We start from the raw sequence: 144,179 nt of genomic DNA on the forward strand, positions 1-144,179 counted from the left end.
TTGCTATTGTACTCTTCTATGTGCCAAGGTTGCTCGTCTATTGTACAAGCTTCTCATTGTATTTGAGTGGATGAAAGAGTGCCAACATGTTTATGATACGTTAAAGCAAGCTCTGGCACTCGAATTTGCAAGTGCCAAACTGGGATATTATATTCCATGTACATATAGATGCTTATAACTTTGCTATTGGATGCATCCTAGCTTAGTTGAGTGAATACAAACTAGACTACCCTATAAGTTTTGTAGGATTCCCTTGTGCCATAGAAAGAATGTAGGGAACAATCCAATTCTATGGGGCTTTGCCCAAGCACAAATAGCTCAACTAAGAAACCAAAACACCATGGCCTAGCACACAAATACACATTCGGGGTGTTTCACTCACCTCGTGAAAGCTTGTTGCTTAGGATTCTTGTAGGAGACAATGTTGCCATGTAGCCACACCTGAAATCTCCCCACCGTTGTTGCACTCCACAGGAAGCTCAAACCTCCTCACAACTTAATCTCTCACATGAAAGCAAGCAAGCACATGTAAGAGCTCAAACAAACACGCAAGTAAGCAATAGCATAAGATAGTAGATAGAAAAGAAGAGCACTCTATTAAATTAGCATAAAAGAACAAGTTGTGAAGTTACATTTTGCCTCTTATGTGTGGCTGCTAGGATTTACACTCTTGGGTGGCCAAAGTAAAAAAGGACGCATTCGGCCACTATAGCTTGTGTAACACCTAATCCAAAAATAGTACTATCTACCTAAAATCTCGTCGTGTGCCTTTAATAGACAAGCAACGAGTACACACGTAAAATATAGTACTCTCTACCTAAAATCTCATCGTGTGCCTTTAATAGACAAGCAAGGAGTATACACGTAAAATATACAATACATGTTTTTCAAGTAAATCCCATCCATTTTGGCGCCTATTCTCCAAAGGTGGTAAAAATGATACATTGGCTGGCATTGATGCCATAGAGGTCTCTGACAAGGGTTAACATACCCCCCTTCCTGATGCAGATTTCATCCTCAGAATATGTTGATGAGGATGCGTTGAGGGTGTATGTTGGATGCATGTTAGCATTGGTGGATGTGTTGAGGGTGTATGTTGGATGCGTTGAGTGTGCATGTTGGATGCATGATGTTGGCATTGGGGAAATGTTAGAGGTCTTGTAAGGTCTGCAAGGTAACATGGTATAACTAGTAAGGTGTTCTTGTGGAAAATAATTGAAATTGAATCCCAAGGCAAACACCTAATCAAGAAATGAGGAAATAATGTTTTGATTGGGCAATTTTTTCTAGTTAAGACAAGGGTAGTATTAAGGTTGGTCCAAATTCGATCTAAAATAAGATGGAGCAAAGAGCATGCCTTGGGTTATGACCCTAGTCTCTACACACTCTCACTTTAGTGAAACCTTCTTTTAGATATTATCTAGCCTCATAAATGAAAGTGCTAAGTGATTACAAGCTCTCACCTTTGATTTTTTAAATTAATAAGAAGATATAAATGTAAAAATAGGACACTACCCTACAGAAACCCAAGAAATGGCCCAGAGACCTCATAAAAGAGTATCTAAGAACCGCTAAGTACCTTCACAATAATGGCTTTTTTAAAGCCCTTTATTGGTAGGTTTTTAGCCACAAGGTCCCACCCCATGGAGATCAAGGCTACAGTCCCAAGGCTTCATCACTAAGACCCAAAAGTCCTACCTAGATTGTACATGGCGATGGTTATCCTCTTGGGCCTTTCTTTTTCTTTTTGGTTTGTTTTTTGTTTAAACTACTTTCACTTTCACAATTCACCTGGTTGGCTCTATTCTAACTAAAGAGGGCACACTAAGGAAGGTTGAGTACTTGGCATACTTTAAAGTCAATCTCATTAAGGATTGAAATAGGACCAAATCCTAAATGGTTATCCAAGTAATAGACCAGTCATAGAACGATGCAAGAAAGCACTCAAACAAACATTTAATGGAGAATTATAAAAAAGATTAAAATTGAAAACAATAGCATTAGTTGAGAATGGGTTTAGAATACACTTGGTTGTATGGTTGGGAAGTAGATCTTGTCAAATTGTACTTGTAATGTTGAGAACTTCACTTGTGCTTCTTGTGAATCTTTAAAAATCATCAAAAATCAGCGCAACAGGTCATCATCAAATAGCCATAACTCATACACTGGGTCAGACTCAGTGTCACTACTAAGCACATCATCCGCATGGTTTGATTCTAATATATATGCCTCCTGTGGTGTATGAGGCGATGAGCTGAGTGCATCTTCATTAAGATATGGCATGGGTACTACAAGCAAGCGAACTAAGTAGCTATCGCTAACTAAGCTGTCTAGAAAATGACCCACCATGCTCTAGAAGGAACAAGGACTCAGTAAGATGATTTATTCCTATGTATTCATCACTTGATAGGGCTCTCCCATGGGATAAAGTACACTCGCGTCATCATGTCATTATGGAATCGCTCCTACCATAGACTCCAAGAGTCCTGGGTACTAGGGTGTATTGTATCTAGGACTCTTACTTGCTTGGACTTTGGTTTAAGATCCTCTTGTGTTTTTGTAACTAAATCACTAAATTCTTGGACTTGCTCAATCTCCTTTTCTAAGGGTCAAGATAAGAGCCAAGTTTTGTTATGTGTGATCTAATTTCAAGAATTATAGATTCTCGTGGGGTCTCTTTCCCTGTGCTCTTGGTTTTGGGGGATATCTCCCTACCAAGTTCAAAATCGGCCCTTGTGTCCAAGGAGTTCGAGTCCTCATCTAGGTCCCTAATTAAGACTGGCTCCTGAGGCATTCCAAAATTTATCTTTATGGCCCTTCTTCTTCTTAGACTATGCTATCAAGGCCACAGATCGTTGTTCGAGAACATGTTGGTTCTGAGCTTATAGCCTGGTAATAGCATTTAAAGATGTGCGATCTAGATTTTTCAAGATCTGCCTTTGAGTTTGATTACTTACCCCAATCATGTTTAGGGGCATGATGATGGGTCTCGTCTGTGGACTTGTCACCATAATATTGTTGGGGCAGCCCTTAATCCTGATTACAAGTAGCCGATGGCATGTTGGAGGGCATAGATGAGGAAACTTTAGAGGGCATTCCGAAACTCAATGGAACCTTGACAGTGGTAACATTGAATAGGCATTCTCTTTCTCATTGCATTAATGTCCCATCCCCTTCCCATCGCAGCAAGTTGGTAATAATAATCAGGATGAAGCTCTATAGGGTCCTCAACGAGGTGTGGGGTGGGTTTGACATCCACCCTTACTCTCATGCATGTCTAGGAGACCTTTTACTTTTTGCATTTTGCAAACACGGTTTTTAAAATAACACCACACTTGGCATACATGTCCATGTGCTGGCTGAGAAAAAAATGAACTGTTATATGATGCAATATGATGCATAGTCTGGCTTATATGACATCATTTGCTAGGTATTATGCTATGGCCTTAGATGGGGCAAGGCTGTGAGGTTTCAGCCTTTTATTTGCTGATTTCCATCCTAATTATCAGCCATGGATTGCTAATGGATAGCTTTTGCCAACATACAGGGTTGTAGTTTATTCAACTCCATGGTAGTTTCCTAGTGCCCCTTGCACATAGGTTTAAACATGGTGTTATTCTTATCCCTTAGGCACTTACAAAGAGGGTTTGATATCTTGTTGATCTCCACATTTTCTCCTTAGTGTCAGGATGATATAAGAGATACACTAGCCTTAATGAATGATTTCAAAAGGATTTTTTATATTTTCACCTACCAAGGTTCCATTGTGTGAAGTGAAATGTACAGGGGCTCGGCCTAATGAAGGGGAGTATAGTCTAGAGGAGGTAAGAGCTAAAACTTAGTGAGGAGAGGGTAGAATGAAGGGATGTGTTGGTAGGGTGAAATGAATTTAATAAGGAAAGAAGGGGTTACACAAGTCAGAGTGAGTTCTATAAGGGACTTGTGCGTGATTTGGCGGTTGCCCTTTATGCAACCTACTTTGAAGCACATTTCTCCTTTTACAAATGAACTTCTTTCCACATCTCTTCAACCATTATGAGAGCCTCTAACCTCATAATACTTGAAAAAACCAGGTTAATGTGAATCTCTACACCTCTTCTAATATTCCACTCAAGAATGGAGTTTCAAGCACGAGAAAAGATTTACTACATAAGGGAACACAAAATGCTTCTATCTGATACAGACAGATGCAAAACTCTCACAAAATGCTTCTATCTGATACAGACAGATGCAAAACTCTCACAAAACCCATGAATAGAGATCTTATGAACTCATAAAATTCATGGAACCTACATAAGTATACGACAATAGAAGTAGCAAGAATCGACAAGAGGGGAATAAGGTGATTATATCTCAGGGCAAGCTTAAGTAAAAAAAAGTGAGAAGTTAAGAAAATTCCATGTAAGTCCTTAGTCCATAACTCACTTATGTTTCAGGATTTTTACTATATTCTCTTATCTCTATCAACCATAAGCATTCACTTACGCACATTTATGGGAATTATCCTTATGCCATTATGGGCTCTAAGCTATGCCAACTTGGTCAACAATGTGTCTCATGTCCTTTAATTTTACTTATGTAACGATATAGGATTAAGCACTTGAAGTATTATATAACCATATACTTATTATGTAACGATATAGGATTAAGCACTTGAAGTATTATATAACCATATACAATCTCATGTCCTTAAGCACTTGAAGTAATTTTACTTATTATGTAACGATATAGGATTAAGCACTTGAAGTATTATATAACCATATACAATCTCATGTCCTTTCATCTGACTTATTTACTCAACCACCATGAAATGAAAAACCCAAAAATTATTTATGTATTTGTCCTATATTATGGTTAACAATGTGTCTCATGTCCTTTAATCTTACTTATTATGTAACCATATATTATTAAAGCACTTAAAGTATTATGTAACCATATGAAATCTCATGTCCTTTCATCTAACTTATTTACTTGACGATGAAATGCAAATCCCAAAAATAATTTGCGTGTTTATGCTTTATTTTATGAAGCTTGCTTTGCTAGCTTGGTGGACTCGTCTAACTGTAAGTTGTACACTAATTGTAGAGTAAATGAATCTTGCTTTGCTAGTTTAGTGAACACATCTAATTATAACTCTCGAGGGAGACGTACATTATTTGCACGAGCAAATGAAGTGAACCACTAATTTAATTTTAAGATTAAAAATATTTTCAAAAAGAGAAAGGGAATGCTTTATCACTTGTACTTGCCTCTAATAAATAAATTTCATGTATTCAAAGCATCTTTACTTCAAAATGTAAATGCTTGTACAAATTTTAATAATGAATCAATGTTACTTTCCACTAAAAGATTGCGCTTTGACACTTGTAATTTTTACTATGATCAATACATGATGATATGCACTTGCTTGAAAATGACTAGGGCACTAGCAAACAATGACTAGGCACTACTCCATTGAGGCATCAATAAATAGAAATATGTGAGCTTAATAGTTATCACAATGTTCAAATTGATTTATCTTCATTAAATTTATAAGGATATGTATCAAAAGTATTGTTTTGATGAAAACACTTCCACTTTTCTATCACAAGCAACATTCATGATGACAATAAGGACAAACTTTGCAATGGAAGGCACTTAATCCATTTGGCGATTTTCAACCTATGATGTAAGGAAGTTATCATCCATATGCCCATATGCATGCATGCTTTCATATCACCACTAACAAAGAAGTAATTATTTTATAAACATATGAAAAAAACAATGTATGTGAAAATTAATACTAGTGTTTCATCATTATTTGCTCATTTGAAGATGATGATATACAAATTTTATGATATATTATAGTTTAAATAATTATTTTTTGGCATATCACGCATTTGTTTTACTATTTATTGCATATTCATTGGTGGATGTAAACACAATTGTGCAAGCTATGAACATCCCTTTGACATGCGTATAACTTTAGACACAAGGAAAAATTTTAATGTCTTTGTTGTGTATAAAGGATTCCATGTTTGAATGGACATTAACAAAAATTTAATGTCTTTGTTGTGTAAAGGCTTCCGTGCTTGAACGGATATCAACAGAAATTCTTATAAAGTTGTCTTTGGTTAGATTTTGTCATTTTTTTAACAAACACGAACACGAGGTATAAGATGACTTTTTGTTTGTACATGCTCAAAAGAAGGAGACCACATTTGTCTTCAGCTTACTTGAATTCTTCTTATTTGGATGTAGACGCTCAATTCATGTGCTTTTACTTGAATTAAGATTGTCTGTAGATGGTTTGCGATGAGAATGAGACTAAAATATATAATATTATATTCCGTAATCACATTAACACATTTTAAAAAGCAATTTGCTAAGAATGTCAACTATGGTCCTTGTTTACCTAAGTTATCAATACACAATATTGACCTATCTAAAAACTCATTCAAACTCAATTTAATAATATTTAATTTGATAATCATCCATGGAATACAAATTATGTGCATAAATGCTTTATTTTATTTTTAGAAAAAACTAGACTCCATGAATATTTTTTAAAATAGAAAAAACTAGAGTGATCATGATTTCTAATACATATACCAATGTCATTTTCTTTTTTGAGATTACATAATAAGGAGATCTAGCATGAGGATGGCATCTTATGTAAAAAAACAAACAAACAAAATGCATGTGCGAGTACTCATCCAAACATATTTTTCTCCATGAATTCTTAATTGATAACTTCCTAAACTTTTATAGTAAAAGCTATAAGTAGTAACAAATATTCATCATGAAAATAGTGGAATTTTCACAATGAGCATGTAAATTAAATGTGTTGGGTCACATGACTACTTTGTTAACCATGTCCTTACTCATAGGGTGGTCATAGGCTGAAGTTAAAGTATGATGCATGTGGGGACTTTTGCTGCTTCGGGAGCCCTAACCCCCTCGACTAGGTGGTGGGCTGAGGCGATGTAGAGAAGAGGGGAGTGAAACCCTAAATGTGACAGTTGATTGGTTGGTTGGTTGGTTGAGAGAGAGAGAGAGAGAGAGAGAGAGAGAGAGAGAGAGAGAGAGAGAGAGAGAGAGAGAGAGAGAGAGAGAGAGAGAGAGCTCACACCCAAACAGGGGTCTCTTGGGGTAGTTGCCTTAAGGAAGTGAAAATAAGCAGATATTTATTTGTCAAAACTAGTGACAAAAGCGTTTGGCCTTTCAAGCTTAATAGGGCACATCTGTGCCTAGTTGACCCTCGAAAAACAAAAGAGCTCGGACTTTTACTATGTAAATCCAAACATAGTGTGCCATGGTTTTGGAGAGAAGTGAGCACATACTATGCATAATCACAATTCACCCTCAAGGCAAAAATGAGGTCTTTTAAGTTTCTATACGTTTCCATTGAAAGATTAATTATACGTCTAGGTTTTCATTGGTAACTTTGAGGTATAGCTGCTTTAAGTACCAATTCCTGTGGGTTGTTTGAATAACTCTCTAAGATGTGCTACATGTTGACTATTATTTAGGTCTCCTCGTGCTATGAATTGAATGCTTTTTGACAATGATGATGTTCTATGAATAGGTTGAAACTTATTTTGAAGGAGCTTTGTTGTGCACTTTGCTACTTTGCTTTCTCAAAGCAAGTGCCACTTATAGGTGGCACATTCTAAGACTTGTGCTTGGAGCTTGTGTACATATATATATGAAATAGGGAGACCTTCTTACTTTTTCAAGAAAAATGTAAGCTGTAAATTGCCCTTTTTAGAGGGCAATGAACATGTATGACACAAGCAAGGCGGTTGCAGACTCAGTAAGAAACTTATGAGAGAGAATTATTGAGTAAACAAACTGAGAGAGAATTATTGAGTAAACAAACTAGCCTGAAAAACATCATTGGGTTACGTCCTGTCGACACGGCGATGTGTATGTGGTGGTGTTAGAGTTAAGGTAGAAAGTGGTGGAGTTGTGGTGGGAGCATGGGTGAATGGGAGGGTGAAGAAAGAGGGTCCTAGTCAAAGGTTGGGTTTAGACTTGAGTATTTGATAATCATGAATCATGATGATGATATGTTTTTTAGTCCATCGTTTAAAGGGAATAGGCTTGGTTAAGATAAACAAAAAGTAGTGGTTGGGGAGGAAGGGGGGGGGGCTTAGTCCATGGTTTAGTTTTCTAATGATCATGTGAGGGTAGTAATGCAGGTGAATAATGATAGAAGGCAGGCTGTGTGTTGGATTTTGGGAGCTTCACACGCCCCCCTGATAACCAGCAGCTCCCAGTAAACAAAGCGAAGCCAAAGATCATGTATTATTTTCAAAAAGCAAGGGGAAATGGGAGGGTGGGTGTGTTGATTGCGGCACCTGTCTGCTACCTCACTCCCCTCATTTTCCTAAAGGCATGGTGGGCTGTGAGTGGAAAAGGGGACAGTGAGGGTTTTAAAAACACAGGGTCATAGACTCTCTCTCTCTCTCTCTCTCTCCACACACACACACACACTCTCTCCTCCCCACCTATTTCCCCCCCCCCCCTCTCTCTCTCTCTCTCCCTGCCCTTGCCTTCCCCTGCTGCTTTTGCAACGGCTTGGTGGGTTTTGCTTCATAATGAGTAGCTGGACTTCGCTTGTGTAATAGAGACTTGCCTCAACTGCGCAGTGTCCTCTGTGTGTGTTTCTGGGTGGCTGGGGGGTGTAGCACTCAAGTCACAAGTGACCCATTGTCTTGTCTGTGTGTGTGTGGGCAATGGCTGCAGATGTACAATGTGTGTGGGTCTACGTGTCCGTAACTATGTGTGTGTGTGTGTTGGGGGGAAGTAAGGGACTGTCCTGTGTGTGTTGGTTGGTCTCCCTGTTGATTCTCCTGCTGCTGAAGAATACCTTTCCTCTTACTGCTACAGCAGCGGGAGGTGAAAAGATGGGTTTGTGAGAGAAAGGGGTGCTCTTACACGAGGCTTTTTTCTCATTGTTTTTGCTTTGTGAATGAATAGTGTGGCGGTTTGGCATCTTCCCAGCCTCCAATTTTTCAATTACAACCAATTGGCAGAGTGAGGGGGCTTCAAAGTTCACGTCTATCTATCTATCTATTCTCCTTGTCTGCCTGTCTGACTGCATGCTTTCTATGCTTGCTTTACTTTGTTTGACAAGGTCTGCATCATCACCCTCTCTCTCTCCCCTTACTTGTGCTTTACATCAAACCCCCACCCCGGCTCCCCTCTCTCTCTCTCTCTCTCACACACATGCTACGGCCCTCCCTACCCCCTTCTTGTCCGCTTCGCATTTCTTCAACCCTGACTTTTTTGGCAGTTTTTCCCACCCCTTCAGTCGCCCATTTGCGTGGTAACCTTCAACCCTAACCTTTTAGCAGTTTTCTTCACTCTCTCAGTCGCCCATACCTATTTTTAGCAGTTTCTCCGTTCGCCCATTTGCGTGGTTTTTGAGTGGTTTTGATCTTTCCCCAGGACCGAGGATCGCCCACTCGAACCATTCTGTTTTGATGCAAAATTGGCGCCCATTGAGCTGGCTTCCCCTCAAAATCTTTGCTCTCTAGAAAATCGGGCTTTTGCATAGCGTTGTTTCAGGCCGTGGTGCATTCCCACGCTGCAAAACTAGCGTTCGCACGCATAGGATCGATTTACCTCAGTCTGACCCTTCAATTTTCTCCAGTTTTGCGGTTAGGGTAGGCCGACCATATTCTACCAACCCCAGACCTCCTCAAAACTCCGTCGTGTGAATGCCGATTTGCAGCTCCATTCTTGCGTTTTTGCTGTGATTGCCTAGATCAATGGACGGGGAGGTCTCCACAGGTGCAAGAAGGGGTCCTGTAGTAGGGCGTCTGTTCAACAATAATAAGAGAGGAAGGCTCCACGACATGGTTGAACAACCCATCTCTGTAAACTCCAGTTTTGCCCCAGTTTTCCAGCTAGGGTTTCCTAATTTGCTACTGCCGCAGGAGGAGGGGGAGGAGGAGGAGGTCTTTTCATGGCAGGGCGGGCCTGAAGGTCAAGTCTTATACTGCTCGTCTCAATCATATGTGCGATTTGCCCCAATGGAACCTGGAGTGGAACTCGAACACAGTATCTTGGACACAGAGCAGGGCCCTGACCTTCAACCGTGCCTCCATGCTCTAGCAGGGTACAATGCCACTACTCATAAGAGGCAGAGATTATGGAGCTTGCTTAAGTAAGTTATCCTTGATTTCTCACTTGTGTTTTTCTTCAGATCCTTCTTGCTCATTCATGAATCCTGCCTGGAAATTATTCTGCTGTTCTTAGCAGGGGAAGTAGGAATGATTGCCCCGGGAGATGGAAAAAATTCTGGAGGTGCTAGGTAATGCAAGAAGAACGATTGAGATGGGAAAAGGGAAAAACCACAGGGGCTGTAAGGCTTAGGAGGCCCAATAAGTAGCATAGGTCAGGTGACCATTCCACAAAGCAAGGCAGCTGTGCTTAGAACAAAAGGCAAATGGGGAGGGTTGATATGCATGAAGCTGAGACTGGATGCGGTACGTGGTTGCAAGAGAATTTGTGGTTGCAAGATAATCTATGCTTGAGGAAGGCCTACGTGGGAGGAGATAGGTGGCGGAGTGGTGGCGGAGTGCGCAGTAACAAGCAAACATGGCTGGATCGTTATCTTATAGCTTTTACAGGACTATGATGATTTTGAGATATCATATATAAAATGCTTTGACTGAAGCGAAAATGTTGATTTTACGTGCTCATAGATGCCTAGATGTGAAGGTCTTATTATACGTTTTATTTCCAGGTACAGCCATACATCATGTACAGGGGTTCCGGAGGGCGACTCTACATTGACTTCTGGGCAGTCGGTTTCATCTCACGGACAAGGTGAGCAAGGAGAGGAATCTTCATCCTCTCAGTTGCAAAATAAGGGTAATGATCCTATGGATATGGACAATGGCTATGAGGAGAGTAGTGGTGATCGCGATGGTAACGGAGATGACAATGGTTCAGGAGAGGCGATGGAACATGATATGTCCACAATGGATCTGACTGATGATCTTCTCCACTTGGTAAGTATGTATGTCTTGTGGTCTTGCATGGCCTTGTTTCGGGCCTATTTTATTTGACTGGTTTTGTGGGGGGTTGTAGGTTTTTTCCTTCCTGGATCAGAAAAGCTTATGCTTTTCAGCCATGGTCTGTCGCCAGTGGCGTACTGCTAGTGCACATGAAGATTTTTGGAAGTCATTGAGCTTTGAAGGGGAAAAAATCACCGAAGAGAAAGGCATGCATGCTTATCTCCATATTTTGTAGTGGGTGCATCAAAATCGTGAATGTTTCTTCTGTATTTAAACTTGTCGACTCTAGTACCATACTTTATGTGGCTTGATTGTTTACTACATGTGCAGTTGGATGGTTATGCTGCAAGTATCCAAAAGCTGTGGAACTAAGCTTGAAAGAGGTGCCTTGTGTTGATGAAGTGGCAAGAGAAGCTATGTACTCTCTTCGGTAAGTGCCCAGCAGCCATCCTATGTGAAAGCCTTTTTCTTTCCATGTTGTGTCCACATGTAGCTGACCCTCTCTCTACTACATTGGTATATGCACAGGGGTCTGGAGAGATTGAATCTGCATAAAGGAAATCTGACAGATTCCTTCTTTAATGCGCTAGAAAACGGCTGTCTTGCGCTACAGCAGCTGAGTATTACTGATGCAGTATTGGGCAGTGGAGGGTCTCAGGAAGTTTTAGTATGTCATGAAAACTTGCGCCAGTTGCAGGTCACAAAATGCCGAGTGATGCGAATTGCTATCAGGTTGGGTTGTTGACACATGATGTTTTTCCAATGTTGTTTCTGGAGCGCATATATATACGCATTTATGTGCTCAAGGGTCCTTATACAGGGATCCCCTGCCCACCATCAGTGGATAGGTGGCGTTTGGAAGGGGGAGATCCCTCCAGTCATGAGGGACAGGTGCATGAGATCATCCCTCTCAAGCGAAGGTGGTTATGCTTGTAAAGACCCTAAACATGTCATGTGTGCAAATAGAAATGCAGGTTATATATGTCTCATTATTTTGAGGTTTTGTAAAGGAGCAATAGTTTCTATGGCAACTGGTCCTATTTTTAGACTTATAGCATGCTCATTAGCATGGCCCAGGTCAGGCCAAATGCCTCCACACTTTTCAGAAGCTCCTACAACCTAGCCCAAGCTTGTTTCCAGCCTGCCAAGTAGAGAAGTTAAGGGAATATACATGAAGTTATGCGAAGAGTCATGAATACTGATGGGGATTCCTTGTTCTGCTTTATACTGATGGGGATTCCTTGTTCTGCTTTATACTGATGGGGATTCCTTGTTTCTGCTTTATACTTGGTGCCATCAGTGGAGGCCATATTACCAATGTGCCAGACAATAATGCACATGAAGCAGCAACATGCTTTGCAAATGCGTTGATGCAGAGGGGCTGGGAAGAAAACTGAAAGTTTCAGGCGAATGCTGGCAGCAATTGAAAAGCAAGCTTGAGCTTGTCGACTTGAAACACAAGAGACAGATACAACCTGGGAAGAAAGCGACACAAAGGAGAAGAAGAGCTTGATGCTTCCTTGCATGCAACAAGACCAGAGCCCAGTAGTAGGTCAAACTCAGATTCTAACCCTATTTTCAGATTTAGGTCAATTTGAAGGGAGCACCAAGGTTTGTTTTGAATCTTTCCTTTCCCTGAGTCTCAACTCATATTCTCTCCTAATTTCTTACATTGAGTTCATGAATGATAACACAGCACACACATCCCCCTGCTTCGAAAACAAGATCTCGGGTGCCTGGGGTTCACCACCGGACTGCACCTGACCAATCCAAGTACATGCAATGAATTTAATCAGACAAGGTATCGTCTCTGGATTCTTGTGCCCTACGTAATCTTTCCCGACTCTTCTGCCTTCCGTAAGAGTCTAAGAAGCAAGCTGTTCCCTGAATCCCTCTGCCCTACGTAAGGATCCGAAGGTGCTGTACCTGAACTCTACCATCCTGTGTAAAAGTTCCAAAAGTCGAGCAATCCACACCATACGTGGAAGTCTTCACAAGAGCATTTCTCACACGTGTTTGGGCAATCCGGGAAGAGCAGAGTCCTATCCGTGCCAATATGGTGTCCACAAGGACTGTGCACGGTAGTTATGTCATCAAACAGTCCGTACAGCAATAATGATGCCAGCACACAGCATCTGTTCAGTGATGACATCAGCAGCACATGTACACACAGCAGTGATGACATCAGTAGCAGCAATTCGGTACAGGTGATGACATCAGCACACAGCAACAACAGTCCATACAGATTGCGATGATGTCAGCAACATCAGCACACAGCAACAACAGTCCATACAGATTGCGATGATGTCAGCAGCAGTGGGTGCGTACAAATGACGACATCAGCTGGCTGCTGTCCGGACATATGATGATGGTGATGGGGCTGGTCGCCATATGTGTGAAAGACTCCCAAGCATGTCTTTACATATACGAGCTGCCCTGCTTTTTCATGCTTTTGCAGAAAAGCCTCATAAGTTTTTTAATGAGTGCTTTTACCATGCTTTATTGAGGCCCCATGGTTATAAGTGAGTGCCCCACTGGCCGGGAGAATCATCAATTTTTCACAAGACGAGCTCACCTCTCTTCAGCACGACATTGACCTTGAGGTCCAGACTACCCTTGTTGCGAGAGTTTATGGTTCCCACCCTTCTCGTTCACAGGCCCGTGAATGGCTTCTAGTAGCTCTCCCTTCGGAGCTGATTGTGCACTTTCAGGATACTCGTTTACTTGGTCGAGGCTTCTTCCAGGTGGACTTTCATTCTTCAGAAGCTACTTCTCAGGCTTTGGCTAGCAGCCCCTTTCCTCTTGGTCCTAGAAGGATTTTCTTCTTTCAGTACCAGGTGGGCTTTGATCCAGTGGTGGAGGATCAGCGCCTTACCCCGGTCTCACTACGGTTCCCTGCTCTTCCTCGGTCCTATTGGAAGCTTTTAGCGTCCATAGGGGCATCCTTTGGCCAGGTTCTAGAGGTACCAATCCTCCCGAGCTCTCCCGCCTCAGCTTCCGCGGCCGTTACCGCCACTCTTGATGGTGTACCCCGGGTCCTTGTGCTTGTTCCTGATCCATTAATTACTGATGATCATGTTATGCTTCAGAGACCTGACGGATCTCATTTCCGCCAAAGGATGGAGATTGCAGGCAGACCTGACCAGTGTCGGATTTGTCGTCGACAGGGTCACATTGCTAGAGATTGTCCTAGATCGAGGGGCCATGCTAGGAGGCGGCGTGGTCCTGCCCATCAGAGGCCTTCTGCAGATGCCGAGACTCCAGCTGCTTCTTTGCCACAACAGACCACACATCGTTGGGTTGTGGTTAGGGATGGCAGGTACCCTCGGACCCCCGTTACCTGTCCCTTCACCCACACTCCCTGTGGAGCACCCTAATCCCTATGCAGCTCTTGCCTCACAGGATGTTGATTCTTTTTTGGAGGATGAGGCCTTGCAGGCACATGATCTGGATCCCTCACAGGAGGATGCTGCATTACAGTTACAGGATGATTGCACCCTTGAGGATGATGTTGCACATTTGCATTGTCATGGTACCTCTCCAGTTCTGAGGACTAGCCCTGGCTTTTCCCCGGAGTGGGAGAGGGAGGTAAGGTTTACGGTGATTGGGTGCTTGACAGAGGTGGACATACTTTGATTGCGACAGGCACCTCCAAATCGGATCATTGCCCAGTGGTTTTATGTATTAGAGATCCGAATTGCCATGGATCAGCACCCCATGTATGCATCCCTGATCATTTGTTTTCAGATGCAGAACTATTGCGTCGTATGCTTGATATTTGGAGATCTCATGACTTCTTACAAGCCTCTCAAAGCCTGGCCTCTGCTTTCTGTGATATTAGTGACTTTTATCACACATGTGCCCTGTCTAAGAGACAAGATGCCTTGGACTTAGAAAGGGCTATTAGACGTAGATTGGCTGCCTCGTAGAAAGAGCACGAGAAACATCCTCATGCTCAATGGGTTCCAGATTCTTTATGTACTATCAGAGCAGAACTTCATCACTCTCTCGAGCAGCGCGTGGAGTATCGTTTCCATGCCCAGGAATCCTTTTGGACACAGATGGGTGGCAGATGTAACAAACATTTCTTTGCTTCTCACACGGCCCATCTTATGCCAGAGATAGTGTCAGGCATGTTGGATATGATAATTCAACTATGAACATTGATCAAAACATACTCAAGGTGGATCAAAGCTTGTACAAAACATCATGAACATGAGGGACAAAAACTAGTATATGCAGAAAATTGTATTGAGATTAACACAAAAAAAACTCTAATTATGATTAGGCATGAACTAAACTTACATAATCACTTGATCACGACTTGTATCTTATTTAGAGACTTCTCTACCCTATTTTTAGTTGCATGAGTTGCATGAACCATATGCACCAACCATTTGTAGGCTTTACACCAACCACTGACCACTAGCCTAACCACCACATATTAAATTGGACTAAGGAGTTGGGATTACATTTATCCAACAAGGCAGTTGCAGGATTCACATGGCACTCTTCACTCAGATCCTCTCATGGTTAGACAGATTGCCACCGATTTCTATTGCCAGCTTCTTAGTGCTGAGCTGCATTCTGATCTGAGACACAAGGCATAGAGGAAGGTTTGGAATGCATTGCCACGTTTGATCACCGAGGAGATGTGTGCCGCTCTGGATGCCCCTTTTTTCTATGCAGGAGTTTAGTCATGCTCTTCATGCCTTACCTCATGGTAAGTGTCCAGGGGAGGATGGTCTCTCCCTTGTTTTTTTCACTACTTTTTGGGATGAGATTGGGGCTGAGATAACATCGGCTTTGCAGGAGATGTGGAACACAGGTTCTATGCCTTCTTCTCTCACTGAGGGGCTTATTTATCTTATTCCTAAGAGCGGGGATAAGACATTGATTGGCCAGTGGAGACCTATCACCTTACTTGGGACTGCCTATAAGATTCTTGCTAAGGCAGTGAGCATCAGATTATTGCAGCCAATTTTGCAGGATGTTATTCATGATACCTAGAATGGATTCTTACATGGCAGGAGCATCTTTGATAACATTTTCTCGTTTTGGGAGGCCGTCGAATGGGCCAAAGCGAGTAATCAGCCCTTAGCCATTCTGCTCTTGGATTTTGAGAAGGCCTATGATAGAGTGGATTGGGACTTTCTTGAGGGTACTCTTAGTCATATCGGCTTCTCTCAGAGATGGATCAAGGGAGTTTCATGCATGTATCGTGATGCCCACAATAGAGTTCTTGCTTGCGGTGATAAGAGGAGAGCGGTTTCAGATTTCTCGCTCAGTACGATAGGGCTGCCCATTAGCCCCTTTATTATATATCATAGTTACAGAGGCCATGAGCATCGTTCTCCGCTCCACTGCTGGTATTTCAGGATTGAGGTTGCCTCTTCGTAGTCATGAGGAGTTGGTTGACTCTGAGTTATCTGATGACACTGCCCTGTTTTTGGAGGCTTCACATATATGCTTATGTTCCTTCCGGGTAGCACTAGAGGAGTTCTGTATGGGAGCAGGGGCACTCATTAATTGGCACAAATCTGTTGGTTTTTGGGGTAGTGATTCATCGAGAGTTGATTGGGGTGCAGCATTGAAGTTTTCGAGCAGGAGGACTTCCCTGAGATGTGAGAACTCCATAATATCCCCATATAATGGTAAGTAGAGTGACTGACTGCCAGATATTTGGGATGCCAAGTTGGGATTGATATTTCTCCTGCAGAGCAGTTTGCTCCGGTACTTATGAGTATCCGGAAGAAGCTCCTCCATTGGAGATCCAGGAGATTAGATTTAGCCTCCAGAGCTTTGGTGGCTAATCAGGTTTTGCTTGCCTCAGCTTGGTTTATTGCCTCTTGTTGGTGCTTCTCTCGTGCGTGCATTGGCTAATTGCGGCCGCAATTTTCTCTGGTCGGGCTTGGATGGCACCTCAGACACTCGTGCCAGGGGGTAGCTTGGCTCACGGTTATTCAGCCCAAAAGAGAGGGGAGCTTGAATATTATTGATCCGGATGTTCAATGTAGGGCGTTGCTTTGCAAACTTGTGGTCAGAGGTTTCCTACCAGGCACTGAGCCTTGGAAGGAATTTTTCTTGTCTCAGATTTCCAGATGTACACCGAGGGTCGGGAGAGACTGGATGCCCAAGACACGTTTTTTGTTCACAGAGGCTGATATTAGGGCACCATCTTCCCCTCTTATTGTAGCCATTGTCAGAGCATGGAGAAGCATGAGATATTTTTTGCACAAAGGCTTCCTAGGTCTTTGGACGAGGCTGACCGACAACCTATTATGTGGAACGAGTTCATTAGGGATGAGGTTGGTTGGCCACTTGGTGCATCTCGTTATATGCAATGGTCAGGATGGGAGAGATGCGCATACACAGTTCTTGCTTGGAAGACCTTTAAGAGTCTTCCGGAGGATCGGAGAGTTGCATCCACTCAGCATCTTAGGGGCTCTCGCATTCGTATTGATAAGATTGATGCAGCTATTCCTCATGAGTGGCTTTCTGGGACCTTTCACGGAGACTATCATCCGAGTTGGCTGGGAGTTTTTTCAAGGATATGCATACCTCTGCAGGTCATTGCTCTGCTAGGCCTGGAGGATATAGATTTCCTCATGTATTCTATCATGCCTGGTGGGAGATTGAGGAGATGTAGTATGGAGGAGATCATACCAAACACTAGGCTTAGTCCAGTGAGGATTGTTGGTCGCTCGGGGAAGCACTAGTTCATTGACCCTTCTTCTCAGATAGTGACTCATGGCTCTTGGTGTTTGTGGCTATATGGTGGCAGTCCTATCAAATATCTTCAGTGGGATCCAGGAGAGTGGGAGTGGATTGATGCCTTCGATCCTTTGAAAAGCCTTCCTTTTTTCAGTTTCACTGTTCTTAATGCCAGGCTTCTCCTCACTCGATAGATGCATAGGATCTCTACTCTCAGGCCTCATTGGGAGAGCTATGATATTTCTCCAGTGATATGGCGCAGATATTCGCATAGACTTTGGCACTCACACAGAAGGAGCCAGGTCTCTCATTTCTTTTGGTTATTCTTACATGGTGGTCTCCCTACTAATCAGTGGAGATCAGTTTTCGGTGTAGCACCTTCCTGTCCTAGATGTGCGGCAGATTCTGAGTCCGTACAACATTGTCTATGGGGGTGCAGCATTGCACAGCAAATTTGGGGTCCTGTAGCCCAACTTATGGGCAAATTGAGTGGCTGAGCCATGCATGTGACTTTGGGGGGGGGGCAGTTGCTTGGCTCTCCCAGTTCGGTCCGCAACTTTTTTATGAGGGCAGTGGTACAGATTCTGTTTTTTTCATTCGTAGAGGTATTGCCCAACATGGTCTATTGCAAGATGTTCCTCACTCTGATTATACGCCTCCTAAACAGAGGATTGACACCAGTTGGGAGATTATTGCGAGTATTACAGCATGGCAGATCTGGAGAGCTAGATGCACGGAGGCTATTGAGGGTGTCGAGATTTTTGGGTCTCAGTGCATTAGTACTATATGGGGTGATATCATCCACACTCTTATGGCTACTGGGCTCGCATTCTCAGGGGCCCTCTCGTTCTGCGCGCAGGCGAAGCGTGTGATATTTATGCGGGAATGGGACCATGGCATCTTCTTTTCCTCTAGTACCACAGGTCTTACATGGCATCATGATGCTCCTCAGTGGTTGAAATCACCTTACATATTGAGGTGATTCTATTCTCTTCCGGCTTATAGCTGTGATTGTTGTATGTTTTTCTCATACTTAATAGAAGTCTCTTTGTGAAAAAAAAAAAAAAAGTGAGTGCCCCAACACATTCATGGTGTTGGCCTTTGGCTTGTCCTAGGTGCCCACAAAGCCTCTACTCACTAGCCCATTTATTGGTTGTCCGGCCTTCATTTTAATTTAATGTGAACTTGCACATATGAATGTTAAGTGTATATAAACAACATTGCTGCGTACTTACCACCTACAAAACCCATAAGATCAACTCTTTAGGCCCAAACAAGTGTGCACACACGTCACAGGGATACCCAAGCGTCCTTGGTTATTGGATATCACAGGAGATCACACATATGCAGCTATGGAGGGTGAAATGCCATCATCATGGTGAGTATGTGGAGAGGGATGAAGCTCGAAAGAGAGAGGAGTTGGAGCTTCAACCCATGGCAATGGTTGTACAAGGATGAGAGAGAGAGAAAGAAAGAAAGAAAGAAAGATTTTATTAACGTCTTCCAAAAGACCGAACTCGGCCTATGAGACAAATCGGAGTACCTGTATGGGATATCCTCTGTCATCCCAACAAAATGAAAAAGAACTGAACAAAAAAGCTAAATCTGGGTGTGCAGGGGATGGAGCTCTACTACTAGGAGAATGCAAAGCTATATGCATGGAGTATACAATCATGATATGCAACCTAGCTAGCTCCATCCTGTACCATACTGGGGTATAAAATGGTATACATCAGTGAAGGGGGTGTCCACAGCTCCCTGAAGAACATGCCTGGGTGTGCTCTGAAGCGAGCCAGTCGCTCCGCACCCTCTCTGTGAAACTGAGCTCTGATCTCTGTCATCTCTCTCTGGTATAGGCGTGGTGTCCGAAAACCAAGTGTCCTCTGTCTCCTGCGGGCTCTAAGTGTGTCTGCTCTCTGGAGAGTAATTCCCTGCCGTGTAGGGGCTGGGAGGGGGATGGATCTCTGAAAAAATGTAGTAATCTGTGTTTGTCGCCTCCCCTCTAGAGCCGTCTGAGCCTGTAATAATGTCTCTCTGTGGCGCTGTATGTCTAGAATGAATCTCCCCAGTATGCGCTGGTCTGCTGCCTCAAAGATCTGGCGTAGGGAATGTGGCTCTTTGAATAAAATGGGATATCTCTCTCTGATGGCTGTATATGCTTTGCATCTGCATACATAATGCTCCTCACTCTCCACCTCCTCTCTGCACAATCTGCATACCCTCTCCTCTCGGGGGATCCGTGCTGCTCTGCCAGTCTCAATCTCCAATCGGTGTGATGAAACTCTAAGCTGACCAATAGCCACTCAGGAGCCGTGTGGTAAAAAGCCCTCCATGTATCTAGGCCTCTCTATAAATCCATCATCAGTGATACTCATGAAGTGATCTCTGTAGTATAGCATCTTTGGTGGAAGAGGCTGTGTAGGCGATATCCATGTTTCTCGTGTATAGAGCTGCCATAGATCCTGTCTCAATACTCTGTTCCGCTCACTATGAGAGAGACGGATATGTGGTGCATCCCTGTCATACTGGAATGGTGGTAGATGATCCATCTCTAGGCCATGCTGTGAGAACCAATGTGTGACCTGTGCATACCATGATCCTCGGTCTCCTGCCTCAGCCAGCTGTCTAGATGCCTCCAAGAGCCTATAAAAGGGTGGCCAAGGTCAGTCAGTTAGTCATAGACTTTCATGAGTCTTTGCGAGAGCTCTACGGTCAAGAGCATAGTTGCATTCCATACGCGTAGTCATCTGATATGTGATATGTATCTTCAATACTTTCCGTACCACTCCATACGTATCGTACCTTGTACGGATAAGGTCTTCGTACCAAATAAGAGGTTCAATGTACAACACTTATCTGGCCTGTTTTTAAATTATTTTAGTTAGCAGTCATTGCTCAATAGTTAATAGATTAGTTTTCATTTTAGTATTACCATTGTCTTTCATGTTATTTTTGTATGGATGCTAGATATACCTTATTTTATATATACATACATACATATATATATATATAATAGAAAACGTGAACGTACAAAGTACTTATCTTGATGCGTACTCTATGTACTCGTACCGTACACATACCATACCGCACCGTACCTGAAGGACTCAACCACTATGGTCAAGAGCCTGGATCTAGTGCAGACGTGCACCTGCTTCATGTAGCCAAGGCCAGTAGCAGTCTCGAGGCCCGCAAGGGTAGCTCTGTGGTGGTATGGGACGTCATGGAGGAGAGATTGGTTGGTGCGTCTTGCTAGTTAGCTTAGCTCGTGGCTCGGTGGGGACAACCAAGACTTGTGGGCTTTGCCCCCACGACTGTCAGGTTGGGTGGTGAGTCAGGCCTGCACCCCCTTCACATTGTCTGGCTTTGTTTTGCAAGTTTCAAGTCGTGTTTTAGGATTGCTCTACGAGGAGATCCGTGGGGATTTGACAATCCTCTCCTCCCTGGGTCTCCGTATGAGCTTCCCAGCTCTGAAGACACGCTCAACTCTACTTGTCTCCACTTTGAGGTAGTGGGATGAAACCCGTATTTGGCCTATCACAATCCGCATGGAATGGGACTTGTGAACACTTAGGTATCCCGACTAGTAGATGAATCCATCCTCAGTGAGCGCGAGGAGGTGATCTTTGTAGAAGTGTATCTTCGCTAGGGGCTCCGAAGCTCCTTGGATCTCCGTATGAGCTTCCCGGCTCTGAAGACACACTCAGCTCTACTGTCTCCACTCTGAGGTAGTGGGATGAAACCTGTATTTGGCCTATCGCAATCTGCATGGCATGGGACATGCAAACACTTAGGTAGCCCGACTGCTAGATGAATCCATCCTCAATGAGTGCGATGAAGTGATCTATGTAGAAGTGTATCTTTGCTAGGAGCTCTGAATGTGTGATCCATGTGCAATGGGTGTAGAGGTTGAGAAGATCTAATCGGATAACCCCGTTGGTGTTCTTATGAGAGCCGAAGGAAAGGGGAGTCCAAATTGTACATTGAAGGGGTGGGGAGGCGGTCCGAACCTCTGTCCCTTTGCTGTGCCATAAGCACGGATGAGAGCTTTTGTCTTCCCTTTAGTCTCGCCCTCTTGCTTATCATCAAATACCATTGGAGGAACTAGATTCAAAGAGGCTAATAGTTGTATGGCATTTGTGTTTGAAGGTGGAGGGGTGGATGTAGCTACAGTTGTAGACACTATAAAGGATGATGGTTTGGCGGTTTTCTCAGCATGCCACTTAGTGCAATCCTTTTTACCACGGCCTACTTGATGACAGAAAAAACAATGGTTCTCTATTTGTTACTGTCAAAAATCTCCTCATAGCTTCTGTTTTCTACTGTTTATGTGTGGCATATGGAGCCTGACATGACATCCATGTATGGCTTGTGGAGCCTGACATGGTGTGTTTGAATGGCATATGGAGCCTGACATGACAATACATGTATGGCTCATGGAGCTTGACATGATAGTGCATGTGTGGCTTGTGGGGTGTGACATGCACCCTTGCAGTCTATTCAGTATCATACTTGGAAAGTTGGTTGAGAGTGATTCCAGGGCACGGAAATTCTATTCTTTCTGAAAGTTTGGTAAATAAATCATGGCCAGCCAGTTAGATCATTCTATGGAGGACTCTTATCACCCGTATTCGCTGCATGTAGGAAGAGGATAGAGACAGGGACCATGTTGGGGCCTTGGCAGATAACGACTCATCGTTGTCTGCTAGGGCTGAGGATCAGCAAGATCTTGATGCTTTGATGAATGAGCTTGAAGAGCTCCGTGCTTTGCAAAGAGACCTGGATGTTCAGAGGGTTATTGAATTAAAGTATCAGGTTAAGGTTGATGTGGTCACTTTTGATGCAATTTTCCAACAGATGGGAATTGACAAACCTCGAGAGTTGGCTGTTGCTTATTTGAAAAGTCGTGGCGATGTTTCCGATGATGAGGGCAAGTGGGTCCTCACACGGCAACCTTGCAAGCTATCCCGTGAAGGGAATTCTGATGATGTTGTGAGAGGGCATGCAGCCTGTACCAGTGATGTGAGAGGGCATGCAGCCTGTACCAGTGATGTGAGAGGGCATGCAGCCCGAACAAGTGATGTAAGTGGGCATGCAGCCTGAATAGATGTTATGAGGGGGCATGGAGACTTGGAGTCCATGCAACTGATATGAGAGGGCATGCGGCCCGAACAAGTGATGTAAGTGGGCATGCAGCCTGAATAGATGTTATGAGGGGGCATGGAGACTTGGAGTCCATGCAATTGATATGAGAGGGCATGCAGCCCGAGGAGATGATGTACATCGACATGCAGCTCGAGCGGATGATGATGAGGGGTTTTTAGCCCATATGAGAGATGCTGAAGATCTTCATGCATTGTCGGTGATATCTTCACCTTCTTGGTATGTTCCTGCTTCTAGAGTTCCATCCAGAGTGGAGGTGTTGTACAGGAAATCAGCCCTAGACCTAGGCACCATCACCATCGTAGACATGACGAAGAGGATGATGTTCTAGAGCGTCGGGATGCTCGTCACAGCAACAAGAAGGCCAAAGAGTTCAAGTCAGGGGACAAGGACATCAAATTCGAGAGCTATAATGGAAAGCTGGATACCACCAAGGTACTTGCCTTCATAAGGCAATTCGAATTAGCCTTTTGCACTGAGGACTTCACAAAGAAATCTATGCTCAGGCATGTGGGTATGCATCGTAAAGAGACTGCAAGTGATTGGTGGATGGCAAAGCTCTTGGATAGGACAATTGCCCCGTACATGGAGTGCTTTCAAAGAGAAATTCTATGATCAGTTCCTTCCTCCTCACTTCGAAAAGGATGTGATGTGCTCCGCCGTGTGGTCCCCCTGTATGTAAACTCCCACTGATAGCCCTCTACTTTGGGTAGCCCCCTCTCTGGGCTCTGGTGCGTCTCTGTAAGTGGTATGATGTCCCGTCCCTCCATGTCCTCCTCCGTCCTCCCAGGATGTGTCCAAAGTGCTCCATTGCAGCTCCAAACTGCTATGTGTATCTGTGAATCTGGATCCTCCATAGCCGATGTCCCATAGGCCGCCTGGCGCTAATCAGTGGCCTTGCCATCGATGATGACACGGCCATCGCGATAGAATGCTCTCTTGCCCTCTTTCCGGGCCTGTAGGACTCTCGGCATGCATGTTTTCCTGTGTTCTATCTGCATCCTTGTAAGGTCGTCATCCAAATAGATGGGATCTCCCAGTAATCCTCGTAGAATCACCCTCTTCCTCATGAAGGTGACCCTCTCTGTCTCTCCTACCAACTGTAGGACGAGGGCTCACTTGCGTGTTGAGTCTTTCCCGGCTCTCCATGCTTTGGTGAAGGGGAGAGGGTCCTCTTCCCTGTAGCCGAGTTTCATGCATAGAAGCTGTCCATCTTTCTCGGGAGTGGAGTCGGGTGTCTCGGCTATACTTGTGACTCGAATGTTGAGGCGGCGGGTATGCCTCATCTTCTCCTCCTCAATGGTGGTGCAAATGATTTGGTGTTCTTCCCTTTGAGTCTCCTCCCTCACTTCTTTACGGATGTTCTTCTTCACCACTTCAACCCATCTTGACTGCTTGGCTTCGAGTTTTCCCTCCATGTCCTTTGTGATCTCCTTGGAGATCTCTTCTTTGATGGCCGTGAGAGTGTTGTCATTAATCTCCCCTTCTTCCTTCTCGGTGTTCTTGACGGCTACCAGTTCCACTTTCAATGCACTCACCTCCTCGAGTGCCGTGTTCTATTGTTCAAGGTCCGTGACCCGTGCTTCGAGGGCCATGATGTGCCGGTGTAGTTTATTCTCCACCTCATTGAGGTTGGAATTGGATGTCTTCTTGTTCTCCTTGATTAGTGCCTTCATTGCCGTCTTGAGGGCCTTGAGCTTCTCTTGGAGACTCGTAGCCATTCCTCGAGATTACTTTGCACGCTCCACAAGCAGGGAGGAGAGAGAGAGAGAGAGAGAGAGAGAGAGAGAGAGAGAGAGAGAAGAGAAGAAAGAAAGTTATATTAACGTCTACGAAAGACCCCAAAGGCCTATGAGACCGAAAGTAATACAATAGTACCATGGATATACTGAGCCATGGGAAACATAAAGAAAAAGTAAAATGAAAACATCTAACAGAACATGTGATCAACAGATGATCTTATGTAGATTGAGATATGATGTGATCAGCTAATGACGATACACGCCTCGGCCAAAACCGATCTGATGGTGGAGTGAATGGCAGGCCTCTATGATGGGAGTGTGTCATGTCAGCGGAGAACCTCACGAATATGTCTCTGTGTGGTGGAGGGACCTGATGCTCTGGGTTGGGGACATCTGGCTCGCAAAATGGATTGAGCTCTCTTGCTAAGAACTCCTTTGGGGCTTGGAGCTGGAGCATGGGTACGAGTGGTGGGCTCTGCTGTCATAGTAGAACTGTTATGGGCAGTGGATTCCGATGTGGATGTGTGTACCACAAAGAAATCTGCGATGGCTCTCTGAGAGGTGTCTTGTAGGAGCTGGAGCTGTCTCTTAGCATGCTGCCTCAACACTACATCCCTGTGTCGTTTGAACTCCATCAAGTACATGCCCAAGCACCTCTGATCCTCAAACTGTATCACCCGTGTGAGTGGTCCGAATCCCTCTCGGAAGAGGCATTGGAATCTCCCCCATATCTCGTAGTAGGCCGGGCAACTGAACATATAATGGGCCTCATCCTCTACTGCTCCTGTGGTGCATAATGTGCATGTCCTCTCCTCATGTGGGATATCCTCAGCTCTGCTAGTCTCTACACTGAGGCAGTTGGAGGATACCCTGAGTTGGCCGATCGTGATACACATAGCATGTGACATGTGTATCTGAATGTATCCCGGGATCTCAAAGAATCCATCCTCGGAGAGTCTCAACTTTCAAGAAGTGATCTTTGTAGAACTCAGACTTCTTACCAATATCTGACGGAGACACCCATGTCTGGTGTATGTGTAGCCCGAGTAGATCTAACCAGATGATCCGGTTGATCTCGTGTCGTGTGAGAGATCAAGGTAGGGGGAATCCAAGCTATACTGAAACAGGAGGGAGACAGTCCATCTCTATGCCATGTGCACGAAACCACTCGACTACCTCAGAGTACCATGCACGTGTCAGGCTGAGGAGGGCAGTCCAGCTCGTCTCAATCGCTCCCTCTCCCTCTCGCAGTATAAGTGCATAGAGGACTCTAGTGCTAGTCGTGGGAGGTGATCTCTGTCAAGCTTGTATACATGTTGAATATAAGTGGCAGCCTGAAAAAGGGCATTTGTAACCAGTGGGGCCTCCCCAAACTTTGCATATAGAATGTCATGTGGTACAGATGGCTTACTCCTGATCATGCGTGACAACATCATCACCCGTAGCCTCTTTATGCTCCTCTAGTGATCCTTCCCTAGGCCTGGCCCCCAAAAGGCTACACCATACATTGCTGCTGGTTGTACTAGAGTATCAAAGAGCCAGCACTTAGTGCGAGGTTCTAGGAAATGTGCATGGAAACACTGTCCTAGATACACATACTTCTGCACAATCTCCACAGGGGCATCTTTGTATATGAAAGAAAATCGTGAGGCGACTGCATAAGATGTGTTGAAGACCATAATCTTGGTTTTGCCCAAATTGACCATAAGGTCTCTCTCTCTCTCTCTCTCTCTCTCCAAAATCTGTCCAATGCACTTAAGTGTTTTTGTAAACTCTCAGCTGAATCTAAGATCAAGACAATATCGTCAGTAAATAGCAATATGGGCACTACTGTCTGAGCCAATGGTGAATCTCTACCTCCGAAACTATCCACAAATACTGCGATCTCATCAATGTTTAGGCCAAAGAGTCAACAGATTGCATACAGGGAGGGCACATGATCATGAGGGCATTGTAGCCGAGCATTTCATACATGCTAGAGATATGATTGCAGACTTGCTAGCTCTCATGTTTAATAGAGCCATGTGTGAGGGGTTTCCTGGGACTTGGAGTACTTCCACGATTGTGCCGGTACTCAAGTCTGGAGATCCGAGCCTGCCGACTAACTACCGCACCATTATGATTGGTCACTTGCTGGCCAAGCTATATGCCTCTACTCTTGAGCATGAGTTGAGCAGATGGTCCGAGCTCAGGGACAGGCCGGATTCAGGAGGAGATTCTCTACTTTGGATCATATCTTTACCCTCAGGGCTATCATTGAGGAGGGCAGAGCACATGGGAGGAGGATCTACTGTGGCTTTGTGGATTTCCGCAAGGCCTTTGACGAGCAGGTTTACGCTCATCAGGGCAAGCAGGCTTCAGGAGAGCTTTCTCTACCACTGACCATGTATTCACTTTGAGATGTATGATTGATCAGGCCAGAGTGAGGAAGAGAAAACTCTATTGCTGCTTTGTGGATTTCCGCAAGGCATTTGACACAGTACCGCGAGAGAGGCTCTTTCAACGCCTGCAGTCTCTTGGCATACCAGCAGATATGACATGGGGCATCTATGCATTATATGAGCAGGTTTTTGGGCGAGTCAGATGTCCAGGAGGTATGTCCGAGACTATTGCTAGCACCATTGGTGTGAAGCAAGGATGCCCACTTTCCCCCACGCTATTTGGGTTATACATTGATGAGGTGGCTGACTTCATTACACGGGGAGGCGGAGATAGAGTTGATTTAGCAGGTACCTCAGTACATATTATACTTTATGATGATGATATTGTATTAGTGTTTGAGTCTCCTGGTGGTCTACAATAGCATCTACATGCACTTGATGATTTTTGCACATAGAGGGGTCTTACTGTGAACCTTGGGAAAACCAAGGTTATGGTCTTTCATACATCGAGACAGGGCAGGAGTCAGCTGACATTCACTCTCGCAGGATGCCAGGTGGAGGTGGTGACATCATACGTGTACCTAGGGGTTACCTTCTCTGCAGCAGCCACACGCTTCACCATGGGTTCAGCAGCCAGAGCTAGATTGACACGGGGATATGCAGCATTGGCTATGCTAGAGAGACAGTGCCACCAGGCGCATTTTCAGGAGCCCTGGACGAAGGGGTGGCTATTTGACACATTAGTCACACCGGCATTGATGTATGGAGCAGCGGTTTGGGCGCCTGGCCTTGCTACCCATTGGTGGACACAGATAGAGAGACCACAGGCCCTCATGATGGCTCGCATGATACGCAGCAAACCATCAGTACATCATGACATTATCCGAGCAGAGTTTGCTGCGCCTCCTATGATGGTAGAGGCCATATTTTAGACTATATGCCTGCTAGATAGATTGAGAGAGATGCCACAGGACAGATTGTCATACAGAGCAAGCTTTTGAGGCATGTAGACAGCTGGCAGAGGCAGGAGACAGAGGATCATGGTATGCACAGGTCACACATTGGTTCTCACAGCATGGCCTAGACATGGATCATCTACCACCATTCCAGTATGACAGGGATGTACCACATATCCGTCTCTCTCATAGTGAGAGGAACATAGTATTGAGATAGGATCTATGGCAGCTCTATACACGAGAGACATGGATATCGCCTACACAGCCTCTTCCACCGAAGATGCTATACTACAGAGATCACTTCATGAGTATCACTGATGATGGATTTATAGAGAGGCCTAGATACATGGAGGGCTCTTTACCCCACAGCTCCCGAGTGGCTATTGGTCAGCTTAGAGTTTCATCACACCAATTGGAGATTGAGACTGGCAGAGCAGCACGGATCCCTCGAGAGGAGAGGGTATGCAGATTGTGCAGAGAGGAGGTGGAGAGTGAGGAGCATTATGTATGCAGATGCAAAGCATATACAGCCATCAGAGAGAGATATCCCATTTTATTCAGAGAGCCACCTCTCTCTCTCTCTCTCTCTCTCTCCCGCCTGCTGCCTATCTTTATCTCTCTTCGCAACAGCCCCCTCTGGCCTCTCTCTGTGGGAAGCGCTGCAAACATGCCCGGAGCTCCTCCTATGGCCAAGGGTTAATTAATTTTTAACCCAAAACCAGCCTTTTTTAGCCCAAGACAAGATGGAGAGGATCGACATTGAAGACCTGATCAAGGCAGCCATCCAACAACACAACAAAGAGACGGACAATGCAATTAATATGGTCAACCGGAGCCTTCTTGACAAAGTCAAGAAGCTTGAAGCGCGGATAGCAGCCCAAGATGCAGAGATCACAAATCTCAAGAAGGAGATAGAAGAAGCACGTGCTCAACATAAGCTCGAGGAAGGTGAAATTCAGCCCGCCATGATGGAGGAGCTGAACACCATCAAGGCCCAAGTGAGAACACTTCAAGAGGGAGAAGAAAAGAAGGGCCGGGAGACCTCGTGGGTGGAGGTGCTCACGAAGACGCAAAAGCAAGTAGATGAAACGGAGAAATGGATAGAAGTGGTCAAGAAAGGTAAGAACAAGGAGGCCGAAAGCACATCTACCTCGAAGATTATCAACCTAACCATTGAGGGGGAACAAAGAAGAAAGACAAGGGAACTTCATGTGTGGATCACGGGTCTTAAGGACGGTGACAGTGTAGAGGAGGAAGCCAAAGATTTATACACACGCATGGGCATTTCGAGGCCTACACACATGGGGGCTTGGAGAGTGGGCAAGAAAGACTAGAATGGAGGAGAGAGCTCTCATTTTACGCTTTCCCACCTTGGAGGCCAAGAAGGGTTTCTTGGCCAAGCGCTCGGCCCTTAAGAAAACGGGCATCTTTTTAGGAGATGACCTCACCTTGGCACAGCTAGCACATATGAGGGAGTGCATGCCGGAGATTAGGGTTGCCAGAGAAAAAGGGAAGCTAGCATTTTACAGAGGAGGCAGAGTGGTGATACTAGAGAGACGCACCACCTGACGGTGCGAGACCTATGGGACCAGTCTGAGACTTGCAGTATGGAAGTGCAATGCTCGGAGACACATCAGGCCCGAGGCAGCACATTACCGAGAGTGGCGGGATACAGATGGGAGACGACTTGTAGACAGGAGGCCCGTTCGAAGCATGGTGGTCGCGGATCTGGAGGAGTTGCAGTTCTTTTTAGAGAGGAGCTTCAGCCACTCATCCATGTTATGTGCCGTGATGAGAGCGCAAGGTACATGTGGGTTAGAGTGAGGGCAGATGAGGGTAGACCCCTATACATTGCTATATGTTACTTTCCACCCAGCACATCTCATTATGCAGCGCCCAAGGGGCAATCTCCATATATGATTCTAGATGAGGACATATGGGAGTTCTCCAGGGAGGGAGATGTTATCATACTTGGGGACTTTAATGCTCGAACGGCTCAGTACTAGACCTCCTTCTTTGACACTTCGGAGGAGATGTTGAGAGAGATAGATGTGGAGGAGATGTGTTTGACTTGGAGATCATAGGATGAGGTGGAGTGTACTGAGTATGGGAGATACCTCTTGGAGATGGGGACTGCACATGGGTTGGCCATTTTAAATGGCCTAGAGAGGTATCCACTTGCCAGTGGCTTTACTTGCTTTCCACATAGACATGGGGCCAGCACAGTGGATTATGTTTTAGCCTCGCCAACCTTCATCCCGAGTATACAAGATTTTGCGATTGGCCCCAGGCCCATCGGAGTTACGGTGGATCATGCACTTCTCTCCTTTACGGTGGATTTCGACTACAGTACCCGCCAGGTTGGGCAGTCCTATCACCCGAGATATACCTTCTGTAGAGACACTGATGGAGTATACACCGCGGAGATCTACAGCTTGTTGAGTGCAGAGGATCCACAGAGGCCATTAGCAGAGCTCACACAGATCCTGATAGAGGCTTTACATACAGCTGCAGCGACGACCTTCCCACACAAGTAGCCCACAGTACGACCACGTCCTGGGAGCATGCCCCAGAATAGTTGGTATGATGATGACTGTAGGGAGCTTAGAGCCCGGCTACAGAGAGAGGTGGCGACAGGTGCTACTACATATAGACAGTCACGCATCATCTTCCGATGCCTCATTCGGCGGAAGAAGAGAGCAGTCTTAGCTCGGCTGGAGAGAGACATGTATCAGCTGTTTTTCAGTCAGGATTCTGGGGAGGCCTGGAGATTGCTTAGAGAGCACCCCCCACCACTGGCCATTACCTCTCCGGATACATGGGGCAAGTATGCAGCCTCCCTGTACACAGTACCAAAGCAGCCACCACTACTGAACCCTCCAAAGCCTTGTCCACCCACTTCTACCTTCTTCACAGCAGAGATGGTGAGGAGGGCCATCAACAGATTGCATACAGGGAGGGCACAGGATCATGAGGGCATTGTAGCCGAGCATTTCATACATGCTAGAGATATGATTGCAGACTTGCTAGCTCTCATGTTTAATAGAGCCATGTGTGAGGGGTTTCCTGGGACTTGGAGTACTTCCACGATTGTGCCGGTACTCCAGTCTTGAGATCCGAGCCTGCCGACTAACTACCGCACCATTATGATTGGTCACTCGTTGGCCAAGCTATATGCCTCTATTCTTGAGTAGGAGTTGAGCAGATGGGCAGAGAGACGAGGGGTCCGAGCTCAGGGGAGACAGGCCGGATTCAGGAGGAGATTCTCTACTTTGGATCATATCTTTACCCTCAGGGCTATCATTGAGGAGGGCAGAGCACATGGGAGGAGGATCTATTGTGGCTTTGTGGATTTCCGCAAGGCCTTTGACACAATGCCCAGAGCTAGACTGATGCGCAGGCTGCAAGACTTGGGGGTTCCATGTGAGCTCATTTGGGGTATTATGGTAGTTTATGAGACAGTAGTTGTGTCAAATCTCCACGGATCCCCTCGTGATCGATCTTGGTTCGAAACTCGAATCCTGCAAACAAACGAACAACAAACAAGCAAGGGGGTGCAGGCCTGACTCACCTCCCAACCATGACAGCCGTGGGCAAGCTCACAGTCTTGGCTGTCCCCACCGAGCCACGAGCTGAGCTAACTAGGTTGACCTACCGACCAATCTCCTCCTCGTGACGTCCCATACCGCCACGAAGCTGTCCTCGCGGGCCTCAAGATTGCTGCCGGCCTCGGCTGCGTAAAGCAGGTGCACGTCTGCACTAGATCCAGGCTCCAAGACCATAGAGCTCTCATAAACTCGCGAGACTCTCTATATTACAATAACTAACCTTGGCCACCCTTTTATAGGCTCTTGGCCGGTCATCCGGCGTCCACACTTGGCCGCCCGCCCGTCCATACTTGGGTGCCCGCCCGTTAGTATTTCCCTAACTCAGCTCGTCAATCAGCCTGCCTAGTTGCAAGCTTCCCCAAGCCTCGAAACTAGTCTAGCATGCGTATAGCACACGGTAGATACCCACTGTGCACATGACATACTCCCCTTCCTCTAAGAGCTCACTCCTGAGCTCACTAAAAAGCCAGGGTAATCTCTCTGAAGAGAAGTCAATGTCTCCCATGTAGCGTCCTCCTCAACACGATCCTTCCACTTGATCTTGTATTCCGTGATAAGCGTATGATGCAATCTTCGTTCACGAAATCCAAGAATCTTTTCAGGTTCGTGTGGAACAAATGTCATGTCCTGGACATCTATAATTTCTTGAGGAGTAACTAACTGATCTGCTCCACCCAGTACTTCCTTAAGTCTACTGACATGAGATACAGGATGAACTTTCACATGAGAAGGCAAATCCAATTCATATGCAACTGAACCAATCCGTCGTGTAACACGAAATGGTCCACAGTATCTAGGGGATAATTTCGGAGATCTACCTGTCCGTAAAGTCTCGGAATCTTTCGGAACTCGCAAATACACCATCGTTCCTTCAGAGAACTCTCTGGGTGAACGATGTCTATTAGAATAAAACCTGTCTCGGTCTTGAGCACTTCTAATAGATTCCTTCGCAACTTGTAACATTTCTTGCATATCTTGCAAAAAATTACGTGCTGCATCATGCTGAAGTCCTGAGAATCCTACTGTAACAGGTGATCTTGGTTGAAAACCGTACATAAGCATGAAAGGACTAAACCCTGTACTCGTATGCTTAGTACTATTATATGCAAATTCTAACATAGGAAGATAATCCTCCCATGAACTTTGTCTTTTGGATACATATGCTCGAAGCATATCCTCCAAAATCAGATTCACTCTTTCAGTCTGGCCATCAGATTGAGGATGATCAGAGGAACTCAAATTCAAAGTTGTTTCCAACTTCTCGAAAACAAGTTTCCAAAAGTCACTCGTAAACTCCCTGTCACTGACTATGTCCTGCGGTAACCCGTACAGTCTAAACAATTGCTCGATAAACTGCCGAGCTAATTGCGTAGCTGTAATAGTCTTCCGGGTCGGTAAAAATCTAGCCATCTTTGTCAAGCGATCTACCACAACCCAAATAGAATCGTGGCCTTGATGTGTTCTTGGCAATCCGGTAATAAAATCCATGGAAATACTTTCCCATTTATTACGTGGGATTTGCAAAGGATGCAACAACCCAGCCTGTCTAAAGCGTTCAGCTTTATTTGCCTGACAAATCTGACACTTGAGAACATAATCTTCTACATACCCTTTCATCTTCGGCCAATAAAAAGTGTGTTTCACTAAAGATAGTGTCCTGTGTACCCCAGGGTGTCCAGCAAAAGGTGCGTCGTGACACTCCTTCAGAATCTTGGACCTAATGTCCGGGATCTGTGGTACACAAATTTTGTCATTACGGAATAGCAAACCATTCCGAATCATCCACTGACCTCCTGCAGCCTGAATGGTAGACTGCGCAGTCACCGAGTCTTGGTCAATCAACGAGCTCCCGTCCTGGATCTTCTGCCAAAATGGACCAAAATAACTATCAGTCCTGCAAAGCCCTCTCAATGACTGAAATAAGTCAGTAGAAATCTCGGTGAACGACAAAGTATTCACCTCTCTAATCCGACTAAGCGCATCTGCAATATTATTCATGGACCCTTTCCGATAACGGATCTCAAAATCAAAATCTTGCATTAACTCCGCCCAATGAGCTTTCCTGCCTCTCAAATCATCCGCATCACACACATACTTGATTGACTGATGATCAGTCAATACCACAAACTTGGAGCCATATAAATAATGTCTCTAAACCTTGAGAGCATGAATCACAGCATAAAGCTCCTTCTCAAGGGTTGGCCAACGAGATTGAGTGTCGTCTAGCTTTTTACTTTCAAAAGCAACTGGTCTACCATCTTGAAATAAAGCAGCCCCGATAGCATAGTCACTGGCATCAATTTCAAGAACATAAGACCGACTAGGATTAGACAATGCTAAGATAGGTGCTTCCTTGACTTTATCTTTCAAAAGTCTGAAGGCCATATCCAAATCGTTATTCCAAGTGATAGGCTGATTGGACTTACGTCCACGACCTTTCAATAAGTCGGTCATCGGTAGTGTGAGCTGAGAGTACTCCCGTACAGATTTCCTAAGAAAAACTACAAAACCGAGAAAAGAACGAAGTTGTTTCACTGTTCGCGGTATAGGCTAGTCCAAAACCTTCTGAACTCGGTCATAGTCAATGCTCAATCCATCTCTAGTGATCTTGTGTCCCAAGTAAATGATGTCGGTCATAAAGAACTCACATTTACTCAATTTAGCATATAGTCGATTCTGTCTTAAAATAGATAAGACAATCGTGAGGTGTCTAACATGATTCTCAAGAGTACGGCTATATATCAAAATATCGTCCAGGAATACCACCACAAATTTCCCTAAATGTTCACGAAAAAGATCGTTCATCATTTGTTGGAAAGTGGCTGGAGCATTGGTTAACCCAAAAGGTAATACGAGAAACTCGTAATGGCCATACCTAGTCCGAAAGGCGGTTCTTTCGACATGCCTTTCATGAATACGTATCTGGTGATAGCCAGTACGCAAATCTATCTTCGTGAAATATTTCGCTCCTGCTAACCGGTCAATTAGGTCATCTGATCTAGGGAGAGGATAACGGTTCTTAATTGTCAGCTTGTTCAATCTCTTGTAATCTATACACATTCTCCAAGTATTGTCCTTCTTTCTCCTAAGCAACACAGGTGCACCCCAAGGTGATTTACTAGGACGGATCTGGCCCATCCTCAAATAATCTGCGAGTTGTTTAGCCAACTCATCTTCCTTAGCTTGGCTCATCCTATAAGGTGGAATACTCACAGGATGAGCACCAGGGATCAAGTCAATACGATGATCTACTGCCCGTTCAGGTGGTAAACCCGATGGCAGTTCCTTAGGAAATACATCTTGAAACGAATCAAGTATCTTCTGTAATTCTTTGCTTTCAAACACACTTAATTCATTCACATCCATGGAAGGGATGAGAAAAGAAGAAAGTGGAATCAATACACAATGGAAAGCGGTGTACAAAGAAGAATCCATTATATTTCCAAAATCAATAGTATTTACAAGAGGTCCCTGAGAGGGATGAATACAATCACCTAAAATACTATACTTGGTGTCCCTATGCTGAAAAGAAAAAATATGACTAGACCAATCTATCTGGACGTCAAGAGTCTTAAACCACTCAATCCCTAATAACAAGTCTACATTTTCCAGATGCATAACATAGCATTCTAGAGTATCTTTGTAGTCTTGAATCTGGATTGGAAGCATCTCCACCTTGCGATCCCAAACTTGTCTGCTCGCAGGTAGACGTACCTCATAGGTATGGTCGCTGAGTGTCGTGTCAAGACTCAATTTCTGCACAAGTTTGTAGTTAACAAAGTTATGCGAACTGCCAGGGTCTAAAAGAATGTGAATTTTATGGCCATTCACTTCTCCATAAACTCGGAGAAGATCATGCATGCCAAATACTTTAGAATTGAACAGACAATCAGAACAAGTACTAGGGCGAGAAAGTACAGTAATTGACGTACCTGTCAAAGACAATTGGTTAGCTGCCTTTGGCTTGGCTCCTGCGTTTGACTTGGTACCCTTTTGCTTCGGGCACTCATTACGCATGTGTCCTTTTTCTTCGCAGATAAAACAACGTCCTTCCTTCTTGAGCTTTAAAGCCCTAAGGAGTTGTTTCTTCTTCGCTGGTGTCGAACTTGTATTCTTCGAAGGTTGGTCCGAAGACTTGGCGTCATTCGTGTTAGCCATAGGTGCGGAGAACTTTCTTTTATGCTTGTTCCCCTGCTCGGTAACGGGTTTCGATTTGGAAGAGACCATCGTATCATCATAGATACGAGTTGAATGAATGGCCTCGTCCAAAGTTTTACATTTGTTATTTTTAACTTGTAATCGGTACGAGTCGGGTAAACTAGCTACGAAAAACCCCAAAAGAGTAGTGGGATCCATCTTTGTAGCTTTCATCTGCAAGTCACGTAACTTCTGGAGTAGACCTCATAAGTGAGGTGGTGCGAGGTCATGGTCAAAGCTGAAAACCGGGCAACAACATCGTAGTCATCCTCTTTCTTGAGGAATTCCTTCTTGAAAATATCTTCAAACTGTGCCCAAGTCGTTGGCTTAGGGTTCAGTTCCTTCCACCAAAGCAAAGCTTTGCTGGACAGGAAACCTGCTGCTAACTGTATCTTCTTTCCATCATCATATGGATGAAACTGAAAGTGAACTTGCCACTCATGTAGCCAAGTGTCCACGATCTCCTTGGTTCGCTGCTTTTGCTCGCCCCCGAACGGTTCTGGAGTAATATTGGGGCCTAAAGCAGAAGCCAAGGTAGCCATTCCCGAGAAAGTAGAGAGGGTAGTGGTCAAGAGAGTGATGGAGTTCTGCAAAGCCTGCATCTGGGCTGCGATTTGTGCCTGATGTTCCGTCGAAGAAGCTTCGAGAGCTACTTTGAACTCTTGGAAATCTGATTTTGACACAAACTCGTCAAAAAGATCGGCATCAGTGCCTTCCGTAGCCGGCAAGCCTTCGCGTTCCACGAGGGGCTCCAACTCTGATTCTTGGGTCGACATCGTGAAGAGGGCACGCGGAGAGAAAATTCGATCCTTGCACAATGAAAGTGCGAACGAACTCGAGAGCTTGAGAGCTTGAAAACTTGAGAACTTGAGAACTCGAGAACTTGAGAACTCGAGAGATATGTGGCAAGAAGCCCACGTGAGGGGGTTTATAAAGGTTTCCCAAAAGCCAAAAAATCTCAAAAAGCTATGCTTAGCTTTTACTTTAGCTTTTGTGTTTTTTTTCTTTTTTTTTCTTGAATAAATATATATATATATATATATTTTAATATATATATATATATGGATATATATATTCTCTTGTCTAAAAAAAATAAAACCTTGGAAACCTTTGAACCTTGGAGGAGAGATGACTTTTAAATTTTTATAAAAAATTTAAACTTTAAAAAAAAAAACGAAAGCTTGTAAAAAAAAACGTAAGCTTTACTTCTGTTTTTTTTTTTCTCTCCTGGATTAACCGGTCGGCTGTTTGCAGGTGACTAAAGCTGCCGGCACATGCTTTCTTCCCGGCGGATGCTGACGTAACCTGAAGTAGCCGCCATCGCTAGCACCTTCGCCAGACTGCGCACCAGCTTGTGCCTGCCTTGCGTCAACTCGCACGTGGTCTGTGGCAGAGTAGCCTACCGTGCGTGGACTGGGTGGGCGCTCGCTTGGCCTAGGCGCCGCCTGGGCTGGCTGCGCAGGCCTGGCCACACAACCACGTGGTCTGGGCGCCGGCAGTACTGGGCCTGGGCTGGCTACGCAAGCCTGGCCTGGCCTGGCGCTGCCTGGCCCGCCTGGCTACGCAACCGCCCGCCTGCAAGGTACCTGCCCGCCTGCCACGTCAACACAACTCGGCCAGCAACCCACTCGCCAGCACTCTTTCGCTCTCTCTCTCATGCGTTCAACGAAAGCAACGAAAGCAATAAACGTGCTTTTTTTCTCTTTTTTTTTTTTCTCTCCGTGCAAGTTATGCGACTGCACACAAGGCCTCTTCTTTGCAAAAGCAATCAACCCTATTCAACCTACCATCTCCCATCAACATGGGGTTCTTTGATGAAGGAAAAACACATACAAAACTGAAAACTGCAGTATGCACAGAAAAAAACAGCAAGTTTTTAACACATACCGCACTTCGACCTCTTCTTCTCTACCTACCGACTCGCTCGTTCACGAGGTATGCTCTGATACCACTGTCAAATCCCCACGGATCCCCTCGTGATCGATCTTGGTTCGAAACTCGAATCCTGCAAACAAACGAACAACAAACAAGCAAGGGGGTGCAGGCCTGACTCACCTCCCAACCATGACAGCCGTGGGCAAGCCCACAGTCTTGGCTGTCCCCACCGAGCCACGAGCTGAGCTAACTAGGTTGACGTACCGACCAATCTCCTCCTCGTGATGTCCCATACCGCCACGAAGCTGCCCTCGCGGGCCTCGAGATTGTTGCCGGCCTCGGCTGCGTAAAGCAGGTGCACGTCTGCACTAGATCCAGGCTCCAAGACCATAGAGCTCTCACAAACTCGCGAGACTCTCTATATTACAATAACTAACCTTGGTCACCCTTTTATAGGCTCTTGGCCGGTCATCGGGCGTCCACACTTGGCCGCCCGCCCGTCCATACTTGGGTGCCTGCCCGTTAGTATTTCCCTAACTCAGCTTGTCAATCAGCCTGCCTAGTTCCAAGCTTCCCCAAGCCTCGAAACTAGTCTAGCATGCGTATAGCACACGGTAGATACCCACTGTGCACATGACAAGTTGGGCAGGTGTGGACTTCAGAGGGTCTCTCCCAGCCAGTACACTCCACTATAGGGGTGAAACAGGGCTGCCCGCTCTCTCCGACTCTATTTGGACTATACATTGATGAGATCTCTGATTATATTGGGACACGAGGGGACAGAGGAGCCCAGTTGGCTGGCACTTGGATACCTCTGCTCTTATATGCTGATGATATTGTGCTTATAGCAGACTCACCAGAGGGTATGCAGAGGCACTTGGATACTTTACATGCTTATGCACAGGATAGTGGGCTCTCAGTTAACCTTGGTAAGGCCAAGGTTACGGTGTTTAACACTACAGCTCAGTGGGTCTGGAGATCAGCGCCGATTTTTACTTATGGGCAGGAGACAGTGGAGTATGTTGACTCATACACATATCTTGGAGTGGTGTTCATTGGGCCCACATTTTCCATGAGGGGGGCAGCAGAGGCCAGATTGACTAGAGGATATGCAGCACTAGGAGGTCTAGAGAGGATGTGCTCACAGGTACAGTTTCAGGAGCCACGCACTAAGCTGTGGCTTTTTGACACGCTGGTCACATCTATGGTGTACAGATCTGGACGCCTAGATCGTCACAATCGATCAGGACGCACATACGATGGATGGAGATCGATGGAGAGACCACCAGAGAGAGAGAGAGAGAGAGAGAGAGAGAGAGAGAGAGAGAATTCACTGATATAATTTACAGGTGTCCTTTGCTGGATACGTTGTCATTGAAGCGGACAAGCATGGCCTCGGCAATCCTACAGTGCCCCATGCTGCTCAACCTGGATGTGTCATTATGCCACAAGCTTTCAGATGCTGGCATTCGTGCAGCTGCCACTGCTTGTCCTGCACTTTTAGCTTTGGATATCTCACAGTGTTCCTATGTCAGCGATGAAACATTGCGAGAAATATCGGTTTCTTGTTTGAATCTCCACACTTTGGATGCATCTCATTGCCCGAACATCTCATTGGAGGTGAATACATGGCTCGGAATTATGCCGTTGATGAATATAAACCACAAGAAGTATGAACAATGATATAATTATTAATATCTGACCTTGTTGTCAATGTGAACATGTGGCCTCATGTAGGGTGTTTGCTTGCCAATGCTAAAAGAGCTGAGGTTACACAACTGTGAAGGCATCAATTCTACATCAATGGCAGCACTTTCACAATGCTTGATGCTTGAGGTTGGTTAGTCTTGTATTTTTGGCGAGCCAGCCCAGTCTATGATGTGGCCGATTAGGGAGGAGAAATGCCTAGGGAAACACACAATTAAATGCCTAAGACTTCTCCCTAGGACATTGTCCTGCAATTGGCCACTAGCCTAGCCCTCTAGACTCTCTACTATGTATCTCTTTAGAGGATCCTGTAAACACAAGTGATGTAACACCATGTAAGGTGAATCAGTAAATCACAGGCTTCTATCTGTATGTTCTTTATGCAGACTATAAGGCTGGATCTCTGTGCATTGTTGACCTCTGTTGTCCTGGACTTGCAACGGTTGCAAAATATAACTTTGGCCAATTGCCGCAAGTGAGGAAACTGGCTTGTAGAGAACTCTTTTTTTTTTTGGAACAAGAATCAAAGATGTATTGGTGCTGTTATGATTGAATTGTAATTTGCTGTGACAGGTTTATTGATCTGACCCTACGTTGTCCTGCGTTGGTGAACATTAACATATCTACCTGCCCTGTTTTGAAGCGCATTGATATCTCATCTCTTGCACTTAAGGTGTGCCCTTTCCTTTTTTTCTCTGTTTGCTGATGTTATTCTTGTGATGAATCACATAAAGATCTCGTGTTGATAGTTACGTGTGCCACTTCTTTCCTAGTTCTTTGTCTGTCCGGCATAAGTATGACTAGGTTTTACCTTACTATTTGTGGTTGGTTGTAACGGTTTTGGGGTGGGTTCTATTATTTCATGGTTCATACAAACACTGATTTTGACGAGTGCTTTGCAGAGACTTGTCCTTCAGAAGCAAGTGTCTCTCACCACGATGTCACTGCAATGCCCTGGTCTCTGTACGGTTGACCTTTCAGAGTGCGACTCATTGTCAAATTCCATATGCAAAGTTTTCAGTGAGGGAGGCGGTTGCCCGAGGCTGACCTCGTTGACTCTAGATAGTTGTGAGGTAAGACTTCTGAATTTTCATTGAGCTTCAGCGGGTTGTATTCAAAAGACTGGGTGTTGCCCACCAAACCAAGTGTCCACCTTCCATCAGGAAGCAGAGATAACAAGTAACTGCTGTGATACAGAGTAGACATAGGTGCAAAGATGATGCATATTGATGGCCTAACTTTGTCTCACAGACCTCTATGGCCTTCTCCAAGATGTCAATAAATTTCTCTTTCACATCGCCTTCGGATAGAAAGAAAGAAAGAGCAGGATATCCTGGGAGGACAGGATCTACAATTGTGCTATCGAGAGGTTGATTCAAAGGAGCACTACACTTGCCATTTCCCAGTATACTACAAGATCCGGGGGAGATTTCATTGCCTTTTCAGATAGGGCTTTGGGCATTTGGACAGGATCATAGACTATCCAGATCAGCGCTCGCCGCTGCCACGGACTCTTCCTCCTTGAGCTCCGTCAACATAATGTCACTCCTCAAGAGTGTCCCGACCCCGATCCTGACACCGCCTGCACCCCCTCCAGCCGATCATCACCCGTTTCTTCCGACCACAGGAGGAAAGTCTGTGGAGTCCAGAGCCTTGGCTGCACCATCCTCAACCAGACAACACCCTGGAGGCATCTTGGATTGAGCCACTACACTCCAGCCAGCCTGGGTCCCCCAACCTCCAATACCCTGACCTCGCCCCACCCACTAGCTCCAGAGTCAGGAGACTTTTGAGTGACATAGGGTCACTTTCCTACACCCAGTGGATCTAGCAAGCCTGTTGACTCTACTTATCTCTCCCATGCTGGATATCCTGGATGAGCCGCTCCCAGTACCATAGGAGTGACTTATTCAGCTGATGTTGAGACAGACTCATGGATATTGATAGATTGATGCTTTAGATCAGGATTGGATATACATCACTCTGTCTCCACATCATTGTATACATTTTTTTGTTGTGCTTTTTCTTTTCCCAGCATGATGAGAGTCCATGGACAATATTGTTATATCCCATGTTGTGTGGACATAATGAGGCTAGTGTTAGAGGAGGACCATACAGTTCTTATGGCAGTGTGAACCGGTCATTGAGGCTAAAAAGTTGGTATTATAGCTCATTTGTAGTCAGTTCGACTGTGGGAGCTCTACCTTGGGATTGGGGCATCCCAAGGGTCCTAGCTAGTGGTTAGCCCACTGGTTAGCCATGCCAGTGACAACGGCAAGGGCTAGGGGTGTGTGGTATGGGATGTGCATGCCTTGTGGGTGTGGGCTTACTAGGGTTGTGCTGGTGTCTAGCTTGGTGGGGGAACAAGGGAATGCGGGTTTTCAAGAAGGCAAGGTTTCAGGCCAAGGAGGGGACAAGAAGAATAGGTGCACGTTTCTCTACGCAAAACAGAGCATTAGAGATTGGAGTAATCCAAGGTTGCAGCATAAGGTTTTCAAGATAGATTCAAGTGGTCAAGAGTGCCTCGAGTTTTGGAGGACTCCAAGGATGGTGCAGTAAAGGGATGATGTTTGTCATCCAAGATCAGTTGGATTCGTGTCGTCAAGCTTAGCAGGAGGGGATGTCACATGCACAACATGTGGACATCCTTAATCATGCCTAATCTCCCAATTTTGGCTATGATTAGGAACCTTTTCCGGCATTGTCTAGCCATGATTTATGCTAGGGATCTTACCCAAGGAGTAGGAGGGCATTTATTGGCTTTTTAGCATTTTAATATGTACTCTTGCTTGTCCTCTGCTGGTCGACAGCTGGGCGATTGCAGGTAGGGGTATTCGGGAGCCTATAAATAGGCAAGTTCATTTCCTTTTGTAACCATCTGATCCTTGATAGGTGGGACAGGTCATAGGCTTAGGTTTTTCCTTTTGGAGGCCATGTTGGCTAGGACCTATGTACATATTGATACACATATATAGAAAACATTGTTACAGCAACATCTCTCCCTCCCTCTCTCCTCTCTGTTCATTGTTGCGTTTTGCATAGTTCTTAATACAGGAAGTTCTTCCGCATGTGACAACTATCATATGAAAAGCATGTATTAAAAAGATTTCCTTTGTATCTTACAGCAAGAAAACAGTTGGTAAAATTATCCTTCTCTTTTTTCCACTCCACTCTCATCTTTTGTAAAAATATCAACCATATAACTCTTATTTGCACACAAAGGTTTATTCAAGTATAAACCTTATGCACCATACAATCCATGCTTGGTGTTTAATACCCATTTTAAGCCCTTTTTTTTCAACTAGCGTTAGGCTCCTCCGGTAGTTACTGTTTTTCACCCCCCGTATGCGCGCGGCACGTGGGCGGTTTTTCATCCGCCTATATAGGTGATGTTGTCAAGGAAGCACCTTGTTGGGGTTTGAACCTAGGACCTCTTGCCACTTGGTCCTAGCCAAACACCTTCACCACTTGGGCTATCACCTCATTGGCACTTTGAACCTTTTTTACAATGGTTTTTAACTCTTTCAAACCTAGATCAAAACCCAAACTCAAACTTTTCAATATTTTGGAAGACTCTGCACAGGAGTGTGTGCATACGTCTCTACAGCTTTGCATCTCCATCTATCACCATCTCTGTGTACTGTGTACTGGCTTGCTTCTGTGTAACCCTATCTTGGGCCAACGTCCCGTGCATGTCTTCCTATCGTACCCACTCTCTGTCCTAGCACACGGTGTCTCTCGGTCATCTTGCATCTCAAGACCCCACGGTCACGTATTCTCCAGTCCATCGGCATTAGCATTGGCGTCAAACGGCCCGGTTCTAACCGTGAGCCGTCCATCGTGCAATAGAGGGCTTCCCTTCGAGTGAATGGGTTGTCCATCGTGCTACGTGACGCCCTGTCCAGGTCGCCTTGCCTCGCTTGAGTTTCCCTCGATCATACGCTGCCCGAAGCCCGTCTCGTGGGGCTGAGCCACCATGGTCACTGGCGGAGGGGGAAACATCTGCACTAGTGCTGCCTCGATATGCTAATCGCCACTCTGCCCCACCCATAGGGGGACGGGAGGGGGAAGGGGGGCAAAAGTTTGGGTGGCGTCGCTCATTTTCTTGGCCAGGCAGTCTGCCGGCCTCCTGTTTACCTGGTGTCCAGATCTTGGCCAGCTTCGCACCTGCCCTGCCTTGCCCTTGCATCTCGGCGTGGCCCTGTGCTTGGAGACTTGGGCTTCTCGCTTGCACTTGATGGCATCTCATGTTCACAGTACCAACGTGTTGCTATCTTGAAGTCTGAGTCACGAGCCTTTGCTATGGTGGTGTGTAGTTGATCAAAGCCACCTCTACACTGAAGTTCATCCATCTATGAGGTGACCTACAGGGATTTTGGCTTTCCATTACAGGAGTTTTGCAAAACAGTGGTCTACAAAGAGTTTCTCACAACACTCAGTCACCAATCTCCAGCCTTACATAGGTATTTTTTGGATTTCTGTTTTTGGGGCCTTCATGAATTACATGCTTTGGTGCAAAATTCAGGTACAGGACTCGATGAAAATTTGGGACTTTTTTGAAATTTGTGCTTAATTGCACTACTAGAGCTACAAGGTACACAGAATTTTGGGGCTTTTGTGATTTATGTGCAATTGGCACAAAATTGAGCCCATTGATGCATAAACATTTGGGGATTTTTGCGTTTATGTCCAATTGGCACATCGTACAACCCATTGGTGCATAGAAATTTGGGGCTTTTCATACTAGAGGCCTTGTTTGGATATATGTGCAATGATTGTGCAAGATTTGCTTGCAAGTGTCATTAGGACACTCCAAACACTTATTGTAGCCTTGTATTTGGGGAAAATAGTTTGCTCTGGAACTTGTGATTGCCTGTCGTAGCACTCCGATGCGTTGGGATTTTGCCTAGAGGTGTTTTTAGAGCACACTGGTTGCAAGTGTTTGCATATCTCTTAGCAAAGAGATTTCAACATTATGACTGGTAATGCAGCTGATGTATTCGGGGTTTTGTCCCAAGAGGACAAATTGGATGGCAGTAATTACTCCCTTTGGAGTTTCATGGTCCAAAACCTTGTTGTAGCAAAAGGTTTATGGGGTTATGTATCATATGATTGACGTACGCCCTGTAGACATAGCACCTAATACACCTGGCCATTGTGTTGAGCAAGCTACAGCACCTGCTTCTCCCACACAGGAGCAGAAGAGATAGGATACTAGTGATGCCCAAGAGATGGCTTTGATTGTTTTGTCAGTAAAGCGATTAATTATACCGCATATCAGGTCTTGCATGAAGGAGCTATGGAAGCTCAGCTGTCTGTTAGGGTTTCATGTGGGAGACACATACACAGAGAAGAAGGGAGAGAGAGAGAAAGAAAGAAAGAAAGAAAGATTTTATTAACGTCTTCCAAAAGACCGAACTCGGCCTATGAGACAAATCGGAGTACCTGTATGGGGTATCCTCTGTCATCCCAACAAAATGAAAAAGTACTGAATGAGAAGAAGGGAGAGAGACATGTGGGGATAAGTCAACTCAAGAGTATGAGTGTGTGACTCCCCTATCACACATGTATATTTGCTCTAGTACACATAGTGCACTTAGTACATTAAAAGTACTAAGTGTACTATGTACTATAAAACTTATGGGCTAGTACACACTATAAGGATGGGCATTATGCCTTTACCCCAACAACTCCCACTTAAAGGCAAAGTGCCCTTAAATGAAGGAAAAGAAAAATCAGCATGTACATGATAATATACAAGGCCATATCAAGGCTGAAACTGGCCTCATCCAATGCCCATCAAGTGTCTGCAATGAGCAAACCGCTCTGGAGGCAAACTCTTTGTCAACAGATCAGCCGGGTTGTCATCCGTATGAATCTTGACAAGCTGAATCAGCTTGTTCTCTATTACCTCTCTGATGAAGTGTTACTTCACATCCACATGCTTCGTCTTTGCATGAAAGACAGGGTTCTTTGCCAACTGGATGGCACTCGGACTCTCACAATGCAACAATGGAATATCCCCTGTATAACCCAAATCAACCACTAACCGAGATAGCCATAATGCCTTCTTGCAAGCCTCTGTGGCTGCAATATACTCGGCCTCTGTAGTAGATAAGGCAGTGCACTTCTGCATCCTGGATATCCATGACATAGCACCTCCTGTGAATGTAAACACATAACCGGTAGTAGACTTCCGGTTATCTGGATGACCGGCATAATCCGAATCCGTGTAACCATGCACTAATGCATCCTGTTTGCCAAAGCAAATGCACATATCTTGTGTGCCCTTCAGGTATCTCATGACACCTTTCACTGCTTCCCAATGCTTCTTGCCAGGGTTGGCCATGTATCTAGAAACTACTCCCACTGCAAATGCAATGTCTGGCCTGGTAGCAACCATGGCATACATGAGAGTGCTACAAGCTGAAGCATATGGAATCTTGGCCATATCAGCCCTGTTTCACTGTCCGACTGTGGGCTGTCCTTAGCACTGAGTTTCACATATGGAGGCAAAGGAGTACTAGTCTTCTTTCCCCTTTCCATATTGTACCTCTGCAAAACTTTGCCAATGTATTCCTTCTGAGACAAATACAACACATGCTGATTTCTGTCCCGAAGTATCCGCATACCCAAAATGTGATTTGCATCACCCAAATCCTTCATATCAAAGGTCTGATGCAGCCTCTTCTTCAAGGCATCCATCTCTTTACGAGATTTCCCGGCAATCAACATATCATCAACATACAAGATGAGTATCAATAGACTCCATCCAAAGCTTTCTTGGTGTATAAGCAGTGATCTATGTCACTTCTCCTGAAATCCTGGGATTTCATGAATGTATCAAATTTATGATACCATTCCCTTGGTGCCTGTTTGAGCCCATAAAGACTCTTTTTCAGCTTGCATACAAGCTTCTCCTTTCCATTCACTGCATAACCCTCTGGCTGTTGCATATATATCTCCTCATGGAGATCACCGTGAAGAAAAGCAGTCTTCACATCCATCTGAATCAAATCCAGATCATCATGAGCAACCAAAGCTAATACAGCTCTAAGTGTGGTCATTTTGACCACTGGAGAGAAGATCTCATCAAAGTCCACACCATATTCCTGCTTGAAGCCCTTAGCCACTAACCTGGCTTTGTACCTTGGCTTTGCATCAGGTGCAACTTTGAGCCTGTAAACCCACTTGCATGGCAAAACCTTCTTGCCTGTAGGCAAATGCGCCAACTTCCATGTTCCATTTTTGTGCAGAGAATCCATCTCTGACTTCATAGCACGCTCCCAAAGAGCCTTGTTTGCCCTCTGTAAAGCCTCCTTATAACAAGAGGGCTCCCCACAGTCAGTGAGCATCAAGTAGTCAACCCCTGGAACAAACCTGTCAGGGGGTCTGGAGGGTCTTGTGGACCTTCGACCCAATGACCATCATTTGCAGGTTGCTGTCCAGCCTGCATATCACCTATTGGTGGCTCCTGTTCCATGCCATAAGGTTGAAAGATCATGCCCGGTATCTCCTCTAACTGTGGGATATCCATAGGGATATCTTCTGCCATCTCTGGCTGTCCATTTGGACCATTTTCAGCACCATTTAAGGGCTGGTTTTGTTGCTGTAATGGCTGATTTACAGCCCTTGGTTGTTGTCCATGATGTCCATCATCATCAAAGATGACTCTGCCAGGCTCCTGTTGCCTTGCAAGCTCCTTATACATGCATGTTTCATCAAAAAATGACATCATTGCTGCGTATAATCTTTCTATTCACGGGATCCCAAAGTCTATACCCCATTTCACCTCTGTCACCATATCCTAAGAATATGCATTTGTGAGACTTAGGATCAAGTTTGGTGCGCATTTCCCTGCGTATGTGCACGTACGCAACGCAACCAAACACTCTCAAGTGCTTGTAGGACGGAGGCTTCCCTGTCCATACTTCCTCTGGCACTTTTCCATCAAGCCTCGTGTTAGGTGACCTGTTTACAAGGTGAACGGTTGTCATAACAGCTTCAGCCCAAAAACCATGAGGTAACGCAGCATGTGACAACATAGAACGGACCTTCTCCTGAATGGTCCTGTTCATCCTCTCTGCTGTCCCGTTTTGTGGAGGATCATAAGGAGTACAGAGCTCCCTCTTGATGCCTTTAGCATCACAAAAGTCCTGAAACTGTTTGGACATATACTCTCCACCATTGTCGGAACGCAAAGCCTTCAGTGTTTTGCCAGTTTGATTCTCAACATGAGCAACAAACTTCTCAAACACTGAGAATGTATCACTCTTCAAACGAAGAGGATAAACCCACACCTTGCATGTGGCATCATCAATAAAAGACAAAATATTTGTAGGCATATGCTCACTTATGGTAGTGCTATGTGTGAACAGGGCTTAACCAAGGGCACTTTTTCCCATGTGGTTTTTCCCCTTGGACATCAAGTGTGAAAGGACACTCTAACATATAATATTTTGTACTTCTATATTATATGGATGTGGCACACATGCAAGGGTTGACTTGCATTTTGTGGATACCACACTTTTGGCTCACTCTCTCTCTCTCTCATTTCTGTGTGTGAGCTTCTCTACCCTGCACCTAACCCTAATGTGCAGGTTTGTGTGTGTGAGTGTGTGAGTCCAACACCCAACATTTGGTATCAGAGCTGGGAGCTGGGAGCTGGCCTTGGAAAACTGCTGCTGGAAAAATTTCTGTGAAATTCCGTCCACAGGCTGCCAAATTCCGTCGCTTGCGTTTTTCCGTCCGTCGGATTCCGTTGCCGCTGTGTTTCCGTCCGTCAGAGCTCAGCCGTCCAGCCGCCAGAGACGGGCGGCACTAGTGGGGAGCCCACCACCTCCGCCCAGCCTCCCAGGCGGCGCTTCCTCTGCAGCCGGCGCCGACCAGCTCCGTCAGCGCTATAGCCGCCCCGTTCCGGCCGGTGCTACTCCAACGGACACAACGTCGTCCCGTTCCGTCGACGCCCCTGCAGACTAGCCGTTCCGTCACAGCCACCAGACATCTCGTCCCGTTCGGCCTCCGTTGCCGTCGCCTCGCCCAGCGCTCCAAGCCCGCCGTCGCTGTTCCGTTCCCGTCTGCTCCGACCTCCGAGTGTGCTACCCCACGACCGCCTCTGCTCGCGCCCCACGCTAACTCTGTTTGTGGCCTTCGTTCGCTGCCAGCGACCTCGACACCTGCCGTTGACGGCTCCCGCTCCGGCTCCACTGCTCGCCCGCCCTTGGTCGCCCGTTTCAGGCCATTCGCGCTAGCCCACTACACCGACGACTCCAGTTACGTCTGGTCGCCTGCCCGCCACCAGCTCGACTATCCACGGCTGCCGCTTCCGCCTGCTCGTCTGCCCGCCACCACCTCGACTACCCAACATTGCTTGACTCAACATTCCGCCTGCTCGCCACCTGCAACGACTTCCTCCATCGCCAAGTTTTTTTTTCAAGTTGTCTGCTCCAAGCCTGCTGCCCTTGCCTGGAGGTATTTTTCTATACAAATTTCTAGGTCAAATACAAAATCTGCAGCCATTGCAGGGCAGGTCATATGCCGATTTTGCAGACAATAAATACTGTGCAATCAGATTGAAAAGAAAATTGCAGATGAAATTTGGGGGTTTTTGAAATTGAGGTCAAAATCAGCAAATGGAGCTCTTACATTTGCAGAAATTTGGGGCTTTTGTGAAAATTGGCCAATTAGATGCACATTGAAGCGATTGGAGTGCATAAAAATTGGGGATTTTTTGATTGGAGCATGTAATTGGGCATTACAGCTGCGATTTGTCGCGTATGTATACACATTGAGTGTAATTGGACAATTTGGTGCAGGTTTACACTTGCTTTGGTTTGAGGCATACATTTGCACAGGACATTTGGTTGCCTGGCAGTGCACATTGGTGCTTGGTTTGCTTGCAGTTATACTTTGTTGACATGGCACAGAATGCTACAGATGTATTTGGTGTGCTCACCTAGGAGGACAAGCTGGATGGATCTAACTACTCCCTCTGGAGTTTTATGATCCGTAATTTGCTGGTAGCCAAAGGGCTTTGGGGCATCGTGTGTGGTGATGACACACGCCCACATACCATTCAGCCAGCCACGCTTCAAAGGGGAGGTGCTCAAAGAGCTCCTGATGTAGATCCTGCTCCCACACAAGAGCAGAAGAGATGGGACTCGAGAGATGCACAGGCCATGTCATTGATAGCCCTTTCAGTGAAAAGGACTATTATTCCGCACATTCGTTCATGCAAGACATCGAAGCTTGCATGGGACACGTTGGAAGCAATGTATCAGGTACGCAACGAGGCAAGAGTTGCCTACTTGAAGAGGCAATTGGATCTTCTTTCTATGGGTGAGGGTGACTCCATGGCAGATCATCTCACCAAAGTGAAAGATTTGCAGGAACAATTGCTCAACATTGATGAGGTTATCCCAGACAGACAGATGGTCACCAATACTCTTCATTCTTTACCGCCTTCCTACTTGGGCTTTCACACCTCTCTCAACCTCTCGATGAGAGGAGGTGGTGATCCCGTCACTTTTGAAGAGCTCGTGGGTTTACTCTTGCAGGAAGAGCAAACAAGAGCAAACATATCGAGCAACCGTGGTGGAGAAAAGGCATTTACAGCCAAGGACAAGGGTAAAGCAAAGAGCTTTAAGCATGGGGGACAACAGTCTAGCAAGGCTGGTCATGGACAGCCCTCTTCTAGTGGTGAAAAGTCTGACAAAGGGGATGCAAACAAGCCCAAAAAGAAGGGCAAATGTCACTACTGCCATAAGCCTGGACACTACATCAGTGAATGTAGGAAAAGGATTGCAAAAGAGAAAAAGAAAGAAGCAGGCAATGCAGTAGCAGACTCTTCGGATGACAAAGCAAAGCAATCAGCTAATGTAATCCAGGAAGAGTACACTTTTTTGGTCACATGCGCTAGTGACACACCAAGTGCTTCGAACACTGATATGTCTTGCATTGCATCTGACAGACAGAATGCATCATGGTATTTTGATAGTGGTGCTTCGAGCCACATCACTTCATGCAAAGATGTATTTCAGCACTTGGTTTATGCTTCAAATGGCCGCACTGTATCATGTGCAGATCATACCACATATCTAGTAAAGGGAATTGATAATGTCATACTTATTGCAGCCAATGGTGCCAATATATGTATGAAAAATGTATTGTATGTTCTAGGGATAAAGAAAAATCTGCTCTCCGTCTCAGCCATAAACGACCAAGGTTTAAAGGTTGAATTTGAAGATGGGAAGTGTTTGGTAAAAGACCCATCAAAGGGTTATGAAATAGTCACTTCTGGAACACGATACAAAGGCTTGTATAAGCTGGACAGCTATGACAAGCGCACTTCTGATGTAAATACAGTGGCTGCCCACACTCCTGCTATGCATGATGCAGAGCTATGGCATGCTCGTTTTGGGCATGTAAATTTTCAGAGTTTGATGCTTTTGCAGAAGCATCATATGGTTGATAATATGCCGCCTCTTGAGTCTCCGCCAAGACATGTATGTGAGGGGTGTATTTTGGGAAAGATGCATCGGAAACCATTCCCCAAAGATGGAGCTGTTAGAGCTGAAAATAAATTACAGCTCATACATAGTGATGTATGTGGTCCAATGCGGACACCATCCATAGGGGGGCATCTTTACTTTGTCACATTCATTGATGACTACTCCAGGTTTGCTTGGGCTTACCCTTTGAAAGCGAAAGAAGATGTGTTTACATGCTTTCGACACTTTGTAGCAATGGCTGAAAATATGTGTGCATGTAAAGTCCAAACACTTCGCTCAGATAGAGGTGGAGAATACATGTCAAATGCATTCAAGGATTATATGCTTCAAAAGGGCATCAAACACCAATGTACTGTGCCTTATACACCGCAGCAGAATGGTGTAGCTGAAAGGAAAAATAGATCTCTCATGGAGATGGCAAGATGCATGGTGAAAGCACAAAAGTTGCCTCACAAATTTTGGATGGAAGCTATAATGTGTGCAACTCATGTGTTGAACAGGTGTCCAACAAAAGCTTTGAAAACCATAACACCATTTGAGGCTTGGTATAGCCGAAAGCCAACAGTGGATTATATGCGTACATTTGGGTGTTTGGCATATGCACATGTGCCAGAACAACTCCGAACAAAGCTTGATGACAAAGCAATTAAATGCATTTTTGTGGGCTACAGCAATGAAAGCAAAGGATACCGTCTTTATAATCCAACTACACGAAGGATTTTTGTGAGTAGAGATGTGATATTTGCTGAAAATTCAGAACAGCCCATGGTCAGCTTGTATAAAAGCAATGATACAGGCATACAGGACATGTTTGATGGACTTTTACCCATTGCAATTAGGGGGGATTCAGATCAGCCAGCCCCTACACAAGAAAATCCACATGTAGAATATGTGGACCAACCAGCCATTCAGCCCCCTTCTGTGGAAGAAGTGGAAGATCTTGTCAGGGAAGAGCAAACAGCCATAGACACAGCCAAGTCAGTGCCAAGATGGTTGCTGAAAACTTTGCAAGAAAGCAAACTTGCAGCTCCACTCACAGGTAGAACAAGGGCTAGTTCCAGCCATGCCTTGAATGTACATCGTGGGGAGTCTGCATTCGCAATGGGTGGTCTCTTTGATTCAGAAGAGCCTTCTTCTTATGAAGAAGCACATGAGAATGAGCATTGGTTGCAAGCTATGCAAGCTGAAATTTCTTCTATCATGAAGAATAATACATGGGATCTTGTGGAATTGCCTAAAGGCAAGCATGTAATTGGCACAAAGTGGGTGTACAAAGTCAAAAGAAAGTCTGATGGTACTATGACAGGTACAAAGCAAGACTTGTGGCTAAAGGCTACTCCCAGAAAAAGGGAATAGATTATGAAGAGACTTTTGCTCCTACTTCGAGAATGACCACAATAAGATCAGTGATTGCATTGGCTGCCCATAAAGGTGGAAAGTGCATCAGTTGGATATCAAAACTGCATTCTTGAATGGGGATTTAGAGGAGGAAGTATATGTAAATCAGCCCATTGGTTTCGTAGTTCCTGGTGAGGAACATAAAGTATGCAGGTTGCACAAAGCATTGTATGGGTTAAAGCAAGCTCCAAGAGCTTGGTATGATAAGATACATGCTCATCTAACCAGCCAAGGTTATGAGAATAGTCCAGCTGAAAGCACATTATATGTGAAGAAAACCAATGCCGATATTCTCATAGTCATCTTATATGTAGATGACATGCTCATTACAGGTACAAGCAAAGCACAAATTTCAGATTTCAAAGCTGATTTGAAAGCTGAATTTGATATGTCAGATTTGGGGCCTTTACACTACTATCTCGGCATACAGTTTATGCATACAGATGATGGCATTGTTATGCAGCAAACTAAGTACATAAAAAGTTTGCTAAAAAGGTTTCACATGGATGAATGTAAGCCCATTTCTACTCCAGTAGAATCAGGTGTACGGCTTACTATGCATGATATTGGAGAGCCTTTTGAGGCCGGCCTTTATAGCCAGGCAGTGGGATGCCTCATTTACTTGTGTAACACGAGGCCAGACATATCTTTTGGGGTGTCTTTGTTGAGCAAATTCATGCACAGCCCAGGCACAAAGCATTGGCAAGCAGTCAAACGCATTTTTCGATATCTTAAGGGTACCCTGGATCTTGGTTTGTTCTATCCCAGGGGGGGCAGCTTGCAGCTTTATGCATACAGTGATTCAGATTGGGCTGGTGATTATGATACCAGGCAATCCACCAGTGGGAATTGTTTTTTTCTTGGCAGCTCATGCATATCTTGGTTGAGTAAAAAGCAACCCACTGTTGCTACATCTACTTGTGAGGCTGAGTACAGGGCAGTCTTTACAGCTACAGTAGATTGTGTATGGTTGAGGAGACTATTGGCTGATCTTCGTGAGTGTCAGCAGACACCCACCACCATTCTCACTGATAGCCAGAGTGCTATGGCCGTGGCACGAAATCCACGTACCAAGCACATAGAGATTCATTATCACTATGTCAGAGAGAGGCTACATGCAGGGGAGATCAGTTTATCTTATTGCCCTACACAGGATAATGTTGCAGATCTATTCACAAAGGCTTTACCTCGAGAAAAGTTTGAAGCTTTCCGCAAAGCTTTGGGCTTACTCTCATACAGAGAGTGATCTGCTTCCTTGTACAGGTTCACACTTCCACTACAGGGGGGATTTGTAGGCATATGCTCACTTATGGTAGTGCTATGTGTGAACAGGGCTTAACCAAGGGCACTTTTTCCCATGTGGTTTTTCCCCTTGGACATCAAGTGTGAGAGGACACTCTAACATATAATATTTTGTACTTCTATATTATATGGATGTGGCACACATGCAAGGGTTGACTTGCATTTTGTGGATACCACACTTTTGGCTCACTCTCTCTCTCTCAGGCATATGCTCACTTATGGTAGTGCTATGTGTGAACAGGGCTTAACCAAGGGCACTTTTTCCCATGTGGTTTTTCCCCTTGGACATCAAGTGTGAAAGGACACTCTAACATATAATATTTTGTACTTCTATATTATATGGATGTGGCACATATGCAAGGGTTGACTTGCATTTTGTGGATACCACACTTTTGGCTCTCTCTCTCTCTCTCTCATTTCTGTGTGTGAGCTTCTCTACCCTGCACCTAACCCTAATGTGCAGGTTTGTGTGTGTGAGTGTGTGAGTCCAACACCCAACAATATTTTGCCCCTCCCAAAGAAAGCTGAGGCATCTCACATACATCTGTATGCACAAGCTCTAACTGAGCATCTTTCTGTCCAAGAGCTTTCTTGTGGGGGCACTGGAGTTGCCTGCCATATATACAATGCTCACAAAACTGAAAACTTGAAAACTTTAGAGAAGGCAAGTAACCAAAACGAGACAATTGCTCCATTCCTTTGACACTCATGTGTCCCAACCGGCTATGCCACATAGAGATTTCCGGCAGCTCGGTTGCATTTACATTAGCATGGTGACAAACACTTGCATGCATGAAGTAAAGAGTGTCCACCTTAGAGCCTCTAGCAACAACTAGTGAGCCCTTACTAATCTTCCACTTTCCACGACCAAATGTGGTAACATAATCAGCATCATCAAGCTGTCCAGTAGAAAGCAGGTTCTTCTTGATCTCAGGCACATGCCTGACATCATGGAGCATAAGCTGTGAGCCATCTGAAAACACAAGCCTCACATCACCTCTGCCAAGAATCTTGCATGCATGGTTGTCACCCAAATAAACTACTCCTTCATTGCCAGCAGTATACCTGACAAACAAGTCTCTGCAACATGTGACATGAAAGGAGGCACTTGAATCAATGATCCACGAGTGCATACCATGACCATCTCCTGCAAGGAGTGAATGGGCATCAAGTGAAGACGTGAATAGGACCTCATCCTCACTGTCACCTGCATGTGACATTGATTTCTTCAATCTTGACTCCACTTTTGCCCTTTGGCTTTGCATCTTTGGCTTCATCTTTGTCTTTGTCTTTTCCTTTGTCCTTTTCCTTTTGATCATTCTTCCATTTGTAGCATTGCTTTTTAATATGCTCCTTCTTGCTACAATAATGGCATTCCAAGCCCTTTTTGGAGCGGGACTGGCTCCTTCCCCATTCTTGGCTTTTACCCCTTTGCTGGGATCTCCCACGTGCATTCATTGCATTGGACTTTCCAACAGAGTTGTTCTTCCTGTTCATCTCCTCTTGAAGGAGAGCACCCTCCACATCTGCATATGACAGCATAGCATTTGAATTGCTAGTGGCTGTCCTAAATGTGTCCCAACTCTCTGGCAAAGTGCATAAGAGAAAGGTGGCTTTGAACTCATCGTCCATTGCCAACTTTTGATTGATGACCTGACTGACAACACCATTAAACTCATTTAGATGGGCTGTCATAGACGCCCCTTCCTTCATTTGAAGACCTATGAGTTTCTACAACCAATACACTTTGCTTGAGGCACTTTGCTGGGCATATAAGTCCTGCAATCTTTGCCACATTCCCCAAGCTGTCTTCTCTTCACGTATGCTGAAAAGTAAAGTGTCTGACACAGACAACATGATGGTGGATCTTGCCAACTCATCCATATCTTCCCATTCTTCAGCAGTAAGAGAAGCGGGCATTACACCCCTTTTTTGATGGGCTTGTGCTGCTTCTTCTGAAGCAACACATTATAGCACTGGGTTTGCCAAATGTCATAATTATGTGAGCCTTCAAGCTTCTTGATGTGAAGCAATGAAGAGCTCTCACCTGTGGTTGCCATAGCAATATGCAACCTTTGACACAGTCAGTGCCTGACTCCCTGCAAGATGTGCAAACACTGCACCAAAAGCACACAAAGTGCTCACAGTTGTTCTCCCAAAGTTTATCTCCCACTGCGTACATCCAATACATAAAAGCCTCTTGATTTACTAGCACATTGAGTGCTTGACAGGCATCAACACATTGCCCAAAGCATCAAATGCCAGTGCCTGCATGCAAAACAACCCAATTGGCACAAAAGCCCTTTGATTTGCACTCCAATTTCCTGCAATTTAGCCCCGAATGTGAAATTGCTCACATCATACAGCATGTATGAATGCCCAATGGCACAATTACATCAAAAGCCCCAAATTTTGACACCCAATTTCCTGCAAATTGACCCAGAATGTGACCAATGTCACCCAATTTTGCCAATTTTGCTCAAAATCTGAGCCATTTGGACCTGTACTTGCTCAATTTCTGTCCCGAAGTATCTGTTGAAGGGAGAGAATTAGGGTTTCATGTGGGAGACACACACAGAGGAGGAGAGGGAAGAACGCTGCGGCCCTGCCCGTGGCTCTTCAATGCTGCGTGCTGCCCTGCACTGGAGGGTATGGTGTGTGAAGCGAAAGCTACTACCTCCACAGTCAGCTACAGAGGTGAAACCGGTGGCCTTTGCAGTTGGCGTCAAAAATGCCTGTGGACACGCACCCCTGCTTCTTCAAGCAAATGCTGCAGTTGCAATCGCCATGGCTCTGATACCAGTTGAAGGAGCTATGGAAGCTCAGCTGTCTGTTAGGGTTTCATGTGGGAGACACATACACAGAGAAGAAGGGAGAGAGAGAGAGACATGTGGGGATAAGTCAACTCAAGAGTATGAGTGTGTGACTCCCCTATCACACATGTATATTTGCTCTAGTACACATAGTGCACTTAGTACATTAAAAGTACTAAGTGTACTATGCACTATAAAACTTATGGGCTAGTACACACTATAAGGGTGGGCATTATGCCTGTACCCCAACATTGCAGGGCCTCATGGTGAGCTTGGGATATATTGGAGACCATGTACCAGGGATATTTTGGAGACCATGTACCAGGCTAAGAATGAGGCTAGAGTCGCCTTTCTTAAACGGGAGTCGAAAAATGTGTCCATGGAAGATGGGGACAGCATGGCCGATCATCTTACGAAGGTCCAAGATCTTCAGGAGCAGTCGCTTAACATTGATGAGGTCATTCCTAAAAAGGAGTTGGTCTCTAGAACACTATCATCACTGTTGGAAATTATTTCATCCCCAGATGGACTTTCCCATGCATATTCATGCTTGTATCTGGCTCTATATGAAGCCTTGCATTGGCATATCTTAGCAGAGATTTTTTCTACCATTTTTTTGGGTATTTTTAAGGCATTTTATAGCATTTTTTGCTACAGCCTTGCTGGCGGCCTGCTACAGCTGGCCGACCAGCATACTGAGGTACTATAAAAGGGCTGGCTCCCTTTTCCCTCAGATCATCTCATTTTTCAGCTTCTGCAGTGATAGGCAGCATCTACGGGACCTCCCTCATGTTGCTCCACATGATGTACTACCTTTTTTGGTGATATTCAGTCGTGATCTTCTTTTCTCCTTTATGCTTGCTGTCCATATACAGTGTTGTATAGTTCTTGCAGCATTTCTGAGTGGGTATCTCAGCATAGTACCCATTCTTTCATGGTATCAGAGCGGGAAACATCTACAAGGACCTGCGTTTCTTTTCCCATGCTGCTGTTGACTGCTTACAGCATTAGGAGCTGTTTCTTGCTGCGTTTCTTCATCAGTAACCTGTGTTTTACAGTGGAGCTGCGGGATTGCCTCAAGTGATGCAATTTCTTGCTACTGTAGGCTGCGTTTTCCGCATTTCTACTGTTATTAGCTGAAACCCTCTTCATAGGTGCTGAGGATAGGAACTCTGAGATAGTTTGCTTCTTCTATTTTCAGATTCCCACCCTCCCTTCCCTTTCTTTGTTCTTTCTCTTGTTGCTGTGCACATCTTGAGAGGAGGTACTTTGTTTTTTTCAGCAGACATGGCTTCAGGAGACCCCTTCTCTACAGCCATTCCTTCTCCTATCTCTTCTCCCGCGCCATCACAACCTGGATCCCCTGATCCTGCCGCTCCACAGGTGGTTGCTATTCCCAATCTTTCCTCTCTGAGTTTCTCTCATCCAAGTCTTGCTCCCACCCCTGCCAACATACCATCCTACAATCCTCCCCAAGTCAGTGACTCCATGAAGCTTACAGCAACCAACTATCATACTTGGTCTTTCTACACTCAGTTTGCTGCTGGAAAGAGCCGGTGTGTGGATGGCTATCTCCACACCTCACTTGGTGGATCTTGCTTTGCAAAGCATATTGGATGCTCGGGCTCGTTTTATCATCATCCATTGCATGACTCCATCCATACAAGTACAATGTCTCCTCTCGGAGTGATGCTCATCAGATGTGGACAGAGATCCAGAAGAGGTATGGGAGAGTTTCGGTAGTGAAGATTACCAAATTGGAGTCAGATCTGGAGAAGCTTACCATCACTGAGTCAGAAAACTTGATTGAGAAGATTGGAGAGTTCTCCCGTATCAAGCTGCAACTTGAGGAGTATGGGAGCACCATCAGCAATCTCATCCATAAAATTCTTGGTAAGTTGCTTGCTTCCTTTGATTCTTCAGGGATAATATTTATTATCGTGATCCTCTCCTCCCTTTTGAGGAAGTCGTGAGTTATCTCCACGACAAGTGCATGCCTTGCGGAAAAGGCAATCGGAGTCTGCTTTTGTTGCCTCTAACAAGGGCAAGGGCAAAGGCAAAGGCGGAAAAGGGAACTCCAACAACAAGAAGCAGAAAGTCACCACAAAGTCATCTTCTGCCGATGACGATTTCGACAATTTTAACACCATCAAGGGGTCCAGGATGAAGGAATCTTGTGAGTTTTGTGGCCGACTTGGTCATTTAGAGGCCAAATGTTTTACCTGACAGCTGCTTCCCGCAAAGCTAAAGCCAAAGCTAAAGCAAAGCAGGAGTCCTCCTCCGATGGCTCAGACACTTCACCCACGACAGATGGCTCAGATACTTCACCAACGACAGAGGAGAGTATGAAGTCTCATGCTAAGATGGCTTTTCTTGCTGTCTATGATCCCCCGGTTCTTTCATCTTCACAGGAGCATGATGAGTCCATCCTGGTGGTCACACAGGAGACTTCTGATTCAGAAGTCAGTGCCCTAGAGGATTATTTACAGGAGTTTCCAACAGAGACCTTATCAGTTCCTCTAATCCCTTTGGATGAGTATCTTCCTTCCCTTGTGTTGTTTCATGCTGATGCTATTATTGCAAATTTTCTCTCCTCACTTTCAGATGAGGATAATGGTTCTTCTACAGAGCAGGTGGATGATTTTGTTGAGATATCCTCGCATATTCTGGAGCTTTCTACTTTGGCGGCTTCTCTCCTGGCAGTTGCTTCTCCTTCTTATGTTTCAGAGGAGGCATCTTCCACTATCTTGGAGCTTGTTCCTACTTCAAGACTTCTCTCTCCAGATTGATCCTGGTGTTTCGTCTTCAATATCTTCTCGATCTTCTTGTGGCTTCTTCCGGAGACCTTCTCGGTATTCACATGTACCATATCTTTGCGAGCTTTGTGCCTTTTATGCGGAGGTTGTTCCTTCAGACTCTTTGGAGGATTTTTTGCAGCGCACCGGACATGGTCCACCCATCTGGTGCTGAAGAGGAGGTGTTGGAAATTATTTCATCCCCAGATGGACTTTCCCATGCATATTCATGCTTGTAGCTGGCTCCATATGAAGCCCTGCATTGGCATATCTTAGCAGAGATTTTTTCAACATTTTATCTACCATTTTTTGGGTATTTTTAAGGCATTTTATAGCATTTTTTGCTACAGCCTTGTTGTCGGCTTGCTACAGCTGGCCGACCAGCATACAGAGGTACTATAAAAGGGCTGGCTCCCTTTTCCCTTAGATCATCTCATTTTTCAGCTTCTGCAGTGATAGGCAGCATCTATGGGACCTCCCTCATGCTGCTCCACATGATGTACTACCTTTTCTGGTGATATTCAGCAGTGATCTTCTTTTCTCCTTTATGCTTGCTGTCCATATACAGTGTTGTACAGTTCTTGCAGCATTTCTGAGTGGGTATCTCAGCATAGTACCCATTCTTTCAATCACTACCAGAGACTTACCTGAATTTGCACACATTGGTCACTTGTCTATGCGGGGAAACCCGGAAGCAGTCTTGTTTGAAGAGCTGGTTGGTTTGTTGCTAGAGGAGGAGCAGAATTGGAAGAACAAATCTTCCGTCATGCATGGCGGTGATGGGGCTATTGTTGCCCAAGGCAAGGGCAAAAGAAAAGCCAAAAGAAATTTTCAGCTAAGGGCTGATGTGGGACAGCCTTCACAAAAGGCTAAGAATGATGTAGGCAAGCCCAAGAAAAAGTGCAAGTGTCAGTACTGCAAAAAGCCGGGTTACTATGTAAATGATTGCAAAAAGCGGCTTGCAAAGGAAAAGAAGAAGGAAAGCGGCATGTGTGTAGATTCTTCTTCGTCACCTGCAATGAAAGATGATGCGTCAGTAAATCTTGTGTAGGATGAGTGGACTTCTCTTGTTTGCAGTTATGATACATCATTAGAGCATATGTCTCTTAGTGTCAATGAAAGACTTGACACATGGTACTTTAACAGCGGTGCTTCTAAACACATAATCTCACAAAGTAATTTGTTTAAGAAGCTTATGGCATCCCCTGAGGGCAAACGGGTAACATGTGCAAACAATTCTTCTTATCTAGTCAAGGGAGTTGGTGAGGTGATCTTCACAACAGTAGATGGCAGAGACTTATGTTTTTAAGATGTATTGTATGTGCCTGGGATTAAGATGTATGTTTTTAAAATGTATTGTATGTGCCTGGGATTAAGAAGAATTTAATGTCCGTCTTTTGCTAAAAGAGGATATGCAATGAACTTTGAGGATGATAGGTGCACAGTCAGAGACCGTGAGAGTGGCTATGCATTAGTCACATCCGGCACATTGTACCATGGGTTATACCATCTTGATAGGTTTGACAAGAGAGAGTGGCTATGCATTAGTCACATCCTGCACATTTTACCATGGGTTATACCATCTTGATAGGCTTGACAAGAGAGAGCATGATGCTCATGTGGTTTCCACTCTAACACTTGCCATGCAAGAGGCAAATTTGTTGTATGCCATGTTTGGGCATGTGAATTATGGCAGTTTGATGCTATTGCAAAAGCATCAAATGGTGCATGACATGCCTCATGTTGAGCTGCCACCAAAACATGTATGTGAAAGGTGCATATTGGGTAAGATGCACAGAAATGTATTTGCAAAAGATAGATCAACAAGGGTTGTCTGGAAATTACAGCTTATGCATAGCAATATTGCAGATTTGTTCACAAAGGTGTTGCCTCGAGAGAAGCTTGAAGCTTTCCACAAAACTTTGGGCTTACTTTGCTAGAGAGAGTGATGTGCTACCGACCTTGTACAGGTTTACATTGCCAGTACAGGGGGATTTATTGGTATATTACTTGGTTGTAGTGCCACATGTGAACATGGCCATAACTAGGGGCATTTTTTCCCTTCGGGTTTTTGTCCCTAGCACACTTGGTATGAAAGGGCGCCCACCTATTTTATGTTTATTTGTATTTTGTGTTGACTTCCAAGCTCCATACACTCCAATGCAATCTATAGCTCTGCATCTCCATCTATCACCATCTCTGTGTTCTGTGTACTGACTTGTTTCTGTGTGTAACCCTAGCTCCCTTGGGCCAACAGGAAAGCATGTAAACACATTTGTTTTTGCTTTCAAAGGATATCGCCAAGCAAACCTTGAGTAGTCATCAATGATTGTGACAAAGTAAAGATGCCCCCACATGGATGGTGTCCGCATTGGACCACATACATCACTACGTATGAGCTGTAATTTATTTTCAACACTAACAGCTCTTGGGAAATGGTTTGCGGTGCATCTTTCCCAAAATACACCCCACAAACATGTCTTTTGGAGACTCAAGAGCCGCATATTGTCAACCATATGATGCTTTTGCATGATGCTTTTGCAAAAGTATCAAACTCCCAAAGTTTACATGTGCAAAACGAGCATGCTATAGTTCTGCATCATTCATAGCAGGAATGTGGGCAGCCACTGTATGTGCATTATAGGGACACTTGTTATAGTTGTCCAGCTTATACAAGCCATTGCATCGTGTTCCAGAAGTGATCATAGCATAATCCCTTGAAGGGTCCTTGACTAAACACCTCTTATCTGCAACTTCAACCACCAAACCTTGATGGGTTATGGCTTAGACATAGAGCAGATTTTTCTTTATCCCTGGAACATACAATACATTTGTCATGCATACATTTGCACCATTGGGTGAAACAAGCATGACTTTGCCTATCCCTTTCACTGGCTAAGTAGAATGATTGCACATGATACAGTCCGGCCATCAGAAGCATAAACCAAGTCAAGGTTGATGTGTACGTACTGTACGTTGTGTATATGTACGTACTGTACGGTGTTCCGTACAGTAAAATTTTTTATGTACGTAGAAATACGTACCATTGGCAAACAATAGGACATTCAACACCTTTCTACATTTAAGGTACATAAAAGTTTAAAACATTCAAGAATCAAAATAAACCAATTTGCATGTAGTATGTACTAATTTCAAAACACACATCATATACTTGACACAATGGCTGTCAAGACAAAATAGACGTAGAAAGGCTCATACTAGAGCATACAAATAACAAATGTCTGATGTCAACCTAAAAGGCTCATACTAGAGCATACAAATAACAAATCATAAATGTCTGATGTCAAGAGTCAAGACTCAAAAGTAAAAAACACTAAGCAATAACAAAGAGTCTCGACTCGACTCTCGAGACTCTACTCTCTGAATCTCAAAACTCCTCATCGGATGAGGATGATGACACTCCTGAAGAGAGCAAGTCCCCATCTGTGAGGACGTTGCCCTCTTCATCATACTCTGGCTCTGCCATCATACTCTACTGTCCTGGATCATCATCCTCCGTAGGCTGAATGAGAGGAACAGCCTCATTTGCCCGTCTCCGAGGAGTACGGACAGGAAGCTTTCCTCGCCGAATGGTCTCTCGTCGTGAAACTTCTGGACCTGCATCGCGCCCGACTAACGGGAGACTGAGAACTCGCGCACGTGACCTCGTCACACGTCGATCCACACTCTCCAGCTCTCTGTGCAGCATGCGAATAATCTCCTCCTGATCGTTTCTCACAAGCTGCTGCTGCTGCTACTCAGTCTCCTCTGCACTCCCCTCCGAGACCAACTTCAATTTTGATGGATCTGTGTGTTAAAAAACAAAATGCAATTCAGTGTTCACATTATCAACAGCGTAGAAAGTAGTAATTAGTAATTACAAATATTCGCTTGTAATATGTATAAACGCTAGCCCAAAGTTTCAACTTTCTAACCTGCTACGAGCTCTGCATCAATGTCCAACTGCTCATCCTCCTCGCAAATCAAGCCAATGTACGCATCCTTGCCGTGTAGTAGACTCCTGTCATTAAAAAGAGTTGGCTTCTTGTAGAAAGGATGAAGCAATGCAGCCATCGCATGAATGGGCCGACTCATAAATGTCCATCTCTTGTCTACAATAGCCAAGATCTCTTCCCGACTGTAAAAGCATTGACGCAACATTAGTTAACAGGCTGAATTTTGATTATAGTATTTACTATTATACATTATAGTATTATACTAAATATTTAATAGAGTAATCATTACAGAAGCAAGTACATACCGATCAAGCGCCAGTGATCTGCAGCCTCTGATGTGTGTCTTCATCTCTGAGAAGAGATGATAGACTAGGCCCATGGTGGAGCCCTCCATGTCTGTGACACGCAGCAACACATAAATTGGCTGCAATGCTACTATCATAGCCTGCACCTCCGACCAAAAGGACTCATCAAGCACCCGCCGCTGTATGTATCTAGTGGACTCCTCCTGTGCGTGATGCATCTCTCTCCACTTCGGGTCCACTACTGTCTGTAGAAGTGGATCCCTCACTGCATAGAGTCGCTGCAACACAAGATACATATATGCAAATCTGGTCTTCAAGGGCCGCACCATGTCAAGTGTACTGTGACTCCTAAAGATAGCCAATGCCTTGTGCTTTTTGCGGAAAAAAGTAGTCATTTTTGTGGCATCGGAAACAATAGGCAACACCCATGTTAACTTCCCAATGTCCTCCATCAACAAGTTAAGACAGTGAGCTGCACATGGAGTCCAAACAATGTTCTTAAACTCTGCCTCAATCATCTCACCCATAGCCTTGCAATTGGAGGCGTTGTCAGTAATAACCTGCACCACATTCTCTGGGCCAACCTCAAGTATAGCCTGCCGGATGTGCTCATAGATAAACTCACCTGTAATCCGCTCTCCAGCCTTTCCTGCATCAACAGCACGCAAGAAGTACGTGCCAAGGCAAGACGACACAAGAATATTAATGATGTGTCGCCTACGAATGTCACTCCAGCCATTTGAAATGATGGTGCACCCAAACTGCCCCCAACCTGCCTTCACTGGTACCAATGCCTTATCTATCAATGCTTTCTGCTCCTCAAGCGTAGTGGTCCGCATCTTATTGTATTCCAACCCCGACCAATCCTCTGTGTGTCCAACCTGGGCTATGGCTCTGACCATCCTCTGCCATTGCTCAGTCCTCAAGACATGAAAGGAGATGTTGCACTCAATGAGAGTGCGAGCAATCTCCATCTTAGCCACTTTCTGGCGCTCCTTCACCCAAGAAAGAGAGGCCACTCGAGAAGGCAAGGTAGTCTGCCTTGGTGCATGCATCTCTCCATCATCCTCCACATAGTCCTGCTGCTCATGCATGGTATGAGCCCTCTTCCTACTGCCAGTGGGCTGCTCCTCCTGAACCTGTGAAGAACCACCCAAGTCTCCCAAGAGTGCATCATGGAGAGCATCCTGTGTCTGTTGACTACCTTTCACCTTTTTCCCTGCACCCATTGCTGGAAAATTCTCAGCAATCAACTTATCCCTAATGTCCTTTGGTACTGCCTTGCACCCTGCACAGTTATTGGTTGTGCCAATGCCTGTCAAGTGCATAACGACGCGAGAAATGGTACAGGTGAGCTGAAAGTTGCAATACTTGCATTGCCATCGTCGCGTGCCAGATCCAGCTTGCCCTGGCGTGTTGACAATGCGGATCACATTGGTGTGCTCTTGCCAATACGGGTTAGTTGGCTTAGGCATGATGGCTCTTGAGACTTTTGTCTGCACCTGCCAAGTGCACAGCACATATGCAAGAGAAAGAGATAAGACTCAAGACTCAAGAGGGAGAGAAAGAGAGAGAGAGGAAGATGCTCAGTTTACCTACACGCACGCCTGGCGCCAAAGTTCCAACGCTGTGGTCGCCTGGTCTTTTTCAAAAACTTTCTGCTCTCGCCTCTCTGTAACGCACACTCTCTGGAGTCCAATAATCAAAGTTGAAAGGCCTAGTATGTACCCAAAGGCCAGCCGCCAGGCAGGCGCCCATTCAGACACGCACGTCGATTTTCAGCCAAAAAAAACCTCACGTACGGATCGATCCGTACACGTACGGATCCGTACAGTACGGATCAGATCCGTACGTACGTATATATCAACCATGAACCAAGTGTTGAAATACATCTTTACAAGATGATATGGCTCGAGGCACCACTATCAAAATACCAAATTACATCCTTACTGAGGGATGCAATTAAATAGATATCCTATTTTGTAGCACTTCGTGTGTCACTACTGCATGTGACCAAAAATGTCCACTCCTCATGGACTAAATTAGCAGACTACTCTGTGTTGTCATTTGAGGTGTCAGCTATTGCATTACCTGCATCTTTCTTCTTCTCTTTTTCCATCCACTTTCTACATTCATTTATGTAGTGGCCATGCTTGTTGCATATGCGGAAGCCTTACTGTACTGATCCACAACCCTAAGCATGATTAAGAACATTGATGCTAATCAACATGAGATAAGACATAGGAGAGAGAAGAAGAGAGAGGTTAGGTGTCACGTTTTCTTGTATTACTATGGTACAAAAAGGTGACTTGTTGCTTGTACATGATGTAGGGCTATGGTCAGCTCCATAGGGGTGACCTAGGCCCTTTCTACATGATGCTTACTGATTCTAGATGATTTAATGCTCAACTAATGACTTGCTGAATTCTGATTTACGAATTATGCTTATATATGTGGGTTAGGCTCCAGTCGGCCTGTTCGTCTTGGACAAATAATCAAGATTTCTTTGCTTTAATGCTGCACTTGGCTCCACATGCTGCCCAACACCTGCTGCCCCCTCTGTAGAAACCTCACCCGACTGCTGTATGGGCCCTCCTGCCAGCCGACAGGCCCCATACCTTACCTAATAGTGCTGCTGTTGATGTAGATGCTGTAGACCATGCTGGTGGTGCTGCTGAAGATGATGACGCTGATGATAAAGTTCATGGTCCTGATGCTTAGCTACTAATGATGTTAATGTCGATGTGAGGCTATTGATGAGACTACTGATGCTTCTGATACTGACTTAAATGCTGACTAATCAGGGATTAAGATTGTTCCTGCATAGGGTTAGCCATGGCACGGGCGTGCACGTGACAAGGCTTATGACAGTAGTGACATTTGCCGGCTTCTTGGCATCCCCTTTTTCAGACGTGTCATGTCCATGACCAGCCTTATTGGACTAGTGTCCTCTATGCCTAAAGCTCGCTGTTTCCCCCTTGTCCTTGGCTGAAAATGCCCTGTCACCACCACGATTGCTTGATAGATTTGCTCTTGTTTGTTCTTCCTGCAAGAGCAAACCCACAAGTGACGGGTTCAGCACCATTTCATAGAGAGAAGCCCAAATACAAGGGAGGCACATAATGCAAAGTAATGGTATCCAGCTATTTGTCTGGGATAACCTCATCAATGTTCAGCAATTGTTCTTGCAAATCTTTCATTGTAGTGAGGTAGAGTGACTTTCATCCATAGAAAGAGTATCCAATTGCCTCTTCAAGTAGGCAACCTTTGCCTTGTTGCGCACCTGATACATTGCTTCCAAAGTGCCCCATGCAAGCTTTGTTGTCTTGCAGGACCAAATGCGTGGAATGACAGATCTCTTGATAGAAAGGGCTATATCAAAGACATGGCTTGTGCATCCTTGGAATCTCACGGGGGAGTTGCTCAAAGAGCTCCAAGAGCTGAGGTAGAACATCCTACTCCTACACAAGAGCAGCAAGATAGGTGGACGTGTGTCATCACCACACACAATACCCCAAAGCCCTTTGGCTACTAGCAGATTCCGAATCATGAAACTCCATTGGGAGTAGTTTGTTCCATCTAGCTTATCCTCCTTGGATAGCACACCAAATACATCTGTAGCATTTTGAGCCATTCCATGCATGTACAAAGCACATAGAAATACATTATCACTATGTCAGGGACAGTCTTCATGCAAGGGAGATCACTTTAATCTATTGCTTTACACATGATAACATTGTAGATTTGTTTACCAAGGTATTGGCTCGAGAGAAGTTTGAAGCTTTCCGCAAAGCTTTAGGCTTACTCTCCTACAGGGAGTGATCTACATCCTTGTACAAATTCACATTACCTCTACAAGGGGGCTTTGAGGGCATATGCTTATATGTAGTGCTGCATGTGCACAGGTACTAACTCTAGGAGAACTTTTGTTCTATGGGTTTTCCCCCTTGGGGATTTGGTGTGAAAGGACATCTAGACTAGGTTTAATATTATCACTTGTACTTGTCACTTATTATATTATTGTGTGAATATACGGTGCAAGTACTTCTCCCTCTCTCTCTTCCTCTCTCAATCGATTTGCTTCTTGTGTGTGTGTGTGTGAGCTTCCATTGCCCCACAAACCCTAACACTAAGTTCCTGTGAGCCAACAATCTACACTTGATGTTGTCTGGCATAATCCATCCCTGACAAGGGGCTTCCCAGCCTGTGGTTCTTCTGACCTATAGGTGCGTCACAAGCTACATAAAGAACACAAAACGAGTAAAATGGATGCCATGGAACCGCCTAACCTTGCATATGTAGACTAATTCTTTCTATCTGCTATTTCCCTTAGTGCTAGGCTTCATTATGGTTGAGTCTGCCCTGCATCTCCGGAAGTTTGACAGAAACTTACTACGAAGGGATTTGTGTGAATATATGCTCTTGTGTGTGTGTGTGTGTGTGTGTGTGGAGTGCGTGTGTGAGAGCATATCTTGATACAGAGTTCTACACCCACTATTGGGCAATGATGACGTTAGTGGGGATGTCGTAGTATCTAGTCGATACTATGCATAATGGAGTTTATAGTTATACAGTCTTGTGGGTTGACTACCATGAGTATATAACATGCACCTTCCTAAAAGGCGAATTTGGGCATGTTCCTCGATTCATCTAGGTATATAATTCACATAGTTGCATTCCGTACCCATACTCATCCGATGAGTACCTTCAGTACTTTCGGTACCACTCCATATGTACCGTACCTCGTATGGATAAGGTCTTCGTACCAAATATGAGGTTCAATATACAACACTTATTTGGTCCGTTTTTTAACTATTTTAGTCAATGGTCATTGCTTAGTAGTTAATAGATTAGTTTTCATTTCAGTATCACCATTGTCTTTCATGTTATTTTTGTATGGATGCTAGATATTTCTTATTTTACATACATACATACTAAAAAACATGAGCGTACTTGAAGTACTTATCTTGATGCGTACTTTACGTACTCGTACAGTACACGTATCATACTGCACCGTACCTAAAGTACTCAACCACTATGATAATTCAGCCGTTTTAGTGGACATGCAGACATAGTTGTCACAGTACGAAAACACGATACCGTACGGGAATTTTCGGTACGATATGAAAATTTGGGATACCGTACGATAAAATACGGTTTTTTTAATTAAAGAACACCTACAAACATAGACTTTTTCAATTTGGAAGGGTAGAGTCTAGAGAAGTTGTTTCAAACCAAAATTTCATTAAAAACAAGTTTGAAGTGATTACCAAAAGTACATAAAGCATAGAGGTGCGATGTGATCATGCACGCTAGGCGCGAGTACAAAAAAGTGAGTACAAAAAGAGGGCCAAGGCCCAAGGAGAGACTAGACAAAGGCATCACTATCAGAGCTCTCGCTGAAATTATCCTCATGAGAAGAGGACACATCAGTGGCCTTGCTGAAGTCGCCATCGCTAAGAAGGTTGCCCTCATTATCGAACTCAGCTCATGTGAGAAGCCAAAGGGAGCATCCTCATCTGCAAGAGCTGTTGGGTTTTATGCTGTGTATGCACCCAGAGGAGTGCTAGTGATCATCAGTAGATTACTGGGGCACTTTTTACTTCAGTTAGTGGAGGTTTTTTCCCCCAGTTTAGTTCAGTTTCACTTATATGCAGTTTATAAGTGTTTTGGTCCACCCGGCACATTTATGGCCGGACATGTGAACACTTATCTTTTAGGGTCACTATCATGTGGCTATTGTACTTCATCTTTTTGATCATTGAAGTATACTGAAGTCGTGTTCACCCCTCTCTTGGTTTCCACGCCTGATTGTCTTCTGTAAACCCTAACCCTAACACCCAATCCCTTCAATTGGTATCAGAGCATTGAAGCTCTGCCTTGCACTGCCCGTACATTGCCATTGTTGTGCGCCGTACTGAGGTCTCAGAATCTGCTGCCCGTACACACAGCTTGCGCCACCTTCAGCTACACGTGTGCGTTAGCTGTCCGTACATTCAGTCTGCGCTGCCTGCATCGCCTTCAGTTACTATACCTGCCCGTACAGTCAAGCGCAGCCACCATCACCTGTGCGCCGTCAGGTAACCTCTGCGCCTGCTGCCCGTACCTGGTCGCCTTCAGTCGGGTACTGCAAGTCGTCGCCTACAACTACTGTACTGCGCCGCCTTCAGCCCGTACACTTGTGCGCCACCTGCAAGACGCCGCCTGCAGCCTGTCGTACCTGTTCGCTGCTGTCAGCATCAGAACCAGCTCTTGTCAACGCTGGTCGCCTTGAGTACTTAGTCGACTTGCTTCCGTACAGTCAGCGCGCCTGTACCTGATACGCACATCTGAACCTGCAGCTGACGTGTAACTGGTCGCCCTGCTCCGTACAGTGCACAGTACAGCACACAACTGCAATAGTACAGTCAAGGTACCTGCACAGTACAGCCGACCAGATTCTGCTACGTCAACATTCGACTGCAGTTTAGCCTACTGCTCAGCACAGAAGTGGTAAGCATTACACATTTTGAATATTGGGCAATTTTATTTTCTCTGTGAAAATATACACGCACAACAGGCAGATTTTCTAGCAAGGGAATATACAGGTTTTTTGCACAGTTTGGGTTCAGCAAATTTGGGCATTTTTGGGGCATTTTGGCATTGTGTACGCCATTTGCTGCTCTACTCAGTCATTGGTGCATTGAGCTGCACATTCAGAGGATTGAGAGTGCAGGCATATTTGGGTGAACTGTATTCTGTGGAGTACAGTTGTTATCAGGGTTTCTGCTATTGGGTTTTTTGGTAAACAGGTACAACATTGTGTGTAAAGCATAATGGCAAATCAACAACAAAGTGATGTATTCACATATTTGTCTAAGGAAGACAAATTGGATGGCACGAACTACTTGTGGAGTTTTATGCTGAAAAATGTGCTTGTGGCAAAAGGTCTTTGGGATTTTGTTAGTGGTGATGAACCACGTCCAGGTCCATTGGCTCCAGAGACTCCTCCCCAAGGGGGTGCTCGTGGACGAGGACAACAGGTACAGGCTCCAGGACAGCCATTGCCTGTTCAGAGAACAAATGCTCAAAAGACATGGGATGCCAGGGATGCACAAGCTTTGTCACTCATTGCATTGTCAGTACAGAGGTCCATTATACCTCATATTCGTTCAGCTGGCTCTTCACAGAATGCATGGGTGACTTTGGAGCAGATGTATGCTGCTCGTAATGAGGCTAGGATCTCATTTTTGAAAAGAGAGCTGGAAAATCAGAAAATGAATGAAGGAGATGATATGTCTAGCCACTTAAACAAGCTGCAGGATTTGAGAGAGCAACTCATCAATGTGGATGAGATTATTCCTGAGACACAGCTTGTGTCCACCATCTTGCACTCTTTGCCAAGATCTTACTTGGCTTTTCATACCTCTTTGAACCTCAGCATGAGGAATGCTGTTGAACCCCTCATGTATCAGGAACTTGTTGCTCTCTTACTACAAGAGGAGCAAATGAGGAAGAATATGAATATGAACACAAATGCTGAACAAGCATTTACTACAGGTCAAAAGGGGAAAGGAAAATCTCAGCCAAAGAGTGCAAATCAAAATTCAGGTGATGGTGGTTCTTCACAGGATACCAAGAAAAGTGATGGACAGCCCAAGAAGAAGGGCAAATGTCATTACTGTAAGAAGCCAGGTCACTACATCACGGAATGTAGGAAGAGGATTGCCAAAGAGAAGGCAAAGGAAGCTGGGATGTCTGTTAATGATGCTTCTAAAGCTCCTCCACAAACTGCTTCTTTTGTTGAGGACAGGGATTACTGTTTTTATACATGCAGCTATGATGCCTCTTGGTCTTCACAGGCACTCAGTTTGACAGAGCATGCATGTACTTGGTATTTTGATAGTGGTGCCTCAAAGCATATCACATCTCGCAGGGATTTGTTTAGTCATGTTGGCCCTGCCCCTGTTGGCAAAACTGTTCAGCGTGCCAACAATGCTTCATATCCAGTTCGTGGCATTGGGGAGATTCAGCTCACAGCCATTGATGGCTCCATTCTCCGCCTTACAGATGCCTTATATGTACCAGGGATAAAGAAGAATTTGTTGTCCATCTCTTCTTTAGCACATTGTGGAATGCAAGTTCACTTTGATGATGATAAATGCATGGTCAGAGACAAAGCTAATGCCTTGACCTTGATGCTTACTGGTACACTATGTCATGGACTTTATCAGTTGGATGCATTTCAGCCAGTGGATCAGTCTGCTTATCATGCATTCACTCTTACTCCAGCTATGGTTGATGCGGAGTTATGGCATGCTGGCATGGGGCATGTAAATTTTGGTAGTCTTATGCTTATGCAGCGACATAATATGTTTACAGATCTACCTCTCATGGAGAAGCCTCCAGATCACATTTGTGAAGGATGTATTTTGGGAAAAATGCACAGGTTTTCCTTCCCACGTGATCAGGCTCTAAGAGCAACTGCAAAGTTGCAACTTATACACAGTGATCTTTGTGGTCCCATGCAGACGAAGTCATTAGGTGGTTACTTCTATTTTGCAACATTTATTGATGACTTCTCTCGTATATGCTGGGTCTATCCTTTGACACAGAAATCACAGGTATATGATGCATTTTTGGCCTTTGTAGCACTTGCTGAGACAGAGTCAGGATGCAAGGTGAAGACTCTCCGTTCTGACCGAGGGGGGGAATATATGTCACATATGCTGAATTCCTTTCTTGGGAGTAGAGGTATAAAACATCAGTATACTACTCCTTACACTCCACAACAGAATGGGGTTGCAGAAAGGAAAAATCGGTCACTCATGGAGATGGCCAGATGTATGCTAAAGGCAAAAAGACTACCACATATCTTTTGGGTGGAAGCAGTAATGTGTGCTTGTCATATTTTGAATCGATGTCCCACAAAGGCATTGGTTTCTATTACTCCTTTTGAGGCTTGGCATGGCCGCAAGCCTTCTGTATCGCATTTTCGTATCTTTGGGTGTCTTGCATATGCACACATACCCAAAGAGTTGAGGAGGAAGCTGGATGATAAAGCCACAAAATGCATTTTTGTTGGGTATAGCCATGAGAGCAAGGGCTACAGGTTTTATGACCCACTATCCAGGAAGATATTCATCAGTCGGGATGTGATTTTTGATGAAAAATCAGAAATATCCATGGCTGGTTATGAGGCAAATCAGGCTGAAAATGATGTGTTTGAAGGTCTACTACCCATGGAGTTTCATTCCACAGTTGGTGATCCAACTCATGAGGGTACAGGACAGCCAGCAAATGATGTAGGTGGTGCAGAAATTCAGCAGCCAAATGAGCCAGAAGCTGAACCAAATATGGGCCAGCAGGCACCACAGGTCAGACATATACCTAGATGGTATTTGAGGACATTACAGGACAGCCATTTAGAGGGTCCTCTTGCTGGTCGTACTCGTAGGGAAACAAGGACCAATGAGCATGCACACATCATGGATTTGAATCTGGTTATGGCAGCCAGTTTACAGGATGATGATGAGCCTGATTCATTTGTGGATGCACGAGATAATGTGCATTGGAACAAAGCCATGCAGGATGAGCTTGATTCTATTAAAAAGAATCAAACATGGGATTTGGTTGATCTGCCCAAAGGCAAGAAAGCAATTGGTACTAAATGGGTCTATAAGTTGAAAAGACATGCAGATGGATCCATTGAGAGGTACAAAGCCCGTCTAGTTGCAAAGGGCTATGCACAGAAGAAGGGCATTGATTATGAGGAGACATTTGCTCCTACATCCCGTATGTCGACACTTAGGTGTGTCATTGCATTGGCTGCACATCGTGGTTGGGTTGTTCACCAGTTGGACATAAAGACTGCATTCCTACATGGGGACCTCGAGGAGGAAGTTTATGTATTTCAGCCCATGGGATTTGCAGAACATGGTCATGAGGGGAAAGTTTGCAGGCTGAAAAAGGCCTTGTATGGTTTGAAACAAGCTCCACGAGCTTGGTATGCAAAAATAGATGCTTTTCTACTCACTTAGGGATTTGTGAACAGTCCATCAGAGGCCACTCTGTATGTAAAGAAAGAAGAGACAGATCTGCTGGTCATCAGTCTTTATGTGGATGATCTCTTGCTCATGGGATCAAATGATGACAAAATTGCAGCTTTTAAGGAGATACTGCAACAGACATTTGACATGTCTGACTTGGGCCTTGTACATTACTATTTGGGCATACAGTTTGTGCAGGATAACAGAGGCATTGGGTTGTTGCAATCACGTTATGTTGCTAAACTTCTGGAGAAGTTTAAATTTCAGGATTGCAAGCCTATTAGTACTCCTATGGAGCCTGGGATGAAACTGTCACTACAAGATGACAGTGTTTCCTTTGATGCCACTACATATGCTCAGGCTGTTGGGTGCCTCATTTACTTGTGTAATACAAGGCCAGATATTCAGTATGCAGTCTCTCAGTTGAGCAGATTCATGCACAGCCCACGGTTGTCACATTGGCAAGCTGTGAAGCGTGTATTCCGTTATTTGCAGGGTACCTTGTCTCTTGGATTGCTTTATCCTGAGGGGGGTGACATGCAGTTACACGCTTACAGTGATTCAGATTGGGCTGGTGATTTTGATACCAGACATTCCACTAGTGGAAATTGTTTCTTTCTTGGCTCTTCATGCATTTCTTGGCTAAGCAAGAAACTGACCACAGTGGCCACTTCGTCTTGTGAGGCAGAGTACAGAGCAGCCTACACTACTACTGTTGAGTGTGTTTGGCTGCGTCGTCTTATGACTGATATGGACATTTCAGTGGAGGAGCCTACACCTATCTATACTGATAGTCAGAGTGCCATTTAGGAATCCTGTGTTTCATGCTCGCACGAAACACATTGAGATTCACTATCATTTTGTTCCGGAGAGACTCCAGGCAGGAGATATCAGTCTGATCTACTGTCCTATAGATCAGAATGTGGCAGACATCTTCACCAAGGCATTACCACGTCCGAAATTTGAAGCATTCCGCAATGCTTTGAATTTGTTTCCTTTGGGTGGATGATGTACAGTGATCACATATCACTCCAGGGGGGTTTGTTGGGTTTTATGCTGTGTATGCACCCAGAGGAGTGCTAGTGATCATCAGTAGATTACTGGGGCACTTTTTACTTCAGTTAGTGGAGGTTTTTTCCCCCAGTTTAGTTCAGTTTCACTTATATGCAGTTTATAAGTGTTTTGGTCCACCCGGCACATTTATGGCCGGACATGTGAACACTTATCTTTTAGGGTCACTATCATGTGGCTATTGTACTTCATCTTTTTGATCATTGAAGTATACTGAAGTCGTGTTCACCCCTTTCTTGGTTTCCACGCCTGATTGTCTTCTGTAAACCCTAACCCTAACACCCAATCCCTTCAAGAGCGAGTGTAGAGCTACCCGAACCACACCGCACATAGGCATGCAGTATGTCCCTGGAAGCACCACAAATTGTGCATCCACGGCTTCCTACTTGCACTCCTCTTTGCCACTACGTCCACGCCCACGACGAGTGCGAGTAGGTCGTCGATCAAATGACTCGAGCTTTCAATAGATCTCTGCATAGATCCTCTCCTTCTCCTCATCCTGCACTTTCTTAACACTCTCAAGAGTGCCCCCTGTGAGCTTGAATGCATCCACATTCATGTACATTGTACAATGATCAAGTGACAAGCAATGTATTAGAATTTAGTTTCAATAAACATTGAAGTTGTAAATTTGAATGCTTATAACTTATACTCGTTTCACCGATCCCATCTTTTGCATTACGCGACCATGCGCAAGTTAGCGTGGCAATACACTAGCCGCTCTGACTGTTGCGTGCTCAAGCGATTGTGTAAATTCGTGTGTACAAGTGGGTAGGAACTCCAGTTCCTCTCACATGCACCCGAAGAGCAATCTTGAGCTAGGATTCTCAAAGCCACCTTTTGGAGGCTTGAGAGTGCATACCCAAATGTCTCCTACCAAAAGAGGGGCTTCACAAGGGATTCCCTCTTCCAACAGGTAGTAGATGCAAACGTGGCTCCTCCCCTTTGGTCATTGTAGCTTATGAGCTCCTTAAGGAACTTCCCATGGTGATCCTCGAGCAATGCTTTGGGTAAGAAAGCATCTCGGGCTTTAAGTAGCTCCACGTTGGTGAAGAGGGCGAGTGATTTGTAAGCCGGATGCAATAATGCGGCAAGACCATGGATAGATCTTCGCATCCACTTCCATCTCTTCTCTACACTTCTCCTTGTCGATGGAAGGAGAAGTGTGCAACTCCGCTATGGCCTCTCTCATGAAGTGAACGAGAAGGTCCATGGTGGCTCCCTCCATGTCGGTCATCCGCAATACCCTATAGAAGGGCGTGACCGCAATGACAATAGTGCAGACCGACTGCCAAAACTCCTCCTTTAGGCAAAGCCGTTGCATGGCGTTGGCCTCCGTCGATTCTCGCTCATCCCACTCATTCCACATTGTGGAGACCACTGTTTGGCGAAGGGAGGATTTCACATCGTGGAGGTGCTCCAAGAGGAGCCACATGTAGGCGAAGCGTGTAGCTGAAGGCTTCTTCAATTCCAACTTGCTATGTTCGCGGAACATGGCAAGCACCTTCACCTTTGTGGTGAAGAAGGTGACAAAAGAGATAGCTTCGGTCATTACTTCCTTCCTCCATGAGCAAGTCAATGCAATGGGAGGCACAAGGCGTCCATACTATGGAGGGATAGTCCTCCTTGAGCAATTTCCCCATCCGACGGCAATTTGAAGCGTTGTCGGTGATGAGTTTCACCACGTTCTCCGATCCGACCTACATGTCAAATGCACATGAATGGATGCAATGAGCGTATGCAGTATGAGACTTGAGTCATGACATAGCCACATATCACATATACTAAAGCCTAAACTTTAAACTTTAAAGACTTGAGTGCAATTTGAAACTTACCTCCATGATGGCTTGCTTAATATGGCGATATATAAATGCGCTCGAGGTTTTCCTCCCCACCTTTCCAGAATCCACGCGTGGCACAAAGTATGTGCCAAGAGGCCAAGAGACAAGTATGTTGATGATGCCTCTCTTCTTCCGGTCACTCCATCTGTCGGAGAGAATGCTAAACCCATACTTGGACCATGCCGCCCGCACTGGATTGAGAGATCTATCGATTCTCTCCCTCTCATCCACAAGCCTCTTCGTGCCTATGTCATGATAGGAGACGCCGGTCCATCCTTCACATGGGCCCACATTTGCAATGGTTTTTACCATTGACTTCCATTGATCTACCTTGAGCACATGGAATGAGAGATAGCACTCAATAATGGTACATGCAATCTCTATATCCGCTAACCGTTGCCGTTCTCGGAAATGTGATAGAGAAGAAGAGACAACCCTGGTGGCTTGGGCTAGAGGGGCTTTCCTCATGGGAGACTCAAGCCTTTGTCTCTTTGAGGAGGCGGAGGCAGCACCGACGGAGGCGGTGGGAGAGGATGTATCACAATGCAAGGAAATGACCTCATCATCCACCCTTGAGCTTCTACCACTATCACGGTGAGCACCCAATCCACCCTTGATCTTGTTGAAGATCTCATCGGATATAGCAAGGGGAACTTCCTTGCATGGCGCAACTTGCCCTCCCACCTTTTCGAGATGTTGGAGAAGCCTAGTAACTCCACTTGTGTATTGTTTGCCACAATACTTACAAGTCCACCTATATGACTTGGACTTTCCATCGGCTTTCTCTACATGGAGAGCTTAGAAGTTAGAAGAGATGGATAGGCTTGAGAGAGAGAGAGGCTTGAGACAATGAGAGTGAGAGGCTTGAGTCCTTGACTCTTGAGAGAGAGAGAGAGAGAGAGAGAGAGAGAGAGAGAGAGAGAGAGAAATGAAATGCTATATTAACGTCTTCAAAAGGCCAAAGTGACCTATGAGACCAAGGTTACAACCATGTGACATTTGATACACTGTCTGGAAAAGAAAAGAAAGAACTGAAGGTAAGCATCTAGCCCTACAATACATCAGTAGGGAGCATCCGAAAGCAGCAACGAGAGAGAGAGAGAAAGAACTGAAGGTAAGCATCTAGCCCTACAATACATCAGTAGGGAGCATCCGAAAGCAGCAACGAGAGAGAGAGAGAGAGAGAGAGAGAGAGAGAGAGAGAGAGAGAAATGAAATGAAATGATATATTAACGTCTTCAAAAGGCCAAAATGACCTATGAGACCAAAAAGGTTACAACAATTGGTGGATCTGATACAATGTCTGTGTAAGAAAAGCTAAAACAACTAAACAACTAACTGAAACTGAAACAATAACTATGAGAAAAAGTAAGGTACTAGGAGCTCCTAATGGATAACATCTGGGAAGGAAAACTCCAGCAACAAAGGTAAGCATCACTATCCAAAGATGTCTCTCATCGGTCGATGGCGGATATCCTCAATGTCCTCCATGGTGAGTACTCTGACTGGACGTCTCCCATGGCGTGCTACTATGGTGCTGATCCTCTGTTGTAGTCTCTGCCGGTGTCGAGATGGGCCTCTCATCTTGGGGCGCTTGGACTGCCCCAGCTCTATAGCCCGATCAACCAGTGTACCTCTGGTGCGGCTATACTCTGGGGCTAGCTGCAATGCCTGCTGGCCTGATTGCTCAATCTCTGGTTGAAAGAAGTCTGTAATCTGCCTTTGTAGGTGTCTCCCTCTCTGATCCCCTCCCTCTCAAGAGACCCCCTCTATGTCTACGTAGCTCCAGTAGGTATAATCCGAGGCATCTCTGATCTTGGTATCTCATGACTCTGGAAAGTGGTCCGAAACCCTCTCTGAACAGGCAGTGACAACGGCCTCGTATCTCATAATATACTGGACAGTGACATATGTAATGTAACTCTGTCTCTGGCTCCATCTGGCACAATTGACAAATCCTCGCCTCAGCTGGTACTCCTCCGAATTTGCCAGTCTCAATCTCTAGCTGGTGTGAGGATGTGCGCATCTGACCAATAGCACACCGCACCCCATGAGAAAGATGAGTATCCATGTAGCTAGGTCTAATCACAAACCCATCCTCAGTGAGCTGGAGAACACACTGAGTATGGGCGGTATTTGATAGACATGGGGACTGCACATGGATTGGCCATCCTGAATGGCCTACAGAGATTCCCGACAGCGGGCGGGTTCACTTGCTTTCCTTATCGGCATGGTGCTAGTACAGTGGACTATGTTATGGCTCAGCCCAGTCTCATTCCCTCTTTTAAGGATTTTATGGTAGGCACTAGGCCAGTTGGAGTAGCAGTGGATCATGCTATCGTGTCCTTCACTCTCACATTTCAGTTCAGCACAACTCCATTGGGACAGGTCTCCACACACACTCGCTATACCTTTACGAGGGAGAGTGACATCGTGTACACGGATGAGATATAAAGACGCTTATGTGCTGAGGAGCCGGGACGGCCATTAGATGAGCTCACTCAGATATTGATAGAGACGCTTCATGGTGTAGCATCAGAGGCATATCCCCATAGTCAGCCTACACGGAGACGATCTGGGAACATGCCCCAGGACAGTTGGTATGATGAGGAGTGCAGAGAGATGAGGATCAGATAACAAAGAGAGGTGCTCAAGGGTGTTACCACTCACAAATAGTCACGGATTACCTTCCGGCGCCTAGTGCGACGGAAGAAGGGAGGTTATCTTACTCAGTTAGAGAGGGATTTGTATCAGTGCGACGGAAGAAGGGGGCTTATCTTGCTCTAGTGTGACGGAAGAAGGGGGCTTATCTTGCTCAGTTAAAGAGGATTTGTATCAATTATTTATGAGTCAGGACTCAGGCGAGGCATGGAGACTATTCCATGAGCATTCACCATCACCAGCCATTACCTCCACAGAGATTTGGGGTGAGTATGCAGCATCCCTGTACACAGCACCAAGACAGCCACCCCTGCCAGACCCATCGGGGAGCCATGCCCAGAGACGTGCTTTCTTTACTGCTGAGATGGTAAGGAAAGCTACTGACAGGATGAGGACTGGGAGAGCATATGATCATGATGGTTTGGTAGCAGAGCACTTTATTCATGCCAGAGATATGCTTGCAGAGCTTATTGTTATGATGTTTAAGCGAGCCATGTGTGAGGGTTTTCCTGAGACTTGGAATATGTCCACGATTGTGCCTATCTTCAAGTCAGGGGATCCCATACTTCTTGGAAATTATCGTACCATCATGATTGGTTACACATTGGCTAGATTATATGCATCTATTCTTGAGCAGGAGTTGAGTAGATGGGCAGAGAGAGAGAGGGCATACGTGCATCAGGGCAGGCAGTGTTCAGGAGAGGTTTCTCCACTCTTGACCATATCTTGACACTCAGAGCTATTATTGAGGAGGGCAGATCATATGACAGGAGGATTTATTGTTGCTTTGTGGATTTTCGCAAAGCTTTTGACACAGTACCGAGAGCCAGACTGACGCGCAGACTACAGGAGATGGGAGTGCCCATCATTTGTAGACTACTGATGTGCAGACTACAGGAGTTGGGAGTGCCCATCTCCCAAAGAGCTGATTTGGGGAATCATGGCTTTATACAGGACAGTTGTGGGGCAGGTACGTACTACTCAGGGTATATCTGAGATGGTTCACTCCACTATTGGGGTAAAACAGGGCTGCCCCCTTTCTCCCACCTTATTTGGAATGTATGTGGATGAGGTTTCGGACTATGTAGAGCGGGAGGGTGATAGAGGAGCACAGCTAGCAGGGACATGGATTCCGCTGTTATTGTATGCTGATGATATTGTGTTGATCTCAGATTCTCCAGAGGGGATGCAGCGTCATTTGGATGCATTGCACACGTTTGCAGAGGACAGTGGATTGTCTGTTAACCTTGGTAAAACCAAGGTGATGGTGTTTAACACCACAGCACAGTGGGTTAGGAGATCAGCACCCACCTTTACATATGGTCAGGAGACAGTGAAGTATACAGATGCATATACTTACCTTGGTGTGGTTTTTAGTGGCCCACTATTTTCCTTGAGGAGAGCAGCGGAGACCAGATTGACCAGAGCTTATGCAGCATTGGGGAGACTAGAGAGGATGTGTTCGCAGGTTCAGTTTCAGGAACCTCGAACAAAGCTCTGGCTCTTTGACACTTTGGTCACTTCAGCCATGCTGTATGGAGTGGAGATATGGGGACCCTCAGTGGATCACCACAGCCGAGTTGGTAGCACTGATGGATGGAGATGTATGGAAAGGCCCTTGGTTTCTATGATTTCGTGGATGATTAGGGCCAAGGCCTCTGTACCACATGATATTATCCGTGCAGAGATGGCTGCCCCCCAGTAGAGGCACTCACTCGATCAGTCTCCTTTATACATAGCACTTGGGCTCTCCCTAGAGACAGATATGCTCGCTCAGCCCTGGAGTCTTCACGATAGTTGGCATCACAGGGAGACGGATGAGAGAGAAAGAAAGAAGGATATATTAACGTTTGCAAAAGGCCAAAATTGGCCTATGAGACAAACAAGTAGTACAATGATGTTCCTCCGGTCATCAAGAGGAAAATGTGGAGTGAGAATAAAATGTGGAGAGAGAGAGGCTTGATAGTTGAGACTTGAGCAATGAGAGCCTTGAGGGAAGCTTGGGGGGTGGGCATTTTATAAGTATGGGCCATGGCCCATGGCATAGGCAAGTGCCAAGTGCCAAAGACTTGGCCCAACACATGTCACAAGGCGAACAAAACGGCCGCAAAACGGTCATAAAGAGGCCATAAAATGGCGCAGCAAACGGTCATAAACGGGCAGCTCAAACAGTTAGAAATGGCAAGCTTCATTATCGTCCCGTACGAACCTGTTCGTACCAGTACGAGAAACAACTATGCATGCAGATTTCACATTGTGAAGTTTCAGCCGAGTTGCGGCCAGTTGATATTGTGCTAATTCTTTCTATCTTATTGGTGCATTTGCCCTATCAACTACTTATTTGCTGTACTAATTCTCTCTATTTGCTACTTCCCTTAGTGCTAGGCTTCACTATGGCTGAGTCTACCCTGCATCTCCGGAGGTTTGACAGAAACTCAGTACGAAGGGCTTTGTGTGAATATATGCTCTTATGTGTGTGCGTGTGTGTGTGTGTGGAGTGCGTGTGTGAGAGCATATCTTGATATAGAGTTCTACACCCACTATTGGGCAGTGATGACATTAGTGGGGATGTCGTAGTATCTAGTCCATACTATGCATAATGGAGTTGATAGTTATATAGTCTTGTGGGTTGACTACCATGAGTATATAACATGCGCGTTCCTAAAAGGTGAATTAGGGCATGTTCCTAGATTCATCTAGGTAATGTATTAGCAGACATACAGATTCCACATTGTGAAGTTTTCGTCTGAGTTGCGGCTAGTTGATAGTGTGCTAATTCTTTCTATTTTTAGCGGTGCATTTGCCCTATCAACTACTTACTTGCTGTACTAATTCTTTCTTTTTGCTACTTCCCTTAGTGCTAGGCTTCATTATGGCTGAGTGTGCCCTGCATCTCCAGAGGTTTGACAAAAACTTAGTACGAAGGGCTTTGTGTGAATATATACTCTTGTGTGTGTGTGTGTGTGTGTGTGGAGTGCGTGTGAGAGTATATCTTGATACAGAGTTCTACACCCACTATTGGGCAGTGATGACGTTAGTGGGGATGTCGTAGTACCTAGTCCATACTATGCATAATGGAGTTGATAGTTCTATAGTCTTGTGGGTTGACTACCATGAGTATATAACATGCGCGTTCCTAAAAGGTGAATTTGGGCATGTTCCTGGATTCATCTACATATATATATATTGGGACTGGCAGTTGATACGCAACTTCACTACACATGTTTTGGAACTATAATGAGTTCTCGTGGAATAAGGGAGTAGGTCTTGAGGAGCATACATGATGCACACCTTGTGCTATTCATAGAGTCTTAGAAACTCAGTATGACTTTTATCCATAAAAGATGTGATAGAAACTCAATATGGTGGTTTATCCATGAAGATTCATCCTTGAATAAGGACATATTTTTCTGCATGAACCTGCACCTTCTCTTGGGCTTTGATGACATCTGTGGGGATGCCAAAGCACTCAGTCTATGCTATGCATGATGTTGTTGATTTGAGGCATTGTCGAGTAGGTTCTCTTGGAATCAAATTCACACTTGTTTTTTTTTGTTAAGTTAGACTTACCATTTAGAGAGGGCAAAACATGCTCAAAGGGTCCCTCCAGACAGCTCTTATGGTATTCACTCGCTGTGGTGGCCTTGAAATGAAAAGGAAATCGGTGGTATCGATTAAAAGAAATCTATACTCAGATTTCTGTGATGAGGGAGGAGGACGTGCATTAGGTATACATTTGGGCTGGTGTAAGTATACCTTGGCAATCACCTTTTATGCTACATCTTCCCACAAGGATGTGTGTCTGTATATCAGGCTCGATAAAGAGAATTCCTTTATTCAGTTGGAACAAGACATTGCAGAACTCAGATGAAAATGAAATATGTTAATTTTGGGAGATTTGAACGCATGCACTGTCACTCCACAGTTTAAAGTTGGATACCTCAGCATTTATCCATTTCCGCTTGGGGTAGATCTTGATGTTTCATTATGTGAGAGAACTTCAGTGGCTCGGAAGGAGCTCTGATTCATGCATAATAACAGTACTAGTATGCTAGTACAGAATGGAATTCCCTAATTTTGAGGCAGAGACGAGTTGACTTGCATCAAAAACAATTGTAATGCTGTCATTGATTACCTACTCCTAGGAGACCACCATCCTCCAATGTGCAACTTCTCTCCATAGGCCACTGCTTTTATGTGCACAATACGATGCACTAATGCCTAGGATGGACTTCAAGAAAGCTTGTATGTAAGCCTTGCAAGGAGTCTTGATTGGCTTTCAAACTCTGCTTGTAATGAATTTTGACAGATTGTGCACACATTGGGTTTTTAGTTGGTTTATCCGTTGACAATTTACGATGTTGTTGTAGAGCTTGACTGTGGTGAATCTATTGAGTGCATCATTGGAATCACTCTCGCTAGTTGGATGCCGCAAGATGTACTCTTTGAAACTAGCATGTGTGAAACTGCGGCGCCTATATCTGGATGGATGTGATCATTTAACAACAGCAACATTTGCTCCTGTAAGTGATACCATAATACCTTCCAAAATTGGAACGATATATAATGCGTATTTGTTTCGATGTGTTTTTTACTGAGCTTGGTTGGTTGCATGGCAGGTTGGGCTTCAATCTCTGAACCTTGGCATCTGTCCTCGAGTGACCAATCTAAAGATTGAGGCGCTGTCTATGACATCCTTGGATTTGAAGGGATGCGGAGCCCTATCTCAAGCCATTATCTATTGCCCACAACTATTGTCATTGGATGCTTTTTATTGCAGGTTACGCCTCATATTACTATATCATCTATTTGTTTTTCGGTTCATTAAGAAACTTATAACTAACTAGTTGATAGGTTGGTTTTTTTCCTTGCAGCCGGCTGGAGGATGATTGCCTTGAAGCTACAGCAACATCCTGTCCTTTGATTCAATCTTTGATCTTAGCTTCTTGCCCTTCCATTGGACCGGCTGGCTTATTAGCACTGAGAAAGCTTTGCAACTTGACCGTGCTTGACCTTTCCTACACTTTTCTCACAGAACTGACTCCAATCTTTGAAACTTGTCCTCGGTTAAAGGTCAGAATGCAAATAACTTTGTGCTTCTCTCTCTCTCTCTCTCCCTCTCTCTCTCTCTCTCTCTCTCAGGATGATATGCAAGCCTTATGCTCTTTGTACATGGATCAGCCCTTGCATCTCAGCTTTAGCAATTTAGCTTTGTCATTTTCTACCCATGATGATGTATTCCAAGACATGATGTAATCCTTTTGGTCTCATAGGTCATTTTGGCCTTTTTTAGACGTTAATATAACTTTCCTTTCCTTTCCTTTCTCTCTCTGTCACAAGGTCACCGTGAAACATTTCACGGTGAAACAAAAACATTTCACTGTCTGCTGAAAGGAAACTTTGCTGAAAACGATTCATTTTGGAATGAAACGTTTCAACACCGAGAGGTGGCCAGTGAAACGATGGACCGAAACGATTATATACATAAAATCTAAAGGTTGGGGGACCAAATCTTAAATTTCAGATTTGGGCTTTCAATTGGAAAGAGGAAGTGCAATTTCCCCCTCCAATGTGGGGGCCCAAATCTGAAATTTTAGATTTGGGCCTTCAAACTTAATTATCATAATAGCGTACAATCAAGAAAACAAAAGTAAATCATATAACCAATGGGTAATTACCAAACAGAATTTAAAGCTACAAGTCTACAATACATTATTGATTGCATCCATGGACAGTGATTTCCTCATACTTAGTCATACATGTAACATTGAAAAAAAGCATGCCTCATGAGGTCATGTCACATGACCATAATCCATTGAATCATTGACAAGTCACAAGATCAAGATTTCTAAGAACTTAAAGTTTTAACATGATTTAGTGGCAATGGGCATGCACGATTAAATAAGAAATGTAATAGTTAACTCGGCATTATTGGAGTTCAAAAAAGGAAGTGCAATACATCAAAGGACCATGACACAAATAAAGTCCTAGGCTCTCCTAGTCGTCACTATCATCACTCTCACACTCAGAGGGAGTGGGAGTAAGTCTGGAGGGTAAAGGATTTATCTCTCTTGTCCATTTAGATGGATTGTCTACATCTTCACGGCCTTCTTAGCGGGTTCCTGCTGCTGCTGCAGATGTCTCTCCAATGGATGCCTCCTCACGAGCACGGGTTGCACGGTGTGTGGAGCAGCGTGTTTGACGTGTAAATCTCATCATGTCCTCGCGGATGAAGTCGTAGACATCATCCTGGGCTATAGTTGTGACACATCAGCAAGTCTCACATCAATCTTTCTATAATTCACCTGCTTCAATGTCCAACTCACTGTACCCATAGTATCCAAACCTCCAGCTCTCTCCAACACTCGGAGGTTCGCATTGACATAAGCCAGCTTATCAAGTTGACTTGTGTTCAATCTGAAATTATGTTTAAAACACGTTAGGAGTTAGAACATTCAATATAGACATAATGTTGTCTATATTGTAAATTTATATAATATGCATATTAGAAATTACAACTAAACTATACCTGTTTCGGTCCTTTGTGTGGATATCACTCATAATGCTCCACAGTCTCTCAGCACCTGATGAGCTCACCTCTTGCGAAAGAACTCACAAGGCTAATGTCTGCAATGTGGGATTCAATCCACCAATTTTTTCCCACCAAGAGACAGGCAACGACTGATTCTCCGGATCACGTGCAATCTGGCAGGAGAAGTTACCCCTATTGCCTTTGTACTCTAAGAGGTCTTCCTCAAGATGATTTTGCATGGCCTCATGAGGGTAAACCTTCTCAATACACTCAGTCCATGCAATCAAAAGAACACGATCAGACCTCTAGCTATCACTTCTCCATGCAGGATGGAGGATGTGTGCAACACAATGGATAGGCCGACGGAACCAAGATCATCTCCTCTCAAAGATCCTCAGCATGAGAGGAATCCTACACATGCGACATGTCATGTCATAAACAAGCATTTCAAATTTTAATCATTATGATTTATTTATGAAACATGATTAAATTACGAATATTGATTCTTGAATCGTCCAAATATATTTAAGTAATACCTATCAGGGCTAATAGTCGTGGACCTTGTGATAGCTCGTCGAAGCCTCTCCATAAACTCGTAAAAGAGTCCCATGGTGGCTCCCTCACCATCAGAGAGTTGCAGCATAGGCAATAATGCACACTGTAATCCATGAGTCTTTGTCCAGAACTCGTTGTCAAAGATAGTGTTCTGGATGCTTATGGCAGCAGGCGTGGTAGACTCGGGCCACTCGATCCACTCCTGGTCAACTACCATACGCCACAGTGCATCCTTGCACTTCACTAGCCTGCACTTTGCGGTATGTAAAAGACTTGATTAAGATCATACTTAACTCTAAGCCCTAAGAAAACCAAGGAATTGATATCCAAATAGACTTACCGGCGCAAGACAAGGAAGATGTAGCAAAATCTGGTTTTCGTTGGCTTTACCAACTCCCATTGGCAGTGGGATCGGAATAAGCCAAGCGCGAATGACTTCCGAGTCACAAAGCTTATTATCTCCTTGGCTTTGTCTACCAAGGAAGCAACCCAGTGGATGCGGCCGATGTCCTCCATCATCAAATCCAAGGAGTGTGCAGCACGCACATGGTGTCCAAACAATGTGTGGATATGTGGACTCTAATATGACACCCATAGACTTGCAATTGCTTGCATTATCTGTGACCACTTGCACGACATTCTGTGGCCCAACCTCCTCGATAGCCTCATGTATGTCTCCATATTGTTTCTCCTATAGTTGAAAAAAAACATTATTAGTATTATCCTAGTTACGTGAATCTCGAGAGTCAAAAGTGATTGTTGTGACTTTCATAAAAGAAGCAACTTGTTACTTGTTGCTAGTACTTACAAGTTACAACGTACCTCTGATCCGAACTCCACAGCCAGAGACATCAATCGACCTCAAGAAGGTCGTGCCAATGCAACAAGAGACGAAGATTTTCAACAAATGCCGCTTATGGACATCTTTCCAACCATCAGAAATTATGGTACATCCATACAGGGCCCAAGAAGACCTAAGTCCCTTTAACTGATCATGCACCATATCAATCTGTCTAGTCAGCCTTGTGGTACGAAGTGCCTCTGAACCTGCTGGAGTAATGGACGCTCTTGGAGCTGCTGCGGCGGACACGGCATTCACAAAGCGTTTGTATGCTCCTCTATGAGCAATGTTGAATGCCAAGTTACATTGATAGAACAGACACTCCTCAGCAATCTCAGCCTGCTTTTTCAGACTTGGGGCCCAACTGTCATGCAATGTGTTGGGACGTGATACTGCACGTGACCTCTCCCGTGGTGCTAGACCCTCTTGTGTGGCAAGAGCCTCTCCCTGAGAAGACCCACTATGCATAGATGAAACATGAGCGTCAATATGAGTGGTGCTAGCACATGGTGTACTCGTGCTTGCACCACCACTCTCTCTTGTACCTCCCAACGAGGCAACACTCTGACTGGCCTCCTCTCGCTGTTCTCTTGGTGCTCCAACATTACGGTCAACCTCCTGTGAAGCAGGGTCTAGAAGTCTCATCTTCTCTCTTTGAACAATTGCATCAAGCGCAGCCTGTGCAATGGGGGGTTGAAGACGACCTATAATTGCCATATACCGATTGTGATCCCCACCATGCACCATGAAGATGTGCTTAGGGACTCCAACACGTGCCTTGATGCCTTTGCTGCCATCTCCCCATGCAAGGTTTGACTTTACACGTGTCACACCACCATACATCACTTGCTCACAATAAATGCAGACCGCCTTCCTAGAACTCGAACAGTTGTACTTGTTGATGACAACCGTATCGAGCCATGGGTCCCTTGCAGCTGAAGATCTCCCTCTCGCTGAGCCCGTGGTTGCTCCGCTCCGAACCATGGTGCCAAAAGAGCTAAAAGTATACACACCAACAGTTCAATAATCAATCAATCAAAATTTGATTTGGGCCTTTTTCAATTTGGGGGTCCAAATTGAGATTGCTCAAACTGGGCAACCAATTAGAGGGTTTTGTCCCAAATTGGACAAAACCCCTAGATTTGGGCATTGAATTGAATGCCCATTTCTGAAATTTCAGAAATGGGCATTTAATTTGATGCCCAAATTTGGGGGTTCTTGCAGAAATTGATAAAAATGAGAAAAACCCCCAAATTTGGGCATGAATTGAATGCCCAGTTTTGAAATATCAAAAATTTGGGCATTCAATTCGATGCCTAAATTTGGGGGTTCTTGTAAAAATTAAAATTTTCCAAATTTGGGAAAATCTCCCCCAATTTTGGGCATCGAATTGAATGCCCATTTCTGAAATTTCAGAAATGGACATCGGATTTCAATTTCTGCAAAACATGAAAAGGGTAGGCCTAGTTTTGAGGTGGTAGGATCGCTCTATAGCTAAGGACATGTTATGAGAATGATCTCATGGATCCCTTTAAGATGAGATAGTCCTTAACATTGGCTCTTCTCTTCCATGTGTACTATGTTCCTCGCCTGAATGGAGAAGAACTAAAACTTGGTTGTCCTGTGGTAAAGGCACTTCTATAATCAGCTCATATGTGGAGAGCGGGCCTCCTCCTTGCATTGTGTGTACTTTCTATTGGGTGTACTATTGAGGAATACTTGTCCCTAGTGGTATAGAGAAAGAGATATGTCTCGATTGTCGTGATTAAGTCTTTTTTTTTTCAAAATTTCAATTTTTGAAAAAAAAAGGAATCATGTGAGAGAGAGAGAGAGAGAGAAAAATGAAATGAAATGAAATGTTATATTAACGTCTTCAAAAGGCCATAATGACCTATGAGACCAGAGAGAGAAAGAAAGAAAGAAAGATTTTATTAACGTCTTCCAAAAGACCGAACTCGGCCTATGAGACAAATCGGAGTACCTGTATGGGGTATCCTCTGTCATCCCAACAAAATGAAAAAGTACTGAACAAAAAAGCTGAATCTGGGTGTGCAGGGGATGGAGCTCTACTACTAGGAGAATGCAAAGCTATATGCATGGAGTATACAATCATGATATGCAACCTAGCTAGCTCCATCCTGTACCATACTGGGGGTATAAAATGGTATACATCAGTGAAGGGGGTGTCCACAGCTCCCTGAAGAACATGCTTGGGTGTGCTTTGAGGCGAGCCAGTCGCTCCGCACCCTCTCTGTGAAACTGAGCTCTGATCTCTGTCATCTCTCTCTGGTATAGGCGTGGTGTGCGAAAGCAAGGTGTCCTCTGTCTCCTGTGGGCTGTAAGTGTCTCTGCTCTCTGGAGAGTAATTTCCTGCCGTGTAGGGACTGGGAGGGGGATGGATCTCTGAAAAAATGTAGTAATCTGTGTTTGTCGCCCCCCCTTTGGAGCTGTTTGAGCCTGTAATAATATCTCTCTGTGGCGTTGTTTGTCTAGAATGAATCTCCCCAGTATGCGCTGGTCTGCTGCCTCAAAGATCTGGTGTAGGGAATGTGGCTCTCTGAATAAAATGGGATATCTCTCTCTGATGGCTGTATATGCTCTGCATCTGCATACATAATGCTCCTCACTCTCCACCTCCTCTCTGCACAATCTGCATACCCTCTCCTCTCGGGGGATCCGTGCTGCTCTGCCAGTCTCAATCTCCAATCGGCGTGATGAAACTCTAAGCTGACCAATAGCCACTCGGGAGCCGTGTGGTAAAAAGCCCTCCATGTATCTAGGCCTCTCTATAAATCCATCATCAGTGATACTCATGAAGTGATCTCTGTAGTATAGCATCTTCAGTGGAAGAGGCTGTGTAGGCGATATCCAGGTCTCTCGTGTATAGAGCTGCCATAGATCTTGTCTCAATACTTTGTTCCTCTCACACTGAGAGAGACGGATATGTGGTGCATCCCTGTCATACTGGAATGGTGGTAGACGATCCATGTCTAGGCCATGCATTGAGAACCAATGTGTGACCTGTGCATACCACGATCGCCTCTCTCCTGCCTCAGCCAGCTGTCTAGATGCCTCAAAAGCTCTGTATGACAATCTGTCCTGTGGCATCTCTCTGAATCTGTCTAGCAGGCATATAGTCTGAAATATGGCCTCTACCATCATAGGAGGCGCAGCAAACTCTGCTCGGATAATGTCATGAGGTACTGACGGTTTGCTGCGTATCATGCGTGCCATCATGAGGGCCTGTGGTCTCTCTATCTGTGTCCACCAATGGGTAGCAAGGCTTGGCGCCCATACCACTGCTCCATATATCAATGCCGGTGTGACTAATGTGTCAAATAGCCACCCCTTCGTCCGGGGCTCCTGAAAGTGCGCCTGGTGGCACTGTCTCTCTAGCATAGCCAATGCTGCATATCCCCGTGTCAATCTAGCTCTAGTTTGCTGAACCTATGGTGAAGTGTGTGGTTGCTGCAGAGAAGGTAACCCCTAGGTACACGTATGATGTCACCATCTCCACCTGGCATCCTGCGAGAGTGAATGTCAGCTGACTCTTGCCCTGTCTCGATGTATGAAAGACCATAACCTTGGTTTTCCCAAGGTTCACAGTAAGACCCCTCTGTGTGCAGAAATCATCGAGTGCATGTAGATGCTGCTGTACACCACCTTGAGACTCAGACACTAATACAATATCATCAGCATAGAGCATAATATGTACTGAGGTACTTGCTAAATCAACTCCATCTCCGCCTCCCCGTTAATGAAGTCAGCCACCTCATCAATGTATAACCCGTGGGGGAAAGTGGGCATCCTTGCTTCACACCAATGGTGCTAGCAATAGTCTCGGACATACCTCCTGGACATCTGACTCGCCCAAAAACCTGCTCATATAATGCATAGATGCCCCATGTCATATCTGCTGGTATGCCAAGAGACTGCAGGCGTTGAAAGAGCCTCTCTCGTGGTACTGTGTCAAATGCCTTGCGGAAATTCACAAAGCAGGAATAGAGCTTTCTCTTTCTCACTCTGGCCTGATCAATCATACATCTCAAAGTGAATACATGGTCAGTGGTAGAGAAAGCTCTCCTGAAGCCTTGCCTGCCCTGATGAGCGTAAACCTGCTCGCTCAGCATATAAGCTAAGCTCTTGCTCCAACACTGCACCATAGAGTTTGGCCAGCACGTGGCCAACCATAACCGTCCTGTAGTTGCTCGGATTGAGCATATCCCCTGTTTTGTGAATCGGCACAATGGTGTGCATCGTCCACTCCGCAGGCAAACCCTCTGCGAGTGCCCTGTTAAACAGGTGTGCAAGAAAAGGAGCTAAAGAATCTACTGTATATATGAGATGCTCACCCTGCAAGCCCATATGGTCGGCGGCCCATCCATGCTGCAGGCGGCGGATAGCTTCCTGTACCATCGAGTGGGTAAAGAAGCTAGCTGTGGTAGGTCGAGGCTCCTGTGGTGGCTGAGGTATAGGTGGTTGCTGTGGGGCATGGTATAGGCCCTCTGCATGTGTGCCATGTATGTGGGTCTGCAATAGGTGTCGGGGTCCGGGGCTCTCTGAAGTGCCGCCATGAGACAGGGCTATCTCTACTCATGAAGAAATGAAATGATATATTAATGTCTTCAGAAGGCCAAAATGACCTATGAGACCAAAAAGGTTACAACTATTGGTGGATTTGATACAATGTCTGTGTAAGAAAAGCTAAAAACAACTAAACAACTAACTGAAACTGAAACAACTATGAGGAAAATATGGTACTAGGAAATCCTAATGGATAACATTTGGGAGGAAAACTCCAGCAACAAAGGTAAGCATCATACACATCACTATCCAAAGATGTCTCTCATCGGTCGATGGCGGATATCCTCAATGTCCTCCATGGTGAGTACTTTGACTCGACGTCTCCCATGCCGTGCTAGTATGGTCCTGATCCTCTGTTGTAGTCTCCGCCGTTGTCGAGATAGGCCTCTCATCTTGGGGCGCCTGGACCGCCCGAGATCTATAGCCTGATCAATCGGTGTACCTCTGGTGCGGCTATACTTTGGGGCTAGTTGCAATGCCTGCTGGCGTGACTGCTCAATCTTTGGTCGAAAGACGTCTATAATCTGCCTCTGTAGGTGTCTCTCCCCCTCTGATCCCCTCCCTCTCAAGAGACCCTCTCTATGTCTACGAAGCTCCAGCAAGTATAACCCGAGGCATCTCTGATCCTGGTATCTCATGACTTTAGAAAGTGGTCCGAAACCCTCTCTAAACAGGCAGTGAAAACGGCCTCGTATCTCGTAATATACTGGACAGTGACATATGTAATGTAACTCTGTCTCTGGCTCCATCTGGCACAGCTGACAAATTCTGGCCTCAGCTGGTACTCCTCTGAATCTGCCAGTCTCAATCTCTAGCTGGTGTGAGGATGTGCGCATCTGACCAATAGCACACCGTACCCCATGAGAAAGATGAGTATCCATGTATCTGGGTCTGATCACAAACCCATCGTGCGTGAGCAGGAGAAGATGATCTCTATAGAAAGCCATCTTCGTACCAAGCTCGTGTGTCGGCTGTATCCATGTCCTCCTAGTGTCCAGCTGAATCAAGTCTTGCCTGATAAGTCTGGTAATCTCTGCCCGTGTGAGAGAGAGGGAGGGTGCATCGAGGGAGTACTGAAATGGAGGTAGCCTGTCCATACTAAAGCCATGCAGCTGGAACCAAGCTCTCATCTGTGCATACCAACATGATCCGTCTCCCTGTGATGCCAACTGTCGTGAAGACTCCAGGGCTAAGCGAGCATATCTGTCTCTAGGGAGAGCCCAAGTGCTATGTATAAAGGAGACTGATCAAGTGAGTGCCTCTACTACCAATGGGGGGGCAGCCATCTCTGCACGGATAATATCATGTGGTACGGAGGCCTTGGCATATCTGTCTCTAGGGAGAGCCCAAGTGCTATGTATAAAGGAGACTGATCAAGTGAGTGCCTCTACTACCAATGGGGGGGCACCCATCTCTGCACGGATAATATCATGTGGTACGGAGGCCTTGGCCCTAATCATCCGGGAAATCATAGAAACCAAGGGCCTCTCCATATGTCTCCATCCATCAGTGCTACCAGCTCGGCTGTGGTGATCCACTGAGGGTCCCCATATCTCCACTCCATACAGCATGGCTGAAGTGACCAAAGTGTCAAAGAGCCAAAGCTTTGTTGGAGGTTCCTGAAACTGAATCTGCGAACACATGCTCTCTAGTCTCCCCAATGCTGCACAAGCTCTAGTCAATCAGGTCTCCGCTGCTCTCCTCAAGGAAAATAGTGGGCCACTAAAAACCACACCAAGGTAAGTATATGCATCTGTATACTCCAATGTACCTTGACCATATGTAAAGGTGGGTATTGACCTCCTAACCCACTGTGCTATGGTGTTAAACACCATCACCTTGGTTTTACCAAGGTTAACAGACAATCCACTGTCTTGTGCAAATGTGTGCAATGCATCCAAATGACGTTGCATCCCCTCTGGAGAATCTGAGATCAGCACAATATCATCAGCATACAATAACAACGGAATCCATCTCCTGAACCCTGCCTGCCCTGATGCACGTATGCCCTCTCTCTCTGCCCATCTACTCAACTCCTGCTCAAGAATAGATGCAGATGTATGGTAAGCCCCTCTCAGGGCTCTAATGAGTCTCTGAAAAAAAATTGACATCCGTGCCTATGAGAATCTCGCTCAAGCCTCCTGGATTCGACCACAACATGCCATTGCAGTTCCATACTGCCAACCCCAGGTGTTTGGTCTCATAGACCCCGCGTCCCTATTTGGGACGGCGCTCAGTGATAATGACTCTATCATCCTTGTAGATAGCCCACTTGCGTGCTCTGCGGGCCTCACCTCATGAACAGTCACCATCGCCTCACGCCGGTGTGCCACCTATGCTGGAGTGAGATCATCTCCCATGTACACCTGTGTGCCCTTGAGGGCAGCCCGCCTATCTAAGAAGGCCTGTCTGCTGGTGGCATCAGGGAATCTAATGATGAGGGGTCGCTCTCGTGTCATATCCTTTCCTGCCCTCCATGTGTCTGCAAAGGGGGGGGCGATCCTGTCCACTCCTAGCATCTGGTAAAGTGTCATGGCATCCTCCTTTGGGGAAGCCCCCGCCTGTAGCCCCCATACTCGCACATGGAGGGCCCTATCCTTCCTGCGTTTCTCCTCCTCGAGAGTCTCATGTATGATGCTCTGCGGGGGGTTTGTGCTTCTTCACCATCTCCACCCAATCTTTCTTCGTGGTCTGCAGTTCTTCCCGCAGCTTATCACTCGCAGCTTTCAACTGCTCCAAGTCAGTCCTTAAACCCTCCTGAATATTCAGTTCCCCTTCCTCCACTGTGTGGTCCTTGACCGTAGCCTTTAGGGCTTCCATTTCTGCCCGGAGTTCCCCTATCATTGGGGTAGCTTCTTGCATTTTTGTTTGTTGCAGCTGGGTCTCTTTCAACCATAGTTTTTCCATACGGCAACCATACGACAAACGCATACGGGTATGGAAGTACGAAAAAAGTACGGTTCATGAGAGACTTAAAGTATGTGAAAGCCATGATAGATGGTCTATCATGGTTTTCACAAATTGACCATGTTTCATCCGTCGTGACTTTCACACGTTGACAACTAATCTCTATGTCTAGAGAAGATGCAAACATTTTCTTTTTTGGCTGGAGTATGAAAAGTTTTTCCATACGCGACCATACACATACGGGTATGGAAGTATGGAATATTTTCCATACGAGTATGAAAAAAACTATGCTTTCAACATCTGAATCACCTCTTCCTGGTGGTTCACTTGGGTTGTGAGCTCTTCAATCCTGTTGTTCTTTCCTTGTATCTCCTTGCAGAGGCCTTCCAACTGTTTTTCATGTTGGTTCAAGACCCTGTCTAGCACCTTCTTTTGTTCGCCCCGTAATTTCTTGGTGTTGTCCTCCACTGTCTTGATGTATGCCTCCAGCTCCTGTAGGTTCATTGTGTTATTTCCCCTAGTTGCTGTCTAGGGGGCTTCAGCAAGGCCAGATGGGAAAAGGGCGTAGGGCGGAACACGCAGTGAGTGGAGGTGTGCCTGTGTACAACGCGAGCAGGTTAGCACAGTAGCTTTGCCAATACGGGTGCGCAGTGTAAGCAGGGCAGCGACGAACAGCGCGAGAGAGCGAGGGGGACCACCAGTGCGTAGTGCAAGCAACGAAGGAGCAAAGGCGTCACACCATGGACACCAGCACAGACAGAGAGAGAGAGAGAGAGAGAGAGAGAGAGAGAGAGAGAGAGAGAGAGAGAGATTTTATTATCGTCTTCCAAAAGACCGAACTCGGCCTATGAGACAAATCGGAGTACCTGTATGGGGTATCCTCTGTCATCCCAACAAAATGAAAAAGTACTGAATAAAAAAGCTGAATCTTGGTGTGCAGGGGATGGAGCTCTATTACTAGGAGAATGCAAAGCTATATGCATGGAGTATACAATCATGATATGCAACCTAGCTAGCTCCATCCTGTACCATACTGGGGGTATAAAATGGTATACATCAGTGAAGGGGGTGTCCACAGCTCCCTGAAGAACATGCCTGGGTGTGCTCTGAAGCGAGCCAGTCGCTCCGCACCCTCTCTGTGAAACTGAGCTCTGATCTCTGATCTCTGTCATCTCTCTCTGTTATAGGCGTGGTGTCCGAAAGCCAGGTGTCCTCTGTCTCTTGCGGGCTCTAAGTGTCTCTGCTCTCTGGAGAGTAATTCCCTGCCGTGTAGGGGCTGAGAGAGAGAGAGAGAGAGAGAGAGAGAGAGAGAGAGAGAGAGAGAGAGAGAGAGAGAGAGAGAGAGAGAGTTAGTTATATTAACGTCCACGGGAGGCCGAATCCGACCTGTGGGACAGATCAGGTACATCCATTTACATTCCACTCTGGGTATCGATGCCAAAGAGGCATAAAACTGAAAAAAATAAACTCAAAATGAACTCTTAAGACTCTTAAGAGTTTAAGTTACAATGGGTTCTATTGCATCTAGTTGGAAATTGAGGTTCAAAATAAAAATAGCTATATTTCATCCATGGATGGATTTGCTCTTGAGGGGGGTGGGGTACGGAATTCTTTAATGATTGCTTGTCCTCCTCTGTATATTGCCCATTTGCCATTCTTTCTTGCTTCTTTAACTTTATTCAGCTCTGCCAATCTGTTCTTGAGTTGTAGCGGGAGAGAGAGAAAGAAAGAAAGAAAGAAAGATTTTATTAACGTCTTCCAAAAGACCGAACTCGGCCTATGAGACAAATCGGAGTACCTGTATGGGGTATCCTCTGTCATCCCAACAAAATGAAAAAGTACTGAATAAAAAAAGCTGAATCTGGGTGTGCAGGGGATGGAGCTCTATTACTAGGAGAATGCAAAGCTATATGCATGGAGTATACAATCATGATATGCAACGTGCTACCTTGCTGGCAGCTGGTGCAGACGCCAAGAATGAACCATTTCAAGGGCGTTTCGCGTTTTGCGTTTCAGGCAAAGTGAAACGCATTTCGTGGTGACCTTGCTCTATTGTGAGCTTTTGAACATGGCGCGTGTTACTTGCTGAGGTGGGCTTTTGGCAATGGTGTGAGCTTGCTGCTGTGGACACCTCTTGCCCGAGAGGAGTTACCTCGGACTGGGCTTCCGCATTCTAGCATGCTTGGCGTCCCCGCCTCTCCCCCCCCCCCCCCCCACCCCAGACATCGGCCACGATCCCCTCATCAACTCCAGATTGAGGACATGCTCCACATGACGTAGTTTAGGGGGACCTCTTAGCCATACTCATTAGCCCCTCATGTTTGATGTTCCTTGTATTCCATGATGAAATTTCCATGGACAGTTTTGTATCACTCCAGTGATGTAGTTTGTATTTGTTCTATTTTATTTTCCGTTCCATGATGACATATACCATGGAGATTATTACATCACTTTGGTCTCATAGGCCCATTGGGTGTTTAGTAGATGCTTAATATATCTTTCTTTCTTCCTTTCCTCGCCGCTCGGATCATTGATTTTTCAGATCGGGGATGCTTGTACTCTATTTGATTGCGCTTTTGCCATCACAAAGATCATCTATGCGGAGGTATAGAGTTACACCTATGCAGAGAGAGGCACAAAAGCATAGAGATCTCCTATGCAGAGAGGCAGAGAGGTAGATTCCAGCTACCTCCCAGCCCACTGTCACGAGTTTCTTGCATTGGACAAAGGATAGAGGCCCTTGCCGTTGACGATGACCATGAAATAGCCCTTATCCAGATGTCCCTACTCGATGGACCAAGCAGCACACACTGACATCACATGTGCCACAAGTGCTACCCGCCTTTCGGGCATCTCCCTATATATCCCTAGATAGAGCGGTCTAGGTGTAACGAGCTAGATGCCCAATACCAACTAGTTTTAGAAGATGCTTCACCCAACTCATAGATGACAAGGACACTTAAATCCCTTTACATTGTATCATTGTTGCCGTTAAAGAAGTGTGCATTGAGACAACTAATGTTGCAGCACATGATGATTCTTGGATCATCGATAGATAATTACAGTCAAAGAATTTGGGTGTGATTTCGTAAGGAAAAGTCTCATCAAGCTTTTGGAAAGCTCAAAGAATGGCTTGCATTGGTTAAAACTAAGACATGAATAAAATTGAAGTAGTTTAGAGCAGATTAAGAAGGAGAGTTCATGTCTGATGAATCCTTGGGTTTTGCAAGGAAAGAGACATAAAGTGGCAGTTCACTACCGCTTTAAATCCTTTCGAATTGAGACAGTTAACACGGCTATGTATATTCTTAAGTGGAGTGCAACAAAGGCCGTCAAAGAGATGACTCTATTACAAAGCCTATTTGGGTAAGAAACCTGTAGTTGCACACTCAATGAAAGTTTTTGGATGTGAATGTTATGTACATGTTCCAGATGCTCAAAGAACCATATTGGATGCCAAAAGTAAGAAATGCATCTTCTTGGGTTAGAGCATGGAGTCGAAGGAATATCGGCTCAATGACTCTTAGACAAAGAAGATCATAGTCATAGTAACATGAAATGTTTTATCTGTTTGGTCATTTCAAGGTTTCGTTTCTTGTGTTTTGGCGAAAGGAAAAGGTTTCGAAATGACACTTCTTATATACACATACCAAATTTATAACATAGACAACAGAAAGATGAAGATGCATTTTTAAAGTAAAATCTATTTCAAGATATCAACTTAAATATATCAAAACACTTTGTTAAGCTAAAATTTAATTCAAGCCATTATTAGAAACATGAAATCAAAGAGCCTAGATTGTCATCATTCAAGCAAGAGTGAAGACAAAAATTGCATCTACGATGTCAAATCACATGATAGTCTCAAAGTTCACTGACTAAAATCTCAATGTCAATAGTCAAATATAAAAACCCAAGATCTCAAAATGAGTAGCTGTCAGCTGGCAGTTGCTAGCATCATGCATGGAAAATTAAAATTTAAACCGATCGCGAGTCGCTACTATGAGCTCTCGCCATCACTATCTGTAGCTAAATCACTATCATGGGGAGGAGTGCTCTATCTCCCCCACCCTTGCCACCATCTCCTTGAAAGAATCACGAGTATGACCAGTGTGGCAAAAGTCTCCATAGCTTGGCCACGGCCACCTCGTCGTGTGTATGTGCGTGGAGTAGAGGAAGTGTCATCTGTTGTAATCAAGGGTGCATCATCTGCTGCAATCAAGCGTGCACTAGTGGATACTTGCGTGACTATCCTTGATTGTGTACGAGTGACGCGTTGAAAGCTTCCCCCGTCGTCTCGAAGAAAATCGTAGACCATGTCCTCATCTTTACGCCTCTGGATAAATGATAAGTTAATTTGCTCCCCTCGCTCAAGCCCAAGCTCCAACGTCCTAAGAACTTCATGATTGATTTCCTTCACCTTCCATTGAAACATATCCTCTCTATCAACACGGGTGTCCGAGCCTTTAAGTTGCTCCAAGAGGCAAAGGTTGTCATTTATATACACCCACCTATCAAGCTGAGATGTGCTTAACATGTAACAAATTCAAATAGTTAGCTAGTTGATGTGATATAATCATATAACGAACCACATGTGAAGTCCAAAATTGTGATTAATTTTTATTTTTTAACCTATTTCTTTTCTTGTATGTATATCGTTACATATAGTTTATATGCGCTCATCCGCTCTATTAGTGTACTCCCGAGAGAGAACTCGAAGAGCCAATACTTGTAAAGTGTGAGTGATATGTTCATTTATTCTCCACCACGATACAACGAACCTTCGTTACTACAGCCTCATGGCCACATCTCGCATGAATTGATCTCGATCGTGGATGTAGAGGATAGACTCCTCTTCAATTCTACAAGATGGCATTGCTAGTTAGTTATTGGCAAGAATGTGCATGGCTTAAAGATAAGAGAAGTTATCGTACCATTGTCAAGACTCCATGTGCATCCTATTCTTTGGATTTGATGATGGAGGACATTGAAAACCTAGGGTGGCTGTAATCTACACTTAATAAGGCCACACAAATCATTAGATTCATTGCAAGGAAGACTCAAGCACTAGCTCTCTTTAGAGCTATAGTATGATCTCGTGAAACCTTCAAAGATGAGATTTGGCTATCTTTTTCTCGTTCTCCAAAGGTAGGCTGCAAGTGGTTAGCTTTTTTGGAGAGTTCATTTCCTGTTTCAATTCTCATTTTGCAATCTTAATATTTACTCGAGATTTAATTTCTTGATTATATAATTAGAATGACACAAACAAGGGACGTTCTTAGGCAGCTTGTAGTGAAGAGTGGGAGGCTTGGAAAGAAAGCTGCAAAGTTGAGACCCGGCACTAATACTACCTACATCTTGGATCGTAATTTTTGAGAGGAAACGACATCTTTAAAGATAGTCATTGTACCATTATACTTCATTTTGAGATTGTTTGATCATGAAGGAAGTACAATGATCTTACTCTACCACTACATGCATAGGCTGAAAGAAAGTATGATAAACTGTAGATTCATTTCAAATGAGAGATTTGCAATTTTTTAACTATTAGTATTACTTGCAAGTGACATGCCACCACATTATCACATCTTATTCACATTTCAAATAGATAGAATCTAAATTGGACTAGAATTTGCAAGATGAATGATCTACACTGGATTTGGACCGAGAGATGGAATTGGTTTCATAAACCAATTCACATGGTTTCTTACATGTTGCATCCTTTATACAAGGATCATCAACATTGGTTCAACCGCATTCTTATGAGTGGTTAGACATCCTATGTGGATAGGATCTTTCTCTCGGAAGAGGAAGCAAAGTAAGCATGTCGCATTTTTGCAATAACTTCTCTCAACAAATTCACCATCTTGACACAATTGGAGCCATTGTCTGTGATAACTTGGACCACATTTTGTGGTCTAATCTCCTCAATGGCCTGCCTAATGTGGCCATAAATCCACTCCCTAGTAATATTCAAGCGAGGTGCCAGTACAAGATACCAAAATATTTATCATGTGATGCTATTGCTGACCATAGAAAAACCATGCATTAGAGAAAGAGAAGAGATCATAAATTTACAAAGTTCAAACCTTTATGAAAGATTGCAGAAAACATTGACATGAAGTATAGTTGGGGACTTGGTAGTTTGTGACTCACCATGTCACTCCATCCATGTGACACTATGCTGCAATCATAATGTTGCCAACAAGCTTTCAATTAGGTGAGCTTATCCTCAATGTGCCTCACTTGATTTGTCAAGTGAGCAATCCTCGGCAATCACTGTGGATGTAGGCCTATAGCTTTGCCGTGGTGGCGGCCGCCATAACTACATTATAAAACTTTTGGGCCCAAGATCCTCCCGTAGTTACCAATTTTTCACCGCCCGCGGGTGCCCGCCCATAGGCGCTTAATTATCCACCTATAGGCGATGCTGCTGAGGAAGCACCAGGAGGGGGGTTTTTGACCCGAAGACCTCTTGGTCCCAAGCAAACACCTTCACCACTTGAGCTATCACCTCATCGGCAAGATGACCATCATTTTAACCAACATGGCTGGCTGAAACACAGATGCCCTGCAGATCCCTCCTGATGCTTGTGTCTTGCTTCAATCGCTTGCGTTGGGGCTGAATCTTGTGCATATGGTTGAGAGGCTTACAGATGAGAATGATGGGCATTAAGGCACCTATATATAGGTCCTATGATTGCTGGTCAGCAAGTTGCTACAGGCTGACAGGGCCTTTTTCAGATCGGCCATTGCCCCTTAGATTTGGTATTTTGGCACCAAATGGGTGCCCGTGGGCTATCACTGGCCTTACCCATGATCCTATAAATGCATATGTAGTCATCTTGTTGCCTTGCTTAGTGACCTTGGACGAAAAAGGCTTCTGATGCTTGTGTCTTGCTTCAATCGCTTGCGTTGAGGCTGAATCTTGTGCATAAGGTTGAGAGGCTTGCAGATGAGAATGATGGGCATTAAGGCACCTATATATAGGTCCTATGATTGCTGGTCGGCAAGTTGCTACAGGCTGACAGGGCCTTTTTCAGATCGGCCATTGCCCCTCAGATTTGGTATTTTGGCACCAAATGGGTGCCCCTGGGCTATCACTGGCCTTAACCCATGATCCTATAAATGCATATGTAGTCATCTTGTTGCCTTGCTTAGTGACCTTGGACGAAAAAGGCTTTCGCACAAGTAGACAATGCTATTCCTAAAAGACCTGACCATGGGTCTAATAAATGTGTGGGACACCTGTATATCATTATAGCTTGCAAGCGGGTAACGGCTTACACAAATTTTGACACTTGACTGGACCCTAGACCTAGATGGTGCCTGGTGACATGTCCTTGGACAAGGGCTCACAACATGCACAATGCCCATCAAAAAGGTATCCGATGTGTACTGGCTAACTAGAATGGCCACTTGGCACCCTAGTACAACAGCGTACAGGTGTGCACGTGACATGCATGCAGTTTGTCAATCCATTTCCTTTTACCTTCTCCACAACCTTCTCATGCAGCTTTTCAAGCCCTTATAAAGCAACCTATTGCCAAGGCGTGTCATAGAACATGTACATAAACACTTCCTCGTGAATGTTCACGTACATACGTGTTCCCTCAGGGTCTCTATCACCACTCCATTATTTTATAGGGAAATTTAAGTGCAAGTGCACTTTGAAACACGCACACACCACCATATGGTTTGCCACTCTATTATTCAGAACACACATGCACATTACACGCAAAAACACATGCATGCACGCTTAACGTTCTGATATATACATATTTATAGAAGAGGTATTTCTCCCTAAGGTGCTCTATTCAATATTACCATGAAGAATTGTTAGGAATGGTGCTTGTAATCGAACATATAAATTTTTAGTCTCGTGGTAATGCTTGAAACCTAGATGCCTTTAATTTCATATGGATTTGTTCCTTTTATCCAATTTGTTGTACAGACGTTGAGATTGCTAGCATGCAAGTACCTTGTTGACACTGCACTAGATTCACTTCATGGGAAGAAGACTCTACCGGAGTTGCGGGAGCTAGATTTGTCATATGGAAGCCTTGGGCAGGCAGCACTGGAAGGGCTTCTCAGTCAGTGCCCCCACCTGACCCATGTGAACCTCAATGGCTGTCTCAACCTTTACGATCTCGACTGGGAGAGCAAGCCACAGGCTTGGAAGCTTTCAATGGTAAAAGGGAAAACAAAGGTTGAAAGCATGGAGGAAGCGCATCAACGATTGCAAGCTAAGAGTTGTGCCCAGCAGCTTGAGGTGCAAGTTGAAGAGGGTGGTTTTACAGGGGGGTCTACGTCTCAATCTGACATTGTTGGGAACATTTTGTGGAAAAGGGTGGTGCAAGAACAAGACTTAGTCCCTGTCCATGCTCTCCAATATTTGAATTGTGTGGGCTGCCCCAATATAAAGAAGGTGATCATTACAGATGTGACTGGTTTTCGGGACTTATTTTCCTTGAACCTTTCCCTTTCAAGTAACATCACACAAGTCCGGCTAGAGTGCTCGTATCTCACCTCTTTGAATCTGAGGTTAGTGCATGGAGGGATCTTTCATTATGGAGGTTTTGAAGCTGGTTGTTTTCCCTTTCCTTAGAGCTAATGGCATGTTCACATGACTTTTTGGCAGCAACTGCACTGCCTTAGAGGAGCTAGACATCAAGTGCCCTCGGCTTGTCAGCCTCTGGCTTCAGGTCATGACTTTTTTTTTTGTTTGGCTAGCTTTTCAGAACTTTGGCTTGTTCTTTGTATGTCAAGCACCCCTGTGTTAAACTGTGTTTTGCAGGCCTCCAGCATTGAAGAGTCTATACTAGAAAGTGTGTTGCAAGGATGCAGTGCTCTGGAAACTTTGGATATTCGTAATTGTGCGAAGGTACGTACTTCTGTCAGCTGAACTTCTGTAACCATAGTAGTGATGTGAGAGCTAGTGCATGAAGCTAAATTGTTTCACATTTTTTTGCAACAAGTGAAGCATTTGATGCTTTTTTTTTTGGGGGGTATGGATTTGCAGATAACCTTTGAGGCTCTTGCCCAAGTGCGTGCAGCATGTCCTAGGCTGAAGCGGCTTCTGAACACTATTTCAGCAAATCACTCTACAATTTATAGAAAGTACAACCTGCCACTCGAGTTTTAGTATGCCAAAATTTTCCATTTGGCAGTATTTTTTTAGTATGGCAGGTTGACAATCTTTTGAATACTCACAAGTGATTTCTCTCTGTAAAAATCATGAGTGACATTGTCTCTCTAGAAAGTTATTCTCGCCGAGAGATATTCATTTCAATGACTCATATGCTAGCTACTTTTTTTCCCCCCCGACTGGCCTCAGGCCCATGATCCTCGCATAGTTACTGATTTTCCGCTGCATGTAGGCGCTTAATTATCCTCCCGTAGGCGATGCCGCCAAGGAAGCACCAAGGGGGGTTTTGAACCCAGGACCTCTTGGTCCCAGGCAAACACCTTCACCACTTGAGCTATCACCTCATTGGTATGGTAGCTACTCTTCATTTGTATTTTTGCACATATTTGGATTCATTGTTCAGTGTATAATGTTGTTTTGAATGCATTTTCTCATTTTTCCCGAGGTCAAGCCAAGCAGTTGAAGTCTGGCAACCTTGCTAGATTTGTAATTGCTAGATTTGTAATGGTTTGTAATTGCTAGAATTGTAATGGTAGCTTATCTTTTCTCTTTAGTTTTCCCTAGTGAGACGATTAAAGGAGCGTAATTCGGTTCTATTTAGAGATGCCCTTGCGATCCCTGAACCTTGCACACCCTTCTGAATCAGTGTTGTAGGTATTTTCCGTGATAGGTAATTCTCATCATGAGCCTATGAGCGTGTTGTAGTGGAGTCCACATTGAAGAGACTGCATTTATGAAGCTTTATGAAGCTTCTAGTCACACACTCATCATATCCTTTATCAGTCATGTTGTAGACCTTGTTTCAATTAATGTATATACACACACGCGCGCGCGCGCGCTAGCACAACGCAAAACTAAGCTTGATAATAAGACAATGAAATGCATTTTTAGTACTCGTGAAGAAATTAGTGGTTATTGAATTGACCATCGAATAGGCCATCGAATATGGATTGCAAAAGGGGAAGTTTAAGGCTAACCACAAGCTCTTGGAAATGGCTTTTACTTGAAAAGCCCTTCTTAAAACTTAGTCGTAACTTTGGTTATGAGGCTCTAAAGTTGAATAATCCATGATATTTATGTTAATAATGCTAATAAGCCTACGCCTTTATATAGAAGGATTGGGTGATTGTATGCACAAGGGGGACCCACTACTCCAATGAAAGGTCTAGTAGCCATCAAGGTTATTACTTTTGGATAGGATAATTTGTAATACTATATTTGCTCACGTCTTCTACTCATAACCCAAAGATCCACATTCCTTACACTCACAACCTCAAGATTCACATTCCTTACAACTCTTGGAGTACCATTACCATAAGAACACTCATTGGTTGTGTGGTTCTTGCCATGACTCTTGCCTTTTGTTACTTGATGTTGACGAAGTAGAGGCATATTCATCATTAATATTTTTGTTATGATCCATATTGATTGCCTATCAAAGTAGTATTCTAGATTATGTACTTCATTCGCATCTTTTTCAAAGCACCACCTCAATGCTTTGCCCATCTTGCAGGTATTTGCTAAGAAAGCTTCAAACCCTTGCAATGTACTCCTAGACCTAGCCATTTTTATGCTCTATGTTCCTAAGCAAGTATTGGCCGATCCAAGATCCAACAGGTCGAAATCTTTGGGCCGTGGTTCTAGTAAATCCATATACAAGTCATCAGTTGTGGTGGTTAGATGCATTGAGAATGCCCTTCCCTAATGGGATCGCATGTATGGTTTTAGAATCCATATAAAGGTCATCAGCAATGGTGGTTAGATACATTGGAGATATTGCCTTTCCTAGCGGGGTCTTGTGTATGGTTGCCCTTTCCTCCTTATTGGGTTATATTAGCTCTTATTCTATTAATTAGACTAGCATGGCATTACCTTGAAGACTAATCCTAAGGAGTGGCATGTTGAGGAGGATAGGGGGTATTGAAAATCTTCAATTTTATCTAAATTTAAAAGTAATAATCATGTTTTACTGATAAAAGATGTGCTATTTTTAATAGCAAGCACGCACCTTATTTGGTTGTGCTTTTTTAAAAAGCAAGCATGTCAAAACATACCAATGTTATTAATGGAATTAACCATTAAATTCATCGTGACCCCCCATGAATGGCAATTTAAGAAAACATGGATAAATTGAAAGTGATCAAGAGTTGATAGATTGCTTTGGGTGCTCCTTCATTCCATGTGCTTAACATATTTTTTTAAAGAAAAAACCTAGGGTTTGTTAAGCTTTGAAGAGTCCTGTGAGTGGATTAGCAGAAGAAAATACTAAAAATGTTGTATTCTTCACAAGTATGCATGATGTTAAATGCATGTGTGTATTATTAAAATTCTATATTCTTTACAAGTATGCATGAAACGCGTGCGTGTATTATTACATGTTCAACTCGGATCAAATGGAGCTATGAGAATGTACACCATGAGTGTCATGAGTTCCTCACAATAGGGTTAATAAATAAGACATGACACACACATCCCCCCCCCCCCCCCCACATGCACATGTGCACACACACTCACCACACCTTGTAATATGCAATTAACTAATGATCCATTGTGATATGTTGCATCATTTTTAGATATAGTACTAGTTCGCTATAATTATTGGTAATTGAATATCATGTAATATAGTACTAGTTAGCTATAATTATTGGTAATTGAATATCTTGTAATATTGGATATAAAATACTATGTAGTCTTTATTTTGCTATATGCATATAATTAGATATGAACATCATATATTATCATACAATCTTAGCCTTGATATAAGAGATTCTTTGTGTGTGTGTGTGTGTGTGTGTGTGTGAGGGGGGACATAAATGATATCTTTTAATGGTTATTAAGGATTTGTTAAATTGGTATGCCTTCACCTTAACTTCCTTTGTTAGCTTGAGTAGGGTCTATGAAGTTCTAAAAAGTGGGATGGAATCTTAACCTTGATATAAGAGATTCTTTGTGTGTGTGTGTGTGTGAGGGGGGACATAAATGATATCTTTTAATGGTTATTAAGGATTTGTTAAATTGGTATGCCTTCACCTTAACTTCCTTTGTTAGCTTGAGTAGGGTCTATGAATGTACACCATGAGTGTCATGAGTTCCTCACAATAGGGTTAATAAATAAGACATGACACACACATCCCCCCCCCCCCCCCCCCACATGCACATGTGCACACACACTCACCACACCTTGTAATATGCAATTAACTAATGATCCATTGTGATATGTTGCATCATTTTTAGATATAGTACTAGTTCGCTATAATTATTGGTAATTGAATATCATGTAATATAGTACTAGTTAGCTATAATTATTGGTAATTGAATATCCTGTAATATTGGATATAAAATACTATGTAGTCTTTATTTTGCTATATGCATATAATTAGATATGAACATCATATATTATCATACAATCTTAGCCTTGATATAAGAGATTCTTTGTGTGTGTGTGTGTGTGTGTGTGTGTGTGTGTGAGGGGGGACATAAATGATATCTTTTAATGGTTATTAAGGATTTGTTAAATTGGTATGCCTTCACCTTAACTTCCTTTGTTAGCTTGAGTAGGGTCTATGAAGTTCTAAAAAGTGGGATGGAATCTTAGTAGTGTTTAGGAGAAAAAGCCACAAAAATAGGGCTTTTCAATACCATGCATACATTATAATTGTAATGAATTAATGCCAAAAAGCACATCAATAATAAAATTATAAATTAAGTAATTTAATTTCTTTCTTATTAACATTGATATTTTATATAGCATTATCATTTTTATTCATTTTATATTTTGAGTAGTTTTACTTATTATATCTAGAAAACATAGTTAAATATATTATTAAAAATATAACATTTTCTATGACATTTACCTTGATATTTATAAAATTATGTATTTGGTGGTAACTTTAATGTTTATTAGAATATTCACTAAATATCTATTTAATATTTATGTGTGGTATTTTTTAGGATTATACAATAAAGTGATGAATCATTCTTAATTGAAGAGGATATTATCATTAATGAGACAAAAAAGTAAATTTTAATTTAAACTAGTTTAGTTAAAAGAGATGTGCTAATTTAAAAATAGTTTAAAGCAACTTATCACCTTTGATTACGTGTCTTGTTCATGACCCTATTTTCTTGGACTGATACAACTTAAGTTTTATCACCTGTGCTTGTAAGTCTTGTTCATCATTGTATTTGTAAGTTTCTTGGATTGATAATTAACAGAATCTTTCTTTCTCAAGATGCCTGCATCTTGTGTTATTATATATGACAATGATAAGTTTTTGTCATTCGATTGATATCATCAGGAGATATTAAGGAATAATACTTCTTGGATACCATTAAGATAGATCAAGGAATGTTTTGAGATTCAATTGGAGTATTAGTTTACATCAAAACATAGAAATTGATAACATAGAACCCCTTGCTTATCTCAATGATTATATCAATATGTGAAGGAGGGCTTCACGCTTGACTCGAGACCATGACACAAACTTTGGGGTGTCATATCATTAAAAAAAAATTAGGTCTTTAACCATAGAAGAGAGTAAAGCATGACAGGTTAGTATATTGTGCCTAATTCAAAGGTAACATGCACATATATCTACATGTAGCATTGATTGTAACTAATCCTTTCAAGAAAATATCAAAGCATATACTATTCTATAAAGCGTACATTTATTTAAGCTTCCCCTTGATCTCATATGTCTAAATTATCAAAGATTACATTATCCTATAAGGGGTACATTTACTTTGATCTTCTTCTTGCTCCAAAAGGATCTTCTATGCCACATTAAGTATGATAACCATGATGAGAATAAGTGAATGTAGTGGGTAAAGTATCTTCTTACAATATAGGCTGAGCTCTTTTGGAATGTAAGAAGAAGTAAAAATCACATAAAATGAAAGGGAAAGTTAAGGAAAATCGACCCCAATACCTAAGAGTGTTGTTGTGGATGACTTTCATCTATCTACTATTATTACTTTTCTAAGGGTATAGAAAACACCATAAGATGTGCAATACATAGAAAATACTATGGAAAAAATTGTGCCAAGGACAATGTCAAGGACATGATCTTAATGGATGATAAGCTCAATCTTTAGAACTGGTGCAAAAATGTTGACGTTGTTATGACTTATTATGTTGTGATGAAAATGTTTCTTAACAACCGCATTGAGGCGATGGAAAAACTTGATGACACAAAATTTGAAATGTGTTAGAGAATACTACACTAGTGGCTCAAAGAACAAGACTAAAAAGATGTGTGTAAATATCATGGAAAGACATGAAGAAGGGTTAGACTCGGTGTTAACACCCTTTTGAAGTTAACACATTTTAATGTACACATATATATTGTGATGTATTATAATATAGAGCCAAAAATAGCTTAGCCAAGAGTAATATGTAAAGGCTAATATTATAAATGTAACAAGATACAATAGAAGAAGCATAATCTTCACAATACAAAAACACTGAATTCTATAATCTTCACAATATAAAACACTTAATTATAAAAAGAAGTGGACAGTAAACAATATTACTACTTGTGCAAACTTTGATTACAGATGGCTATTCACCCCCACCCTTGTGCTCTCTAGGTAAGGAGCTTTGATAGTGATCTAGGAATACTCTCTAGATGAAAGATTTCTTGCTTCGAAGGGCACCTAAATACAATGAGCTCAATGAAGAACAAAGATTACCAAGCTAGTCTATATATAGTACCCATAGTTGGCATCGACATAGGTCTTCACTGCTATATATCAGCCAACCCATAACCTAGTCCAAAATGACAAACTAGTCATTTCATTCGCTTTGTTGTTGTGCTGAGACCATATTAGACTACAACATTGTTTTGTAGGGACTTTGTGTGCAGCTCCCACGTTTTGAGACCGTTTTTACACCCTTAAACAAGCCTTGTAACTGGAGAATAGTGTGTCGTTTTGGTTTGTTCTTTGGTTTGTTATCATCCATGCCAATGCTCACAAAATCGTCACATAGCCCACACAAGCATGCATCCTACTTGGCAGAGTGTCAAGTCTACAAAAGTCGTTTCCTAACCATTTAGCATTCAGCCATTGACTAGTGTCTAAACTAGGAATTGTCACAAGTGCGCTCGAGCACTCGCCCACAATGGCTTCTCTTCATATATGGGGCCTTACAAAAAATAGAGCACATCTCATCACTCATTGTGACAACACGAGGGTGGAGCATTGAGAAAATGCTTTTCCTACCTTGTTAACGTAGCTCTGTCTGCTAGCTTCTATTCATACTCCTCTTTGAGCTCCTTTAGATTCTCCTCTACTAGATTACCTTTGTATTCAACTTTGTGGGACCCTTTAGATTGTAATTGTAGCTCTCTTTGGTTAGAGGCATACTTTGTGAGGCTAATAGGTCCACGCCAACATTCGAGTCCCTCAACTTGCCTTCATACTGTTGCTACTACTCCTTGAGTGCTTGCTCCACTTTATTTCTCTTGGATATTTCTATCAGTAGTTTGTCCTCTATCATGTCCAACTCTTCTTCACAAACCTTAAGTCTTTTTTTTTGTGTAGGTACATATTATGGTCTAGAATAATTTAGTAAGTATGTGGCAATCTAATACTAGGTCTTCAATGCCATCATACTCCTTTTATGGATTTGTAATGTAAGCACTTGTATCTCAGTACTTATTGCCAAGGCAGTGTTTCATTACGAACATCTAACTTAAAAAGTTATGTTCTGTGTATGGCTTGGAGATAATAGTGTTCCATTACGAACATCTACCTTAAAAAGTTATGTTCTGTATGGCTTGGAGATAATATTGGAAGATCTTTGGTGAAATCGACTGTAAGCATCCATCGTTTAGGGGAATCTTCTTTGCATCTTGTTCGAGCTCCTTGGCCTTTTCTACATCATCACCCTTCCATGTTTCCTATATGGTCCTACTAGTTCATTATGGTTACCATTTCTTCTACTTGTACTTCTTCTTGCTTACTAGGAACCTCTTCTTTTGGCACTACTGCCTCTACCCCTTGGTCCCCTCCTTCTCCCCCCCTTGCTTCTTTTGTCTTATCGTCTGTTGGTTTCTCTTATTATTGTGGGGAAGGTACTTGTGGTTTTGTGATGATTTCTGGCTATATATATGGGCTCCTCAGTTGGTGTGTCACTATGGCATGAAGGAAACCTACAAAATCTATGAAAAATGGTAGAGTGTACAATGTAGAAATGTTACTAGCAAGAATGTAGAAATCGATGATAATTTTGATGTGATGATTTTGAAATTATTAATGATGATGAGCTCGAAGATGTGATGTCAAAGACCACAACAGCCCTATCTATACACCAAATGTTGTTGTAGTGTAGATAAACCAAAGAATTGAAACAAAGATAGTTTGATCTGACACTCCCCCAGGATGTATGTGAAAACCTTGCAACATGCAAATAAGCCCTGAAATGTGCACCTTAAAACACATTTAAATTTTTGTTTATATAGTTAGCATAGTTAACAAAACACTATAAGGTATACCTTCTCTAAGAAGATAGCTCATTCTGAGATAATCAAAAGAGTAGCTCAAGGAGAAGATGACAAGGGGGTAAGGGCTACGATAACTCTCTCTAGTAGCAATTGTTGGAGTGGAGAAGAAGGTACATACATAGATGAAGTGGTGTGGAGACAAAAGTACACACATAGATGTAGCAAGCAAAAGCAAAGCACAACACTCAAAATAGAGATTGATGAGAATGAGTCAAGTATGATTGAGGTTACATGATAAGGTTGCCTACACATGCTCATAAGAGTGTGTTCACATGCTTGGGAAAAACACCTCCTAAGGAGGGAGGCCCGATGGTAGAGTATATATCCCTTGCTTTCTGAACTGTATCCCCACAAATATGCATTTAATTGCCTTATCATCAAGCTTATTGCGTTGTTGCTTAGGCACAAGGGCATAAGCAAGATAACCAAAAACACGCAAATGAGTCACATAAGGCTTCCTACACCATGCCAAGCTTCATAAGGAGTTTTAGACTACAAGGCCTTGGTAGGACATTTGTTCTCAACACAGTTTGCATACATAGTTTCCTTTAACCAAAAACCATGAGGTAAATCTTGGGCTTTCACTATACATCATGCCATCTCCATGAGAGACCTATGCTTTCTCTCAGCCACACCATTTTGCTGAGGTGTGTATGGCACTATACATTGATGCCTTATGCCTTTTTCAGCCATATATGCATGAAATTCTTTGGACATATACTCCCCCCTCGAACAAAGGGTGCCAACTTTACATTCACATGCATTTTCAGCCATGGATACAAAGTTCCTAAAGCTCATTAAAACCTATGACTTCTGGTTTAATGGATACACCCAACTATATCTAGAGTAATCATCAATAAAAGTGACGAAGTAGAGATATCCCCCAATAGATGGTGTCCTCATAGGACCGCATACATCGTTATGTATAAGCTGTAATTTATTAACAGCTCTCATGGATCCATCCTTTGGAAATGATGCCCGATGCATTTAACCACCAAGAATACAGCCCTCACATACATGTCTAGTAGGGGTCTCAAGAGTTGGCAAAACTTAGACACCATATCATACCTTTGAAGGCATAACAAACTGCCATAATTCAGATGGCCAAATCATGCATGCCATAATTCTGTATCACTCATAGCACGAGTCATAGAGCAAGCATCATGTTGCAACTTCTCAAATACATCCATCTTGTATAGGCCATGAAACAAGGTACCTGAGACAATGATAGAATAACTATCATTTCTATCATGAATTGTACATCTGTCATCCACAAATTTCACCAATCAAGCAGCCTGACAAGGCTAAGGCTGAAACTGACAGCAAGTCCTTCTTAATGCCTGGCACATGTAAAACTTTAGAAAGAGTAAATGCGCTCCCATTTGTAGCAGTAAGCACAACTCTACCAACTACTTTGACAGGATATGAGGAACCATTTGCACAAGTGACAGTTCTTGCACTTTGGACAGATTTCAGAGATGAGAACAAATGATTTTGTGAAGTAATGTGCTTACTAGCACCATTGGTCAAAGTACCAAGCATTCGATTCTGCCACCACTGACATGCATATATCATGAACAGAAGGGTCATAACTTCAATGTACAATCCATGCTCAATCATCTTGAGCAAAACTTGCAGATTCCTTCTTCTCTGCACTTGGTGCAGATGCATCAGCCCCACCACAGCCATGCCTGATTCTTTCTTTTTCTCCTTCTCTAGGCCTTTCTTGCACTCATTTATGCAGTGCCCTGGTTTCCTGCAATAGTGATCCTTTTTTTAGGCTTATCACCTTCTTTTTCTGCATCCTTACTTGAGGATTCTGTTTTTGGCTTATAGCCACCATGCGAAGAAGCTTTACCTTTACTGGCAACAAAAGCTTGGTCATCACCAACTCGTATAACAGATCTGTTTTGCCTAGATTGCTCTTCTTGTAACATTACTGAAACCAGCTCATCGAATATAAAGGCATTTGGATTTCCCTTCATCATGAGTCTAAGGGTAGAGACAAAACTCTGATAAGAATCTGGCAATGCATTGAGAACTGTGGGCACTAATGTACTTTCAGGATATATCTCATCCACACTAGCGAGCTGCTCCTTAAAATCTTTGATCTTGGTCAAGAAGCTGTCCATTGAGTCTCCCTCATTCATGTGCTCAGACTCCAACTGTTTGCATAGATATGCAACACGTGCTTCATTGTGCACATGGTATAATGCAACGAGTGCATCCCATGCCTGTTTTGAAGTCTTACATGATCGAATATAAGGAATAATGCTTCGTTTCACAAAAAGTGCAAGCAATGCATGTGCCTGTGCATCTCTTCCATCCCATCTCGTTTGAGCAGCAGTGGGATGTATTGGTGGTGCATGTGGAGGAGCCACATCTGTATCAAATTCTACTTCAGATGTACCTACAATACCTAGTTGTACTGGTAGTTATGAAATAGGATGAGTTTCACTACCACTGACCACATTCCAAAGGCCTTTAGCAATTAGTACATGCCTCATCATATAAGACCACAATGGGTAGTTAGTTCCAGACAACATGTTGAATACATCACTACTGCTAGCCATGACTGTTTACCAAATGCAAAATCTTTCAAATGACACAGAGTAAAGAATAGAGTGTTACTAGCGAAAGTATGATGGTCGATGTTGTTGAAGACACTGTAGATGCTACTGCTGCACACCAAATCTTTTCTGGCTGCACAGCCCAAACACCCAAAATCGAGCAAAACCAATCTAAAATCGAGCAGAACCAATCTAAAATGATGCCTCTCCACAACATCTGTAGAAACCTTGTGGTGCCCAAAACGTGCCCAAAATTTGCCGCGGACCCCGAAAAGGTTGTATACAACACACTACAGTATATACCTTCTTCTCCTAAGAGGTTATCTCAATTGGAGATAGAAAAATAGGGTCATGAGGAAGGAGTCAGACTACTAGATCAAGTGTCAAGGAAGGTAGCTCTCTGCAATTAGGGTTAGGGTTACAACAATGCACACACACAAGATAGAGAAGCTAGATCAAGTGTCAAGGAAGGTAGCTCTCTGAAATTAGGGTTAGGAAGGTAGCTCTCTAAAATTAGGGTTAGGGTTGCAACAATGCACACACACAAGATAGAGAAGCTTGAGAGCACACAAACTGACTAAATTATAATAAACAAATGTGTGCTAGATACAAAAGATAAGTACACACCCCAAAATAGTAGATATAAGAGGGTGTACATATGCAAGGGGAAAAAAACCTCCTAGTGAGGGAAAAAGTTCTCGGTGGTCCTAAGTGTGTTCACACACATCACTACCATATAATGCTATAATGAAAACATATTAGCTAATAGTACTCACAACTATGGAAAATAAAGTTTTTGAATTAGAGAATAGAGCTTCCTAATGTGGAAAAGGAGTTAGCTAGGCTAGCCACTTATAGTATATATGGCCTGGCCGTTTAATAAGATTATGACAATACCACTAAGGAGATCCTATAATGATCCTTGTTTAGATATAACACTTGCTGCGTTATTAATTGTATAGGTGGAGAATAACACTGACTCGGAGACGACAGATACCCCGATGGCTGGGCAGGAGTTCTCAGGCCAGCCAGGCAACCTAGAGACAGCACGGGCTTGTCCTGATTGGCAGAGAGTTACTTGGTGCTGTCATCCTACTGTTGAGAGAGAGACAGCTATCCCACAAGGACGGCAGGCCCCGCAACAACAGCAGTGGGTTTCCACAGGGAACCGATTTAGTGTCCTTCTCAAGAGGAGCTGACTGGGGACTCCTTGAAGGGCACGTCGACTTGTCATCCGCAGAGAGAGTCGCAGGAGGAGCCTATAGGTCTAGGCAGCCATTCATCCTCTTCACCCTCTGCCGCCACCATTCCGCCTTCTTCCTCCCGCCCACATTCTCCCCCTTCCTCTACTGACCCGCCTCGCCTGCTTCTGCCCCTTCACCTGACCTTCATCCACCCGCTTTCTCCCCTCCAGTTGTTCCTCGCACCACGCCCACAGTTACCCCTCCCCCTGGCAGGGCTCCCACACCTCTTGGCAGTGCTCGACGGTCTTTATAGAGCTCCTTCTTTGTGAGCAGAGCTGCGCAGGAGGGTAGCTCCTCTCCTCGTCCCCCATTAGTGATTAGTACTTCCCCCATGGCTACTATTCCACCTGGATTAGCTTCTTTTGACTATCACCTGCGGGGCGAGAGGTTTGGGTATGAGTTCACTAGACACTTCGGATGATAGCAGGTCGGCTTCTCGTCTGAGGGTGCATGTAGCGATTCTTGCCTCACGTGGGACAACACCCATTGACTCGGTAGTGGCCTTCTCCTTCCCACTTTGTGGCAGTTCACAGACAGATTGGACTATATCAGCTGCTATGTGATTCATGCGTGCACAAATCATTGAATTTTCACACCATCTTGGAGAGTTGGAGTGCACGGAATTGCTTGCTTACTTCTGGGATTTGGCTAAGTTTATGGTGGTGCCAGGCTCACCAGAGGCCACTGAGCGACATATTGTCATGTATTTGATTGTGGACTCCAGGATGACTCCAGGCTATGTATATGTACATGAGGATGACTCCAGGCTATGTATATGAACATGAGGATGAGGTTCCACATGATCTTGCTAGAGAGTTGGCCACTGAGACCTGGAGTTGCTTGAGACATGCCTTGAGAGGCCGCTTTTCAGGATTTAGGAGACGTTTGGACTCGGATTTCTCTCCGTCCAAACCTATCTCCAAGATTGCTCGGCTAGCGGGGCTGTGGCCGCCTCCTGTCCCCCCATGAGGATCATCTCATGGAATGTACAGGGGCTTGGAGGCTCCAATTTTATGCGCTATTGTGGGCATCTGCACCAGGAGGAGATGATGTGTTGCTTGACTGGTGGTCCAGTGGATGTTCTTATGTTGCAGGAACATCATTTGTCAGAGAGCTGCATTCGACGTTGTGGTCATCTTATGCATAGACACTCTAAGGTGTTTTGGTCAGCATCTTTTGGACCCTCTGGTATTCAGGGGGGAGTATGTATGTCTATTGAGGATACTTGACGGGCTGCCATCGACACAGGCATTATTATTCCTGGCAGAGCATAGTGGATGATTTTTCAGTGGTTAGGCTTGGTCTCCTGAACCTGTATGCCCCGAATCATGAGAGTACTCGTGCAGAGTTTTGGATACAGATTGATGTTGCTTTGCCTCGAGCTAATGAGTGGTGTATTGGGGGTGACTTCAACATGATTGAAGCACCTGAGGACAGATGTGGTGGCAGACCACTGTTCATGGCACAGAGCTTGTAGCATGGGAGAGATTATGTATGACATTGAGGGTTGTTGATGTATGGCATTCTGAGGGCTTTGCACAGGAGCAAGGTAGTCTCCTCTTTTCTCGTTCAGATCAGCGGATTGGTAGCACGAACCTCTCTCGGATTGACACGATGTATGCTAGTGATCTACTTGTGGACAGAGGAGGCTCTGTGGGGATTCTTGCTGCTGGTACTTGTATGTCAGATCATGCGCCAGTTTTGTTGGTTCTCTCTGAGGGGGATAGGAGATTCTCCCAGTCGATGTGTATCCTAGAGAATGTACAGATTGTTGAGAACTTGGCCGAGCGGATTGAGCAGATTTGGATTCAGACTCAGTCGGAGTCAGAATTGCGGGCACAGTCAGTGTCGACGGGCCTTGAGCAGATTAGTGCCCTTCTCATCACAGAGGGGAGATTGGCGCATACTAGAGAGGCTGAGCGCCGGCTACATAGGAGTGTTGCTCCCTTCTTCATCCTGATAGTGAGTGGGCGGGGACACAGCTGGCTCAGGCACAACAGGCAGCAGGAGCTTTGCGAGACAGAGGAGCGTAGCCATGATTTTTTGTTTCATAGACAGGCGGCTCAGTGGACTCAAGTAGGGGACCACGTGACTAGGGAGTTCTTTTTGAGCAATTACTGGACCTCGACACTCTAGAGCGGGAGTGCGACAGCTCCGTAGGGCCGATGGTACTATGGCCACGGAGCTATGGCCACGGAGCCTGAAGAGATGCGAGAGATTGCTACGCAGAGGGTTTGAGATATGTTCGTAGGACAGTGTGACTGATGATATGCGCTTGCAGCTATTGGCCCCTTTTTCATGCAGGGAGTTACATGAGGCTCTGTGCTCTTTGGCACGAGACAGTTGTCCAGGAGAGGATGGTCTTCTTCCCTCTTTTTTCTTGCGATATTGGGATCTTTTGAAGGAGGGGCTGAGGTTTGCCTTCCAAGAGATGATGGATAGTGGTATGATGCCTGAGGCCCTATTTGAGGGATTGATTTGCCTTATTCCCAAGGAGGGAGGAAACGCCGAGGAGATTAGACAGTGGTGGTGACCGATCATGATTTTGAACTCTGCCTACAAAATTATTGCTAAGGCCTTGAGTTTGAGATTGCAGCCTATGGTGGATAGCCTCATCCACCCTACCCAGACTGGTTTTGTCAAGGGCCGTAGCATCCTTGACAATATCTTTACTTTTTGGGAGGCTGTTTCACTTGCTCGTATGAGGGAAGAGCCCTTGGCAGTGCTATTGCTTGATTTTGAGAAAGCCTATGATCGTGTGGATTGGGCTTTTCTCGAGACCACTATGCTTTGGATGGGTTTCCCTGAGGCTTGGATCAAGGGTGTGGCTACACTTTATAGATCCCCAGGTCTTGTTGGCTAGGGAGTGTGGGGAACGCTTCTCCCTTTCTCGTTTGGTCCGACAGGGCTGCCCTCTAGCGCCCACGCTCTTCCTTTTCTTTGCTGAGGCGATGAGCTCCTACTTGACTGCGTAGGATACAGGCCTACAGGGCCTCCGTCTCCCGATGAGGGAAGAGGAGTTACTGGATTCAAAGTTCGCAAATGATACAACAGTTTACTTGCATGGCCATGCGGCCAATTTGACTCATTTTCAGGATGCTTTAGAGTAGTTTTGTGATGCCTCTCGTGCCAAAATTAATTGGCACAAATCATGTGGCTTTTGGGTCAGTAGAGACGAGGTGCCGCCATGGCGACCTAGCATGCAGTTTCAGTGGATTTCCCTTGGCACGGCGGTGCGGTATTTGGGATGCCATGTCGGAATTGATTTGAGAGCCAAGCAGCAGATTGCTCCTTTACTTTTGAGCATTCGACGGAAGCTCCTTTTCTGGAGCTCTGCAAGACTTTCTTTGGTTGGGCGTGGTAGTGGCGAATCAGGTGCTTTTGGCCACCATGTGGTACATTACTTCTTGCTAGATATTTTCAGGATCATGTATCAGCCAGGTTCAGTGCCTGATCAGGACTTTTCTGTGGTCTGGGAGAAATGGAGGGCCGGCCAGGGCCGGCCAGGGCCAAAGTTGCTTGGCCAGTTATCACTTTCCCGCCGACAGCACAGGGAGGTCCAGTGAAATTATTTTGCTAATGTAAGATGAAAATTACAATGGTAAAAGTAAGACCAAGTTACATGGCTCACAGGTGCACACTTTTCATTTTGGCATAGCCATCGTTTCTTGTGAGGTGCATAGGGGAGGAGTTAGAGGCCAACATGGAGTTTGCTATGTGCTTGAAGTGCTCAAAGAAGAGGGGGGGGAGGGAGTCGTGTATAGGTTGCCAGTATGAATTTTGACAAGGAAAGCTTATAGGCAAGGGTGGCCATAGGTTACCACGAGAAGGGTCACAAAGCAAAGGGAAGGATGTAGAGCTTAGGGTTGTGTAAGAGTTAGGGATAGTTTGTGGTGGGGTGCTTCAACATAGGGTGGCCTAGAAGATGATGATTGAGAAGGGAAGGTTGCTTAGGAGGGGAGTTTGGCTTGCAAAAAGAGGCGACATTGACATGTCTTTCTTTCATGAGATAAAAGTGCCAAGAGTCTTTGCAGAGTCAGATCATCATAGTCGGGGTTTTTCCATAAGCATCACACTAGTGCTTTCTCCTCCATGGTCTGTAGACATTATGAGGCCCATCTATTTTTTTACATCTTTTTCCATCCGGCGAAACATAAGAGAGTCAAAGCTAATAATAATGAAGTTCTCATGCTAACTTTGAGTGATGTGAGTTATTTGCTCCCTCTTGGTATGGCTATGGCAGAAGGCCATTTAATTCAACCTACATATATGTAAACAAAAGGCCCTAGGTGCCATTGAGATAAGGTCTTTGCACATTTTATCTCCATTTAATTTCCCTCCCCTACCCTGCAAGCAAAGTGAGGGACTAGAGCTTGAAGCTACCCAAGAGATGGGGATAGCCATCCACTTGGAGAAGATCATTGAAGAGGTCTTCCTTGCTAGAGAAGCCAAATAAAATTGGACTGCCAAGAAAGCTCATATCTAATTCCTCACCCAATCAACATGGCTAAGAAGTGTGGCGATGTCCAAACTCCATGACATGTAATGGAGGAAGGTTTCATGGTTGAATTTAGAGTTTTGAAGTAGTGGTCTAGAAAATTAGCTCTCAGTAGATATGTAACATTTCATTGACCTTTATCCTTTTCACAAATATAAAATATCTATCTTAAGATATTGTTCATATGATTCTGATTTTCAAGCAATGTTCTCTTTGGAGGTCCGATTACTTTCTCAAATCATTTCTTATCCTATCGCCTATTAATTAGGTTAAAGTCTTGAGTGTGTCCTCTTAGATTCCAAGTTGTTGCATCTTCTACCATGATTATTTCATCACGTCACGTTTTTTATTTCAATTAAAGTTTTGTTTGCATTTTAATAAGGCTAGTTAGCCTCTCATTATTTTTGTATTTTCTAGCTTAAGATAAGATTTTTTAGTGGTTAATAAGACTTAATCAAGGCTTATCAAGCCCTTCTTTCTAGGCTTATTTATGTATTGAAACTAAGGTTTACAAGCCTTAGTAGTTTCAAAGTTTTTAAAATACTTAGTTCCTAAGCCTAATATAGACCTTAAAGCTTTAAGGGGGCTAGCATATAGCCTTTTTCCACCTATGCACAACAAGGGCCCCTTGTGATGACAACTTCTTTTAACATACTATGAATCTACAATATGATAAGTCAAGAGGTAACTATAGATAAGCCAATTCTAATACTATTACCCTTGGCTATAATGGATTGTAAGGAGTTATGTATGAGATAGTTTATGGGAGGTTATTGTTCATGTGTATGGGAGACTATATGGAAGTCTGAAGATTTTGCTACCTTATTTAGGAGGCTTTTGTTTGTTATTCAAGGTTTTATGTGTGTGTGTGTGTGTGTGCACGCGCATAATCCTTGCTCTCTCTCTCTCTCTCTCTCTCTCTCTCTCTCTCTCTCTCTCTCTCTCTCTCTCTCTCTCTCTCTCTCTCTCTCTCTCTCTCTCTCTCTCTCTCTCTCTGTGTGCAAACTCTCTTAACCAAAAAAGAAAGCATAAATGCTAGCATTTATGATGGAAAATTAAAATGACCAAAAACAAAGTAGCTTACTTTTTGTGGCTCGATTTTAGGTCTCACTCAATTTCAGTCGCACAATGTTTTGACAACCTGTGCCTGCTATAATGGTAATTTAAGCTTCAACTTGTTATTTTTGTAGGGATTGTTAATGATAAGAATTAACTTTAACACTTAGAAATGCTTTCCATAGACCTTATTTGCAATAGAAAGCACGCAAATCCAAGGATTGAGCTAATTTGTGCAAGGGGGTAGAAGAGGGAAAAGACAGAATCTAATGTGAGTTTACTAATCTTGATTAATTCTAAGGCTTAGAATCTTGCTAGAGATGGAGAGGGCTATGATACCAATTGTGAGATTGGATGAGAGAGCTAATCATAATGCTAAAAGGAGTGTTAAACCACTCCATAGGTTAACATGGTTTCACCTACCCGACCTATTGTAAGGAACTTTGCAGTTTACCCGTGCAAAACGGGAACTTAACTTTTGTAAAGCGCCCTTGGAACATATAAAACGGCCTTACTGTGAGCTTAATGTCAAATAGGTAAAGTCTATGGACTTAGTGTACAAGAAATTGGAGCCCAATAGGCTTAAATTTCATTGATTTAATCCAAGAATTAGGTCAACAATTTTGATTAGGAGTGGAAATGCACCTCAAAAACATGAGCATTGAGATCTCCATTGGGTTGAATACTAGAGTGAAGTTGCCAATTTTAGTTTATGCATGTCATAAATTTTCATAATTTATTCAATTAGTAGAGTAGAAGCATGCAAATTCAACTAAAAATAATTCAAAAACACTTAATTACTTGTATCACAACCCTTGATTAGGATTAGGAATACGAACAAGTCTAAAAAATAAAAAAAACACCAAAAACCAAGACAAACTAGCTCCTCTTGGGTTGGGGCATGTGAGCCTGCAATCCTGTATAAAAATACATGAACTTGGACATGTGATTCATGATCTATGAACCTGGACACGTAAGCCATGAGATACGAGCCGTAAGCTTAGAAACATGAGTAATGAGCTTGAATACGTGAGTCATGAGCTGCAGCATGTGAACCTACAAATGTGAGCCTATATTAGGTAGGTAGGTATACTTAGTATAGTATGGACCAATTATTACAGCCATAAAGACCTGTACACAAACACACCTACCCATGTCCTTTTGGAAGATAATCTTATTATATAATATGTACCCAACTACAAATTTCAAGGAAAATTATTATCTTTCGTAATTATTAGGGAATTAAGTACAATTAATATCCAAAATAAGTGCACACCAACCATGTCATAGGCCATATATCCTAGATTTTTGTACCCCAAGTAGACCTATTTCACACCATGGAAGCACATGAGTTGAGTTCATACAAAAAAAGACGTGAGCCTACAAACGTGGACCTAGAAATGTAAACCTACATACATGAACCTAGAGATGTGAGCCGTGAGCCGCCTGGACACATGAACCTGCAAACATGAGCCATAAGCCTGAACACATGAGCCTACAAACGTGAACCTAGAGACATGAACCTTCATACGTGAGCCTAGACACGTGAACGAATAGACGTGAGCCTATAAATGTGACTAGACATAGTAGATAATGTCCAAGACAAGGATGTAGAAGTCATCCACTCAAACCAAGAGATAGGGGATACATCATCCAAAGCATTATCACCAGCTAGAGACTTAGACAAGGACATCAGCATGGATGAATTGGTAGAGAATCTACTCAATTGTTTAGGGCTAGCTCGGCCAACCCTAATAAAGGCCTCATCATCATCCAAAGTACCATCACTAGCCATAGTCTTAGTCAAGGACATAAGCATGGATGAATTGGTAGAGAATCTACTCAACCATTTAGGGCTAGCAGGACCAGCCCCAGGAAGCACCTCAAGCAAGACACCCACATCTATTCCCATGAATAGATATGGTTTGGTGTGCAATTTACCCACTAAAATCATAAAAGTATAGAGTGTCCAATGCTAAGGCCTAGACAACAAAACAATATTATGCTCATTACCAGTGCCACGAGAACCAAATCCCTCAAGTGCCCTAAGCAATTCAAATCCCATGCCTAATTCCAACGTAATCCCTTATGGAGGCACATGTCATAATAAGTATAGATTCGACCATGCTTTTATAAGGATTGTCCTAATAGAGAGACGATCTCCCTTGTGGAAAAAGTGTTCACTTCAACGAGCTTTAACTTGTTAAGTTTACAAGGAGGACTTATTCACTTAGTCCCTCTTAATGTCTCACAAGGCTCTAAGCCAAGACAAGGGTGGTAGCTGAAGGAACATCTAAGGCCAAAGACAAGGGTGGTAGCCTTCAAAGAAAGGTAGCAAAAGAGCCAAAGGTGCAAGTCCCAAAGGCTACATTAACCCCTAAAAAGGCTAATGAACCAAAAGCCGAGGTCCAAAATAAGAAAACCGCAAAGAGCATGCGTAAATGCAACACACGATCAATTGTCAAGGGCAACAATGTTGTGACGATTAAAAGTGGTTTAGATGAGAGATCCAAAGCTGCCTCCCTTGCAAGATAGCTAGCAATCTCCTACTCAAACCCACTCTGTCCAAGGAAAATAAACCTATAGACTATGAAAACCTTTTGAAGAAATTCAAGGAGTACCCTAGCCCCACATTGGAGAAGGACAGAAGCCCAAGAGCTTGTGATGAGGAAGGTAAGGTAGTCCTCTACTCATAGGCACAAGCCTCATAGTGAAGCTTGTTGATAGAACATGTCCAGACCTATGTATGCATACTACAAGATGCAAAAAACAAGAACTTTGGGCTAAGTTCCCACCACACATTCATGATGATGGATTTTTAGAGAAGAGGGTCATAAACCATGATCCTTGGAAGGCCTTATATAAGAGGCTAATTCACAAATAGGAAACCAATCACATTTATATATGCAAGGGTAACCAATCCTTGAAAATAAATTTGAAAACATGGAAGCCTCATCCCATGCAGCGGCGAGGCATTCTCACCCACAGGCAATCACTCAGACTGCTGCCAATATTTGGAGAAGAGCATGTAATGCAGAAGCTCACACCGCGTTAATTGACATTTGTAGAGCTTGTAACAAGATATTGGATGGTCAAGATGAGGACCAAGAATATCAGCCTCTCCCAAAATCTGTCCACTCTGATGACTAGATTCACGTTTTTGCAACCACGGACACTCTTCCCCACAGAAGCTTCAGACAAGTCTTGCATAATTAGGATAAGCTTAGGACAAGCTTGGGACAAAGTTTGCACGATTAGATGGTGCAAAAATCATATCCCCTATTTATGCTTAATGCATTTGTTGAAAGATGCAAGTTCACACCACCTCTAAGGTATGCAAAGCCTTGGAAAATGCACCACCTATTTGGTGGAAAGTGATTCCTACATCAAAGGAGGAATCTTAGGTTGTCATCTTCTTTAGAAGCAGTTCTAAAGAGCTGACATAGCTGATGCAATTTAGTTGACTAGGAACTGCAGAGTTCTGATTGCACCTACCTGATTACATTAGTGGAGATGAAGCCTCGATCATGACCCCATGATGAGTTGTTCACCTATCGGGACCTACTAAAGCCATGCCATCTTTTGACTTGCTAATGCCATGTTATCTTCTGGCCATCGGAGTCAGCTATCTAAAATAGCTGACTGAATTTACTGTCTAAAATCGCTATCGGAGCCAACTGTCTAAAACAACTACCAAAGTCAGCTTCTTGAATCAGCTGACAGAACTAGCTATCTGAACCAGCCTACTAAAGCCAGTTGTCAAAATCAGCTTCTGGAATCGGGTGATGGAATCAGTCGTCTAAATTAGTTGTTAGAGTAAGCCATCTGAGTCGACCTGCTATACTTACAAGTCATCGACCTGCTATACTAACAAGCCGTCGACTTGCTATACTGACAAGCTAGAAACTTGCTATACTGATGACAAGCCATTGACCTATTGTTGTGATAACCAATGACTTACTATTGATAGTCACTGTGCCTGTTACTACTACATAACTTTCCACATTTCGGAGTCGGCATTCAGGATTTGGTCGAGTTTAATTTCTTGGCCAGGTTTACTAAAATCAATCAACTTTTGGAGTCGTCAGCTCTAGCTATCGAAATCCGAAGGCGGAATCAGCTTCCTATTCTGCTGACTCAATGGCACCCAACTTGAGTAGCCTACATGTAGAGGGAGCTTAAAAACTCAATAGTACAAACTATACAACATGGAAGAGCTGAAGATGGAGTCACTATTATTCTTCCAAGATTGTTTGGGAGATGGTTTCTATGGAGAGACCAACTGATTTAATTGCTAGTAAAATGGGACAAGAAGGCCATGTTTATTGTCCACATGATAAAGTTAAGTGTGAAGGATGACATCCTCAGCCACCATTTGAGGGAGGTGCTAACTCCCAAAGAAGGTTGAGATAATCTGAAGAAGGTGTATGAGTCTAAAAGAACTTCAAGACAGATTGCCTTGAGAGCTTGTTAACCCATGGCGGACGCACTATGTTTTACATCATTAATTTAAATATTCTGAGTCATGGGCCGGGCTTGTCGGCACCATATGTTAAGGATAAAGGGATTGGGTGATCGCCGATGAGAGGCGCACCTTGGATATCAGTAGGATAAGGGTTAGGGTCGGCCGGCCATGTATGGGCGCCCAAGTGTGAACGGCCAAGTCACCTATAAGAGTCAAATGTAACCCTAAAATCCTCATTCTCATGTGTTGTGAATACAAGAGTGCTCTTGCCTTATCTCCTTGGTTTCCTTTTCCTGCGTGTGAGAGAGAGAGAGAGAGAGAGAGTGAGAGAGCGATCGAGCATTGTGTAGCGGCACGACGGCGGAGAGGCGGTAGAGCGGCACGACGGCGGCTCCTCCTTCACGGCTGCGACGCGGGAATCCTTCAAGGCGGCGGTTGAGCGGTGAGTGACACACCCTTTGGCATTCTGTTTGAGCTTCCTTCCCTGGTTGTATGCTTGCAGCCATTCGTGGCTCGCATACGGTGTCCGGCAAGTCCCCAGCTACGACCTGTGCGGCAAAAGCGCACATTTTTGGCGCCGCTGCCGGGGAGTTGCCCTGCACCAAGCTCCAGTTTGCAGCTCGGCTGTGCTGCGTGAAGTTTAATCTACACTGTAGGAAAGCGACTGTGTGTTTGTTGTTAAGGTGTTTCTGTGTTGCATTTCTGTTTCTTTTGTTATATTTTCGCTCCGCGTGTGGGCGTGCGTTCTGTTATCTGGTTTCTGCGTGTGAGAGGGATTTCTGAATCTCCAGATCTGCGCTGTGTGTGCGAACTGCGCCGCGGCCAAGGCTGAACCCTAAGGAAACCCTAGAGAACTTATCTCACAAAAAAAAAACAGAAAATAAAAAATAAAAAAATTATAAAAAATTAAAAAAGAAAAAATTAAATTTTATTTTCAAAGAAAGAACCAAACATGTGGAGAGGAAAGATTTTCTAATTGGAGAAAAAAATTTTGAAAAGAAAGAACCCCCCACGACCCCGACCCCGGCCCCGGCCTCGGTCTCGGTCTCGGTCTTTTGATATATATATATAGGAGAGTGAGCCTCCATAGCTTTCTCTCAAGTGAGAGCTTATGGGAAGTCGTGCCCTATATGTAGCCCACTCCCCAAGGAGTAAAGTGAGCATGTGGGATAAAGCCCTCACCCTTTCCTCCACAAGCAAATAGGCTTTTGCCCCTTCCCCCCAAAGGAAACGGACTATTTTGAGGACTACAGGAGCTCTAGATAGGCGAACACGGTGCTGTAAAGCACACTAGGACCCTTTAAACGATACGCTCGTTTCGAGCTATCACACGCCCTAGTCCAAGTTCGACCGTAAGTAAGGGGGTCAAAAACGGGTTAAAAACAACACAAAAACAAGTAAAAACAAGGTGCGAAACACCTAAGAAACCACTTGTGTGAGTTTCAAGGGTAGTTACCAACGCACGTAGGGTACGCACGTCACATGCATCTACGCTCTGGTCGGGTGCTAGAGCCTGAACCACTAGAAAGCGTTTCAGTCTACGCAGGCTCACACCATCCCTCCACGTTGGCATCTTGGCCTTCGGCTGGAACCCAAGGGAGTGCAACCCAAGATCCACGAATAGTGGATAGTGACTCATCCTCTGACTCAGAAGCCATGGAAGGGCACCCTACCAAGAACCCTGAGGAGACAAGCCAAAACATGCCAGTGTGGGCCCCACAACCCGGATCTAGCATGTTTAGTCGTCTAATAGAGACCTTTAGTAGAGCTACACGCTCTGAACATGCGACAAGCGAAGTAAATGAGGAAGGAGGGGTAGTAGATTCGCCATTCACATCTTATGTAGACCCTACCCTCCCAAAGAGTGTCCATGTGGATATTCTACCCACTTCGTTTAATGAGGGCCCTACTGAGCTACCACATTCCGATGCTCTTCCTAAAGTAGAGGTCCCTAGAAGCCAATCCATAAGAAGTGACATTGCGTCCACTTCAAGAGAACCGTTTGGCACACCAAGTCTAGATGGGATATTTCTCAATGAAAATTGGGAATATGATCTACACACAGAGACTCTAACGGACCTATACACGGGTTACACATACCATGTAGGTTGGTTAGAAGTCCTACGATCCACATCTAGCGCCACTAATCTAGAGGAGCAATAGCAAATGATATGTGATGTTATTCATAGAATTATCCAAATTGAGAGGCAAAATAGGGGAGTGGACCTAGTTTCCACTGGCCCTATGAGGTTTTTGGATACGGGCAAGGCCAAACAACCAACCCTATCACAATTGGAGACTCCCTCGGTGAGTCCCATAGACCCTTTATATGTTGTTTCGCATGGAGTCTCAATGCAGGTTGAGCCCACGAGTAGTAACTTTAGCTTTCCAACCTTGGCTCAACTTTCCATTAGGGAATCCGCAATGCCTACCCCAATGATGAGCATAGCTGAAAGTGCACCTGTTACCGCTGTAGTTAGTACGACACCACTACCTAGTGGAACAGTACCTACAACAGTGCGTGCCAGTGCCTATCGACCCTATGTACCTATCGCTACTCATGCTCAGGTAGCTCCTACGCCTCTTAGTATGCCAATGGCGTATGCTCCACGACCGCCTTATCATAACCATTATCCAAGGGGAGCTAGGCCTAGTGACATATCATATCCTACGTCATTTGCCAACCTACTCAGACCAACGCCAACTCCTATCAGCCAGGCTATCCCAGAAGTGCCTCCACCAACTATGCCTGCTCACTTAGGTGATCTCGCAGCATTTGCTCAGACGATCGGACGATCCATTGTAGAAAACATGCGGGGCATGCCTGAGAGAGAACCTAGAAGCAAGGCAGTACAAGTGGCTAAGCTCACTCAAAACTTCAGTGGTAACGAGGATGTTAGGAAGCACATTGAAGTCTTTGAACACGTGTGTGATTCCTTGGAAGAGCACAATGAGCTGCATAAGTGTAAAGCTTTAGGCTTAACCTTGAGTGGGAAGGCCGGAGATTGGTATCGAACCTTAAGGGTGGAAGAGCGCACTCACTACCCCACTCTCAAGAGATTGTTCTTGAAAGAATACATACGCGAGGGTGTGCTTTGGGGGGTAGCATCTCAACTCCAGAAAGCTGAACGCGAGGAAGGGGAGTCAGTGAGAGACTTTATAAGTCGATTGAAGCATCTAAATTCTCGCTGCACTCCCGATGAACGCTTCAATAACAACCAACTCCTCGATAGATTCATCCAAGGATTGCGCCATGAGGACATTTACAATGGCCTAGTCATTAGAGGTCTTACAACATGGGAAGCAGTCACTGCCAATGCAATCCAGTTAGAAGACAACTTGATGATTGCAGGTAAAAAGGTGTCTTCAGAAACAAAATCCGTTAGTTCGCAAGTATCTGGGCACGAGCCAATGACGGTAAAACCTATTGCTAAGGAGCCCAAGATATCTGAAATGTCTGTGACCGACCTTACTAAGGCTCTCCAAGAATACTTTAGGGGTAATCGAGCTCCTCAGAATAGCCATATGTACCCAATGAGAGAGCAACAATGGTGTTCGGTGTGCTTAGGACCACATAGCACGAGTGAATGTCCCACATTCAGAGTCAAATTCAATGGGAATTGCAATGCATGTGGTAAGTATGGCCATCAATCTAAAGATTGCCTAACACTTAAGCGAATGTTGGCAAACCAGGCACCACTAGCTTGGTCAAACACACCTCAAGTACCCGCGCTAATGCCTGCACAACCTATCGAGCAACCGTCACAGCACATAGTTCCAAGGAATCCGAATGTAGTCCAGTCTGTGTCGTTACCACCGCCAGTGCTAGGACCACAACCTCCACATCCAAGGATTACCCCAATAAACTAGATGGGTTGTGAGTCACATAGTGCGTGTGGGGATTATGAAGAGGAGATAGACCCCACCACTCCATATGGGATTGATACGTTTGAAATGATTCCCCAGTACTACATGGAGGATCATTTTGGGCAAGTCAAGCCTGTATATCAAGCGGCTGCTCTCGCCACAAGGGGGCAAAACCTTAATACCTTGGCGAGGAGACCACCTCTTCAATGCTATGATTGTGGTGGACCGCATCGTGTAGCGGAGTGCCCTAATAGGCTACAGAAGATCGCTACTCAAATGCAACCAAATCAAGGGAGCACATCGGGAATGCCAGTACTTACATGTAATCGTTGTGGCATAGATCATTTGATCGCTCAATGTCCACATAATCCTAATGCACCCAAGATTACACCATTGAACTTGGTTGAGGTCACTAACCAAGCACGAGGAACCACACCCATTGTACCCGCGAATGTAGTTACACGGTCAATGCTTCAAAATCAAAACTACATTCTTGAAGAGAGGGATGCTGCATCAATCGCTCAGGCAAAGAAAAAGAAAACACGGCGGAAGAGATCGCTTAATGCCACGAGCTCCAAGCCTAGTTCAAAGACCAACATAGGGACAGGAGACGACCCCGTGTATATGAATGATCCTGAGGATGATTCCGATTCAATAGAAACCATGGGGACCAAAGCCACTACCTTAAGGGAGGAACCCACTCGGGAGCTCAATGAAGGAGAATCAAGCGAGTACATAAATAAGGGAAAACAGAAGGAAACTTCCTCGGCCCCACAACCAAGTCAGTTAATGCCCTCTCGACCACCCAAACTGACTGAGACTCCCCAAGACAAGCCACGTGGGCCAAAAACCCTCAAGAAAAAGATTGGAACTTACCCAAACCCAGTTGAGGAGATTGAACAAGTGCAACACTTAAGGGGTTTGGTGGAAGAAACACAAAGAGAACTGGAGCCAAACTTGAGAAAAATCAAAATTCCAGACACAGTGTTTCCTACGCGCAAGTTCAGCCTCACAAGAACCATAAACCGTTAGCTATACCTAGTATCATTCGGGAAGAAAGTGAGGATAGAACATCAGGAAGTGGGCAAACACCCTTTTTACTTGAAAGAATGTTTAGTGAGGGAATGCCTGACCCCATCGAAGAGGAAGTGATTCCATCTTCACCAATCCCTAGTCAAGGGGCGATATCTCGAAAAGTACCGTTGAATGTGTCTAAGTTAATGGATTTCATGTCCTCGGAAATCAGAACCACGATCATATCCAAATTATATGGAGATCCTGAGCTATTCTTAGCTCTTCGGGCATTTCTCAATGGAGAACTAAAGGCGGGGCTACCACAATTTGCAAATATGGATAGACCCGACACGCTTCAAGATGAAGGGGAGCATTGGGATCTACAACCCAACTTTGATGAAGATTCGGTCGTGGAAATACCTGTGAACAAGTTGGGACAGTACTTTGAAGGTGACGAATCTAATGCCACCCTCCCCATTACTACCAAGGGATTAACTCTAAAGGAAATCCTTGATGGTGGTGCTGGAGTGAGCATTGTGACTAAAAATTGTTGGGAATCCATGGGGAGACCTCACCTCGAAGTCACAAACATAGTGGTTAAGATGGCAAATGGAACCATAGCTAAACCTATTGGAATGTTAAGGGACCTCAAGATCAAGGTCCTGGGATACAAGGTAAAACATACCTTCATTGTAATGGATTTCTCCAAGCATCCTATGTCATATCAAATGATCTTAGGACGTCCTTTCATGAGGGAAGCACAAATGGTACATGACTGGTCAAAAAACCATGTCTACCTACAATTCCAGGACTCTGTCATTCGAGTTGATCTTGAGAATGGTCGTGCACATCCTTTAGGAAGCAAGGTTATCATCGATAATCGATCGGATACCACTGTTCATTCCGCCCCATTAAGGTATTGCTATACATGCAAAAAAGAGACTGATGATGGGAAAGATTCTCCTTACATGGATGTTCTACCGGGTATGACTGAGTCGGATAACATGGATTGGGTACACCTAGCGGCAACCATAGACACATGGGAGAGGCACAAGCTGGGTAACACCTGCTGAGGGGCAAGATATGCCACCGTTAGTGCCAATAAACATGATAGGTGTTATGCACTTGACTCCTGATGGTGAGAACGTGGCAAACTCCACCGACACTGAAAGTAGCGAAGACTTTGACCAATGTAATTCTGAGTATGAATCTCAAGAAGAAACCGACCCTGAGCCTGATGAGGAAAATGAATCAAATATTCACCCAAATATGGAAGCAAGGTGCTCAAGGCCTAGGACAGTGGCCTCCTGCAGTTCATCCGAAAGTGAAGATCGACCAAGTGAGTCCGAATCTGATAGAGACAAAAATCAAAAACTTGGTAAGAAGAAAACGAAACATAAGCGCCAACGCTATCGAGCTAATGTACGCACTGCAATAAACAAGGAAAGATCCACTGCAGAATGGCTTAGTTATGTAGGAGCCATTGACGCTCATTGGAAGATAGCGGATAATTGGGGACAATACCTCCAAAGTGTCATGTGGTGTATTCCGCAACCTCATGACGTCGCCCAATTAGAAATCGAAGAGAAGCCAAAACTAAGTCGTACTGCAAGAAGGCGGCAAAACCAAGAGTTGGCTCAACAACAAAAGGAGGCGGAATTAAAAGAAAAAAACCGGGCACAACAAGAACCAGTAGACTTACACCCCGCACCCGAGCATTTCAAATCATTCACCACAGGGGAACGTAAAGTAGTCTACACAAAAGCCCAACGAACGCCTACCAATGGGAGTAGCGGTGTCTACGATGGCCCTGCAGTAGTTAAGGAGATAGACTTAGCAGATCCGGGTGAGGAGCCTAAACCAGTTTATATTGCTCAAGACCTCACCAAGGCGGAAGAAGCTGCACTTACGAAGCTTCTTAAAGAATTCAAGGACATATTTGCTTGGACATATCATGATATGAAGGGTGTTCCACCCTCGGTGGTACAACACACGATTCCAATGATTAGCACTGCTAAACCAGTCCAGCAACGTCCCTACCCAATGAATCCTAAGTACACAAAGATTGTACAAGAGGAAATTGAAAAGCTTGTAAAATGTGGATTCATATACCCTATTGAGCACTCAGAATGGGTGTCTCCGATAGTCATCGTACCAAAGAAGAATGGGAAACTTAGAGTGTGCGTTGATCTCAAAAAGGTTAATGCAGCCACCAGAAGGGATCATTACCCCTTGCCATATTCTGAACATGTGCTTGAAAGAGTGGCAGGCAAGGAGGCATATAGCTTTTTAGATGGGTACTCGGGTTACAATCAGATCACAATTGCAGTCGAGGACCAAGCTAAAACAGCATTTATCACGGAGTTTGGAGTGTTTGCCTTTCGCGTCATGGCTTTTGGCTTGACCAATGCACCTGCAACATTCCAACGATTGATAAACACGGCCTTTAAGGAATATCTAAGGGACTTCTGTGAAGCTTTCTTAGACGATCTTTGTGTTCATTCCTCTTGGGATGAGCACTTGATGTGTTTACGAAAAATATTTGAAAGGTGTAGATTATATCGCATCTCCTTGAATCCTTTCAAATGCCAATTCTGGGTTAAACACGGAGTTATCTTAGGGCATATAGTGTCCAAAAATGGGATTTCCACTGACGAGAGTAAAATCAAGGTCATTCTGGAATTACCCCCACCCACCAACTACAAGGGAGTCCAACGCTTTATGGGCCACGTTGGTTATTATCGAAGATTTATTCTATTCTTCGCCGAGATAGCTCGACCATTGTATAAGCTTCTCATCGAGTTTATTTGGACCGAAGAATGTGATCGTGCCTATGAGCTATTAAAGAAGGCCTTGGCGAGTGCTCCAATCTTGAGAATGCCTAACTGGGATTTACTCTTCCATGTGCATATTGATGCATCAAACTTTGCTATTGGGTGTGTGTTGACTCAACCTGGAGAACACAAGCTAGACTACCCCATTAGCTTTGCCAGTCGCCAGTTGAACGATGCTGAGATGAACTACACCACTACGGAGCGAGAAGGGTTGGCAATGATATATGCAGTAAGGAAATTTCGTTATTACCTCCTTGCCACCAAGTTTGTTTTCTATGTGGATCATCAAGCATTGTTGTATCTGGTAAACAAACCATGCTCCACAGGAAGAATCACACGATGGCTATTGATTCTTCTTGAGTTTGATTTCACTGTTGTTGTGAGACCTGGCAAAAAACATATTATGGCTGATCATTTGTCTCACATACCCAATGGTGAGGCTCCTACGGGGGTTGATGATGACTTACCCGACACTTCCCTGTTCATGGTGGAGACAATGCCTGAATGGAGTGAAAAGATTGTTAACTTTTTGGTTAATGGCTTTCCACCCAAGGAGCTTCGTAAAGATCTAGCTCGAAAGCTAATCAAAGAATGCGAACCCTATTGCCTGATAGCCGGGACTCTTTATAAAAGAGGAAAGGATGACGTTCTTAGGCGTTGTGCCCGAGAGGATGAGTATCTATACATTTTACAAGAGGCACATATGGGCGTAGCTGGTGGTCACTTCTCAGGAGACTTAACTGCGCGAAAGATCTTACAATCAAGGTATTGGTGGCCCACTATGTTCCAAGACGCATCACTCTTTGTGAAGGGTTGCGATGAATGCCAACGATACAAGAAACCGCAGAGGAAAGATCAGATGCCCCTACATCCAATCAAAGTAAACCAACCATTTGATAAGTGGGGTTTAGACTTTGTAGGTCCGATTAGCCCAGCGACCCGAAACACACAATCTCGCTATATTATTGTGGCCACTGACTATATGACCAAATGGGCTGAAGCGAAAGCGACACGTAAGACAGATGCGAGGACAACAGCCAAGTTCCTCTTTGAAAATATAATCACACGCTTTGGTTGTCCTTTTGAACTTGTGAGCGACAATGGTACGCATTTTATAAATGAAGTGATTAAGGAGCTCACAACAAATTTCATGATATCCCATCATAAATCTACTCCTTACTATCCGCAAGCGAATGGCCAAGCCGAGAGTACCAACAAGACTTTAATCTCTATTTTGACAAAGACAGTTGAAGCTCATCGCACGGATTGGGATCTAAAGCTTACGACAGCTTTATGGGCCTATCGTACTGCGTACAAAGTGGCTATTAATTGCACACCATTCAAAATGGTATATGGCCAAGAAGCAATCATGCCGTGGGAATTTGTCATTCCAAGTCTTCGTGTTGCTACTCAAGAGGGTTGGGATGGTAATCCCTTAGGAGAACGTCTGTATATCCTTGAGCGGCTAAACGAAGAAAGACAATTGGCTGTATACAATGCCCTTGTGGAGAAGGATAGAAGGAAAAAATGGTTTGATCGCCATCTAAAGGACAAGGACATCAAGGTTGGGGATAAAGTCCTGATGTATGGAGTGCAAAACGAAAAGAAGAAGCTCAAATATGCTGGTAAGGGACCGTATAGAGTATGTGAAATTACACCGCAAGGTACCATCAGAGTGGAGACTCTCGACGGAGTTGAAACCATTGGATTCCTTAATGGGAGTAAATTCAAAAGATACTATGACCCCCTGAGCCAGGAGGAGTTACACGCAATTCATCAAAAGAAGGCAGCTAAAGAACAGGCTGAGCTTAAAAAGATACAAGCAAGAGTCGAAGCCAAAGAACGTCAATAGCGTACTAGGAGACAACGAGAAGCCAACTTGGGAATTACGCAAGTATTTTTCGAGGAAGCAGAGGAGGATGCACTGGAATCTGACCCACCTCTAAGATACCCAATTGAGTTACAGAGTCCTTACGGGGAGGTGCTGTATAATGCATTATTGGATACAGGAGCTCAACACAATTTGCTATCATATGGCGTGTGGTGTCAACTGGGAAAACCACCTTTAACCAAGAGTTCTATCCAAGTTCAAGGAATCAACAAGAAGAAAACCCCTGTCTCAGGAATTCTGCACACTCCGGTTGCTTATGACAAGGGAACCATAATTCAAAGCTTTTTGGTTATGCGTGCTGGTACCATGGAAGGGACTATAATCTTAGGGCGCAAATGGATGATGGCCACCAAGTGCAATATCGATTGGGCAACCAGACAAGTCACAACGCAAGAACCAACACTAGGTCTGACCGCTCAAAATCCCGCACCTAAGTCATCCACTCAAATGTTAGATAATGAAAAATCACAAAGTCCAATGGCAAAACCATCTTTGATTGTTTGCCACCCCTCTAATGCTTCAACGACAAGAGTGGAAACATGCAGGATGATCTCTAAAGCTCCGCTTACTATGCCAAAAAACACATACAAATGGGTCCCGAAAGCTTCGTTAATAGCTACTTCCCCTGCTCAATCTCGTTCAGCCACCAAGAAGCCTCGTAAAAGGAAAGCAGCTACCCACCCGAGAAAGGGCAATGTCACATCGCGATGGATCCCTAAAAAATTATTAGTAGCCCAAGGGTACTACGAGGGGAATGACCAGATTTGGGTCCCTAAACATAAGGTGAATCCCTCTACATCACCTGTAAAACCTTGCAAACTAATTGTTGCCACCCTAATGACAATTCAAGACCGTGGTAAGGGAAAGGTAACAGAGTGCTCCGCACCACTTCTGACCTGTCATAAACCTACTGATGCTATATCTGTGTTTGCAGATATGGCAGATGCACGATCATCATACACTTCATCCACTCCCACCCTTGGTGAGAGGTATCATCTATACCTTTCTCAGATATTTCACATGTGCTATCCTGTTATTGAAACTGAATGGGATCATATAGATGTACTAGCCAGAGAGGAAAATGTTGAGGAATTAGAATGGCTAATTCGCCTATTGACCATGACTGACCCCTACTCCGTAGAGGAAATATCCCCGATAGCCCAATGCTTTCCTTTTCCACAAGATGACTATCCTCGCATGGTTACATTCTTGATGAGTTTATGTGGATGGGAAAATGAAAAGGAAATATCTGATAATGATGAATGGACGGATGAAACTCATGGCACTACTTATTTGTTTGGATGACGCGGATAGAGGCTTAGCCTTAGGGCTAGAGCCAGGACTCTACAACATCCTCTTACCGTATCCTCAGTAGTAGTGTGGTAACTGGTAGGTAGGTTAGTGTTTTCAAGTTTTTTCTAGTTTGGATTCTTTAAACGAGTCTTTGATTTTCCACACTGATGTGCCTCTCAAGGTATAGTGCTTGTTAGTTGATTGTACAGGTTAAAAAGTTTGAGGTGGGTTCGCTTTCAAGTCCTGAGACTGCCGCAACGTTCATCAAAATATATCTACATCAAATTGCAAGCTGTCTCGTCAAATCAAGGAGATCTCCAATTACAGGTGTAATTCTTCCATACCCACACTCTTTCGTTTTTTCTGTTCAATTAATTTCATAAACTATAAGGCATGACCACATGGAAATTGTCAATGTACTACTTAGTTTTTGAAGTTGCTTGCATGCTAGTGTAAATCATTAATGAGCTTAACTTTATTGGAAATATTCCTAGGCAGCATGACGTCTTTAGTTAACCTTGGAATACAATTGTCTTAGGTCTAGGGTCAAACCATCTTAATGTTTGAACACCTGGCTGTGTGTGTGTTGACCTCTAGGACATAGCTTTTACCCCTTGTCGAAAGGATGTAAGAACACATTTTAGTTCAGGAGCGAAGATCAAAAGAAACTTTTTTTTTTTTAAAAAGCCTACAATAAATGGCAATACAAGTCTATGATGTGCTTTAATGTTGGCCTATCGCCTTATTGATACTTGGTAGGTGAGGAGTATTCTACTCCAGACCGATGCCTTGGTTGGTAGGGGGTAGCCTTGCCTAAAGTGAGCTAATAGATTCCTGGATAATGCCTTGTGTTAAACATGGTACCAGGATCGATGTTAGTTTTGCCTTAGGAAGGTCGCCATTGTGTATAAAAATTGTCACGTGCGTGAAGAAATAAAGGCAAAAGGCTCCTGTAACTCTAATGTTTCTTGTGTCCCTAGGCTCGTGGTATAAACTTGTTCTTAGAGTAGACACAGTGTGGTCATCTGTTTATTTATTAAGCTTGGTTCTTTTCCTTGACTTAGGCCAGTTATAAACCTTGATTAACCTTTGACACCTTGCTGACTCTTGATTTACTTTCAATAATTTTAAACTCCTGTTAATTTGCTACACTAGCTCATTCATGTGACCTTTAAACTAAGTTCTCATCGCAACATCCATTGTGGTCTAACATGCTTAAATTTCTACACTTTATATCTTTTGAATTCTAGCATACTTTCACTCTACTTCCCTATTTTGCAGACGGTCTACCACAACAACCCTCTCGAGCTTACCATACCATAGCTTCCGAGGACGGAATCTACATCAGGAAGGGGGGCATGTTAACCCATGGCGGACGCACTATGTTTTACGTCATTAATTTAAATATTCTGAGTCATGGGCCGGGCTTGTCGGCACCATATGTTAAGGATAAAGGGATTGGGTGATCGCCGATGAGAGGCGCACCTTGGATATCAGTAGGATAAGGGTTAGGGTCGGTCGGCCATGTATGGGCGCCCAAGTGTGAACGGCCAAGTCACCTATAAGAGTCAAATGTAACCCTAAAATCCTCATTCTCATGTGTTGTGAATACAAGAGTGCTCTTGCCTTATCTCCTTGGTTTCCTTCTCCTGCGTGTGTGAGAGAGAGAGAGAGAGAGTGAGAGAGCGATCGAGCATTGTGTAGCGGCACGGCGGCGGAGAGGCGGTAGAGCGGCACGACGGCGGCTCCTCCTTCACGACTGCGACGCGGGAATCCTTCAAGGCGGTGGTTGAGCGGTGAGTGACACACCCTTTGGCATTCTGTTTGAGCTTCCTTCCCTGGTTGTATGCTTGCAGCCATTCGTGGCTCGCATACGGTGTCCGGCAAGTCCCCAGCTACGACCTGTGCGGCAAAAGCGCACAGAGCTGAACTCACAAATAAGACAAGGAAGCCCAATGAGAATGCCATGGACTTCATCAAGCGGGAGAATGACCTGCATCAACAAACAACTGATAGATGTGGGAGATAAGGTGTCCGACAACGACCTTGCTATAATCATCATTCATGGATATGAAGGTCTTGTTCAAGGCCTCATCATTCTAAGGGAAAAACCCGCACCTTGATGAAATGGAGCAGATCCTTAAGGGACAAGGATCAAATACAAGCAGCCATGAAGAACATTCATGGCAGTAGCACTTCTGCAAACAAGTAATACTGACAAAGCCCTCTTCACATTAAGAGGCAGAGGTAGATTAAACAATCAAAGAGGACGAGGAAGACGTAACAACTACCAACCAAACAACAACAACAATGATCAAGGTACTCATGAAGCTACTTATTCTTCTAATAGAATACGTGGCTATTCCTCTAGAGGTAGAGGAAGAGGTAGAACTTCCCATAACTCCATTCAATGTTATTACTATAAAAAATATGGAAATTTTGAGAAAGATTACATGAGAAAGCAAGCTAATCTGAAGGGAAAATTAGTCAACTATGTAAAATATGGAAGCTCTGAAAGCTTCACAAATGCCAACAGTTTTCTCTCTATTGAAGAGATCAAAGAGGTCACCCATGTAGACCATGGCAGCAAGCAGGAACCATGGTGGATTGATAGTGGGCTCCCACATGAATTCTCATGCTGAATACTTTTCTAAGTTAGATTCTACTCATGATAGTTTGATTTACACTGTAGACAACACTCCTAATTCTATCACAGGTAAAGGAGAAGTTTCCCTTGAGCTAAACACAGGGGAAAGGAAGCAGCTTGGAGCTATCATCTTGGTGCCTTCACTCACCAAGGACTTACTCTCAATTGGATGGTGGATAAAGGCTTTAAAGTGGAATTTGAAGGTCAACAATGGCCTGATCAGAGATCCTCAACACAGCTACAAGGTCGTCTCAGAAGATGTCAAAAGCATGACAAACTCTTCAAGTTGAGTGGATCAGTAGTAAAAATGTCAGCAATGTAAAGCTGATAGGTCAGCCTTTTTACCTCCATCAAAATTATGGCATACAAGGTATGGACACCTGAATTTCAATAGCATGTGTTGCTGAAATCAAAAGGCATGGTTTTGGGCATACCATCTCTAAAAAAATTTGATAAAGTATGTGAAGCGTGTTGCATTGGCAAAGCATTCTATAGCACCCTTTTCTAGAAGGACAAGTAGAGCAAGAGGAATCCTTGACCTCATTCACACAGATGTCTGTGAATTAGCCCACACTCCTTCACTTGGTGGCAATACATACTATATTTCCTTCATAGATGATTACTCCATATACAATTAGAGGCTTTCTTCATGAAATCTAAAGCTGAAGTATTTGGCATTTTCAAAGAGTTTCATGTTATAGTTCAAAACATCATAGGTAGAAGAATCAAGGTTCTCATGTCCGACAATGGAGGAAAATACCCCTCAAAAGACTTTAGCAAATACCTTCTTGAGCATGGCATAAGAAGGCAACTGACCTGCAGCTATACACCTCAGCAAAATGGAGGTTTTGAGAGGAAAAACAGAGTCCTACTGAAGTTAGCAAAGTGTATGCTAAAGGACAAGAACCTCTCTAGCACCTAGGGTTGAAGCTATCAGCACAGCATGCTACCTGATGAACAGATCCCCAACTGAAGCACTCCAAGGCATGTGTCTTTTGAAATCAAAAGGCATGGTTTTAGGCATACCATCTCTGCAAAAAATTGATAAAGTATGTAAAGCCTGTTGCATTGGCAACAAGCAGTCTAGAGCACCCTTTTCTAGAAGCACAAGTAGAGCAAGAGGAGTCATTAACATCATTCACACAGATGTCTGTGAATGAACCCACACTCCTTCACCTGGTGGCAATACATACTATGTTTCCTTCATAGATGATTACTCCAAATACACTTAGATTTTCTTCACGAAATCTAAGGCTAAAGTATTTGGTATTTTCAAAGAGTTTCATGTTATGGTTTAAAATATGATAGGTAGAAGAATCAAGGTCTTCATGTCAAACAATGGAGGAGAGTACCTCTCAAAAGACTTTAGCAAATACCTTCTTAAGCATGGCATAAAAAGGCAACTGACATGCAGCTATACACCTTAGCGAAATGGAGTTGATGTGAGAGGAAGAACAGAGTCCTATTTGAGTCAGCGAGGTGTATGGTAAAGGAGAAGAACCTCTCTAACACCTAGGCCTAAAGCTATTAGGAAAGCATGCTACCTGATGTGAATAGATCCCCAACTGAAGCACTCCAAGGCATCACCCCATATAAAGCCTTTCATGAACTCAAGCCTCAAGTACACCATCTCAAAATATTTAGATGTTTAGTTTTTTCTCATATTCCAGATGCAAATAGGAAGAAGCTTGATGACAAGTCAAGAAACTGTATGTTTGTTGGATAGAGTAGTGAGGAAAAGCCTTATAGACTCTATGATCAATTCAAAAAGAAAACATTTATGTCAAGGGATGTGATCTTTGATGAGACTGGGAGACCCCAGCTCATCCCCATCAGATGTAGACACCCCTTCTTCATCAACTACTCTCAAAGGAGAGATAGTACCTTTGGAAGACTCCATTAAAGAACTGGAGGAATAAGATGATGCCCACCAAGTAGCCCTCAAGAGGTCTACAAAAGAGATAGAAGGCATGCCCAAAGGTTAACATATCACAGAGGTAACAATTCAAACTTTGAACAAACAAATTATGCTCTCTTAACATCATTTATGTAGCATGATGAACCCCTCTTATATGAGGATGCCTATGATAAGAAAGAATTGACAGATGCAACGGACAAGAGATAACTGCATTGCACAAGAATCACACTTGGGATCTGTGTGAGCTTTCACCCAACAAGAAAGCAATAGGCTGCAAATGGATCTACAAACTGAAGTACAACAAGGAAGGAAGATAGACATGTTCAAAGCAAGACTTATGGCTAAAGGTTTTGCCCAAAAACACGAGGTTGATTATGAAGAGACCTTTGCACTAGTAGCCAAGATGAATTCTATCAGGTTATTCCTTTCTCTAACCTCTCTTCATAAGTGGAAATTGTCGCAAATGGATGTCAACAATGCCTTCCTCAATGGGTAGCTTGAGGAAGAAGAATACATGCAAAAGTAGCCTATAGGTTATATCAAAGCAAGAATAGAGAATCTTGTTTACAAGCTGTAGAAGAGCTTGTATGGTCTGAAACAAGATCCAAGAGCCTGATATGTTGCAGCTGTCAAATCTAAACTCTTAGTTGAGTTTGAGATGAAAGACCTTGGATACCTACACTATATCCAGATTGAAGTAGCCAAGACCACAACAGGTGGTATCTTCATCTCTCAGCAAAAGTATTTGTAGACTATTCTCAAGAAGTTTGGTATGGAGACCTGCAAGCCAGTGTCTACACCAATGGAATCCAAACTAAAGCTCACAAAGGATGAAACATGCCATCCTTCTAATATTTCTCTAAGGGATTTGGGGGACAACAAATTTGACTATTTATTCAAATTTGGGAGAGGAGAGCTCACGGTGTTGCTGTCCCCATATAACCAAGTCACGAAGAATAAAAATAGGTTGACAGAAAAACCGAAGTGTGAGATAGTCATTGTACTGATCATTTATGGGGCGTGGCCAAGCTAAGCCCACACGTTTGGGCGAGCAAATCTGATCATCTACAACCTGTCCTGCGGTAACAACCGTGGGAGGGCTCCATCGTCAAGTCTAACGACAGCAACGACAAGCCCACCAACAGCGACATGTTCTTCAGCATCATGGACACGAGACTCCAAAGTTTAGTGTTACTCCCTTAATATGCTTGGCTTTCTCAACTAATCTCATAGGGCTCTCAAAGCATATATGATGCACACAGAGTACCAATGCCTTGACCTTAGACTTGTACAAACCAGTTGATGACCTCCTTCATGAAAAAGTCCTCATCTGGTTAAGGGAAATTGTCTGCTAAGTGATCTGAGTGGTGCCTGAATCTTGAAACAATTCTTCGTTCTTTTTATAATGGACCACTTCGTGACAATAGAAGCACTTGTCCTCTCTATATTGACATTTCACCACCTCCTCTAACCAAAAAACCTTTTCTTTGCATGGGGAAATCTCATCTTTATTCTCATTGATTCCAGACTTCCGATCATGATGTTGATAAAGCTTACAGAAGCCTCTGCTTGGGAGTCATTAAAACACTCGACACTTTGAGCAAGAGATAAGGCCTCATCAAACATACAAGATCCAAACCTTCTAAATAACATCAGATAGCACTGGATGGGATTAAATCATCACTTTCAACTGCAAGACACATATGTATGCTAGTACAACTCGCAGAGATACAAGCATTCCACAAACTACCTTATATACAAATTCAAAGATGCTCAAATCAAACACAAGTCATCATTTCAGATGCAATGTGTAACCATCAATTTGATTTGCATGGATCCTTTAGTTAAGAGAAGAATAAACACTTAGATGATGTACACCAAATGCCCCATGATGGGCAGTTCACGAGGCTTGCGTGCTTTGAAAGTATCAAAACAACTCATAATACATACCATAGACACAGTACATACAATGTACGGTGCTCACATCATGGTACTCAAGGTGCACACGTCATACACACATCATGGCAATCACAATGCGCACTATATGGACAACAGTGCATTGACCTATGCCTTCCACTTTTTTTGGCCTCCTCTTTCTACCAGGAGAACTAATGCAGTAACAATAGATGCATATACAGGCGTTGGAATTCTGCGTACAAGGTTCCCCACACGAGGTAAATCTTCTGTAACTTGTTTCACGAGAAACGCCAAAGCTGGTGCTACAATAGTAAAGATAAGCAAACTCCTCCCAACTGTGCCTATTACCTCTGAAGTAAATTGTTGCATAAATAGAGCAAACTCCTCCTTGCTTAGCTCATTGTCATTATTTTTGTCAAATTTCTGTATCACAGTAAAAGAAAAGATACAGTTACATGGAAAGTGAAATGTTACATACATCTATGTTGTGTGCGCATGTGCGAGCATGTTGTGAGTGTGTGTGTGTGTGTGTGAGAGAGAGAGAGAGAGAGAGAGAGAGAGAGAGAGAATTGTTCTAGAACCTTGAAAATCTCATGCACTTCCTCCCTCGTCGGAGGATCATAGTGAGGGCCTGGAAAATGTTTGTTCAAATCACTGTCAAAAGAGGGAAGTTAGGCATGAGTATTCTATACCCATAATTTGAAACTTTGTATACATAGCATACAAAATACGAATTGATGTTATATTATATGCCCATGAAATAGTGTAACCTAATGCAAAACTATATCTATGATTTTTTCTTTAATGCAGAGTAAAGATACAGATTGACACCAATTGCACAGTCAAATAAGATTAAGAAAAGTGTTAAACACTGAAGGCCCACCTCTTTTTGCTTTGAACATGGTGGCATTGAAAATCATGGTATCAAATGGAGGTGGTGGTTATTTCCAATGTGAGTGCTTTTAGGGAAGTGCACATGGATCATTTTCCTATTTATGTGAAGTGGGTTGTAGGATGTGCAGTTGAATGTGTGCCTCTGTAGGTCAGCGTGCATGCATGTGTGTGTGTGTGTGTGTGTGTGTGTGTGTGTGTGTGTGTGTGTGTAAATGAGTGACGGTTGAATTCTTTCATGCATTTTGGCCGGAATTGAAGCTTCCATTGCTATGCATGATCAATAAATGTTGACGTGACGACATGTTGCCTCATTCTTGAAAGGAAGGCTTGCTGAAATTGCTCCCAAAAAAGCAACTCTGTGAGAATTTAGGCAACTCGAGACCCATCTCTCTTATGCCAGTTGTTTATAAATTGGTCACAAAAATGATAGTTAATCGCATTAAGGACTACCTCCACTCTGGATTGCACCACGCACAATACGGCTTTGTTCCCAGGCGGCACGGATTACAGGTGACAGCTACAAAGATGGCGGGGAAGGAAACAGTACTCGACATCCAGGGATGAATGTAAACTCATTGGACAGGGGTAATCATTCTGGTCTTGGGAGAGAAAACTTACCAACAGTGGTAGACACTAGTCTGAGAGGCGCGAAGCACTACGAATCACTGAGACAACGGTGGGGCACAAAGCGCACCCATGTACTCAGAACTGTTGCGGACGAAAGACTGCTACTGGCGTCCCATGAGCAAATTGAGTCTGAACCAGGTGACTTAACCCCCAGCGAAGAGGGCTCATTTCTTATGGACAACATAGCAAATGCCTACATGGGTATTGAGTATGCCAAGTACACCGACCAAGATGTCCTAATCATGCAAGTGGATATTGCTAAGGCATTTGACACTGTCCACTGGGACTTCATAGTTGGGGTGATGGATCGGATGGGATTTGGACCCAAAATGCGAAATGT

The 144,179-nt window shown here is 44.1% G+C and overlaps 3 protein-coding genes across 8 annotated transcripts in view; 1 reads left to right on the forward strand and 2 right to left on the reverse strand.

Moving 5' to 3' along the window:
- Nucleotides 1–8,462: 8,462 nt before the first annotated feature.
- On the forward strand, nucleotides 8,463–104,290 carry LOC147614517 (F-box/LRR-repeat protein 15-like). Of its 6 annotated transcripts, XR_015263143.1 has the most exons (19): nucleotides 9,362–10,156; nucleotides 10,739–11,006; nucleotides 11,086–11,218; nucleotides 11,343–11,442; nucleotides 11,541–11,744; nucleotides 38,995–39,265; nucleotides 39,383–39,481; nucleotides 39,739–39,827; nucleotides 39,926–40,025; nucleotides 40,255–40,425; nucleotides 83,403–83,555; nucleotides 83,652–83,812; nucleotides 83,907–84,105; nucleotides 102,406–102,995; nucleotides 103,093–103,156; nucleotides 103,249–103,335; nucleotides 103,474–103,571; nucleotides 103,832–103,947; nucleotides 104,154–104,290. XR_015263143.1 is itself a non-coding variant. In XM_086781072.1 (18 exons), the coding sequence occupies exons 2-18, from the start codon at nucleotides 9,759–9,761 to the stop codon at nucleotides 103,594–103,596; spliced, it is 3,210 nt and encodes a 1,069-aa protein (XP_086637198.1). In that variant the 5' UTR covers nucleotides 8,463–9,313; nucleotides 9,436–9,758; the 3' UTR covers nucleotides 103,597–103,776. The 6 variants fall into 6 exon arrangements, 5 of the variants coding, with proteins under 5 accessions (XP_086637198.1, XP_086637199.1, XP_086637200.1 ...); XM_086781072.1 differs by lacking the exons at nucleotides 103,832–103,947; nucleotides 104,154–104,290 and adding an exon at nucleotides 8,463–9,313 and having other exon boundaries at nucleotides 9,436–10,156; nucleotides 103,474–103,776; XM_086781073.1 differs by lacking the exon at nucleotides 104,154–104,290 and having other exon boundaries at nucleotides 103,474–103,640; nucleotides 103,832–104,043.
- On the reverse strand, nucleotides 63,086–67,065 carry LOC147614518 (uncharacterized). Its single transcript, XM_086780348.1, has 3 exons — nucleotides 66,715–67,065; nucleotides 63,432–64,933; nucleotides 63,086–63,308 (listed from the first exon to the last, which is right to left on the reverse strand). The coding sequence occupies exons 1-3, from the start codon at nucleotides 67,063–67,065 to the stop codon at nucleotides 63,101–63,103; spliced, it is 2,061 nt and encodes a 686-aa protein (XP_086636474.1). The 3' UTR covers nucleotides 63,086–63,100.
- Nucleotides 104,291–142,202: 37,912 nt separating the features above from the next.
- The window catches only part of LOC147614519 (uncharacterized), a 9,209-nt gene continuing 7,232 nt past the window's right edge, over nucleotides 142,203–144,179 (reverse strand). Inside the window, exons 3-4 of the mRNA XM_086780469.1 lie at nucleotides 142,900–142,972; nucleotides 142,203–142,741 (exon numbers count right to left, since the gene is read on the reverse strand). Coding sequence (XP_086636595.1) covers nucleotides 142,466–142,741; nucleotides 142,900–142,972 — 349 coding nt within the window. The 3' untranslated portion in view covers nucleotides 142,203–142,465. The remainder of the gene's footprint in view (nucleotides 142,742–142,899; nucleotides 142,973–144,179) is intronic.

This window comes from Cibotium barometz, chromosome 42, assembly GCF_041138505.1.
Source record: "Cibotium barometz isolate CiBa-2024 chromosome 42, ASM4113850v1, whole genome shotgun sequence".
Classification (NCBI taxonomy): Eukaryota; Viridiplantae; Streptophyta; class Polypodiopsida; order Cyatheales; family Cibotiaceae; genus Cibotium; species Cibotium barometz.

Bases quoted from the DNA above. Each gene is read 5' to 3' on its own strand.
- LOC147614517 (XM_086781072.1), top strand. From the start codon at position 9,759: ATGGACGGGGAGGTCTCCACAGGTGCAAGAAGGGGTCCTGTAGTAGGG. The intron at 103,157-103,248 runs GTCATGACTTTT...TGTGTTTTGCAG, and splicing joins TTGTCAGCCTCTGGCTTCAG to GCCTCCAGCATTGAAGAGTC. The intron at 103,336-103,473 runs GTACGTACTTCT...ATGGATTTGCAG, and splicing joins ATATTCGTAATTGTGCGAAG to ATAACCTTTGAGGCTCTTGC.
- LOC147614518 (XM_086780348.1), bottom strand. From the start codon at position 67,065: ATGGCTCAAAATGCTACAGATGTATTTGGTGTGCTATCCAAGGAGGAT. The intron at 64,934-66,714 runs GTGCGCAACAAG...TGCACTTGGCAG, and splicing joins CTTTGGAAGCAATGTATCAG to GTGCAGACAAAAGTCTCAAG. The intron at 63,309-63,431 runs GTATGTACTTGC...ATGCTTTTACAG, and splicing joins AGATCACTGGCGCTTGATCG to TCGGGAAGAGATCTTGGCTA.